General features: G+C 41.7%; 3 protein-coding genes across 7 annotated transcripts; all 3 read right to left on the reverse strand.

Moving 5' to 3' along the window:
• Nucleotides 1–4,277: 4,277 nt before the first annotated feature.
• Nucleotides 4,278–42,199, reverse strand: hyou1 (hypoxia up-regulated 1). The gene is made up of 25 exons (XM_043677721.2): nt 42,135–42,199; nt 39,254–39,339; nt 37,067–37,160; nt 36,902–36,980; nt 36,358–36,512; nt 35,928–36,004; nt 34,607–34,788; nt 32,611–32,726; nt 29,776–29,962; nt 29,244–29,378; nt 24,291–24,373; nt 22,408–22,540; nt 20,459–20,643; nt 19,826–19,964; nt 18,379–18,439; nt 16,799–16,881; nt 15,825–16,016; nt 14,659–14,840; nt 13,984–14,071; nt 12,163–12,285; nt 11,684–11,817; nt 11,123–11,207; nt 8,851–9,118; nt 8,412–8,528; nt 4,278–7,714 (listed from the first exon to the last, which is right to left on the reverse strand). The coding sequence occupies exons 2-25, from the start codon at nt 39,324–39,326 to the stop codon at nt 7,656–7,658; spliced, it is 3,030 nt and encodes a 1,009-aa protein (XP_043533656.2). The 5' UTR covers nt 39,327–39,339; nt 42,135–42,199; the 3' UTR covers nt 4,278–7,655.
• Nucleotides 42,200–50,298: 8,099 nt separating this feature from the next.
• On the reverse strand, nt 50,299–77,214 carry treh (trehalase (brush-border membrane glycoprotein)). Of its 4 annotated transcripts, none has more exons than XM_043677714.2 (15): nt 73,236–77,214; nt 71,707–71,807; nt 68,903–69,044; nt 67,226–67,313; nt 66,394–66,494; nt 65,299–65,391; nt 62,501–62,617; nt 61,855–61,977; nt 61,400–61,449; nt 60,920–61,108; nt 59,816–60,042; nt 56,147–56,258; nt 54,680–54,792; nt 53,749–53,802; nt 50,299–51,783 (listed from the first exon to the last, which is right to left on the reverse strand). In XM_043677714.2, exons 1-15 carry the CDS (start codon nt 73,385–73,387, stop codon nt 51,643–51,645), a joined length of 1,803 nt encoding a protein of 600 aa, XP_043533649.1. In that variant the 5' UTR covers nt 73,388–77,214; the 3' UTR covers nt 50,299–51,642. The 4 variants fall into 4 exon arrangements, with proteins under 4 accessions (XP_043533649.1, XP_043533648.1, XP_043533654.1 ...); XM_043677713.2 differs by having other exon boundaries at nt 60,920–61,111; XM_043677720.2 differs by lacking the exon at nt 54,680–54,792 and having other exon boundaries at nt 51,703–51,783; nt 60,920–61,111.
• A 136-nt stretch (nt 77,215–77,350) lies between these two features.
• Nucleotides 77,351–119,061, reverse strand: ddx6 (DEAD (Asp-Glu-Ala-Asp) box helicase 6). 2 transcript variants are annotated; one of them, XM_043677712.2, is made up of 14 exons: nt 118,919–119,061; nt 109,431–109,888; nt 103,040–103,103; nt 100,886–100,990; nt 97,560–97,689; nt 96,231–96,377; nt 94,597–94,691; nt 93,158–93,280; nt 86,822–86,950; nt 86,140–86,256; nt 85,342–85,405; nt 84,651–84,752; nt 83,148–83,339; nt 77,351–82,492 (listed from the first exon to the last, which is right to left on the reverse strand). In XM_043677712.2, the coding sequence occupies exons 2-13, from the start codon at nt 109,637–109,639 to the stop codon at nt 83,164–83,166; spliced, it is 1,461 nt and encodes a 486-aa protein (XP_043533647.1). In that variant the 5' UTR covers nt 109,640–109,888; nt 118,919–119,061; the 3' UTR covers nt 77,351–82,492; nt 83,148–83,163. The 2 variants fall into 2 exon arrangements, with proteins under 2 accessions (XP_043533647.1, XP_043533646.1); XM_043677711.2 differs by lacking the exon at nt 118,919–119,061 and adding an exon at nt 118,598–118,748.
• Nucleotides 119,062–144,179: the final 25,118 nt, after the last annotated feature.

A 144,179-nucleotide genomic window follows, 5' to 3' on the forward strand; every position in this document is an offset into this window, starting at 1 on the left:
ATCTTGGAGGTTAAAGGCCAGGGTGGTGTCACGAACATAGGTGGGGAGTTCCTGGACTAAGGTGGACAGGACAGTATCGAGATAGGAGAGAGGAGTTCAGTGGGACACGCGCAGGCTGAGACAATGGGTCAACTGGGGCAGTCAGGTTTGTGAATCTTAGGAAGGAGGTAGAATTGGGCAGTGCGGGGTTCACCGACAACGAGGTTGGAGGCTGTAATGGGAGATCCCCAGACGTGATGAGGTTGCGAATCGTCTGGGAGGTGATGGTTTGGTGATGGAAGGTGAGGTCGTGATCAAGGGGGCAGTAGGAGGTGGTGTCTGCAGTTGGCGCCTGGCTTCAGCAGTGTAGAGGTCAGTGTGCCACACTACTACTGCACACCCCTTGTCTGTGTGTTTGATGGTGAGGTTAAGGTTGGAGTGGAGGGCTGCATGTTGTGAGGGAGAGGGGTTGGAATTGGTGAGGCAATGTCACGGTTGCAGTTTGAAATGAAGAGGTCACGGGTGGGTAGCAGGCTAGCATGGGGTGTCCAGATGGATGGGGTGTGTTGGAGGCAGAAGAAGGGGTCCTTGCTGGGTGGGTGGGTGTCTTGGTTAAAAAAGGTAGGCACAGAGGTGGAAGAAGAAACATTCAAGGTCGCAGCGTGTCTCGAACTCATTATCTGGAACAGTAGAGGGATAAAGGTGAGGCCTTTACTGAGGACTAAACATTCGTCCTTGGTGAGGGGGAAGGTCTGGGGGAATGGTGAACACATGGCAGGGTTGGGAGTTAGGACCTGGAGTGGGGCTGGAGTTTACTGAGGACTAAACATTCATCCTCATTTCTGATGAAGGGCTTATGCCCGAAACATCAATTCTCCTGCTCCTCGGATACTGCCTGACCAGCTGTGCTTTTCCAGCTTCACACTCTAGAATTGTTTTCACTGCAGCATCACAGGCTGAAAAGCAATCTGATAGAAGCTTATAAAATTACGGGTATGAATAGGGTTGAAAGTCTTTCCCCGGTGGAAATTCTAAAATACAATGTGGTATAGGTTTAAGGTGAGAGGGAAAAAGTTTAAGGTGGTTTGTGAGGAAAGGTTTTTTTTTTAAAAAGAGGACAATAGGTGTCTGGAACACACACAAAGTGTTGAGGCATTTAGACAGACATGAACAAGTAAGGGATAGATAGATATGGATCCCATGCTGGCAAATGTGATCAGTTTAGAATAGCATTACAGTCAGCACATTCACATAAGGCCAAAAAGCCTGTTCCTGTGCTGTTCTGTTCTATGTTCCATCACAAGTTTGGTGTATTGTTGGAGAAGGCCTGGGGAGTCATTGAAGCGCATCTTGTGGGTGGTACACACTGTGCATTGGTGATAAGGCAAGTGAATGTGGAACCTGATAATTTGCATGCTCATGAACTGGGCTGTTTTGTCTGGATGGTGTTGAGCTCCTCGAGTGATGTTAAAGCTACACTAGAATCCAACCAGGTGAGGAGTATTCTCTCACAATCCTGACTTATGGCTTGTCGAGGGCAGACAGGCTTTGGCAACATAGGAAGTGGAATACTTACTGGAAAACCCCTAGCCCCGACCCGCTCTTGAATACAGAATCTTTTTAAAAAGTTGATAGTGTCCAACCTGGACCATTGGGCTGCTCTCTCATTAGAGAGAGACGACTGGAAGTGGTTTAACCTGAGGGTCACCACACTCAGGAGAGGACAGGTTGAGGAGAGTTCTTCATGGTAACTTCAGCCGGTAGAGGAATTGAACCCACAATGTTGGCATCATTACTTATGTCGCTAGTCAAGTTCAGGTTTTAGTTGGGCTGGAAAAGCACAGGGAGGTCAGGCAGCATCTGAGGAGCAAGGAAAAAAAATGACAAAAAACGACTGGAATTCCTGAAGGGCTTTTGCCCATAATGTTGATTTTCCTGCTCCTCAGATTCTGCCCGACCTGCTGTGCTTTTCTAGCATCACTCTAATCCCCAACATCTGCAGTACCCACTTCCGCCAAGTTCATGTTTTAGTGAATGATAATCTTCAGGATGTGGACAGTGGGAAATTTAGCAATAGCAACTCCATAGACCAAAGGGGGAAAAGATTGAATTCTCTCTTCTTGGTGATGTCACCTGTCACTTATCTGCATTCCTGATGAAGGGCTTATGCCCAAAACGTCAACTCTCCTGCTCCTTGGACGCTGCCTTACCTGCTGTGCTTTTCAAGCACACTTTTCAACTTTGATCAGCCGGAGCCAAGATGTTGCCTAGCTTTTGTTGCATACGATTGAGATTGCTCCAATTTATGGGTCATTGTATTAGTGCAGAACATTGACCGAAACATGGGAAAGAGGAGTAGGCTATTCAGCCCTTTGAGCCTGCTCTGCCATTCGTATGATCATGGCTGACCATCCAACTCAGTACCCTGTACTCAATTTTACCCTTTATCCTTTGATCCCTTTTGTTCCCTAATGCACTTTCCAACTCCTTGAAATCATAAAATGGTTTGGCCATGACTGTGGAAGTGAATTCCATACTCACCACTCTGAGTGACAACATTCTTTCTCAACTCAACTCAATTCTAAAGGGTTTACCCTATATCCTTATACTGTTCTAGACTCCCTCGCCATTGGCAACATCCCTCCCGCATCTACCCTGTCCACTCCTCTTAGAATGTTTGGATTTCTATGACATTCCCTTCATTCTTCTGAACTGCAGAAAATATAATCCTAACCAATTCAACCTCTCCTCATATCAATTCTTCTATCCCAGGAATCAGTCCGGTAAATCTTTGCTGCACTCCCTCTATACCCAAGAATATTCTCCCTCAGACAAGGAGGCCACAAATGCACACAATACTCGTTTGGTCTCACCAAGGCCCTGTATAACTGTAGCAAGGCATCCCTGCTTCTATACTCCTAATCTTCTCACGATGTGTAATTGGTGTACAAGGACACTCCATTCTCATTGCACATTCCCCTCTCTCAATTTATAGCCATTCAGATAATCTGCCTTCCTGTTTTTGCTACCAAAGTGGATAACCTCATTTTTATCCACATTACTCTGCATTTGAAATACATTTGCCTACTCATTCAGCCTGTTAAAATCACTGAATTGTGGCAAATCAGCAAAATAATACCCAAAGTCAACATATCGTAAGCCATATTTTAAAATTTGAGAGAGTTCTGCCTAACTTGAAAGCTTGCAAACAGGAAGAGTGGTTGTGATGAGTTGATACACCAGTAGCATCTTGAGTTGATTCACAGATAAACATTAAATGGTAGCTTGCTGTAACTACAAGCACCTGATGCTGCACAGGTTTCCTCTTAACTAAGCTTTAACAGCAATAATCAGATTGCAGCTTCAGGCTATTGAAAGTTCTGGCTCAAACCAGACTGAAGTTGTAAAATTCAATTGCTCAGAGCTGTTACTGTCTAGCTAACTGCCCCAGACAAGATCATGGACTCTTGTGCACCCCCAATTATCTGATCATTATGTGCAGCTGCACATTCAAACATCTGTACCATAAACACTAGAAACGTCTTCCTAAATCTCTTCCTGTAATCCCCTCCTCCTTCATGACATCTTATAATCTATCTTTCCTGAAAGTTAGTAAATTCTCATCTCACAGTAAGAACTCTGAACTTTAGATCACTACTTTGGATGTTTTATTAAATGAAAAGATGTTCTATAATCGCAGGATGTGGATGGTATACACTATAGACCAAAGTGTCTCCACTGTGAAACTCACTAGTTGATATGAAAGGCCTAGGCAGATTCAAGACGACAGTACGTAATTTTACATCAGAGAATGGTTACACAGCACAGGAGGCCATTCAGCTTGCAGCTCTCTACATGAGCAATTCATATATTTCTACTTTCCTTCCTTTCACCATTAGCTCTGCAAACTCTGAGTGAATTCAGGAATGCTGATTGAGTTCACAATCACTCCCCAGGCTGTGGTTACATTTAAAGACAGGTAGACTCAGTACTTGCACTAATTAGTTTGGAAAAGCTTTGTATTAAAATTGCACTGCATGTCATTTTACTGGACAACATCTTCTGTCGTTCAATTGTTGAAATTTGGAATATACAAAGGACGGAAATCATTATAATGAGCCTAGAGTTCAACACATCCAAACATTTACTCATCTCTTCAATAATACCCAGTCATTAAAGCTGTTGCTTAGCGATTTTTTTTTTAAAAGTGCAATCTGTTAATTTACCCAACCCAAATATCTAAGCAGACTGGTCAAGCAAGAATTATGTATAGGCAACGTATGAAACATACCAGGAAATTAAGTTTTAAAAAAATTAAGTTGAATTTTATTAATAGGACAATTGCTCCATTAGACTGGAGCCCTTTAGATGGCACATTACCGTAAGCTTAGTACGAGTTTACATAAGTGATCAGAATAATCCCTCCTTCCCCAGACAGATTTCCTGGTATGAGGAGTCCCCTAAGTCACAACTTTGAGAGAAGAGTAGCTGACCATGATGCTGCCCATTGGCTCACCATACCTGGCAGAACAAGTCTGAAAAGCAACAAGTGTCTCATTCTCTTCCTGACTCAACAGAAACTTATTTTACATTCAGAAAATACTTTACATAAAGCAGCAATATAGTCTTCACGCTGTACTCGTGATCCAAAGTTGGGATGAACACCTGAACAAGGATTTAAAACAGAGACCGCAATATAGGTGTGTGTGCTTAATGGTTTAACAGTGAGATCAAACGTTAACATTTTGGACGGATGAAGTAAACGGGCTATCCCTACATGTGCCTTGTTCTCAATCTCCTGGTCAAATTTATTTCCCCTGACAGTTGAGATGTGTTCACTTACACAGTAACAGAATGAAGAGCATTGAAGGAAGAACCAGTCATTAGGTGGAGCTGTGTGAAAGTTAATGCTGGGCTATAAGGATCACTCATTGCCAGCTGTTAGTGGAGGAATTCATGGTCAGTAATGAGAAACAATACAGTTCATCCTTACCCATTTTAGTACAAATTTTTAAAAATCACAATCCAAGACAAGAGGTAAATCAAACGCAAAGTGGGAAATTCAACGAGGTTCTCGTTGTAATACTGAAGCCAATTTAAAGGCAGCTTATGTTTGAGAAAGAACTAATAACTTCTACTCAGAAAATTCCCAACCGATTGATGACTCTGCACACAAGAAAATTCCTGAAGCAAAAGTAACACAGCAGGTTGACCAGCAGACACTAAACCTGCCTCTCCCAACATGGTATCTCCACGTGGGTTTAGGAAGAGGAGTTACACATCCAATCCCCTAAAGGTCTGACAGCTCTTTTTGAGGAGGGCAGGGTGAAGATTGTTAGAAAGTAAAGGTGTAAGATTGAGAGCAGTCTCACTTACATAGCACTTGAGCTAAGCTTAGATAGAAACAGAAGGCCCAGGACACACAGTCAGCTGATGACAAATTCAGAAAAATATATCAACATTTTATTGGACAGAGGGAACAACAGAGCAGATAAACACAACTGGTAGGGACACAGTAGAGCCTTAGTGAGTCTGGCTGCTTTATTTTGAGGGATTGTAAGTGCAGAAAAAGACCCTGATCCACACCACATGGTGCACATTCTCAACATCAGACAAAGACCAGTAACCAAACGCACAGATAGAAACCTGGTCCCTTTTCACATCAAGTCCCAACATTCATTTGTACCTCTCAACACCTCCATTGGCTGCTGGACCGAACTCATTATTAGATTAGAAATTTATTTTGTTGAAATCTACTTTTTAAATTAGATATTCAAAAGAAAAAAAAACTCACTCCAACAGAGGGAATCCTACTCAATAACGGAACGACAATACAACCATTAATTTGCTGAAGCTTCAGTACAGGCCAGTCCAAAACCCTGTAACAATCTTTGTGCGACTCACTGAATGAGTCTTGGGTAACATGCAGAGACCCACATTTCCCTAAAATTAAACTGGAAATCAGGCTCTACTCTCACTTTGCTCAGCAAACTATATACAGTTTTAAGAAAACCCCTCACTCCTTAAGATCAGTTGCCAGTCCAGTAGCTAACCTCGGAGTGTGTACTCAAACCAAGTAGACAGTCACTAAACAAAGAAAAACACAGCAGAAGCAGACTGATGAGAATGGCTAGTGACTTGCAGGAGGCAGGCTTAAAATTGGGAGCAAAACACAGAGCAAACTTCTCTGGCATGATGTTTAATATCAAATGGATGGGGAGTGGTTCATTTTACAGAGAGATAGCCAGCTTCGACATTACACTCTGGCAGTCCCTCTGGAGCAGCAACTTCTCAATGTCATTGAGCTAGTGAGCATTTGCAGAGTGCCACTATCTGCATTCAGTTCCAGAAACAAAACTGAAATGTCCGATATCTAGGAAAATAACTCAAAGGCCAGTGTATTACCTATGGTGCAGCAATTAGATTGGAGAACATCACATAGGGTTTGACAATAAACCATGAAGTTTAAGCAATGTTACCATCTCTGTGCCATGTAACATGTTTGAATACAGTCTTGCCTGTGATTCCCTGCTGACAACTTGGGGCCTGATATCCATTTTCTAACTGCCCTGGACACAATACAGCTACAGTCTGCATGAGTGGTTCATTCCACATTTTTAAGCAATTTTTAAGAATAAAATTATTAATGATAGAAGCTCCGATGACTGAAGCACTGGATTGATTTTGAGCCTGACTACAACGCACAAGAGGAACTGGAGTTAAAAACCGGGGTTTTGTGGGAAATATTTAGAACAGGATGCAAAGTCATAACAAACTCCTTTCCCATCAAGTAAATTCATGCAGGTGCCCAAACCACTCAAGATTAATTCAGTCATTTCAGTCTGTCCATGTTGCAAGAGTTTTCACAGAAACTAGTGTCGCATTACACATGGCCGATTCTGAACTGGGGACACCAGTGACAACACTCCTGGCCCCTACATTTCATGAAACAACTGCTATCAGCAACTGCTGGTTGGTGATGGGGCACACCTGTAGCAGCCGGGGACATTCGAGACTACAAAAAGCAGAGCAGTTTTACAGGAGGCAGAGAAAAAGAACTTTGCCCAGGTACTTGTACACATTCTGCACATGACAGTGGCTGTATGAAGACAGGGATGTAGTACACTCTAATGAGTTGACATGCCCCTGCACTAACATTTCACAGACCAATCTTATCATGGTTCTGTCGACTTATTTTTAAAGCCGAGTATCGAGCACTAGGGCTGTTAAAAGTTTGATTTAATAGATTCAACTTACCCTAAGCAGACACTAAAGCAAAATGAACATACTTCAATTCAGTGCAATAAGTTCATTCATAACCATTCATTAACTAAATAAAAACCATAACAATCGAAGGGAGAAGACACACAAGGAACAAAAATACTTGGCTTCCAATAACTTGAAGCTTTTAAATCCCTTTGAACGTCAACCTCTTGCTGCAAACACTGCCTCCTGCTGGTCACAATGCAGTTTAAACTTGAACTGTACTTGGTTTTACAAGTAGAATTATCCAACAAAGTCTGTCACAGGAAAATCCAGTTTTGTTTTTAAAAAAAAGTGAAATGTACACCTCTACTCTCAATCACACATCGTCGTTCTGTTAAATTATGGCAGACTGGTCCATTACATAAAAAGTAATGTAATATAAATAGAACCGGTGCAGCAGCCAGGAGCAGTTACAATTCATCTGGAGGGTGTTTGTCTGAGTTGCTTTCTAGTGTTCCCTCAGCTGTACCTGAAAGAAAATTTAAAAAATTCAAACATACTTATGTGGGAAGGAAAATAACAAAAATGCAGAGATTTGCAACAATGATATCAGGGATAAGGGATGTGAAGACACTGAAGAACAGGAAGCCTTCCACTTAGTACACAGAAGGTTAAGGAGGGATTTCAGAGGAATTTTAAAATGATGACTAGCTTTGATGAAATAAGGGGGAAAAGGTTTATCCAAATGCAAAAGGGTAGGTTTGCAGAAGACACAGATTTAACTAGTGAAAGAGGAATCGGACAGTGAATTTGATTTTGAAACAGTCAGTGAACTGCTCTGATTTGGACTGTACTGTCTGGAAAGGCAGATGCAATAAACACCAGACGGGGAGAACGTATAGGATTATGGGGAAAAAGCAGAGGAATAGAAGGAATTGGTTAGCTCTTTCGTGAGCCAGCACAGATACAATGGTCTAAATGGCTTCCTGGAGTACTTTACCTTTGTGTGATTAAGTTACTTCAAAAGGAAACAGATAACGGAAACTTTCTTTCCACTCCATGAGAAAAGGTCATAACAAAGAAAAGGTCGAGACTAAGTATAGCTTTGATTTCCAAATCCAGTGTTTCAAACACAACCCAACTATCCGTACTGTTCTTCCTAATCTCTCCCAGTTATTTAGTTTAGGAAGCCCAGATCAGTAAACTCACACGACCCTAATCCTCACCTTTACTGGACTCTAATACATCTGCCTCTGGTATCTCTGCCTCATCATCCTCAACGGTGGTTTGATCTTTGTTTACTGTAGGTGGAGCCTCGCCAGGTTTCACCACCTCTACATGCTCTAGCAGAAAGAAATATTCACGTCAGTGACTTACCACTTCCACAACAGGATGAGAACCATATGAAACAAAAAGATTTTAAATCAAATGGTTACATTATATTTCCTTCCCCCCCAGCAGACAGTCCCTGAAGGCTCTGTCTCTCTGGGAGACAGGGATCCCATGCTTTTTGAAATAATGGCAACATGTCCTCTCTGAGGGTATACACTCAATTCACAAATAAAACTATTAAAGTTTAACCAGTAAGCCTTACTAGACACATTATAATTCCTCAGCTATATCCCTGGTAACTGTTTTAGCTAGAACACTTTGCAAAAAGCTTACCTGTGTCTTCCCCTGTCTCTCTTGTGGGTGGTATAATGTTCTCACTATCAGCAGTTGTGTTCTGGTCTTCGGTTGTTGTATTTTTCATCTCTTGTGTTGTGTTCTTCTCTTTCCGGAGCTTGGGTTTGGCGAATTTTGCTTTGTTTAGTAAGTATTTTACTTCTCGGTCTAGTAGACCAAGCTTTGCCTCAATGTCCTTGGCAAGGAGGATGGGTTTCTGGGTGGACGGCAGCTTATTCTGCTCTTCCACAGTCTCATTTTTCCATTTCTGAAACACAGGTTAAATAGAAATTAACTACAGAATATTCCCAGGGCTTGGACATTATTAGGTATTGCTGTTTACTGTCACAGCTTTCCACTGCTCCTGCTGATATTTCACACCAGGATATAGTTTCAAATACACTGCATTGTGTTACCATTTGCTGAGATACAGTTAAAGATGGTGGACTGGTTGTTTTTGCATAAGAGGTCAACACATGATAACAAGCAACACAGTTGTGAGACATCAAAGATAAGACAGCACCAGGTGGCTCAGTGGTTAGCACTGCTGCCTCACAGAGCCAGGGACCCAGGTTCAATTCCAGCCATGGGCAACTGCATGGAGTTTGCACATTCTCCCCCATGTTTGCTTGGGTTTCCTCCAGGTGCTCCGGTTTCCTACCACAATCCAAAGATGTGAGAGTTAGGTAAATTGGCCATGCTAAATTGCCCATGGTGTTCAGGGATGTCTCGGTTAGATACATTAGTCAGGAGTGAACGTAGAGTAATAGGGAATGGGTTTGGGTGGGTTACTCTTCAGAGGGTCAGTGTGGATTGTTGGGCCAAAGGGCCCATTTCCACATTGTAGGGATTCTATAACTGAATGTAAGGAATCAAAACCTAGGGTAATAATTATTGTTCAGGCCCAGGATCACTGTTGTTTACTCAGCCACTCAGGAATCAAGAATTAGTTCAGTCACACTATAAAAGTAAACTTACTTACTGTGCCTACAGCACAGATCTCCAAAACATGTCATTATGATATGTAGCTTCACTCTCCATTCAACATTTTCAGATGATTTCACACAAATTAACCTCTCTATATAAAGAGCAGGAGCAGGTCTCACAGCTCCTACAGTCTGTTCTACCATAAGACCACGGTTGAGATAAGGAGAAATTTATTCAATCGAAAGACCTGAAACTTTCAAATTCTATACTCCAGGAGCCACAATCATTAACTGAGGAAAGGTACCAATAACTCAATCTTAAAACACTGATTTTTTACTCAGATTCTGACCTCTCAGTTTAGACTCTCCAACCTGAAAATATGCTCCCAGAGAGTCAAATCAGTCAAAGAGCATACACATAAATGAATGATTAGGACTGAACCACTTTACCCCTGTAACCTACTCCATCACTTGATAAGATCATTGTCAAATATTTCAATACCACAATCAAATCAATGACCTTGCCTCCACTGCTCTCTGGGGAAAATAATTTCACTAACTATTAGAAACATTCTCCATAGGACTGGGGGGCCTTTTAATTTCTGTGCTCATCTCAGATGAGAGACATCCTATTTGTAAAAGGGTCTCCTACTTCAGTTTCTCTCACGAGGGAATAAGTAGAACATAGAACAATACAGCACAGAACAGGCCCTTCAGCCCACGATGTTGTGCCAAACATTTGTCCTAACTTAAACACCCATCCATGTACCTATCCAATTGCCTCTTAAAGGTCACCAATGATTCTGACTCTGCCACTCCCACAGGCAGCACATTCCATGCCCCCACCACTCTCTGGGTAAAGATTGTTTCAGCAACCATCCTGACAAGTCCCTTTTGAATTATATATGTCTTAACAGACCATCTCTCATTCTTCCAAATCCCAAAGGGTAAAGGCCCAACCTGACCACAGCAACTTGGAAATGAATACACCTCAACTTCCACCATCTATCAGTCATATGAACACATTCTGAGCTGTTTCGAATGCAATTATGTCCTTTCTCAAATGAGACTGCCAAAACCTTATCAGAATTTTGCAGGAAGCCCTCTCAAAGATCAGATTCAGACTTCTAGGTTGCAAGCCAAAAATCCTGAGACTCTGGAGGTGACATCACTGGAAATAAAACATTAGTAATTGAGTTAAAACCCCAAGTTTAAAATCATGGCTTCCAAGCTCTCCTAAGGGGTACTAAATGATTAATCAACTACAAAACTTTACAAAACTCAAGTCAGATTCCAAACAGTTTACAGCTTTGTTCTCAGCGATGACTGAATTCTGTCAGACTTACAGTTGTCTCAGTGATGACCTTTTCCAGTGTGTTTAACTCCACTTCTGTGAAAATCTGATCAGCTTCCGGAATGAGTCGAGCACCCCTGAAGTCACAAAGGTAACAGACAGTAAGAATCTGGGAGAGAAACTTCACTCCTGCCCTGCTCCTGACTGTGTACACAGGCAAGCACACTAACTTCAAAGCCAACCATTTCAGATCCTAGAGATTATTCAGGGAATAGCTGAATAGAAGTGTTCTGATTCAACTTGCAGTCTGTGCCAAGTGAGTCCACCTCAGTTACCACCACTGGGGTGATAATAAGTAAACCATCAATCCCATCCACCTCCTGATGGTCCCCGAATACGTGGACTTAAGACTTAACCGCCACCAATCCCATCCACTTACTTAGTGGAGTAAGTCACTAATAATTGGGAGACAGGTTTGACGGTGTCTAGAGCCCATGGAACTGATCCCTTGCCAGTCACTGCTGCTGCCCTTTGAACCACCACTTATAAAGAGCAGTGAAAAGACCGATCAAACTTCTCAGCAGGAGTTGCTTGCCTTCACCATGGTACATACTTGAGGAAGATAGTGGAGTGATTGAGCATGCTATCCAGTGCAGCAAGGCGATCCGGCCACTTCCTCCTCTCTTCTACTTTGAAGAAGAGTTCTTTGCACATCTTCCGTAACTCAGAGAGCTTCGTTTTTAGTTCCTAAACACATCCAATACACATAATCACTTACAACACAAACCAAATGATTCAAGTGTTTGGATTTTATAGCCAGGCTCTATAAATAGTGGCAATACTAAATTACAAACTCATCAAGGTCCCCAGAGCCCAGTCTCAGAATATTATCACTGTCAGACTAAACAACACACTAAGTAACTCACTGCTTGATATGAATTTTATATAAAGCTTGGGCTGACATTGCAAACTCACATTTACCTGACTTTTTATTGCCTGCACTCGTGTAAATGTTTTCAATATTGCCTGTTCCTAGACTTGCTGTCCCCAGGATCAGAATAACAATTGCAGCCAAATAAAACAAGCTCAAACCTGCGTGCTGGCAGCATAACCATCCTCATCCAGCCAGTTTGAGACCTCGCTGAGTTTAGTCGAGATTTGGTCACGCTCATCTTGTGTTGAAACTGCCTGATACTCATCCTGGTACAGCTTGTCCTGAGGAACAGTAGTGTGAACATCAGGTTTAGAAAGCAAAGCCAGACATGGAATAATCTAAACTGCAAAGAAAAGCAGGGTCCTGCAGATTTTTACACTTCTCAGAGTGCCCAGTCTCTGCTCACAAGGTGAGAGCCAATTTGGAACTCTCCAGCCCAGTGACACAGAAAGGGAGCATAGCAGGCCATTAACTTGCTGGGTCAGTCACAGTTTTCCCCAGATCCCAAAAGATTATGCCCAAGCAATTAGACTTCTCTTCAACCAGAAGATTAAAATAGAAACACCTGTATTTCCGTAGCATCTTGCATAACTAAAGGATGTCCCAAAGCACTTGACAGCCAATTGAGTATTTTCTGAAGTGACACGATGTAGAAAATTCAACACAAACTTATTTAAATAGCAATGGGAAGAGGAGCAAATAGTTTGAGAGGGATAAATACTAACCACAGCACTGAAAGGTTCTCTGCTCTTCTTGGAAATGGTGCTATAGGATCTTTACATCCCTCCCTCCGATGAACTAAGACTCTGTCTCTCGAATGAGACATCAGGCCACGCAATCTCTCCATTAGTGCAGTGCCTCATTAGCTTCACTCTGGAGGGACTAACCTAGACTTTTGTACTCGACTCTCTGAATGGAAATTGAGCACACAATGTTCTCTGACTGAGGTGAACGTGAGTGGCAGAGTCACAAGGTAACATGACCTCAGTGATAGGGGTGTTGAGTTCTGTGGTTAGACATCGAAACTTAAATGACAATACAGAGAGGCCCCACCGGAAATAAAATTCAAACAATACTACAATTGCCACACTGACAACTGGGATGTGGTGTTTACTGCAGCTGGATCAGGTCTGTTCTATCAGTCTTGTGGTTATGCACACAACCGAGTATTTGGATTACAGAATTGTAACTACCACTCTCACAATGACTCAGATTCCAGTCAACACAACTGTTTGATAACAGTCCCAATTTTATCTTCCAGTAAGGCTTTTAATTATATAGCCTCTTCCCATATTACTACCGAACATTAGAACTATATACACAGAATACGGCACCAATATATCTCTCTCCATTCCGGCCTAAATTCTTAACTAGATCGTCCGTGAAGATTGCTGACAACTACACTCTGCAGTCATGTCTCAAACATTCAATAAAATTCCTTTAGAAAGTAAAAAGTATAGTTCAGCAATGGATAAACCTACAGTCTACCCCCCCCTACAATTTCAAACAGAACCCCCAACTACCTACAGACTGACGAAAACACGCTTTAAAAAAGGGTGGAAAAATAAGTTCTCTTTTTAAGGGTAAGATGCAGTACTGATGTTTACTGGATCGCTACAAAGCTTTCAGAAAAGTACATGCCTTTGCAGTGTATCACTGCACAACACCAAGACTGGCTGCATTGCAAAACTGTGACTACAACTGCACCAACTCTTGTGTGAAGGCAACAGATCTACACAGAGGGCAGCACATCCTTCAACCAGTACCAGTGTCCCTCGAAGTACATTCCAGCCTGTCCTTTTTACATACATTGCCAGCTTGAAGTGCACAGCATTCTCCTAACAAACCTCCTCAAGCTACAAGAGTTTGGAACTGAAGATCTGGTGGTGTTGGCCAGTAATCATCAGTTACCTCCAAAGATCTGATGTGCATATTGGACATTATAATTGGTCAGAATTACAAGTGATAGTATAGCTTACCTGTGTTTCAAAGATGAAAGCTTCTAATGAATTGGCCATCTTTTCATGCTCTTGTTTTTGGAGGTCTCTGTCTGTAAGATCCTGAAGCCTGGATGAAAACGTGGGAATGAATGAATGGCTGTTGAAGTACACACAGACAGCAAATGTCAAAACAGCTGAAGCCAGCATTGGGTCGGGTTTACTGGTAACTGTGGCCAGAGCTGGATAACTCTACTAATGGCAGGTTGCAACAAGACCCATCAAAGCACAAGTTCCCATACAGCACCCCTGATAACATTAAATCTAGCAAGTTGAGAAGATTTGTAGATCAGGTTGAGGTTCTGAATGTTGGTTTCCTTGCTGAGCTGGAAGGTTCATTTTCAGACGTTTCATCACCATGCTAGGTAACATCTTCAGTGAGCCTCCAGATGGAGCTTTGTCCTGAGGCTCACTGAAGATGTTATCTAGTATGGTGGCGAAATGTCTGAAAATGAATCTTCCAGCTCAGCAAGCAAACCTACATCTAGATCATTAAATCTAATTATCTTCTGAATAATCCCAATGCCTATCGCTGTCTTTAACTGAGAAAATGACTGAGAATATTTATGTGTGTGTAAAATCTAAAAATTGTCTCCCTCGCCTCCAAACGTTTCTCTGCCTCGCTAGAAGCAAGTTTAATCAATAAGCAGTTCTTACTTTTTTTGAGACTTGCTCATTTCCTCTTGTGACAGATCTGGCAGGTCCTGGATTTCCAATGCCACAGTCACATTCTCACTAATCTTCAGCCTTTTGGGTCCTTTTGGCTTTTTAACCTCCTCAGTTTTATTCGATTCTGGATCTTTCATGTCCGCTTTCCCAACATCCTCGACTTTTTTATCCTGCACACAAGTGGAATGAAACTATTAGGCTCTCACCAATACATTCATAGAATACAAAAGGATTTTAGAACAAATACAAAAGAACAGTACAGCACAGGAACAGGCCCTTCAGCTCCCCAAGAATACAGTGACACACAATACCTTTCTAAAGTAAAAAACCCTTTGCCTCAAATGGCCCGTATCCCTCTATTCCTCCAGTCAAGATGGCAGTGGATAGGACGCTCCACATGAAGCTCCTCTGCTCCCTCCGTTTATTTCTCATTTTCCCCGAGGTAGAGCGGGCTGGAGGCATGGCCAGAGTGGGGACGACTGTTAGACTGGGGACTGCTCGGGGAGATCAGCCACTTGCAAGCCTGGCCACACCATGTGTGGAAGCCCTCTGCACTGATCTACTGCAGGGCCTTTATGGAAAGGCTGTACTGCTTATCTTTTTAACTTTATTTCTCATAGTATAAGTTAGAAACAATGAATACCTGTAAGTAATGTACCCTTTCTCTTTTTTATTCCCTTTATTTCGCTAGTTTGTATTTAAGGTCTGTACCTCGGTAATTTGTAGTTAAGATGGTGCCATGTGGGGTGACATTGTAAACTTTTCACTGTATTCCTGTACTTCTGCACTCAAAATACACATGACAAGAAAGAATATTCTATTCCCTGCTTATTCATATACCTGTCAAGATGCCTCTTAAATGCTATTGTATTCACCTCCACTGATTCCTCTGGCAGCACATTCCAGACACTTGCCACCCTGTGTAAAACAAAACCTGGCTCTTACATGTCCTTTAAACTTGCTTTGACTGACCATTCTTATTAACCATGCCTTGCATAATTTTGTAAACTTCTATCATGGTGCCCCTCATCCTCTGACATTCAAATGAAAAACAAAGTTTGTCCAATCTCTCCTTCTAGCTAATACCCTCCAAACCAGGCAAGACTCAAGAAATGGAACAGTATTCACAGATTACCACATTTACACTTCCATACCAGAGTTTCGGGTGTCCCTGTTTTGGCCGTGTCCTCTCCTGGTTCAGGTTGATCTCCTTTCTCTTCATTAGGTTCTGCTTTGCTTTGCTCCTCAGACTTGCTGCTCTCCTCAGTGGGAATTCCCTTCTCTTTTGCAGTTTCTGGTTCTTCCTGATCGTCCTTCTCAGTTTTACTTGTAGCCTCCTCTTCATCCTGGAAAAAGGAAAAGAATTTTAGCATCAAGATATTTTCGAGCTCACATCCACACCTGGGGTCACCAGGAGTATTCATTCATTGCAACTGTCATCGACAGGGATACATGGGACTCAATCATCCCAATGCAGACAGGTTACTGAAACAGTAGCACACTGGTATTGGCCTGTTTCACACCCAAGCTGCAGACCAGCAAATAAATGCCTTGCTGCCTCATCCCTTCTTAAGTGTAATATACTTGCTTTCCTTGTGAGCAAATCTTATCATCATTGTCTTACAGCAGCAAATGCCCTATAGTGAGTGCCCTTTAACACAGCACACAACAAAATACAGGAAAAGCCAAAACATGCTGTACTGGATAAGCAACATCGCCCAACTACCCAAAACGGTGCCTGATTTCAGTGGTGACTTAACTCACTTCTTTTGCCTTCTTTTCCACCCCCCCCCCCAAACACACAGGTCCGAGCACATCCGCAATGTTCTAGAAGACCAATTGCAGAACCTGGAGTGAGAATTAGCAGTCCAACACAGCCAGCATTGATCCAGCATTTACTCCAACCTTTCACTTTCCAGCTGATGTTATGGGTATTAAGTAGATTTTACTGATGTCATATTCTTTCTTAGCCTCAAGGAGCGGGAAACACAGATCTGAAATGAGACCAGAGGTCGCCTGGTCTGTTTCACTGTTCATTCCCAATGGACAGGACAGAGCGGGACTGAGTGAGACAGATAATGGTGGAGGCCAGAGTGAGTGACAAAAGGCAAAATAAGTGAAAACTTACCTGCACAGCTTCAGTCAAGTTCTCCTTCCCATCTGTTTCAGAGCTTCCACCTCCAAACAAACTAGAAATGGTGTTCCCGAGCTCTGCAGACAAAAGCAGAATATAAGAATCGATAAAAAACTGCACCCAGAAAGACGACTTTACCCAATAACAATGTGAAGTTATAATTAAAATTAAAAAAACAATTACAATATTTAACAAGCATCTGAATGTGTTTTTATGAATAGGAAGGGTTTAGAGGGATATTGGTAAAAACAATGACTGCAGATGCTGGAAACCAGATTCTGGATTAGTGGTGCTGGAAGAGCACTCCTGATGAAGGGCTTTTGCCAGAAACGTCGATTTCGCTGCTCCTTGAATGTTGCCTGAACTGCTGTGCTCTTCCAGCACCACTAATCCAGAATTAGAGGGATATTGGCCAAATGCTGGCAAATTGGACTAGATTTATTTAGGATATCTGGTCGTCGTGGTTCAGTTAGTCCAAAGGGTCTGATTCGGTGTTGTATATCTTTGACTGTATGACTAATTCTTCAAAAAGAGACGACAAGTCATGCATCCACCCAACCAGCCCACAACCTCACCGTGATTCCTCCCACAGTTTCAAAGGCAGCTACTTCCCTCCATGGGTGGCATGTATTGCCAGCCCTAGAACAGTAAAAGTCATCAAATGTCTTCACCTGCCCCACAGGTCTCTATCCTGCCCTTCCAACCTGTTACTGCACAGCAGTTGGAGGTACTGGAAGAGGTCACCAGATGGAAAATTATATTTCACTAGTTTAGGAATGCCACCTCAACTGAGACTAGTTAAATCAATACACTGAGCAACCAACCTACAACTCCCTAGTATTCATTGTTCAATGACTCACGGAATAGCGAGCTATTGGAAAGAAACAACACAGCAAGTTAGCAGAAACATACTGTCCTGTGCCACAAGATAGAGAGATTGTTTTCTCAGTGTGACATGGCCACATAGTGGCCCATTGCGTTTAGCAGGTGTAAGTTCTCTTTGGGTTTTGTGACAGGAGATTATTCACATAGTTGGTCAGCTTGCAGAACCACCTCTCAGTATGTTCAGAATCAACCATGTATTGTGGGATTGACATATTGTGTAAATCAGACTGGGGAAGGAGAACAGGGTTCCCTCCCTGAAGGACATCAATTAATTGGTTTCATTGGCAGCAGCAGAAAGTTGACAGATGTATTTAATATATTGCATGGTGAAATGTAAAAAAAAGTTGCTATTTATGCACTACATTTATGAACAGATCTATGGAACAAACACAAGAATATATTGGGATTTTAAAAAGGAAACCACTGGGACTATTAGAATGACATGCTGGATCATCAGCTCAGCACAGTGACAGTGAGGTAAGACAGTGACAACTTTCCCAAGGGTATGAGGTGGCAGGAAATAGTGGGACTGCTGAAATCCAGACTCCTGCAGGTAGCTAGATGAAACCTCTAACCATTAGTGTCCACAGGGAAAAAAAAAATTTGCAAAACTGAAAGCATTAAACTCTAATCACAGCTGCCATTCAGCAATGCAGACGATAACCCACTAACAGGTAGAGTCTACTCACTAGTCAGGGTGGATTCTTCCTCAGGTTCCCCATCCTGCACCCTCTCGAACACAGCTTCCACCTATAGCAAAAGGAATTCAAACACAGTTCAACTGAATAGTCTGAAGTGATTCATTTTAAATCATACAAATGAGCACTGTCCAGACTTTTAGACACATCTAGTCAATTGGGGGGTGCAGATATGGCTAGCTGCAGGTGATCAGTAAAAAAAAAAAGATTAATTATGCTTGTGGAGTTTACACCGCATGGAGCATTGGGAGGCTGTGGCCTAATAGTATTATTGCTGGACTGTTAATGCAGAGAACCAGCTTAGGTTCTGGGGACCCAGGTTCAAATAACACTATGGCAGATGGCGGAATTTCAATTCAATACAAATTTGGATATAAGAATCTAGTGATGACCACAAATCCATAGCCAGTTGTCAGAAAAATCCATCTGGTTCACAAACTTCCATTAGGCAAAGAATCTGCCATCCTCACCTAGTCCATCCTACATATGATTTAATCAATGGGTTTACTCTTAAATGCCCTTTGGGCAATTGGGGATAGACAATAAAATGCTGGTCTAGCTAGCGACATTCTCATCCCACGAATGAATTTTTAAAAATGTAAATTGTAAGCTATTTATTAGATTTGTTGGTAAAAATGGTGAGCTGAATAGCAGAGCGTTGTTTTGCTTGTTGTGCTTAGATACAAACAGTGATGAAGCATCAGGAAATATATTTCAAAAAGTTCATTTACCTGTATTGCACGTCTAATAGGTCTTTAATGAAATTGGTACAAATGGTTACAACAATGATTGTAGCTGATCAGTGATTGTAGCTGATAGGGAAAACATGTTCCAAGTACAGTGTCATTACTGGAGTAATATGGTGTCTGCAGCAATCTTTCAAGCCCAGTGGAGAGCAGGAAGAGGGAAAAAAAAAGGACATCCTGGATTCCTGTTTTTTGACTACAATATGTCAAGTCAGGCTGGGAAATGTACGTTTTGTTATTAAGAAAAGGATCGTACCCAGCAGATGCCTGATATCAGGTGAGTGCAGGGGCAGTGATGAGCCATTAGCACCAGAGCAAGGAACATCCCTTTGGAGGCAGAAGAGAAGTCAAGCTTTTTGTCACTTGATTACAATCTCAGGAGGAAGCCAGAGAATATATTACTAACTGCAGTTGCACTCGATAACTTGGAAGATTTTGAACTAAACTCGAGTTAACGAGAAAACTGCTAGATATTGTCTGCCAGACTCGCATAAACAAAAGGACAAACAATGCAACTATTTCACCAAAATTACGACTATCTCTCTGGTTTCATATCCTCATTCTGTCCAGATCAGTATATTGAATAATTCAGAAGAAATTATGGATTAATCCATAGCAAACGCAACCTTCCCAGTTCAGGTGGGAGAACAGGAGATACGTGTAGACCAGTCAGCAGCTTCGTGTATACTCACTCTGTCCAGTGACAGTATTCCACTTTCGTCCATGTTAAAATGGGCCTTAATCCCTTTAGATTCGCTATCTGAATGCTTCTGAAAACTTGAACCGATGCCACTCAATTGAACCGTGCTCAAGTTTAATGATCCAAAGATACTGGAAAGAAAGGACAGTTAGATATTGAGACAAGCATGACTATCCAAAGCTCAAGTTGTGCATTGCAAGCTAACTGCATTATAGTTGCTTTACAACATCATATTGTAGTCAACCAGCAGTTAGTGTTTACAAGAAAGCTCAGTGCTGCTCACTCATGAGAATAAAACTCACAACTGGACTCAAAGTTCCCTATGGAAAACTCAACATTCTAACATTTCCTAGCAGCAGAGAGACAGAAAGGGAACAAGACACTTCACAATTTAGTAGAAGACTACAGACTGAGTTGCAGCTGTAAGCCACTGAACAGCATCAACTGTAATGATGAAGAGTCGCCACATAAAATGTAAACTCTTTCTTCCCATAGATACTGCCAGACTTGAGTTTCTCCAGCAATTGTGTTTTCATTTGAGATCACCAGCATCCACAGATCTTGGTTTTATTTTGTTCAACTAACAATTCGCCCCCAGCACCCCCAAAACCCCCAGTCTCATTACCTGAGATCACTGTCACTGAGGAAGTTCAAATCCCCATAATTCACAAAGAACTCAAAGTCATCGGAGTAGCGGTTGAAGGTGATCACTTTGCGTTGAGGATATGGAGACATTCTCTGGAATAGCACACGTTTGTTGTGTTTAATGCTTTTCACACCATCCTCTTCAATTGCTCGTGTAAATTCAACCTACCAAGACAAAAAGAAAAGCAGACAAAGACTCCTGTTAGCAAGATGATCCTTTGGATCATTAAAGAGTCTGAGCAACAAAACCCTAGTGGCGCTCGCTGATGGATGCGGTTACAAAGCACATTCCAGCATGCATGTTTTCTGAGAAACAGGGCAAGTACGTTTCTCCAATGGGAAAGGTCTGGGAAGCAAATGAGATCACCCATTACTTTTCCCATACCTGTGTAGCAAATTTAATCGCTCCTTTTTCAATCAGCTATTCTTTTTCCCCTTTGCTTGGATATACATCCACTGGCTCCAGGACGCCCTATAATTCCTCTCAAGGGGCTGTTCCTCATATAGAGTCAGCTATTGTTGAAGAGTTAGCACTGGTACAATGGGCCAAAAGGCCATCTTCTGTGCTGTGATTTTCTATTTACATTCCTGAAGAAGGGCCTGTGCCCGAAACGTCGAATCTCCTGTTCCCTGGATGCTGCCTGACCTGCTGTGCTGTTCCAGCAATAAAGTTTCAACTTTGATCTCCAGCATCTGCAGACCTCACTTTCTCCTATTTGCAAATCAAGACAATATCATAATGACAACATCTCAATGTCAGAGGCCATCACTGTTTGCACTTTGAAATGGTGACAGATCAAGGGCAGGAAACCGGCCAAGTTTCTTGTAATTGATCAAACAGAGATCAGCTAACAGCACAGATTGAGCATAAAGTTTCCAGTCTGTACAGCTCAGTTTCACTGAATAAACTTATTCTGAACTTTAAAATAAAACCCCTAGGTCCTTTGGCCTACGACTGCAGCATGATAGCATTGAGATACTGATGGGATCTGAGACGGTTAATCTACTTGTTTAGAAGACCAGCTGGTCTTTCACTGGGTCAATGCCAAGTCACCTGGTTTGAGACCAGGTTACAGAGTTTATTTTGTTTAGAACCTTCAATGCTGGTACGTGATCCAACAAGGTACTTGCTGCACAGAAACAGGCCATGCAGCCCAATAAGACAATACCAGTGGTTGGGATCCACACAACACTCTTCTACTCCATTTAAACTCAGTTTCCTAACTTAACGCACATAGTCTCATTTTATTAAAATACATTTTCCATTTTCACACATTCTACGTATTTATTACTGCCTTTGGTTACAATCTTCAATGGTATTAGTCTTTAATTTGGTGGCTTCCACCAATCATATTTTTTCCACCAATCTTGAAACAATATTGATGCTTAACGAGAGGTTGTCCGATTATATTTTTATATACACACCACCTGGTCCTGCCCTTGCTATCCAATTCTTAACATTTTCTCCAAATTCATTCAAACTAATTGATATCTTCATCCATCTTATGTCTATGTATCAGAGTATATGTTGTCTTCCTTTACACCTCTTAAACCATCTCCAATAACCACAGGGTACCATATTTATCTTCATCATCTTAGTTTTACACTCAGATGACCCAGAAAATCTGCTTTTCCACTTGGTTTCTCAGCCTGCTGTACAAGATCTGAGCAGACTTCAGGCGTTTAATCACCAAATGAGACTAGTCTGAAAGTAAAGTGTAACGATGACAGCAATTTTACACAAACAGCAACTTCAGTAAAGGGATTTGATAGGTTGGCTGTGGAGAATAAACTTACTTCAAATACTCATACTTGGACTCATTCTCTAACTCTCAGAAGAGTTCACAATTTACAAACACTTGAAACAATAACATTGAGTGAGCGACAGAGTGAGACTTATAGATGTGCACACGGTCATAGTATGTTTACCTGAATGGGATAAATGGCTGCATCACGAATAAAGAAGGGCTTGACTTTGAAGGCTTTACTGAGAGCTGCAGCCTGATACACTGCTCCCATTGCTGCCGCCTCATCTGCATTTATATTCTTTCCCAACTCCTTCCTGCAAAAGGGAATTAAATCCACTTACTGAGAGACGCAGTGACAAACCAAAAATAAAAATCCAGTTGAACATTCTGCTCTGTAGTTAAAAGTTTATAGCAATAACGTTGCCATGAGCCTCATTTTGTAAAGGAGGAAAAATGCAGGTTCTGTTCTCATAACTGGTGTCATAGAGAGACAAGGTGTTACAACAAGGCCCTTTGACGCATGTCTGGGTTGGTCATTAAGCATCTATTTACTCTAAACCCATTTTCCAGCACCTAGTTCAAAGACTTTTCAAGTGCTCATATAATTATTTAAATTCTTTTGGTGTGTGAATACATTGCACCCGTGAGCTAGATAGAATTCAAAACTAAACTCAGGGTAAAAAAAGGTTAAGCAGTAACCTGAGAGAGGTACTGAACATTATAAAAGGATTTCAGTGGCCAACATATAAAAACATAAGAACCAAGGTCCATAACTGTTAGACAGTGTCTAAAATGGGGAAACATGCTACCACTGGGAGAAGTTCAGGCAAATGGTATTGATGCTTTTGAGGAGAGGCTAATGTTAAGAGGGTGAACAGAATCAAAGTTTATGTTGCCTAGATTAGATAAAGAGTAGCAGCAGGAGCATAAAGATCAGCACAGACAAAATAGGTGAAATAACTTTCTAAATACTTTGTATATTTGGTATCTACTTCAGAATGCCAGTTTTCCATTTGGAGGTAATTTCCCATTGAAGGTTTACCTTTTCCTTAACATCTTTGGTTACACCAAGGCATGTATCATGCCTGTCTAAACCACAATGGAACAATTCTCACATTGACACTACCAACGTCAGGAACTTTTCTTATGGAATACAATAAGCACAAAGCCATTATCCCTTTCATAATAAGGGATGAAGGAGTTGCCAAAGAGTTATTTAGGATCATTAAAGAGGTGACAGGTTTTCTCCATATCCTACTTCGTCTAGTGGAGGATCCTGAAAAAAGGTGCAGAGTTAAAACCAGACCATATAGAACTGAATTCAGGAAGTACTTTTAATACAGAAAGTGTCACAGAAATCTGCAACCCTGGAGGTCCGTTTTTAAAACCAAGATAGACAGACTGGGCAGGGAACCAAGGAAGGCAGCTGGAATTAAGGTGGAAATCAGCCAAGATCAAAAGAATGGCAGAACAGGACTAAGGGGCTGAATGGCTTCCTCCTATTCCCAGAGATCGTCTCCTTAAAGCAACCGACATTCTTCATTCAGTTGAACACAAAAGCAAACACATAGATGCTCCAAGGTGAGCTGCACTAATTATTTCATAATTCTACAAGGGAAAACAATGTCCACATTTATCAACTAATGACTTCTGAGCTCAGTGATACCTCAGAGTCATAGTCATAAAGATGTACAGCATGGAAACAGACCCTTTGATCAAACTCATTTTATGCTGACCAGATATCCCAACCTCTCATCATATCGACTACAATCACATTTTCTCTGCCAATGATATACCTGGCAGAAAGCAATCAAATGCAAAGTTTACCCACTGGCAGGTCGGTTTCAGCATTAATGTCTATGCTTTGCAATGGATTTAAACTCAAATTGGAAGTAAATAGTAAACACCAATTTATCAATTAGAGAACGGTATATAACAAGATACTTTAATCCCAGATGGTGTGTATGAGTATATTACACAGTAAAAGCATAACTGGCAGTAGTGTGGCTGAGGCTGGAATATCTGATGACAATGGATTATATTATACAAAACTAGAACTCTTACTTTCCAATAGCTTTCAGCAAGAACTCCTGCACTTTGGGAACACGTGTTGCTCCGCCCACCAGGATCACATAATCAATGTCTTCCTGCAGGAAAAAAGTCACTTCACTGAATGAAATTTTTAAACCAACATTTTAAAAATTCAGTTGACGTATTAATTCATTAAGCACATGAGCACTTATTGCCCAGCACAGGAACAGGTCCTTCAGTCCACTATGTCTGTGCAGCAGACCACGATTCCATTCTAGACTAATCCCATCTGCCTGCACATGGTCCATATCCCTCTATTCCCTGCCTGTTCATGCATCTGTCTAAATGTCTTTTAAATGTTGCTAATGCATCTGCTTCTATTACCCAGTGTGTAAAAACCTTGTCTCTCACATCTCCTTTAAACTTTCGCTCTCTCACCTTAAACTTATTTCCCCCTAGTGTTTGCTATTTCCACTATCCACGCCTCTCAATTTAATACACTTTCATCAGGTCACCAAGCAGCCTTCGACACTCTGGCAAAAACAATCCAAATTTGTTCAACCTCTCCTTATAAATAACACATTCCAATCAAGGCAACATCCAGGTAAACCTCTTTTGCACCATCTCCAAAGCCTCAACATCCTTCCTAGCGTTGGGAACAGAACTGCATATAATGCTCCAAATGTGGTCTAAAGTTTTATGCAGCTGCACCATGACTTGCCAATTTTGAAACACAACATCCTGACTGATGAAGGGAAGCAAGCCGTATGCCTTCTTTACCCACCTTATCCACTTCGGTTGCCACTTTCAGGGAGTTATGGACTTGCACCCAAAGATCCCTCGAGATATCAATGCTCCAAAAGGGACCTGCCAGTTATTGTGTACTTTCCCCTTGCATTTGACCTCCCAAAGTGCATCACACACTTGTCCAGATCTAATTCTGTCTGCAATCTCTGACCAATTTTCCATCTACACCCTGCTGTATCTTTTGACAACTTTCTTCACTATCTACAACTCCTCCAATATTCATGTCTGCCAACTTACTATACAGATCACCTACATTTCCATCCAAATCATGACAGAGGTCCCAACACGGATCCTCACAAAAAGCCAGTCAAAGAAACACCATTCCACAACTTCCTGTCGATGGCCCCCAATTTACATCCAACCTAACAACTCATTGCGGATTCCACTTGATGTAATCTTCTGGACCAGCCTACCATCAGCCACGTTGCCAAATGCCATATTTAGCCAATTTAGACACTTTCACTGTCTTGCCCTCAATCACATGGTCAAAAAACACAAGACTTCTCCCACACAAAACTACACTGACCATCCTTAATAAGTCCATTCTTTTACAAATGCAAGTAAACCCTCTCCCTAAGAATCTTCTCCAATAACTTCCCCATTACTGATCCAAGTCTGACCTGCCTATGAATGTTTGGATTATCCCTGCAGCTCTTAAACAAAAAGATTAAAATTGGCTATTCTTCAGTCTTCTGGGATCTCATCTGTGACTAAAGAGGATACAAACATCTGTGTCAAGGATACAGCAATCTCTTCCCTTATCTCCCTCCGTGCCCTGGGATAGATTCCATCAAACCAGAGGGATTTATCCACCTTAAAGCTTTTTCAAGACACACAGTACCTTCTCTTCCTTAATATTGACAAGTTCTGGAATATCAACATTTCCTTCCCTCATCGTAACACCCACATCCCTTTTCTTGGTGACTACGGATATGAAATACTTATTAAGAACCCCAACCACTTCCTCCGTCACAGTGCATAAATTCCTTCCTTTGCCCTCAAATGGACCTACCCTTTCCCAAGGTACCCTCTTGCTTCTAATATACCTATAAAATACCTTGGGATGATTCTTAATTTTACTTGCCAAAGACATTGGAGACCCTTTTCATCTTCTGAATTACTTGTTAAATTCTTTCTTGCTTCATTTGTATTCCTCAAGGCCTTTGTGTGATTTCAGTTTCCTAAACCTTAAACAGGATTCCTTCCTTTTTGGCTAAATTTTCAAAATCTATTATCCATGGTTCTGAATCTTGCTATTTTTAACCTCCATCTACACAGGCACATGCTGGTCCTGAACCCTGATCAACCTTTACAAGACTCCTACATGACAGATGGGAATTTACCCTCAAATAGCTGCCCCAATCTAATTTTGTCAGCTCCTGCCTAATATGGTTATAGTTAGCCTTCGCCCAATTTAGCGCCTTCGCCCAATTTAGCACCTTCACCCGAGGATCAGTCTTATTCTTATCCCTACCCATGTTAAAACTTGTGGAACTATGATCACTGCTCTATGAAAATGCTCCCCACAATGAAACTTCGATCACCTGGCCAGGTTCATTCCCCAATAACAAGTCTAGCATGGCCTCTTCACTAGTTAGACTACCTACATATTGTTTCACGAAACCCGCCTGGATGCGTCTAGAAAATTCTAGCCCATCCAAGCCCTTAGCACTAAAGACATCAATTCCTGATGAAGGGCTTTTGCCCAAAACCTCAATTTTCCTGCTCCTTGGATGCTGCCTGCCCTGCTGTGCTTTTCCAGCACCACTCTAATCTAAACTCTGGTTTCCAGCATCTGCAGTCCACACATTTGCGTATATCAATATCTCAGTCAATAATGCAGAAGCTAAAATCACCAACTACAACACCACCGTTTTCACATTTTTCCATGATCTGCTTACATATCTGTTCTTATATCGCCCATTAGCTATTGGGATTGCACTTTTATTCCTGAGCTCTACCCATATAGATTTGCTGGATGAACCCTCCAAGATGTCTTTTCTTAGTATAGCTATGATATTCTCCTTAATCAGTAATGCAATACTCTTTTACATATCTTTCTATCATGCCTTGTAATTGGGGACAGGGGTGCTAAGGGTTCTGGAGGGTGGAAGAATCCTAGAACGTTGATGCAGTTAACAGTGAAGAAATTGCAACATATTTGCAAAGCAGAATGGTGAGTGACTTGGAGGGAAACTTCAAGGCATTTTCAGGCATCTGTCCTTAGAGATGCTAACAGTGAAAGTTTTTTTGATATCACCTCCCAAACTTTCCAGATAAACAGCTGGTACTTGTACCGAATAAACTTACATCACATTGCTTCGAGCCAATGTATTCAACATAATCCCAGTACGGACAAACTAATCATGTCCTTGCTATGGTAATTATACAGCCAGGAGGCAAGAGGACAGCTTAAATACATAGGAGAAAGTGAGGACTGCCGATGCTGGAGATCAGAGCTTAAAAATGTGTTTGCTGGAAAAGCGCAGCAGGTCAGGCAGCATCAAAGGAGCAGGAGAATCGATGTTTCGGGCATAAGCCCTTCTTCAGGAATGAGGAGGGTGTGCCAAGCAGGCTAAGATAAAAGATAGGGAGGAGGGACTTGGGGGAGAGGCGTTGGGAATACGATAGGTGGAAGAAGGTTAAGGTGAGGGTGATAGGCCGGATGGGGGTGGGGGCGGAGAGGTTGGGAAGAAGATTGCAGGTCAAGAAGGCGGTGCTGAGTCTGAGGGTTGGGACTGAGATAAGGTGGGGGGAGGGGAAAATGAGAAAGCTGGAGAAATCTGCATTCATCCCTTGTGGGTGGAGGGTTCCTAGGCGGAAGAGGAGGTGCTCTTCCTCCAGGCGTCGTGTTGCCATGGTCTGGCGATGGAGGGGTCCAAGGACCTGCATGTCCTTGGTGGAGTGGGAGGGGGAGTTAAAGTGTTCAGCTACGGAGCGGTTGGGTTGGTTGGTACGGGTGTCCCAGAGGTGTTCTCTGAAATGTTCCGCAAGTAGGCGGCCTGTCTCCCCAATATAGAGGAGGCCACATCGGGTGCAGCAGATGCAGTAAATGATGTGTGTGGAGGTGCAGGTGAATTTGTGGTGGATATGGAAGGATCCCTTGGGGCCTTGGAGGGAAGTGAGGGGGAAGGTGTGGGCGCAAGTTTTGCATTTCTTGCGGTTGCAGGGGAAGGTGCCGGGAGTGGAAGTTGGGTTGGTGGGGGGTGTGGATCTGACGAGGGAGTTGCGGAGGGAGTGGTCTTTCCGGAACACTGATAGAATATATTTCCCTCCTCACCCCTATCAGCGTTCCGGAAAGACCACTCCCTCCGCAACTCCCTCGTCAGATCCACACCCCCCACCAACCCAACCTCCACTCCTGGCATCTTCCCCTGCAACCTCAAGAAATGCAAAACTTGCGCCCACACCTCCCCCCTCACTTCCCTCCAAGGCCCCAAGCGATCCTTCCTTATCCGTCACAAATTCACCTGCACCTCCACACACATCATTTACTGCATCCGCTGCGGCCTCCTATACGTTGGGGAGACAGGCCGCCTACTTGCGGAACGTTTCAGAGAACACCTCTGGGACACCCGCACCAACCAACCCAACCGCCCCGTGGCCGAACACTTTAACTCTGCCATGGACATGCAGGTCCTTGGCCTCCTCCATCGCCAGACCATAGCAACACGACGCCTGGAGGAAGAGCACCTCATCTTCCGCCTAGGAACCCTCCAACCAGAAGGGATGAATGCAGATTTCTCCAGCTTTCTCATTTCCCCTTCCCCCCACCTTTTCTCAGTCCCAACCCTCAGACTCAGCACCGCCTTCTTGACCTGCAATCTTCTTCCCGACCTCTCCGCCCCCACCCCCTCTCCGGCCTATCACCCTCACCTTAACCTCCTTCCACCTATCGAATTCCCAACGCCCCTCCCACAAGTCCCTCCTCCCTACCTTTTATCTTAACCTGCTTGGCACACCCTCCTCATTCCTAAAGAAGGGCTTATACCTGAAACGTCGATTCGCCAGCTCCTTTGATGCTGCCTGACTTGCTGCGCTTTTCCTGCAACACATTTTTAAGCTTAAATACATACAAAGATCAAATGCATTCTTAATGAAAATACATTACACTACCAACTGAACAATGCACATATTCACAAAGTCATTTGATCACACAAGCTTGTCTAAAACACTCACCATTTTCAACTCAGCCGCTTTTAAAGCTTGATGTACAGGTTCTGCAACTCTCTCAAAAAGATCACTGCACAGCTCCTCAAACTTCTGCCTTGTTACTTTGGCCTTGAAGTCAATGTCATCAAGCAGTCCCTCAATCTGCACAGAAAACAAGGAATCAGTAACAAGGGATATAAACTTAAGATAATTGGCAAAAAGCACAAAGGTGATACATGGAGAACATTGAAGATGATTATCTGAGCTGGGTGGTTGAAGTGTATTCAAATGTACATGTCAAAAGGGAATTAAATAAATACTTGAAGAGTATGGAAATAACAAAAAAAAGGAGAGAGCATGGGCCTGACTGGATATCTCTTGCAAAGAGCTATTAGCCAGTGATTCCCTTCTAATTTGAAAGATTCAATGATTTTACACAGTCCCAATAGGTTAACTTTTTCTAAAACTTAGGATAAATACATCTTTGAATTATATCTTTTAAATACACATTTAAGGTGTAAAAATTACATCCTCAGTTTCTGCTGAATCTGAAAGTTACCTGTGCCATATGATCTACATTCGCACTCAATATTGTTTTCACACGATTTGCTTCCTTCCACAACTTCGCCATCGCTCGTGGGTGCTGGCGGACATCTTTGGGAGTCTTCTTCTGAGCGTTAAAGAGATCTGCTAGGTAATCCTGCAGACGAAGTTCCATCTCAAAACCACCTAGATTCCGATCAAACCTGAAGATAACATAGAAAGATGGAAGATTCAATTCCCAGTCGACTGATCTCAGTACATCCTTAATGCAGTATACATATGTGTACTGCAATGTCAAAGGCATTGTCTTTTGGATGATATTGAAGGAGGGACATGCCGTTCCTCTTGTTATCAGAGTATAGTGGAGGTAGGTGTTCTGCGAAGAACACCCCCAGATGAAGATGAAATCAATTATAATTGGTCACCGAGGCACTGACTCTAACAGTGCTTAATGTAAAAGTAAAGGAAAATACACTTGCAATTATAAAGAGTCATAAAGTCAGAGTCACATGGATTCTGGCTCGTCTGCACTGACCAGATATCCTAAGCTGATCTAGTCCCATTTGCCAGTATTTGGCCCACATCCCTCGCAACTATTCCTAACCATCGACCCAACCAGATGCCTTTTCAAATGTTATAGTTGTACCAGCCACCATCACTTCTTTTGGCAGCTTGTTCCATACTCTCACTACCCTCTGCGTGAAAAAGTTATTGCTCAGGTCCTTTTTAAATCTTTCCCCTGTCACCTTAAACCTATGTCCTCCAGATTTGGAATCCGTATACCCCCCATGGAAAAAGATCTATGCTATTCACCCTATCCATGTCCCTCATGGCTTTATAAACCTCTCTAAAGGTCATCCCTCAGCCTCAAACATTCTAGCAAAAACAGCCCAGCCTATTCAACCTCTCTATATCTCAAAGCCTGATAACATCCCTGTAAGTCTTTCAGGTTTCACAAAATCCTTTTGATAGGAGGGAGGTCAGAATTGCTTACAATATTCTAAACTTGGCCTTCAACTAAATTGTTGAAGACTAATTAAGTTATCCCCCTATGTTTCAACATCAGTGATTCCATGATCACTCTAAGACAGCAAATTATTTTTAATTTAAAAATAACAATTGATGAGATTTAATACTTGATAACAATTGTGTTCAGTTCTGGTCACCTCATTATAGGAAAGATGTAGAAGCTTTAGAGAGGGTGCAGAGGAGATTTACCAGGATACTGTATGGACTGGAGGGCATATCTTATGAAGAAAGGTTGAGGGAGCTAGGCTTTTCTCATTGGAGCGAAGAAGGATGAGAGGTGACTTGATGGAGGTGTACAAGATGGTGAGACGCATAGATAGAGTGGATAGCTAGAGACTTTTTCCCAGGGCAGAAATGTCTATCCGGGGGGGGGGGGGGGGGGGGCATAATTTTAAGGTGATTAGAGGAAGGTTCAGGGGAGATGACACAGGTAGGTTCTTTACTCAGAGTGGTGGGTGCGTGGAATGCACTGCCAGCAGTGGTAGTAGAGACAGATACATTAGGCATATTTAAGCAACTCTTGGATAGGCACACAGAAGTTAGTACAATGTAGGTTAGCGTGCAGTATGTAGGTTAGTCTGATCTTAATAGAAGACCAGCACATAGGGGGCCGAAGGGTCTGTACTGTTCCATGTTCTAATAGCACTGAAACACGAATGCAAATTCTAGTTCCTACTAAATGTTAAAAGAGTAGTCATTGCCCTGACCTTTCCATATGAAATGAAAGGCCAGAGCAGTTAGATATAGCAAATAGGGAGGGGGGGGGCGGGATATAAACTCTATGTCCACCTTAAGTTTTATCTTTCTTTTCACTCTCCACCCTCCCAAAAGATTTGGAGGAAACAGTTAATAATTTTCAGCCTATTCTTCTCAAAGAAACAAGTCAAGCTGGAGTACAATTCTGCAAATGTCAGGTGCTCATTGCCATTCTCTTTTGTATAACACGTGGTAATACCAGGGAATGACTGGTAATCAGGACTACACTTTCCCACTTGTGCTGGTTTGCCTTCCAAAAGCTGCGATCTTTATTTAGAAAAACAAATTAACAACTATCCCCTTTCCCTTCTCAATAAAGACTTATGAAATAGATTCCTGGGATGGCAGGACTGATGTATCGGAAGAGATTGAGTCAGTTCGGACTGTACTCACTGGAGTTTAGAAGAATGAGGGGAATAATAAGGTTAGATGCAAAAAAGATGTTCCTGATGGTGTGGGAATCCAGAACCAGGGATCATAGCTTAAGGGAAGAGATAAACTTTTCAGGACTAAGATGAGGAGAAATATCTTCACCCAGAGAGTTGAGTCTATGTAATTCACTACCACAGAAAGAGGATGAGGCAAAAATATTGCATTTCTTCAAACTATATGTAGATATAGCTGTTGTGGCTAAAAGGATCAAAGGGATACAGAGGAGGGCAGGATTAGAGTATGAGCTTAATGCCTAAACCATAAGGTCAAGGAGCAGAATTAGGCCATTCAGCCCATTGAGTGTGCTCCACCATTCAACTACGGCTGACAGTCTCAATCTTAATAGCCAGTCTTCTCCCCGTAACCCTTGATCCTCTTGCTAATGAAGAACTTATCCATCTCGGTCTTAAAAACCACTCAAGGACTTAGCCTCCGCAAACCTCTGCAGCATTCAGATTCACAGATCCCCGTAGCAGGCTGAAGGGGTTGAATGACCTACTCTTCCTTCTAACTTCTATGTTTCTATGTTAAAGGCAGTATTTAGTCTTGGCAGTGTTTGTAATGCCATCGGAGATGGAGTAGCAAAAAAATGAAAGAGTATTAAATGCAGAGTATTTAAGGATTAGAAATTTACCCGGTCCCTCGAATCTGGAGCTGGGGCTGCGTTCCCGAATCCTTTGTTTTAGTTGTTACATAAGTTACAACAGTGGCAGTGGTGCTGGTTGAACCCATGTCAAAAAACATCACGTTCTGAAAGAAAGATAGAGGAAAAGTGAGTAGCTGATCACAGTGTAAATAACACTACAAAACAAAAACAGAAATCACTGCAAAAACCCAGCAGTTCTGGCAGCAATTGCGGCAGTTGTGGAGAGAAAGCAGAGTTAACATCTTGGGTCCACTGTTTTGAGATTACGCTGTTTTCTTGACTTCCTTTTTCATATTTCATGTTCCCAACCCATGGGCCTAACTTTCTGCTCTTTATCCTGTACACTCATACAGCTTTTACACTTTCCAGTAGCGTTCCCTCAACAACTTATCAGTCATATTTCTCCATTGACTAGAACTTTCTGGTAAATATTTGATTTTAGTACACTTTTAGCAGTTATCTTTTGGTACCAAAGGCAAAACGTATCACATTAATAGTCAGAGCTGCACTGTTCATTATCAGGCAAACTGGCAATTGTGGCCATTTGATCCTCAGCTGTGCAACATCTGGGGATGAGGGGTACCTGGCCACCTCACTATTTTCTACTACTTCTTCAGAATCTCCAAACCAGAGATCCATACCAAGGAGTCCTTGAAGTGTGTACCTGAAAAGTCTGATTTCCCATGCTAAAAAATTATCATTTTTCCACCTTTACCAATAACCTTGCCAGGTCCATTCCATTCATTAAGACGCTCTCCCTTATAATAAACCACATCTCCCGATTAAAACTGGTTTCAGGTGGTTTTTCCTTGGCTGTTAAGGCTTGTCAAATTCTGAGACTTTGGTAATGAAAGCCTTCGGTAATGAAAGCCTTCTACCTACACGAGATTCATTCAAACGCTCCGATGAATTAGAACTAAGTCTAGCTCCTTTCCAATCTGGAAACTGACTACTTATTACTAAATGAACTTCAGGAGTCCTGGCAAAAACTAAACAGACTTGGATTGCATCCTCCCAGAACCTGCAACAAATTTTTAGCGTTACAGCCCACACTGGTTTGACTGATCTGCCAAAATGTTATTAACCATTGTGTTAATCTGCATGATTCTCTTCACATGCCCCACTGCTAAAAGGCCTTTCTGAACTGTTTCATAACTATTATATTTATATTCCTACAGATATCTCCAAATGCATCACAAGCAAACACCTACCCCCCCCAAAAGGTATCAAACCTCCCATTTGAAAAACAGGCACTAGACTCAACATTTCCCAAATCTTCGGCTCTCAGAATTGCTCAAGAAAGCCTAAAATATAGTCATAGAGACGTGCAGCATGGAAACAGACCCTTCAGCCCAACCCGTCCATAACGACCAGATATCCCAACCCAATCTAGTCCTACCTGCCAGCATTTGGCCCATATTCCTCCGAACCCTTCCTAATCATATATCCATTCAAATGCCTTTTAAATATTGCAATTGTACCAGCCTCCACCACTTCCTCTGGTAGCTCATTCCATACACACACCACCCTCTGCATGAAACATTTGCCCCTTAGGTCCCTTTTATATCTTACCCCTCACCCTAAACCTATGCCCTCTAGTTCTGGACTCCTCCACACCAGGGAAAAGACCTTATGTATTTATCATATCCGTGCCCCTCAATTTTGTAAACCACTATAAGGTCACCCTCAGCCTCAGATGATCCAGGGAAGACAGCCCCAGCCTATTCAGCCTCTCCCTAGAGCTCAAATCCTCCAAGCCTGGCAACATCCTTGTAAATCTTTTCTGAACCCTTTCAAGTTTCACAATATCCTTCCGATAGGAAAGAGACCAGAATTGCACACAATATTCCAACAGTGGCCTAACCAATATCCTGTACAGCTGCAACATAACATCTCAACTCCTGTACTCAATACTCTGACCAATATATAATTTGTATTTCAACTTGCGATCCTTGAAACCAGTGCGTTTTGACTAACATCTTACCTGGGCTGTGGCGTTAATGTCCTTCCTCCGAAACACACCATAGTTCAAGGCCACAGCTGTGTTATCATTGATGAGTTGAAGGACCTTCAGACCCACCATCTGAGCAGCATGTATGACCGCCCGCCTCTCTGCCTGATTGAAGTATGCTGGCACAGTGATTACGAGGTCCTTAATAGGCTGCTCTGCAGGACAAGGGTAGAACGGGTCAACAACTGTGAAAAACAATCTCTAGGGAGTCATATCAAAACATACTACTACCCAAAGATGTCAAGTTACAAGCATTTTGTGTGCCAGTGTTTTAGAAATGATTTTAAATTATTTTACACATCATTCAAGAATACACAATTAACTTCATTTATTGAATTCAAATATTGTTTAAAGATAAATCGATGAAGCTTTGTCGGTGGTTGCCAAGTCATTAAGTTTACTCCTCAGAAGTGGATCAGATTTCAGCAGAAAATAATGTTTGGAACTTATAGAAACAGGCTACATAAAAACAATTACAAAACTTTAAAACAAGACTTTATTTAGGCCTTTAAAGTATTAGCGGTCAGAAACAACTGGCAATTTGCAGTGTTAGGAAGGAACTTGGGCATTGGAATGCTGTACATGTTAAACTATAGAAGCAGGAAACTTGCTCTTGTGCATGATCTCCAGTGAGAAGCAAGAACCATTTAGAGTCATAATGATACACAACATGGAACAGACCGTCCAGTCCAACTCATCCATGCTGACCAGATATCCCAACCCAATCTAGTCTCATTTGCCAGCATTTGTCATATATCCCTCTACATCCTTCCTATTCATATGCCCATCCAGATGCCATTTAAATGTTATAACTGTACTAGCCTCCACCACTTCCTCTAGCAGCTCATTCCATACACGTACCAACCTCAACATGAAAAGATTGCCCCTTAGGTCCCTTTTAAATCTTTCCCCTCTCAACCTAAACTTATGCTCTCTCGTTCTGGTCTCCCCCATTCCAGGGAAAAGACCATGTCTATTTATCCTATCCATGCCCCTCATGATTGTATAAACCTCTATGGCGTTACCCCTCAGACTTCGACTCTCCAGGGAAAACAGTCCCAGTCTATTCAGCCCCTCTCTAAAATTCAAATCCTCCAACCTTGGCAGCGTCCTTGTAAATCTTTTTTGCATCCTTTCAAGTTTCACAACATCCTCATATAGGAGAGAGACCAGAATTGCACACAATATTTCAAAACAGAACAGGAGAGTCACTGGAATTGGTGGGATTATGACACGACATCAGGTCAAACCTTCAGAAGGGAAATGTATAAATTTTAATGGAAATTGGACCGACCTGCAAAGTCCTGAGCCAAGGTTCTTGAGTAATTCAGTACCATCCCTAGGATCTCCTCAGGGGAATAATACAATTCACTGGAAAGACAGAGACAGACAACTGTTTATTAAATATTCAGTAAGGACTTGATAGTGCACAGTTCAAAGTATAGACAGAAAGAGTGAAGGGTTTTGTCAACAGCTTTTGAACAAGTGCAACTTGACCAGCATCAATAGAAACAGCAGTGACAGCTGTCAACCTGAGAACACAAAGGAAAGATTGCTGGCTGCGGACTTGAATCCTAAAAAAGGTCAAAAAGAATCTGCTGAAGATTGAGACACAAACAAGGCACTCGGTAGGTTAACTTATCATGTGAAGTGTCTCTTTCAGCAAAGTCATTACACCGACAGCAAAATCATTTGTCTGGCTTGTTAACTGTTGAGGTACTCACTCTGAAAATTTGAATATCACTGTCCCCCGTTGATCAGCTGCCACCAGCTGATGTTCAGGGAAACGCTTCCTGTACAGCTCCACCTGTGGGTTTTCCATTCGCTTCCCAAGTAGATCCTGCAAGTAGCGAGCCACGACTTTGGGGTTCTTTGCCGCCTGTGAAATGCATCAAAAGGAAGCTTACAGAATTCAACGCACTCATACCAAAAAATCTGCTCTAATCAGGCTGCTGCGTTTGAATACATCTTTCAATGTTGACTGTCTGCATCACAGTAACCATGAAATGCTTTGGGACATCCACAGGACATGAAAGACATTAAATAAAACAGCTGCAACATTAAGACATAAATACACGATCTGAACTCATTAATAAGGGGAGGTGCTAGACAGTTACCAACAGAAATGGAACTGCACCCCTGCCACATCCTGCAATGTAACAGCAGAAAGAAAAAACAAAATCTGCTCCTTACTCCCTAAATGGAAATATAGGTGGATCTCTCACTCAGTTAACTGACTCCGACCTATCAGAGAAACTGAAGTCTCACCATGGCTATTGCACTGTCCCCAAAGAGTCGCTCATTTTCTTTTAAAGCAACAGCAACTGGAGTTTTCCTCCTCGATTCTCTGCAACAACCAAAACACACCCAGCTCAGCATAAACACAATCAGAATTGGAAGGTCACATTGGTAAACTAGTTAAGGAGCACGTACTTGTTTAAGACAATCTCCATGGGCACTCCTGGCTTCACAATGGCAATCTTCATCCATTCACTGCCCAAATCCACGGACATCACTGCTACCGAATCTGTATAAGAGCAGCACATGTAAAGAGAAGCTACTAGACTGAATGGAGGAGAGCAGGGTAGAGGAAGAGGGGTGTGTGTGTTGTTGAGAGCCAGCTTGGTCTTTTGAACTTTCTAGTGATGCAAAATAAGTCATGCCCCATCAACTGGCCAGCACCCTGAAAATCAGATGACTGAGTAAGATTAAAGATTCCAAGTACACTGTAGTGGATTCTGTATTTCAAATTGCTGAGTCAGCAACAAAAAACAGTGTGGTGGAAATGTTACTGGACTAGCAATCCAGAATCACTGGCTAATGCTCTGGGAGCCTGTTCATTCTCCACTGTGGTAGTTGGTGGAAAAAAATTTCAAATAATGTATAATTCTAAAAATGTGAAATTGAAAGCAAATCCCAGTAAAAGTGACGATTGTTGTAAAAACCCATCTGTTCTTTGGGGAAGGAAATGCACTGTCCCTACCTGGTGTGCCCCACATGTGACCCACAGCAATGTGACTAACTTAATTCTTCTGAAATGCCCTAGCAAGCCAGTCGGTCATGGGGACATAGGGATGGGCAACAAATGCTGGCCATTCTAGGGCCTACATCTCTGGAAGAATACATTTGAAAAAAATAACAGGCAGGTGAAGGTTTGAGCAAAGTTTGGGGGCAGAGAGAACTTAGCATTAAAAAAATATATCTTCCTGCTCATCACCCAGGAACTCCGCAGGTAAGGATGGTCTACCAACACTCATTAAACAGACATTCTATTAGATTTCTGGACCAGCATTTGTAGAATCATTTTCCTTAAGGGTCACTGTCCAGGATAAGCCTTAGGGGAAAGCAATACTTCAACTCATCAGAGCTTTGGTCCAATTGACAGCCAGAAGCTTTGAGTGTGAAATCCCTCTCCATTGCAGTGTAAACTCTAAACACTGGTTCACACATCACTCCATCAGAATCTACACAGCAACAAGATTAAACTCTCAGGCTCAGCTCGTTCTAATATCTTCCAATGGAAACCGCTCACTGCTCAAAGCGCTATTTCTCTTCCAACTACACTCAATGCATGTAGGTGAATCACTGTCTCTACCACTGAGTAAACAGTATTTATTTTTATTGATAACCTGCTGTGCATCAAGACATATTACAAATAACAATTATTTTGTACATAAAAAAATGCAATACCAGCCTGACACTAGTGGAATGTTAAATTTGTTTGAGGCGTTTGCAGCTAAAACTACCAGAACTTAAATTGAACTTTGATCAGACCACATTTGGTATTTGTACAATTCTGGTTGCTAGATTATAAAAAAGGATATGAGCAGAGGGCAGACTGCAAACAACACTGGCTACACTAATCAGGAACAAAAAAAAAAGACTGGGTCTCTTTTCACATGTAAGACGAGAAGGCAGAGAGATGACCTAATTAAAGTGTCAGCACTTTAATATATCAAAGGCATCGATAGTGTCTTGGTTTGTGGCAAAGAAACCATAAATTAGTTATTAGTACACCCATATGGAAATCAGAAGAAACATCTTTACCAAGTGGTGAGAAAGCAGCACTCACTATTACAGGGAATAGCTGAGACTAACAGTGAAGAGCAAATAAGTATATGAGGGACAAGGAAATAGTGTTCGAGTAGCATTACTATCTGCATGGACTGGTTGGGTTAAATAGACAATATTGATGCCAACTATTCTAAATAGATGAGACTTTCTGCATCCTCCCCTTACCCACCCATCTCCTAATTAACAAATGAGATTCAAGCATGTCAGCATACCACAGTAAAACTATCAATTACAACAGCCAATCAGGAGCTTACACCACCAACAAAGCCATGTTCCAAATGCACCTTACCAAACTGGAATGTTTAAAATACAACCAGTTCTGCCATGTATTCCAGCATAGATTTACATGAAGATGATCACATTACAATATACAAATCAGAAAGAAGATACAACCAACAGTACTTCACAGTAAAGCACATGTCTGCAATCAGGCTCCTAAACTCATAGCCCTCAGGTGACTGCTTTGATCAAGAGTTCAAATTATTCACAGAAAATTACAGATCAAATCTTGTAGCAACATCTTTGTTAAATCCAAGTCAAACATACCAGTGTGTAAGACCACGTGTGCGAGGGTGAAACATAACATCATCCAAACTGACAGTTCCATCTTGCTACCCATTGTAAAGGTTCACCTAGTGAGGAGAAAAAAAAGGTAAGAGTCAGGTTGTCACACAATCTCCAAGTTTCTCTCAGTACAGCAGCTCCTGTAGCCATATCACATTACATTTGAGAAAAACAAATAATACAAAGGAGTTGGGCAGTTATGATCCCAAACAATAAACTGAGATCCAATGGGATGATACAATATACAGAAAGTCCCCAAGTTACAAATGCCTGACTTACAAATGTCCAGTACCTCCGAACCAACCTCCAGCTTCTCATTGTTAAAAAATTATTCTTAAAAATCCGGAGTTATATACAATGTTTCATCCCAGCAAACGGGAGGATTAATTAGCCCAAATCTGTTCCAATGTACACACAAATTTGGCTTGCCAACAGTGGAAAAAATGGAACTCGCTCATAACCTGGAAACCTTTTGTATTTACTCAATGTGCTTTGGGTATAAGTACCAACATTGCCATGGGAGTCACAGGACAAGGCAAATCTAACTTGACATACATTTACATACACTGCACAATTACCTCTGATGTGTGCTGGCAAATCAAACACTTAAAATCAGCCAGAACTGACGACCATGTCCCCAGTCATGAACACATAAACACCAAATCTATTTTCTTCTGTTCCATCTTCAATGACACTTAACTTGCAATTGCCAGCTGCCAAGTTATCCATTTGCAATCTCTTATGCACACAGTCACATCCTTCCTAGGAAACTGTCTGTTTACTTTTTCCTTCACCTCTCCTAGAATACAAGCAATTATACTGAGGCATTTAGGGACTTACTTTAGCAACAAGTGAACATACATCTGAAGCAAAATGGTCCAAGACACTTAGGTGTCACAGTGGAAAAACTAAGTCCAGCGCAGCTGACTGCCATCATGTGAAACCGAGATGATCTGTTCTCTAATAAAATAGCGATTTAACCAACTAGTTACTGACTCAGTCAAACATTATCCATCACTCACTTTATACGGCAACATATCAACTCAACTTAAAAGTTCATCCACCCTGAAAAAAATAACCTGCATATGAACTTTGCAGATTTTCCCCACAGTGCGTTTTGGTGATAACCTCTCCTCCCAAAATTAGGAATGTAATTAACTTACAATGGTATAACTAAATCTATTAAGGTTGATTCACAGAATACAAAGACTTCTGATGTGTGCCATCAAACTAAACACTGTAAAATCACTCAGCAGCAGAACTGAGAATCAGTTTCTGGAGTTCAAGAAACTACTTCATTCCAAACATCATCTCAAAGCATTGGACTCTTATGTCACTAATTACCTCCCATTGCTGGTTATAATAGTGTAAAGACCACAGACCAACAGGTTGATTTATAATAAAGCAATGAACGTGCTTCCAATTTCCAGTAATAGCACCACTGCTACTTTTCTTGAACAAGAATAACTTGCAAAGTAGATTAGATTTTAGATTAGATTCCCTACAGTGTGGAAACAGGCCCTTCAACCCATCAAGTCCACAGTGACCCTCCAAAGAGTAACCCACCCAGACCCATTTCCCTCTGACTAATGCGCCTAGTACTATGGGCAATTTAGCATGGCCAATTCACCTGACCTGCAGATCTTTGGACTGTGGGAGAAACCGGTGCAGGTAAATGATGAAATAGTCAGAAACAACTTGCCACTATTTATGACATTATAAAGGTAAATTAAACAAGCCACCAGATAAGGAGAGGACACAACAGATGTCATCAGCTGTGATTCAGTGGTTGGTTGTTTGCAGTTGGAGAGTCTAGAGTTCAAATTCACTTTAGAAACTCATGTATGTATTTAGGTCAGTACTAAAGGAGCGCTGCACTGTTGGAGGGTCAGCATCAAGGGACCGCTGCACTGTCAGAGGCTCAGTGTCGAGTGAGTGGTTCACTGTCAGAAGGTCTGTCTTTCGTGTCAATGCAAAAGATTGTCCAGTATCGTATTGAAGAGCAGGGAAGCTTGCCTAGAAATATGGACTAGCTTGTACCTCAGCTTTTTACTATCTACATCAATGACTTAGATAAGTGAACTGAATGGAGTACATTCAAGTTCACTGATATGAAAGCTGCAAGGAGGATTCAAAGAAACTGCAAAGTTAAATAGATAAATTTAGGGCAGGCACTTTATCCATTTCATAAACAGTACAAAGTCTTGCTGCAACTGAACATAGTTTTGACCATATTCTGCAGTTTCGGGCATATTATCTAAAAGATGATTATTTGACTTTAGGAGTGCAGTGAAAATTCACGGGAATACGGAGATATCTTACATTTATAAAAAGGACGAGAAGATTGAGCTCATGCTCCCAAGAGTTTATAAGATTAAGAGATGATCTGATTGAAACAGAAATTGTGCGAGGACTGGATAGTGTGGAGTTGGGGTGACGGGCTCAATCTTTGGCGGAGAATTACCAATCTTTGGAATCTCCACCCTGAACCCCTGGGTGCTCAGCCATTATTGTTTTGTCAGGAGTCAGGGGGTTGTTTGGGATCTCGGGGAACCTGGTGAGCTGGGGGTGGAGATCAGCCCCGATCATAATGAACGGGGAGACAGGCTCAGGGGGCTCGACCCACCCCCCCACCGGGGAGGCACAGAGCCTGGCCTCGGGCAGGGACACCCATTACAGAGCAGGCCCCGAATAACCTCCGGGAGGCCTGGCCCCTTCCCGGGGCTCTGCCTACACTCGCCGGCCGGCCCGCCGGCTCCGGACTGTCCGCCTCTCCCCCCACCGTGTCCACCCGGCCCCCGTCTGACCCCGGCCCGCGGTGCCAGGCCCCCCTTCTCTCTCCCCGGTCCCCGGTCCCCCTTACCCGGTCTCTCTGTCTCTGTCCGTCTCTCCCTCGCGCTCCCTCACCGGCTCCGGGATCAAGCCCCTCAAGAACGCGGCGACCACCGATTGGTCCACGTCACCACCGATCCACCGGCGCCTCTCTCGCCGATTGGCCCACCCCGAGGGGGGGGCGGGCGGATGGTGGGATCTGGCTCGTCTATTGGTCCACGTCGGGAACGCCAATGATACCGGTGAGGCTGCAAGAGGAACCTCAGGTCGTCAGCCCCGGTGTGAGGAGGACTGCCCCCTAGTGTCAGGAGGACTGCCCACTGGTGTCAATCCCACAATGAGCTGCAGAGCATCAGCGATTCCCAGGCACAAAGGCCATTCGGCCCATCAAACCTACCCTGCCTATTTCACTCTTTAGTGCCACCCCTCCAAAGACCTATACATTCCTTTCTGAAAACTACTATTGAATCTCTCTTCACCACTCTTTCATACAGAATATTCTAGATCACAACTACTTATCCACATTTGTCTGTGGGATGTGAGAGAGACCAGCTGGTCCAGCATTTATTCCCCATTCCTAGTTCCCCTTGAATTGTTGGCGGTGAAGAGCTATCTTCTTGAATGGCTTCAGTCCTCAGGATGAAGGGACACCTTAATGCTGTAAGGGATAATATATTTCTTAATCGGATGGCGTGGGTTTTACAGAATTTGCAGTGATCCCACGAACCTATTGCCCTGTTCTTTTAGGTGGGACCAGGTTTAGAAGGGACTAAATTTGTGCCAGCGATGAAAGTAGTGAAAAGGGGCAATCATGCAGGCAGGAGATGGAAAGCTTCTTGAGTGTCATAGGAGCTGTACTTATGCAAGTGAGAAATATTTAATCACACTCCTGCTGTCTGCCTTATGGGTGGTAGATGGCTATTTCAGAAATAGGAAGAGAATTGCTGCCATCTAATATTGATTCTCATCAATGGTAGCTCTAAAGGTGTTGATAATGAGGAAAAGTGCAACTGTTGAATGTCAACAGGTGACTATTTTATTCCTTTGGATTGGAGGTGGTCAGCATTTGGCAAAGGTGTGGATTCTGGATCAGTGGTGCTGGAAGAGCACAGCAATTCAGGCAGTATCCGAGGACAGGCAAAAATCGATGTTTCGGGCAAAAGCCCTTCGTCAGGAATATTTATTTTTTATTCCTGATGAAGGGCGTTTGCCCGAAACGTCGATTTTGCCTGTCCTCGGATGCTGCCTGAATTGCTGTGCTCTTCCAGCACCACTGATCCAGAATCTGGTTTCCAGCATCTGCAGTCATTGTTTTTACCACCTATTTGGCAAAGGTGTGTCAGTGTTTTTACAACATACAAAATGGGCAGCACAGTGGGTTTGATTCCGGCCTCGGGTGACTGTGTGCGTGGAGTTTGCATGTTCTCCCTGCAGCAGGAAACCCAGGTTTCTATCCAGGTGCTCCCATTCCTCCCACAGTCCAAAGATGTGCAGGTCAGGTGAATTGGCTATGCTAAATTGCCCATAGCGTTAGGTGTATTACTCAGGAGTAAACATAGGGTAGGGGAATGGATCTGGGTGAGTTACTCTTCGGACGGTCAGCATGGACTTTTTAGGCCGTATGTCTTGTTTCCAAACTGTAGGAAATCTAGTCTCATCTACTCTAAAAATGCCCTTCAGCCCATCATGTCAGCACCAATCAATAAGCATCTTTCTACGCTAATTTTTTTTTTTAAGAACATAGCCTCACAGATTCATAGAGATATACAGCACAGAAACAGACCCTTCAATCCAACCCATTCATGCCAACCAGATATCCTAACCCAATCTAGTCCCACCTGCCAGCACCCAGCCAATATCCCTCTAAACCCTTCCTACTCATATACCCATCCAGATGCTTTTTAAATGTTGCAGTTGTACCAGCCTCCACCACTTCCTCTGACACCTCATTCCATACACATACCACCCTCTATGTGAAAAGGTTGGCCCTTAGGTCTCTTTTATATCTTTCCCGTCTCACCCCAAACCTATGCCCTCTTTTCCCTGGGGTGGGGGAGTCCAGAACTAGACTTTATTTATTCTATGCATGCCCCTCATGATTTTATAAACCTCTAATCAGGTCACCCCTCGGCCTCCGACACTCCAGGGAAAACAGCCCCAGCCTGTTCAGCCTCTCCCTATAGCTCAAATCCTCCAACCCTGGCAACATCCTTGTAACTCTTTTCCGAACCCTTTCAAGTTTCATAACATCTTTTCAATAGGAAGGAGACCAGAATTGCACACAATATTCCAACAGTTTCTTCTTCCAAAGTGCATCACCTTACACTTATCAGGGTTAATTACCATCTGCCACTGGTCTTCCCATCTGACCAACCCATCTATATTTTCCTGTAACTTAAAACCAATTTCACTATTAACCACCCTACCAATCTCAGTGATATCTGCAAATTTGATTAGCATTCCCCTGACATTTCCATCAATATAATTTATGTATATAACAAACAATAAGGGTCCCAGTACTGGTCATAGATGTACAGCATGGAAACAGTCCCTTCGGTCCAACCTGTCTATGCTGACCAGATATCCCAACCCAATCCCACCTGCCAGCACCCAGCCCATATCCCTCCAAACCCTTCCTATTCATATACCCATCCAAATGCCTCTTCAATGTTGTAATTGTACCAGCCTCCACTACTTCCTCTGACAGCTCATTCCATACACGTACCACCCTCTGTGAGAAAAGGTTGGCCCTTAGGTCTCTTTTATATCTTTCCCCTCTCACCCTAAACCTATGTCCTCTAGTTCTGGACTCCCCGACCCCAAGGAAAAGACTTTGTCTATTTATGCTATCCATGCCCCTCAATTTTGTAAACCTCTATAAAGGTCACCCCTCGGCCTCTGACACTCCAGGGAAGACAGCCCCAGCCTGTTCAGTCTCTCCCTGTAACTCAGATCCTCCAACCCTGGCAACACCCTTGTAAATCTTTTCTGAACCCTTTCAAGTTTCACAACATCTTTCCGATAAGGAGACCAAAATTGCACACAATATTCCAACAGGAGCCTAACCAATGTCCTGTACAGCCGCAACATGACCTCCCAATTCTTGTACTCAATACTCTGACCAATAAAGGAAAGCATACCTTGTGGAACACCACTGGAAACTGGCCACTATTACAAAGCCAGTTTCTGATCCATCTCATGAAGTTTCTCTGAAAGCCATGTGCTTTAACCTTCTCAATCAGTCTCCCATGTACAACATTATCAAAAGCTTTGCTAAAATCCATAAAAACTACAATCAACTGAACTTCCCTCATCCATACACTAGATCACATTTTCAAAATATTCTCTCAAATGGGGTTCGAGATATAAAAATAAACTCAAAAGAAGGGATGTCTTTCACTGAAGTGTAGGACGTTGAGGAATGATCTTATTGAAGTTTATAAAATTATGAGGAGTATAGATAAAGTAAATAGTAAAGGTCTTTACCCTAATTGGGGGGCTGGGGTCAAAACTAGCAGCCATAACTTTAAGGTGAGGAGAAAGATGCAAAAAGGACATGACCTACACTTTTAAAAAAAAAAAATTGTCCCTCATGTGTGGAATGAACTGCCAGAGAAAGTGGTGGATGCAGGTACAGTTACAATGTTTGAAAGACATTTGGATATATTAATAAGGAGGAGAGGTTTGGAGGGATATGGGTAAGCGCAGGCAAGGGGGACTGGTTTAGTTTGGTCCAACCAGTCCACACTGACCATGTTCCCAAAGGGTCTGTTTCCATGCAGAGACTCTAAACATGTTCGACATGACCTTCCTTTGACAAAGCTATGCTGACTGTCCCTAATTAACCAATCTCTTTCTAAGTGGTTAATTCACTCCTTCACAATTTTCTCCAATAGTTTCCCTACCACTGACAATGAGACTTAACAGTCCATAATCTCCTGGTTCATCTCCACCATCTTTCAAAATGGTGAACTACATTAGCCATCTTCTGGCACTTCCCTTGTGGCCAGAGAGTAATTAAAAATGTCTGTCACAAATTCCTGCCTTGCCTCCCAAAGCAGCCTCGGATGCAATTCATCCAGGCCAGGGGATTTGTCTGCTTTTAAGCCCAAGAGAGCCCCCAATTCCTCCCGATTTCCTATCTCAAAACTGTGTAAGTTCCTCACAGTCCCTTTCCTGAATTCTGTACCTACATTCCCCTTTTCCAGCGTGAAGACTGAGAAATAATCATTCAAACCCTTCCATTATCCTGCGGCTTTACATACAAGTTCCCTCTTGGTTGCTAATGGGCATTATTCTTTCCCTCTTTAATTTATGAAGATATCTTCAGACTCTCCCTAATCCTGTTTGCAAGTCCTTTCTCTTGCCCCCTTTTTGCTCTGAATGCTTTATGTTCACTGCTGCAGTTCCTCAAGGACCAGAGCTGAATTGCCTGCTTTGAAATTGCTAAAAGCCCTGCTCTTCTTTATCCAGTCTTGAATTGTCCTGGACATCCAGGGTTCTCAGAATTTATTGCTGCTACATTTCCCTTCAAAGGGCACTTTCTCTGGCTTCTTTTTGAATGCCAATTGCTCAGGTGTAGACTTAGTCACAAGGAGCTGCTCCCAGCCTGTGTCCAGATCTTACTTTGTTTTAATAAAATCTGCCTTCCCCAATCCAAGGTGGTCTTTTGCATGCCCTCTTTTCCCTTGTCTAGAAGGAACCAAACTGTGCTCTGGTCACTATTGTACCCCACTGCCACATCAAACACTTGCCCGGCTTCTTGCCCCAGACCAGATCCAGCATTACACCATCCCTGTTAGGAATGCTACGTATTGACACAAAAGCTTCCCATGGATATATTTCAAGAAATTCACCCACATGAAAACCCCGAACACTGAATATTCTAATTTATGTTGGGAAAGTTGATATCTCCTGGTTTAAATTACCTGATTATCACTTGAGGGCCTATTACACGGCACGGTGGCACAGTGGTTAGCACTGCTGCCTCACAGCGCCAGAGACCCAGGTTCAATTCCTGCCTCAGGCGACTGACTGTGTGGAGTTTGCACATTCTCCGTGTCTGCGTGGGTTTCCTCCGGGTGCTCCAGTTTCCTCCCACAGTCCAAAGATGTGCACGTCAGGTGAATTGGCCATGCTAAATTGTCCATAGTGTTAGGTAAGGGGTAAACGTAGGGGTATGGGTGGTTTGCGCTTTGGCGGGGCGGTGTGGACTTGTTGGGCCGAAGGGCCTGTTTCCACACTGTAAAGTAATCTAATCTACACACTCTCAGTAAAGTAACTGCCCGTTTACATTCTTAAGTTCTATCCACAAAATCTCATTTGAGAACCCCTTCCAATATATCCCTCCTTAACAAAAAAGGAGTAATGAAGCAAGGTTTTGACTCTCATTCCCCCATCAATGCAGTGCACTGGATCATAAAGAATCAGGAATCGTCTGCCATTCAATAAGATCACAGCTGATTCAACACTGCTGTCCAATTTCCTGCCCACTCCCTCAGTGAAAAGGAGCAGCATTGTTCTTAAAAGAATGGCAAACTTATCTTCAAAAGGAGGTGGACTACGAAAGGACACAGCATTACTACAGAATAGCTCCAGGATCATTAAAGCATTCCTATCTGTTACAGGTCATTATTTTTCCTTTCTTTCCAGTTAACACGTCATATCTAAAACCACTGCTTCTCAAACTCAAAATTGTAATAAATCATTGCCTGCCTATAAAGTAATTGGCCACAAACTCAATGATCAGAGCTCTTGAATCTCACTAAAGAAACAAACTTAAGGGACTGAATGGGTTCTAGATTAGAGTGGTGCTGGAAAAGCACAGCAGTTTAGGCAACATCTAAGGAGCAGGAAAATCAATGTTTTGGGCAAAAGCCCAAAATAGATTCCTGATGAAGGGCTTTTGCCCGAAACTTCGATTTTCCTGCTCCTCTGATGCTGCCCGAACTGCTGTGCTTTTCCAGCATCACTCTAATCTAGAATCTGGTTTCCAGCATCTGCAGTCCTTGTTTTTACCTTGAGGGACAGAATGGCCTACCACTGTATCCGTTGCTCCCGATGCGGTCTCCTCTACACTGGGGAGACTGGGCGCCTCCTAGCAGAGCGCTTTAGGGAACATCTCCGAGACACCCGCACCAATCAACCAAACCGCCCTGTGGCCCAACATTTCAACTCCCCCTCCCACTCTGCCGAGGACATGGAAGTCCTGGGCCTCCTTCACCACTGCTCCCTCACCACCAGACGCCTGGAAGAAGATCTTCCGCCTCGGAACACTTCAACCCCAGGGCATCAATGTGGACTTCAACAGCTTCCTCATTTCCCCTTCCCCCACCTCATCCTCGTTTCAAACTTCCAGCTCAGCACTGTCCCCATGACTTGTCCGGACTTGTCCGACCTGCCTAGCTCCTTTTCCACCTATCCACTCCACCCTCTCCTCCCTGACCTATCACCTTCATCTCCTCCCCCACTCACCCATTGTACTCTATGCTACTCTCTCCCCACCCCCACCCTCCCCTAGCTTATCTCTCCACACTTCAGGCTCTCTGCCTTTATTCCTGATGAAGGGCTTTTGCCCGAAACGTAGATTTCGCTGCTCGTTGGATGCTGCCTGAATTGCTATGCTCTTCCAGCCTCACTGATCCAGAATCTGGTTTCCAGCATCTGCAGTTATTGTTTTTACCCCACTGTTCCTGTGTTCAATCACATGCTGTCTTGCTATCAACAGCAGTCACTCACACCTCTGGAATTTAGCTCTTTTGACTAAGAGCTCAGGCAAAACAAACTCTGGGTGAGTAAACAGATTATTCCTTTGCAGGTACCACTTGGTAGCTCTGTTGATGACAGAAACCGAACTGATAAAGCAGTAACTGCTTTCCCATACACAGGACATAACTGGGCAATTTCCCACAGTGCATTAGATTAGATGCACTATAGTATGGAAACAGGCCTTCAGCCCAACAAGTCCACACCAATCCTCCAAAGAGTAACCCACCCAGACCCATTCCCGTACCCTATATTTACCGCTGACTAATTCACCTGACCTGTACGTCTTTGGATTGTGGGAGAAAGCTGAAGTACCTGGAGGAAACCCACGCAAACAGGGAGAATGTGCAAACTCCACACAGTCACCCGAAGCGTGAATCGAACCTGGGTCCCTGGCGCTGTGAGGCAGTGCCAGGAATGCAGCTGTATTGCAACAGCTTGGTTGGGGGCACAAGTATGGAACAAGTCTTTGAACTACTGCTGGAACTTCTTCAGTACCCAGTACCTTTAGAGTTTTGATAGCTTGTGGAATGAATCAAACTGATTGAAGACTGATGTAATGCTGAGGACATCAGGAAAGCCAAGATGGATTGTCCATTTGGTATGTCCTGCATGCAGATGGTTGCAAGTACTTTAGCCTTGCCTTTTGAACTGACATGCAGGATTTCTCCATTGCATTTGCAGAGCCTCCACTATTTGGCTAATAGTTAATTGTCCATCACCATCCATGACTTAATGTAGCAGCTTTTCAGAGCTTAAATCTGATCTATTGATTATAGAAATAGCACGGATGCTTCTTTTACATGCTGCAAATACTGTGCGGCACACTAGTGCCATCTTGCAGCTTCCTATAAACTAGACTTGGCTTCAATGCTTCACCTGTACCACAAGGACGAATGAATTCTAATTAGAATATTAATGGGAGAAAGGAATTTTCTTTAAAAACAATGTCAGGGTAAAGGGACTAACTTGTTCAAAAAATAAACCTCTGGCTCACTTGTGTAGAAGCTGTGCTTTTGACCAATTTATATAAAATATAGAGGAGGAGGATTGTGCTGCAGTGATAGTATCCCTACTCTGAACTCTGAGGACCAGGTTGAAGTCCCACCTGCTCCAAAAGGTAAGTAGTAACATCTCTAACAGGTTGATTAGAAAATAAAAAACAAATAAAGTTGCAAGAAGGTGATTTTAAAAAACCTTTCACAAATCAAGTAATTGGGGTCTGGAATGCATTGCCTATGGTGGAAGGAGGTTCAATGGAGGAAGTCAGGAGGACACTGACAGTTATTTGGATAAGAATAACATGGCGAGCTAGGACAGCAGGAGCTGGTAATATACTTATTGGAAGAGCTACTGCAGCCTTGGTTGGCTGAATGATCTCTTTGCACAGAGACTTTTGTGAACATTGAACATTAGTTTTGAAAAAGACGTTTGAGAGACATAACTGCTTTATTCTGGTTCTTTTGTTATTACAAATTTAGAATTAAAAGGAGATACAGTATTTCAATGCTATTTTCTTTTATCAAACTACCTTGGAAATAAAATACATTTTCATTCTCTGAAAGCCTGTACAATCAATCCAACGAATACCTAGTGATGTGCAAAGAGCTATTAACAGAAAATGATGAGAAGAATTCCCAGCATCCATTTCTTTGGTTTTCTTCAAAAATAAAACTTTTTTCCCCCTCTCTGCCCTGAAGGTACATGAACATCACCTAGCAGCTAGATCACAGGACTTAACAAAACAAAGTATTTCACATCCTCCCCCAGCATACATACACTACCTTACAGAGTTCGAGCTTTCATTGCATGGAAAAAATTCTTCAGCCCATCATGTCCACACTGATTAAGCACTTATTTATTCTAATCCTATTTTCAAGCACTTGGTATGCTATGCTGTTTGAAGCGGTCCTCTAAATGCTTCCTAAATATTGGAAGGTTCACTATCCTTTTAGGCACCGCGTCTCAAATGCCACAACTTTCTTTTCTCCTCAGATCCTCTCTAAGGCTCCTGTTTTTCACATTAAGACTACATCCAGTAATTACTGGGCCCTCAATTATGGACAAATTTCTCCCTATGCTCCTGTAAGTGTGTTCCCCCCAGTCCTCAACTCAAGTTTTGTCACCCTAAGGAAATTAACCCCAGCCTATTTAAAAACTCTCTTCACTGTACTGTTCCAGTCCAGGAAACATCTTGGTGAATCTCCTCTGCACGCCCTCAAGTGCGGTTACAATTAGGAATAGTACCATTCAGAAAGAGACAGACCTAAATATTGCTGCAGCCCATTTCACTATCCCCAGCAATCCCAAATGTGAGCCTCAGGTATCCAAGGGTTCCTGCAGTTTGAAGTCTTCGGGTATTTGGTGAGCAGTTTGGAGTACTTTTAACCAGAGTCATGAATTAAACAACAACATTTGACTAACAATCTCAGGAATAGTTCGTTAATTTTTGTTGCTGTTTATAATTAATGTATAATGGATCATAAGTCCCATAAGGTCAAGAACAGCTTCAGAAGAAATAGAGGAAGTGGTTTCAAGAGAAACAGCAGCAGCTTTACCAGTACACACATTCTTTCAAGATCTGGTTGCCCCTCATCCCCCCCATAAACTTCTTTATATATTCCTTTTGTCGCTTTCGCTTCACTCACTAAGCATTTTCTTTCCTACATTCAGTTTCTGCCTTTGCCTAGAATGACAAGTGACTGACAGCAAATGCTGCTGATTGGTGACAGAATCGGAAGGCTCCAAATTAGTGACAACGTTGTCACAATTTTTCAGAACTGAGAGAGTAAGAAACTGGCTGGAAGCACAGCAAACAAAGTGAGGCATGTCTGGCCAGTGACCCCTGAGGTGAGTTGGTCTCCATACTCATCCAAGAGCTGCAGTGCCACGCCATTCGTCCATCCGAATCCCACCTGCAGGGACACAACACAGCATTAGTTGTCAGACAGAAGAGAAGTAAATCATTCAGTCCTCCAAGGCTACAATGGAGAAACACGTATCATAAGTGAGGGTTACAAGTTTAAAAAGGATCAATTGCCTTTGCCAATTAATTTAAAATCTGTGCTCTAGTCTTCTATCCTTCCAAATTTCTACCCATCTAAATTTATTCAGATGCTTCACGATTTGTCGCTGCTGTTGAATCTCTTGAGATTCAGTATCCACAGTAAGCCTGTGACTGGGGAAACATTCCCCAGTGTGTCAATACTTAATCTTATTTCATAAAATCATCCCAAAATGCTTCATCTTTCCTCCGAGTAATTCCCTCACCTGGGAATCAGCCTTGTGGAACTGAGAGAATACTAAGCGTTATATCCCTCCGTGAGGAAGGCCACCAAAACTGTGCAATACTCTAGGTAAAACTCTTACCCAAGTTTTATACTCCATGCATTTCCCATTTAAAAAGAGACACGCAAGGCTTGGAGTTCAGGTTCCACCCCCACCCTTTCCGGAACTCACTCAAGACCCCAGATGACGGTTCCCATCAACTCCCTTAATGTTAGCACGGACTTTGCTAACAACTTGCGGCTCCTCCAGTCACAGGCTTGCTGTGGATACTGAATCTCGAGATTCAACAGCAGTGACAAATCATGAAGCATCTGAATAAATTTAATGGGTAGAAATTTGGAAGGATAGAAGACTAGAGCACAGATTTTAAATTAATTGGCAAAGGCAACAAACAAAAACTTGTTTGTGCAGGAGCGGTTAGGATCTGGCTGAGAATGTGAGTGAAGCAGATCTAAAAAAAAAAGGCAGCAGCAAGAGAATGTCATTAAATGACTCAGAGATCTGATGCAGACTTGGGTTGAATGGCTTCCTCCTGTGCCATAACAATTGTGACTGCAATATCAAAAAGGGAAAACACCTTCAAACAATGTCATCAACTGAAGTAACAAAGCACTCTCTGGACCTCAAAAAAAATCCCACGTGCATACCTTTTGATTCAAGGCCTGGGAGGACTTGATCATTTGTTCCACAAGTGAAATATAATGATCGACTCATTGTGAATTACCATCCAAGTCTGACACCCAAATACTGAACTCCTATCCAGAGGACAACCTCTTGAGACTTCACAACCATTCACATTAACATCAGCTGATGTCAATGAATGAGCTGTTAACTTCAACAGTGAACTACATCTTCCCTAGGCATACAAAACGTACACAGCATCCTGCAGAGCAACAGAAAGTCACATGGACCAAGATCCAATTAAAGTTAGTTTTGCTTAGAGAATGCAAAAAGAGAGCCTCTGGAGAGGCTAGAGATACTGGGATAATTCTGTACAGAGGACAGAAGAGATAGGATAACATGATGTTGAACGTATCCAAGTTTTTAATTTGGTGAGCAATAAATGATCAGGAACAGAGTCTATAAAAAGGTCAATACTTACGCTAATTGGACAAAATTCTGGGTTGGTGGAGGGAAGGGCAGGACGATGGGGGCCGACGGGGGGTGGGGGGGCAGACAGGGGGGGCGGCAGGGGGCATTAACACGTCATCTGGAATGTGTTGCTCAAACAGGCAAAGAATGCAGATTCAGTTGTAAGGGAATTATGAAAAAAAAGAGAAGATGTTTGAATGGCTATTGAATGAAAAGAGCAGGGAGGGTGGGTCAGAGAGCCAGCTGAATGATGTCTTGCTATGCGGGAGCCCCTGGAGTTGGGTTACATTGTAAAGCATGGAAATAGGCCAGAGAGAGATTGGCTGGCTGTGGGGGACACCAAGGATCTGACCACATTCAGTGTTGATTGACACTGCTTAAGGTTCCAGTGGTTTGATCCACATTTTGCTCTGGCTAATATGCTCATCCCAACCTCTGCAGAACCACTGACAATTCAGATGCATTTAAATAGCTATGACAGTTGTTAGAGGCGCTCTGACCTGGACATCATATTCTCCACCACCACCTGGATTGCCATCCCCATTGACATCATACTGCAAGAACAAAAAAATGCAAGTTAGTTGTACAGTCTTTGCTCTATAGCAAGAGGGGCAAATGTTTGAAAACCTTATTACTAACAGTTAAAATTAACCCAACATTAGCAGATTGCTTTTCAATTTACATCATAACCCTCAACCCACAGTGGTTAGCACTGCTGCCTCACAGGACCAGAGACCCAGGTTCAATTCCACCTTCAGATGACTGTGTGTGGAGCTTCCAAGTTCAGCTTGTGTGTGTTTCCTCCCCGATCCAAAGATGTGCAGGTTAGCGGATTGACCACGCTAAATTGCCCCGTAGTGTGCAGGGATGTGTGGGCCACAGGAAATGCAGGGTTATGGGAGGGGGTGAGGGGGGGGGGGGGGGGGGGTAGGTAGGTTTTGGGTCAGACATTCTTTGAAGGATTAGTCAAGACTCTTTGGGCTGAATGGCCTCTATTTGCACTCTAGGGATTCTGTGTTTGCAGGAGCTTTAAATGATTAGTTTGAGAACCCTGTCACACCTCCCTGTCTAGAGTGGGTTAGACTCTTCATTAACAGTTCCTAGACTATGTCGACAGGTGCTGTGCAAATTCCTTGCTCAGTCATTTGCATACACAACAATCATCCATTTCTATCACATTTAATCAGCCTCAGATTGTATCCATTTTATCATAATACAAAGAAAAAGAAGAATTAAACCTCTAGAGATAGCCATGATTTTCATATTTCTGAACCCAACCAGCTAAATTCATGTCAGGAGAAGAACCAAGCTTACACCACAACCAAGCAGGAGGGAGCTACGTTAGACCAAATTGAGAAGAACCGAATGTGTGGACATTCTGATTGCAGAACAACTGATGGTAACCGCCCCTCAAAAAAAAAACACACTCACCTTCTCAAACATAGCCTGATGCTTCTCATACAGTTGCCAGTTTGAGTGGATCCACTTCTGTGCTTGTTGGAATGCAATCCTCTGGCCTGCCTCAGAGTTGGACTTTGCCAGGCCTGGGTCATTTACAAAGTAAAACCAACAAATTGAACAGAAGTTCAGATGATTTAATAGAGATTTGTGCCCTACATACAGGAGATATTCACTAGATCAGGGACCCACAGACTAAATAAATATAGAATGTACACTCTGGTTCCTTCCTTAGTCCCTCAATAGCACAAAATCCCTCACCATTCTTAAACCACTGCCAATGCTCACTCTTCTCACCTTCCACACAGCCCATTAAAACAAAACAAGTTTGGAGTTGTGCAGTTTTTCTAACCTGCCACACAATATACACTGCGGCTGGGATTTGTGACCTCCTGTCCAGAGTTCTGAATGCTACAGGGATGTTCTCTAATGAAGAATGAGCCTAACACTTCCTCGCACAGACCTCAGTACAAACTGCATCACTTCCCTGACTGGTCTCCTATTGAACCAGTCGTTTCAGCAACTTGTTTGTTTCCATCTATTTTGGCCTCCACAAGGTATTTGAACTTTACCAAACCATTCATCCATCCCTTTCTAATGCTCTCCTAGCTAACCTTACTTTAACCTTCAATCATGGGCTTGTCCAAGACTCTACAACCCCCACACTGTTTGGCTTCATTACTATGCTCGCTGACCTATAAATGTTGCCAAATGTTAGCATGGAGAATGTTGCCAAATTCTCCATACTCAAATTTCATGGTCTCATCCATCGCTATAACTATTAGGTAATTCAGAGGGTGCAGCAGGTAGCCTTGGTAATGGAGAGGTAATGTTACAAGCTCAACTCAAGGGCGGATGGGAGATCAAAGTTGTGAACAAACCAAAACAGTGGCTGGTAAATGGCAGAGGATAGTGAAATAAAACAATTCGTTTGGGAAGAGAATTGTGGTATGGAGTGAAGCTCAACCATAGCCTTCATCAAAAAGAAAACAAAACATCATGGTAGACATTGGTGAGGTGGTATCAGGGTCACCAAGTACTTGGAAACAGATAACCAACCTTCAATCTGGTCAAAGATAGGAGGCAGCATTGGGCAAAGATGTAGGTATTACGAATACGGCCATACACAGCCATTTAGGACACTGACTGTACAAAACCAAAATCAGCCAATTGCAGCTATATTCATGCTTCGGTTAGCAATGACCCACTGCTCAGGATCAGTCACCAATGGCTGAAAAGGAGGACGACCATCTCCCCTTCGCCAGAATAGGAACACTCTGGGGTACCTAGAAACTAATCAGCAACAAGAATATAAACCATGAAGTCAATGCCTTTTCCCACCAACAGCCACATTTACTGATTTTCTTTTAAGTTCTTCCTGTCTACCCCAGAAACACTCACCCTAGCCCTGCCAATAAAAGGAAAGCAGGATTGTTTTACCTTCAATGATCATTTGCTGCAGGGGTGGCCAGGCATTGGGATAGTCCCACTGCTCACCACTTGGCAGCAGGGATGTTGGGATTCCATTCTTGTACGACAATAGTTGTTGGTTCTGTGATAAAAGCACAGATCATATATGGTGAGGGATCTATAGAAAATCCTGCAGCTCACTTACAGAACCTACCATTTACTGGCAACACCTGATATCGGTCACTAAGTTTCCATTCCAAAACATGCTGCATTGACCAATCTTTTGGTCACCTGTCTTAAATCTCTAAGTGGCTCAATGTCAATTTTGTTTTATAACATGTCTCTGAAGGGTCTTGATGTTTTAACACTTATTGCTCATTTCAAGCAGAATACTGGAGAAATGCAGCAGGTGGAGCAGCATCTGGAGAGACAAACAGCTACCATGTGTATTTGACAAAACTCTTCAGCAGTCAGAGTCACAGATGTACAGCACAGAACAGACCCTTTGGTCTAACTCGTCCATGCTGACCTTATATCTTAAATTAATCCAGTCTCATTTGCAAACATTTAGCCCATATGCTTCAAAACACCTTTAATGGTAAGGTGTTCAAGTCCTGCCCCGATTTGCCCTTCAAAATGCAGCTTCTCACATTTACCTAAATTAAACTCCATCTGTCACACCTCAGCCCATTGGCCCATCTGATCAAGATCCGGAGATAGCCTTCTTCACTATCCACTACACCTCCAATTTTGGTGTGATCTGCAAACTTACTAATTATTCCTATGTTCACATCCAAATCATTTATATAAATGTCGGAAAGCAGTGGACCCAGCACCAATCCTTCCAGCACACTGCTTTTCCTATTCGTATACCCATCCAGATGCCTTTTAAATGTTATAATTGTACCAGCCTCCACCACTTCCTCTGGCATTCACTACCCTTTATGAAAACGTTGCCCCTTAGGTCCCTTTTAAATCTTTCCCTTCTCACTGGAAACTTATGCTCCTCTAGTTTTACACTCTTCTAACCTGGGGGAAAAAAACACACACCTCGGCTATTTATCCTATCCATGTCAGTCATGATTTTATACACTTCTATAAAGGTCACACCTCAGCCTCCAATGCTCCAGAGAAAATAGGCCCAGTCTATTCAGTCTCTCCAACCCTGGCAACTTGCTTGTAAATCTTTTCTGAACCCTTTCAAGTTTCACAACTTGTTTCCTATAGCTGGAAGACCAGAATCGATTGCTGTATTCCAAAACTGGTCCTGTACAGCCACAACATGACCTCCCAACCCCTACACTCAATGCATTGACCAATAAAGGCAAGTGGACTAAACACCTCCTTCACTATCCTATCTGCAACTCCCCTTCAAGAAACTATGAATGTGCACCCAAAGGTCCTACTTTCAAGCCAACTTTGCATCCAAATGGCTATATCTCCCTGGATTTCAGGCGATCTAACCTTGCTAATCCATCCAATATGGGAAACCTGAAGTCCACACAGATAGCATTCACTGCTCTTGCCTTCAATCTTCTTAGTCTCTTCTTCAAAAAAAAAACTTTAAAAAGTGAAACAATTTTCCATGAACAAACCCATGTTTACCCCTAATCATTCCTTGTGTTTCCAAATGTGTAATCCTGTCTGTCAGGATTCCCTCCAACATACCCACCACTGACATCAGGCTCACGAGTCTATAGTTCCCTGGCTTTTCTTTACTACCTTTCTTAAATAATGGCACCACACTAGCCAACCTCCAGTGTTCTGGCACCTCACCTGTGGCTATCAACGACACAAATATCTCAGCAAGGGGCCCAGCAATTACTACCCTAGCTTCCCATAAAGTTCAGAGTTACATCGGATCAGGTCCCAGGGATTTAATACACCTTTGTGTTACAAGACATCCAGCACCATCACCACCTCAGTAACATGGACACCAAGATTTCAATCTCTCCAAGTTCTTTGGCTTTCATATCCTTCTCTACAGTAACAGCCAACAAAATACTCATTTAGTATCTCAGCCATTTCCTTGCGTGGAGTAGAACGGTCCAGCTGGAGCTAGTATGCTCTGCCCGTTCCCACCCTCCTCCGCCTCCGACACACAACAGCCCAGTGGCGACCGACCGAGGAGGCTCCCTGAGCAAGTCTGCTGCACACAGGCCTTGGAAACAGATTGTGAGGTTTGCCTTTTTAACTTTGTTTGTTGTTTATCTGACGAAGGGTATACTACGTGCAGCTATAGGTAACTTTTTCTTCTTCATTTTTCTATTCTGAAACTAAGGAATGTACCTAGGTACTCTGTATCCAAAACCTGCCATGTGTTCATGACATTATTACAATCTTGTAACTGAAGCTGGACCTAGGTATCTTTGGACCCAAGATGGTGCTGTAAGTAGTGATTTATAAACTTTCATTGTATTCATTTGAGTACAGTGACAATAAAGTTAATTCAATTCCTGGGGGTTCCACACATAGACTGAGTTTTTGATCTTTAAGGGACCCTACTCTCTCCTGAGTTACTCTTTTGTCCTTAATGTATTTGTCAAATCTCTTTGGATTCTCCTTAACCCTATTTGCCAAAACCATCTCATGTCCCCTTTTCACTCCCTCCTGATTTCCCGAGAGTACATTCCTACTGCCCTTATACACCTGGAGGGATTGACTTGATCCCAGCTGTCCACACCTTACATTCCCCTCCTTTTTCTTGACAGGAGCCTGAATTTCTCTAGCCATCTAGCATTCTCCACACCTCCCAGTCTTGCCCTTCCCAGTAACAGGAATGTATTGTCTCTGAACTCATTATCCAATTTTCGAGCCATTCCTTTACCTGAAATAGCCTTGCCTTTGAAAGTTCTTGCCCAATACCATAAAACCTGGCTTTCCTCCACTTTAGAACTTCACACCAGACTTGAAACAATAACTAATTTCTCTCCACACATGCTGCCAGACCTGCCAAGTTTCTCCAGCATCCTCCTGGATTTCCAGCATCCACAGTATTTTGTTCCTATGTAAACATTTGGATTGTGCTGCTGCTGGTGCGTGAAGCCCAGATGATTATTTGGTATCAACAGCCACTGAACTGTCAATAGCACTGAGATAATAAACTGTCCCAATTCAATGCACGTCAGTAATTTATAACAAAAATGACCCTCTCCTGAAAATGTCAAGTTTTTCCTGGAATACAGGTTTGATCAACAGTCATTAATGGATTTTTCATTTGAGAGTCTTAACCAGCTATCAGAATGCAGAAGACACTAAGAATCTAACCAAATCCCATTGTCAACAAACAGGTTTCCTTTCTAGTAAGGAAAGTAGTAGTTGTATGGATAGTCATCTGTGGTAAGAACCCTCTTTTCCTTAACAGCTGCTTGTCAAAACGAAGCAACTGAGGCGACATAAGGTGCCAAACTGTAGTCCACCTGGTCAACCCAACGGTATCGCAAGGGTCAGCTTTTCCAAAACTGCCAGAGGTTGTGTTGCCCATGGATCCAGAGTTAGTAGAAAACATGATACGTGAAGTAACCTCTTGTCTCAAAGATCCTGGCAAGTGTCTTACTACTTTTTTTTTTAAGGTGGGGATTGGAGAGGAGAAAGAAAGGGAGTGGAGATTGGGGGTATTCACTCTTTGAAGGCCAAGAGAAACTTCATCCCCAAACCCCAATCCCAGAGTGAAGTATATTTGGGGCAACTAGCCATTACCTCCAGGTAACGGATCACCCTCTCTGCTATTTTTCCTGGTTCCTGCTCAACAAAACACTCAGCCCAGAGAGGAACCAAATTGGAAGCATAGAAGGCAGTGTTGCTGTGGTTAGTTATTAAGTTGTAGTCAAACCAGACGCCTTGTGTTTCATCCCAGAAAACATCGTGTACAGCATCAATGCGATGCTTTAAGGCATCCTCATAGTACTGTGCCTTAGAAAAATTACCTGAAAAATAAAGACAGGTGAATTAAGGATCATTCAGCCCGAAAGACTCTTGTATTGGGGCAAGACAGGAATGGTAGAAAAGTTTGAGATATCAATCATTGCCATTCGGTCCAACCTGCAGACCAGATATCCCAATCCAATCTAGTCCCACCTGCCAGCACCCAGCCCATATCCCTCCAAACCCTTCTTATACATATACTCACCCAGATACCCCTTAAATGTTGCAATTGGACCAGCCTCCACCACTTCCTCTACCAGCTCATTCCATACATGTACCACCCTCTGAAAAAGTTGCCCCTTAGGTCTCTTTTATACCTTTCCCCTCTCACCCTAAATCTATGCCCTCTAGCTCTGGACTCCCAACCCCAGGGAAAAGACTTTGTCGTCTATTGACCCTCTCCATACCTCAATTTTGTAAACATCTTGGTGCAGTGTAACTGAAGCACTTCTCAGGGGACTGGGACTTCTGCAGTGGGCTGAACGAGAGTACAACAGCACGCAAGAATCTGAATCTTACCATTTCTCCCTAATGCATTCTGCCGCCAAATGCAGGAGGCAATCAATACCAGTGTGGGAATATGCAAATAAAGTTACAAATGGCATAGTTGTTCACTGGCAGCTTTAACAATGTATAACGAATGTCACTTCATACAGCATAGCAGGTCAGTCAGCCTGGACAACATGGTCAAGTGCTGGAATGCAGCTTAAAAATGACATTGCAGCTCAGGTGACCACAGTATGGAGTCCTTTATTTAGACTGCCTTTTTACATGACTAATGCATTGCAAGTCTTAAACAGAACAGCAGACTGGGATGTAATAAAACACAAGAAAATGAATATTAGATTTTTATGCACTAGCCCATAGAAGCATACCAACCCAGCAGCTTGTGGAACATTGCTAGAATTCGCTCATTCTTGCAGAGGACAGAGTTCAGGTCAACAGGGAGGATCTGTGTGGTTTTTGTGTCTTTCAAAGTTCCATTATTCTTCCCATTGGGGTCAATGAACCAGCGGGATGAAAAATCCCAACCAGACTCTGCTCCAGTTTTTAGCTCTATCCACAGGTCTTCTTGGGCAGAAGAGGACAAAAACAAAGAGTGTCATTCAACCATTATAAAGATAAGCTTTATTTTACCTACAGCACTCTGACTCAACTTTTAGTTTTAATGTGCCTCACCTGGGCATCAACACAAATTGCAGATTCACTGCAGAGTTTGGACTAGAGACTCTAACCACGACCTAACTGGAAATGCTCTCTACAGTGCCCTCAAAACACCAAGCTCATGCAGCACGGAGTTGGATACAGCACAAAGCTCTCTCTTTTGGTATTAAAATGATTTTTTAGAATAAACATTACCTTCTGGGACTGCCTGAGCCAATTCAACATCCTTACTGTAGGATTCTGGCCTGTTTTTGAAAAAGGAATAAATTTAACTAAAACAATTGTGGATAAGCACAGCAGGTCAAACAGAATGATCAGATGAATAACTCCAGAGATTCCCAAGAACAGGCTCCTTCCAGAGTTGCTAGGCTTTGTCCTTGCCCAGCTTTTACTGCTATTTTTTTGAAAGAGGTGAGTCCTGAAGGGTTACACCCAAAACGTTGACTTCTATACCTCCTGATGCTGCCTGGCTTGCTATATTCTTCCAGCCTTCTAGCTATTTTCTTTTTAAAGTTAGCATGCATTCCCACGAAATGCTAGCATGAATTTAAGGTTGAGAAGGTCATACAAAATGCTCATCTGTTCCTCCCCTAATAAATCTGAGGAACATGTCGATTAAGTTAGAAAGAGCAGTTCACATCTGTACAAACCTGGGACCAGCTGCTTCAACAATATACCGATTCAGACGATGAGTTTTGCTTCCTACACTGACAGGCATGACTCGATTCTTCATCCAGAATTCATACTCCTTATCCAAGAGATCAATACTTTGCCTGATTTTTAAAAAAAGTTACATTTCACATTATTCAAGCTTGGAGATGTGAACAGCACAAGCACCTGTCACTCCTCTGCTCAGGAGTTAGAGAGATTCAGCTTGCCCAAATTCTTTCACTGGGGTGTCCTCTGATAAGGCTGATATTTACTACTCAATCATTGCAAAATCACCAGAGAGTAAGCCTTTGACCGGCTATGATGTAGTAATACACCTGTTTGGCTTGCAGAACATTTCACAAAGATTGGTCCAGGATTTGAGTCACATAGGCCCAGAGTAGGTACACACTGATAACTTTCCCTGCAGGATATCAGTGAGCCAGTTGAGGTTTTAAAACACAGTCAGACAATTTACTAACATACTCATTTCATATCTTAAATAAAAACACTCGCCAGCGATGTCAATACTGTAGCACAACAGATGCTTGCTCAGTCTACGGTGTCCAGTGTAGCCTTGGAGTGGAAGAAAATACTCAAAAACCAAACAGACATCACAGCACAGCTAACAGTTATCAAATAGCTCACTTTAAGAAGTCTAGATCATTTGTGACATTGATGTAACTCTCCATCATCAACACCAGGAAGGGTGGCTGACTCCTGCGTTCATAGTAAATTCGCCCTCCATTTGGGATGAATTCAAATCTGGGAAAGAAAATCAACATGTTAAACATTAGTTATGTCATTCTTCTCCTCATCCCTCAAATTTGTGAAATGGAAGCTCACAATGTTTAACAGTAGGATTGATGGTAGAAGCTGCAAGGAGACCGGAAGCAAGAATCAAAACAAGTGACTGGAGACTGTAGTGTCAGACTCACCACACAGATACAGACCCCTTGGTCCAAACTTGAACAAGCTTCCAACTAGGCCCCATTTTGCCTGTGTTTCGCCCATATCCCTCTAAACCTCATGAAAAACTGAAAGAACTGCAGATGCTGTAAATCAAAGAAATTGCTGGAAAAGCTCAGGACTGTGGACAGAAATCAGAGAGTTAACACTTCAGGTCAAGAGACCCTTGCTCAGAATTCCCTCCTAAGCCTTCCTTATTCACATCTCTGTCCAAAAGTCTTAAAGTTTACAACTGTAAATGTATCTACCACTTCCTCTGACAGCTCATACCACAAGAATTCCACCCTCTGGAAAGTTTGCTTCTCAAGTCCCTGTAAAATCTCTCTCCTCGCACCTTAAGCATATGCTCTAGTTCTGAGCTCTCCTATTCTAGGGGAAAACACACAGCTAAGCTCCACAGAGCTAAGAGGAGAAAAATAAAATCAAAACAAAAAAGAAAATCCAAGTGGTCAGATTTTAAACTTATGGATCAATTCCTAGCCAGGTTAAAAGGAACATCAACAACTTGGAATGATTTACTCACTGCCCCTCTCCAGAAAGTCAAAAATATTTGAGTAGGATATAGAATAGAAACTTATTGTCACATGTACGTTTACAGGAAACCCAGTGAAAAGTTTTAAGTCGCTCCATCACAGCACCTACAATGACAAAAGTCACACATCACCACATTTAAAAGGAAAATTAAGATAAAGTTCATCACAGTTCAGTTAATGGCTCCTAGGCTCAGGGTAAGTCGATTAAGGAACAATGGACTACCCTGAAGATGCAGTCAGGATGAGACTGCCATGCCGGGCCACTGGAATACCTGGATACCAAAGATTGCCACACAGGGACAAAGCTGTCATATTTCTCCTTCATGTATTCAGGCCTCACTGTGGACCTGGAACCTCTGCCTAGCCTGTGATTGCAGGCCAGGGACCCCACTCCAGGGTGTCTCAGCTCAGCCTGGCATTACTGCCGCTGCTGCTGGAGACCATTTGCCAGGCTTAGAAGAGAGCAAACAAAAAGAGCAAAGTAAAAAGAGAAAAAAAAAGAGAAAAAGAAAACAGGCAGATGGGAGCAGATGATCCTCAGGCTCAGCACCCCTCTACTTCACCACCATCTTGGAAAAAAAGGTGGGAAAGAAAGATGGAAAAGGAAATGGGGTGAATGAAGAGAAATTAGGTACAAAGAAATTCAGTGAAATGAAAAACAGGATTAAAGGAGAAAAGAATAATTATACTCCAGCAAGGCTGATCCCTCACCAACATTACTGAAAACATCACAACTACAGCAGACCATTTGCTGCAATGCGAAGAGTTAATTTCACTGTTCTGAGGGGGATATTGGACTTGAAATATTAACTGTGCTCTCTCCACAAATGCTGCTAGTCCTGCCAAGTTTCTCCAGCAATTTATTTTTACTTCAGATTTTCAGCATCTGCAATTACTATGTTTCATTTCACCCTAAACTATTTCACCCTAGTTTCCTTTGACTTCTCAAACATGGTGCCTCTATTTAAAAAGAAAAGAAATAGCTTTGATGTAGAAATTGCATTACTGCTCACTCTTAATTTGCTTTGAAGAGACAGCAGTGAGCAGCCTTCTTGAATATCTACAGTCAATTGGGCAGCACAGTGGCTAGCACTGCTGCCTCACAGCATCAGAGACCCAGGTTTGATTCCAGCCTCGAGTGACTGTCTGCGCAGAGTTTGCACATTCTCCCAGTATTTGCGTGGGTTTCCTCCGGGTGCTCCGGTTTCCTCCCACAGTCCAAAGATGTGCAGGTTAGGTGAATTGGCCATGCTAAATTGCCTATAGTGTCAGGTGCAGGGATAAACATAGGGGGATGGGTCTGGGTGGGTTGCTCTTCGGAGGGTCGGTATGGACTTGTTGGGCCAAAGGGCCTTTTCCACACTGTAGGGAATCTAATAAAAAAATACTGTGTTCGTAATGGCACTGGATGTACTAAATAAATTCCAGATTTGACAGCAGCAAAGGAACAGCAATATAGTTCTAAATGCAAATAGGGAGACTCAGAGGGTAACTTGCAAGTAATGCTGCGACCATGCTTTGTTACTTTTGTCCTTCTAGGTGGGAGGCCACAAGTTTGGAAAGCATGGTCAAAAATTGGTGCAGCATATCTTGCACATGCATAGTTGCAGCAGCAGGTGCCAGCAGTGGCTGGAGAGCTAATCAGGTGAGCTTGGTTCTGGTGTCAAGCTCAGAACATTGTTGGAGTTGAACTCATCGAGGCCAAGTGGGATGGATTCCATACATTTGACTTGTATCATCTCATCGATGATGGACAGACGTTGGGATGTCAGATAATCAGTTACTTGTTCCAGAATCCCCAGTCTTTGGCCAGCCCTTTGACCTACAACATTTACTTGACAATCAGACACTGAACTGGACCATAGTAACCCCCATAGCTAAGACTCCCTCTAATTAAAGTGCTCACTCTTAGGGTTATAGGTCTCATTGCCTGTTCTATTTTACCTTTGCATGAGATACAGAAAATTTTCAATCATTCCTTTAGAAGTTTCCCTCATGTCAGACAGCAGAAGCCCTTTTATTATCCAATAGGAGTCCCTAAGAATGAGAAGAAAACAATTCAGTCTGCAATCCTGGTAGAGTGCACATTTCGAGCCTTCACTACACAGTGTGGGACCATTCTGCCATGATGCTTACAAATCAGCAATGTTAACCTGTTAGAAGAGAAACTAACATGGTCACTCTAACAGGTGAAAGACTTAACAAACAATCAAGGTATTTTTCAATGTATAATTTCAGTTACATCACACTAAACTTTTTTGCTATAAATTCTGTGACTTACAATTGCCTACTCCACAACCACCTGAAGGAGCAGCACTCTGAAAGTTAGTGCTTCCAAATAAACATGTTGGACTATAACCTAGTGTTGTGTGATTTTTAACTTAGTGCTGAGCCGGTGATTGCTGATGGAGATTAAGAGGTCCAGGAAGGGGAGGGAGGTGTCTGAGATGGTCCAAGTGAATTTAAGGTTGGGGTGGAATGTGTTGAAGTTGATGAACTGTTCAACCTCTTCATGGGAGGTGGTGCCAATGTAGTCATCAATGTATTGGAGGAAAAGGTGGGGAGTGGTGCTAGTGTAACTGCTGAAGATAGACTGTTCCACGTAGCCAACAAAGAGACAGGCATAGCTGAAGCCTATGCAGATGCCCATGGCTACCCCTTTCATCTGGAAGAAGTGGGAGGACTCTAAGGAGAGATTGTTGAGGGTGAGGACCAGTTCAGCCAAATGAATTAGAGTATCAATGGAAGGGTACTGGTGGGGATGTCAGGAGAGGAAGAAACGGAGGGCTTGGAGGCCTTCGTCATGGCAAATGGAGGTGTATAGAGACTAGATGCCCATGGTGAAGATGAGGCATTGGGGGCCAGGAAAATAGAAGTCTTGGAGTTGGTGTGGAAGCCCCATGGGTGGTGTCCTGAATGTATATGGGGAATTCCTGGACCTTTTGGGGGGAGCGGATGGTGGGGGGGGGGGGGGTAGGGGGTATAGGATAGTATGACAACAATCACTGCTAACGCAACAAGTCCACAATGCACACTTACCAGTAATAATACTCCCTGAAACGACCACCAGGTACTATCAATGGTTTGGGCACATAAACCTGGGAATACAGTTCTGGGTGTGCCTGCACATCCAGTTTAATCTGAAAGGATCAAGAGGTGCAGATTCAAGTAGAGGGACATGTCCCTAAATCCAACAATGAAACATGCATCTCACCATGCTCCACAAATTAAGATGAAGCTGGTCTATAACATCCATTTTGGGATCAATATAGCACCAAGTTTACAAGCAGATAGGCTTAACCTCAGACAGAGATGAAAGCAGTATTTAGGGATTGGTTCATGGATGGTGACACACAAGAATAAATTCTGTCTTCCTAATATTTAATTGGAGGAAAATGCTGTTGATACAGTGCTAGACATTGATAAATGCATGGCTTGTTTGGATGTTTGTGTCTGACATCCTGTATAAAAATATTTCACAAGAACAGGAGTGGCTAGTGAGGAGTTAGAGTTTGACAAGGACTAGAGCGTGTCTCAATAGGAATGCTGCCACACTCCATTTGGAGTTTTACAAAAGGAGGCCTGCCCACTTAAGAACATAGAACCCCAGTTTTGAATTTAATTGCTTATTTGTGGGAAAGGATGAGCTTGCAGGTTCAGTCCACACTAGGTGAAAACTGAAGCACACATCTACCATAAGCTTATAGCATCACTACCCTGCCAACCCACTTTCGAAATGGAATTGCAGTGTCCAAATGTTTGCTGTTGCAGTGACTGTATTGGATCAACTGGTCAATTTCCCCCATCTGCACAACAAATCAGAAGTAAATCTATGCCAGTGAACATGCTGCAAGTACGATTCCACATATACCTTCCTCCCCAAGGACTTCCAGAGAGCATGTAGTTCTGTAGCCCAAAGGCGCAGTTTCTGGTCAGAAATTTTCTGAAGGATTTGGGGGCTGTAAGAGATGGTGACATTTTCATTAAGAGACACACACATAGAAGCCATAGCGGATGTGATCATAATGGATCTGCCCACTTGCCAGCTCCACATTCCTCATTTCCATTAGAGAAAAATTCTTGTTGAGCCTTAAATACATTCATTCAACAGTGAAGTGTTCACTACCCTTGATGTGTGCAACTCCAAAGTCTTCAATTTCAAATAAAAAACTACTGGTTGGAAATATTCAGGTCTATTTAGTACTGAGCAGGCAGAGAAACAGCTAGCATTTCAGGTCCTGACCTTTCAATGAGAACCAGAAACAACTACTTTATTTTTCCATCCAGAAATGCTGCCAGGCTGCCAAGTACTATCAGAATTTTCTTTTAGCATTCCAAAGATCCACAATCCTCCAGTGAAGAAATTTCTCATCTCAGACTTATTGATTCACTAGAGTCTCTGGCCTAGTATATGGATGGCCGAGCTAGGGGAAACAACTTCTCAGTGTCTATCCTGTCAGGTTCCTTCATGTTTCAAGTGAGTTCACTCCTCATTCTCCTGAACGCCAGGCAAACGTAGGCCCATTTATTCAGCCTCTCATTACAGGAAGCAATCTTGCACACCTTCAGTGCTATGACACCAATACAACTGCATCCTTCCTCGGTTAGAATTAAAAAAACTGCAGTGTTCCTGGCATGATCTCACCAAAATCCTAAGCAAATGTAGTAACACTTCCTTATTCATGGACTCCAGTCGCCTTACAATAAAAAGGCCAACATATTATTTGCCTACCTGACTGCAGTTGGATACAGCAAGCAGTGAGTAACTTCCAAAGTATGGTTACTGTTGCAGGACAGTCACTGCCAACTCTGCCATAGCCCAGGTAATGATCTGTTTAATACTAAAAGTGCTACTAATTATAAAGTTGATTTATCAAATCCAACTTTATTTGCATATGAAAAGAAGCCTACGTCAATTCAAAATGCTTTATGAAAGTGTCTATAATTCAGACATGCTATGAATTATGCCAGCATATGCACCAGCCATTTTACACATACTCAAATCTTATAGATAATAGTACACCTTTTGGGAAAAAGTGCTAACCAGAACGTAACTTGTGAAAAGGCAAGTCAGAAATTAAAACCTATTCTATTAGATTCAAAAGACATCGAACATTGTACTGAGGGAGTACAACACTGAAAAGCCAAGTAGATTATGTAATGGGGTTGGATTACAACCTACACCCTCTGACTCAGCTATCAAACTGATGCACAAGGTCAATCCGCCCTAACACACATTTCATTAACCAGAGTTTGCTCAGACGCAATTTACAAATTGGGGGTACTGTTTCTAAAGCGCAAACTTTAAAAACTTACGTTGACTGTAATGTGATTATATAACCATCATGTTAAGCTCAGTTTCACAATTGTCCTAGAAGACAGGTCAAGTAGTCTTTACTTCCTGATGAAAGGCTTATGCCCAAAATGTTGATTCTCCTGCTCCTTGGATGCTGCCTGCTGCATCACACATTTAAATAATTCAGCCAGCCTTGGACCTTAACCTCAGAAACAAAAGCTAAGACAGAGAGATTGTTATTTTTACACTTACTGATCACACCAGTCAGCCGGTGTCCATTTCTCAAACTCCTGCCCAGGAGCATCGAAGTATGTTTTGACAAAGAGTTTCAGTTGCTCCTTAGTTATCTCTGCAATAGGGGAAGTGAGGTTTCGAAAAGCTGCCAAAACGACACCTTCAGATTTTCAGTGGGGATAAGAGAAAGTTAAAAATGATCGAAATACAAATCTTTTTAAAAGCTGAAAGAAATCACAAGTCAGTAACTTTCTCTCAAATGACCTGATCCATTGTAAAAACAAACAGTTCATATAGCAGGTACAGCAGAGAAACAGACCATTTGGTTCAAATGGCTTATTTCAGTACTGCCAGATCCAAGGAAAAGGTTACAACCTGAAATGCTAGTTTTGTTTCTCTTCACAGATGCTACCATTCCAGAGCACTTAAGAGTTTTCTTGGTTAAGACTTGCAACATCTGTAGTATTTTGCTATGGGTTTAATATTGGTGTTTACATTGTGCATAAGCCTTTTCTCATCTTACTTTAATAATACTTTATTCTGTTCTCCTTCATATGCTCCAAATTTCTCAAACACATCTGTGGTTCTCCCCAACCATTCATTATGATAAAAGAATGGTGAAGGTGTGGAACACTGAGTCAAGAGGTTTCTCCTGACCCCTCAAATTTTTTTGTTGACTTGTTATATCTACCATGCTCTGGTTAACCACTCATTACTAGATCATCTTTGCTAGATCTACCCTATCAAATCCTTCCAAAATTTAAAATAACTCCATGAGGTCACCTCTTTTTTTTAAAAAAAAAAAAATGGAGTAATAATACACAGCCTACTTGACTTCCCTGATAGGTAGAGCCCCTCAATTCTGTCAAACTAGTCAATCTTCTCTGCTCTTTCCCTTAACATATTCTTCCCATATAGTTCTCTAGCATGTTACTGAGTCAGACAAATTCCATCTCTAGGCTTGTGCTCAAGGAACCTAGAAAGCAGATGCAAGGGCTTCAACTAGTCTTAACTCCTTGGGTAAAAAAAAAGGATGACTACCCAACTGGCAAAACCACCAAGTAAGAACAGAACCAAGTTCAACTGTGACACACCTCAAATTCAATTATCCGACTACCCACTGTCTTAGGCTCTCACATGTGACGAATGGTTAAAGTTTAAAACACCCCAGTATGACTTTTCAGAAGATGGGGAACTAAGAAGAGATAGAAAAAAAAAAATAGGGATGGAGGAGATTCCATGTTGAACATTTGTGCCCTTTAGCACACCATGTAAAAAATTAAGCAACCAGATATTTAAAGATGAAATGGATTCATCTCTGAAGTGTTTTCTATGCATTTTTAGTCTCATTAGTCAGGTTGCCAATGGCATATAGAGATAACATTCACTGGACTGGCAACTCAAAGGCCCTGGGGTCACAGGCACAACTCCCACCAGGTTGGCTGCTGGAATCTGGAACTGAAAGCTAGTTTAATAGTACCCTTTGAGACTATTGTAAAACCCACCTGTGCATTAGAATAGAGTTGTGACAGTGTGGAAACAGACCCTTTTGCCCAACAAGTCCACACCAAAGAGTAACCCACCCAGACCCATTCCCTACCCTATTATCCTATATTTTACCCATGTCTAATGTACCTAACCTACATATCCATGAACACAATGGGCAATTTAGCATTGCTAATTCACCCAACATGCACATCTTTGGATTGTGGGAAGAAACCGGAGACCCAGAGGGCACCCACATACAGGGAGAATGAGACACAGACACAGACACAAATATCCAATAGGGAAGGAAATTTGCAATCTTCAACTGGTTTGGTCTACACATTACTTCAGATCCACAGCAACATGATTAAAACTATCCTCAGAAATGGCCTCACAAATCAGTTTAAGGCAATTCAGAATTGGAAACAAATATTGACCTTGCCAGCATTGCCCACACCCCACAAAAAAGGGGGAAAAACCTTATAGAGAGTCAGTCATACAGCTTGGAAACCGCCTTTAGCCCAAGTCACCCATGCCAAAGAGATTTCCTAAAGTGAACTTGTCCCATATCCCTCAAAACTTTCCTATCCATGTACCTGCCCAAATATATCTTTTAAACTGTTGTAATTGTACCCATCTCTACCACCACCTCTAGCAGTTCGTTCCATATAGACAATTCCCTGAATATGTTGCATCTCCGGTCCCTTTTAAAATCTTTCCCGCTCACCCAAAACATACGAACTCTAGTTTTGGACTCCTCCAACCTAGGGGAAAAAAAGACCTTGACTCATCACCCTATCCATGCCGCTCAAGCTTTTATAAACTTCTATAAAAAGGTCACCCCTCAACTTCCGACAGTCCAGGGAGAAAAGTCCCAGCCGCTCCTTATAACTCAAATCGTCTGGTCTTAGTGACATCTTTGTAAATCTTTTTTGCAGCTTTTCCAGATTAATAACATCTTTCTTATAGCAGGGTGACCCAAATTAAATACTGTACTCCAAAACATGGCCATACTAAAGAACTTGCACAACATGATGCCCAACTCACGTTGGACTATAACCTCTCCGAATCTGTGCCAAGTTTGTAGCCATTACTGTGAAAGGTTGCAGGAGTGGATAAAACAGATGACGATTTTGGATTGTTCTGACTCTGGCAATTGACAGAACAACACATTCCAAAGCCACTATCATCTCCTCAAACTCCGTGATTGACTAGACTGGCTGATTACTTTGAATTTTACTTACAAGTAATATTTTGAAAAAATCCTATCAAAGTATTCTTTGGAAACTAAATGAAATGGAACCAAGTAGTCGACCAAGAAAAAAAAAGTCTTATACCTGGATTCATCTTCAATTTCATATCCACAAAATGTTTGTCATCATCAAAGAGCTTCGCCATCTGCACTTTGTGTAGAAGCTTTCCAGTACAGTAGATGTGGCTTGGGAAGTGAGAGAAGCAAGAAATTAAGTGGACATTCTATACAAATTTGCTCACTGTAACACCACAGATTGTATCACACTTAGTAAACATTTAGAATACTCATGCCATTTAAAGGTCCTTCAACAGGGAAATCCCTACATTCCAGTGGTATCCAAGTCTTTGCCCCCATACTCCAAATAGGTATTTATCATAATTGGAGGCCACGTATAAATCCATCACCTTATTAAATTGATTAAAATCCTGGTTACTAACAAATTAGATCAGTACCAAGAACAGCTCTTTTCTATACTCCAAATCCATGCATTTAAAAACAAGACAAGCCAGTGATGAAAAGATTTTCATGGCTACAGTTTGGATAGTTTGCTTCATGGTTAAAAGTTTACAATATCAGCTGCCTACTTCTGCAGTTTACGTACAATACATAATTCATAGTGCTCCTTCGAGAGTCAAGTGTAACGTACTGAATCATACACTTAACTGTGAGAATGTCTAAAACAATCTAGATTTCAGGGCATTTGCCAATCTACAATCCAGGGACGGACGGACAAACGAACGTATTTAAACTAGGTTTCATTAGACTCGTCTGATGCAATTGGTGATCCAGAGATTGTCAGACCCAACATCACTATATGAATTCTTCCATTTGTAATGGTGTGTGAACTCCATCCTGCATAACTGACTCCCAACTATCATTGCCTTAGCCAAAAAAATCCACATCCAAGAGAATATAATTAGCTGGATAACATAGTATTACATTAATACATATTGTCTTTAGGATAGGTTACACATCCTTTTATTCAATGAGTTAAACCATTGCCATACATTCAAACACCGAGCCATCCCAATATATATGCAGTCTTTGGGTAGATTTACCTGTAGGGCACAAAGGGCAAATTAGTTAGGACATTTACTCCAAATCTCTACCCAGGGGACTACTTAAAAGTGCAATGGAAGATTTCAGACAGGAATCTAATTCAGGTAAAATAAAAAGGAGAAAGATGGGCGATGAGAAGACTGGCAGATAAAAGAATGAGCAAAATACTAGGAAGGTTTCTACAACAGCAACGTACCTCAAAAAAAGTAGCCTATATTACAATATGCAAAACAGTGCTTTTCAAAAATATCCACTGAAGAGGTTTGAGGATTACTGGAAATAATATTTTAAAAATCAAACCATGTTCACCAACTACTTTAAACAAAAATTGAGAGCCACCTAATATCTGTGTATAACAGAGGGAATCCTGTTCAGGACTTCAAACCTAAAAAGGCAGGTAGAGCTTGGCGTGAAGGCACCACCAGTAATGCTCAGCATTACATTGGAATGCAATCTCTGGAGAGTTGCCAACCCACAATTCTTTAAACAGAAAATAAAACTACCAATTTAGCATTGAATTCATTTTATACTCCACAGAAAATAAACACTTACCTGTCACAGGGGGAAGGAAATCTTGTTGCAGATCCATGATCACACAAACAAAGTGCTACCACCAGCCAATTCCAAGACTTCAGAGCCATAATTAAATGAAGCTTGGAGGCAGCAGTCTCAATTAGTATAACAAGAGCAAGACTATTCAGCATTAAATGAATGTTAATCTCAGTGCAAAGGTCTAAATAACAGGAATCTGATAAGTCAGCAAAAAAAAAAAAGGGAGGAGAAAAACCTAATATCAAAGTTCAAGGCAGAGAAGTAACAGCATTAATGACTAAAGATGACCAAATGTGGCATTCAATAAAGGCTTAGAGTTGACATTCACCAAATTCTGTGACGTTTATATTTCATTAAAAGTCTCTCTAAAGCACCATTTGTCAATGCCCAGTTTATCCTGAATAAAATCTATATCCACTTAAATATACTTTAGATGTAATTAGGAATTGTAATTCATAATTTTAGTGAAATTTGGGGAATTGCTGTTATTCCTCAGCACCATCCAGTGAACCCTGCTGAAAGTATATTGTACGCAAGGTCGGACAGTGATCATGGCAATATGTTCAGGATTGGGGTTCAGAAAAGTATAAAAATCTGTTTTGAGACATTTCAGATAAGACATCAACACAGCCTTTCAGTTCAGATGCATCATGGTTAGTGGTTGGCCGCAAGTCCATGAGCCAAATGAAGTTCATAACAACAGCTAATTTTGCACAAATTTAATTGATCTGAACATATGGAAAGATTTGCTGCTTCATGTAAATGCACATACACACACAGATAACCCATGAAAAGATTAAATTTTACTTTCATTTCCCCACCAACCTGCAGTCAAGGTACAAATATTCATAAACAGAAATTGGCATACTCCTAACCCTAATTAAGGGAGCCTTTGAAAGGAAAGGTGTATTTGCAACCTTCAAAAGATATCCATGACATCAAAAGCCTGGTAAGAGCACAGGAGGAGGACCCTTCAAGGGAAAAGGGGTATTGTCATAGGCACAGGAGCTGTACAGCATGGAAACCCACCCTTTGGTCCAACTTAGCTATACCAACCAGACAGACATTCTAAATAAAATCTAGCCCCATGTCTCAAAATCGTTCCTATTCATATACCCATGCAGATGCGTTTTAAATGTTGTAAATTGTACCAGCCTCCTCCACTTCCTCTGGCAGCTCATTTCATACAAGCATCATCCACTGCATTAAAAAGTTGCCCCTTGGGTCCCTTTTAAAATTTTTCAGTTCTCACCTTAACCCTCACGTTTTGGACTCCCCCCACCCTTGTGAAATGACCTTGACGCTTTATCATGACCATGCCCCTCATAATTTTAAGCCTCTATAAAGGTCACTCCACAGCCTCCAATGCTCCAAGGAAAATAGCCCAGCCTCTTCCTGTAGCTCAAACCCTTCAAGCCTGGCAACATTGTCAATCTTTTCTGAACCCTGCACAACATCCTTTCTATAGCTGGGAGACCAGAATTGCGTACATTATTCCAAAAGTGGCCTAATCAATATCCTGTACAGCCACATGATCTCCCAGCTCATATACTCAATGCTCTGACCAATAAAGGCAAGCATCCCAAAAGCCTTGTTCACAATCCTGCCCATCTGCAACTCCACTTTCAAATGAATCTGTATTCCTAGGTCTTTGTTTAGCAACACTCTTCAGCACCTTACCATTAAGTGTATAAGTCCTGCCCTGATTTGCCTTTCCAAAATGCTGCACTTCACATTTATTTAAATTAAACCCCATCGGCCCATCTGATCAAGACACTGTTGTACTGAGACAACCTTCTTTGCTGTCCATAAAACTTCCAATTTTGGCATCATCTGCAAACATACTAACCATGCCTATGTTCACATTCAAAATCATGTATATAAAAGTTATAAAAAGCCGTGGACTCAGCAGCAGTCCTTGCGGCACACACCTCCAGTCTAAAAAGCAACCCTCCGCCACCAGTTTTCAACCTTCAAGCCAGTTCTGCATCCAATGGCTAGCTCTTCCTGTATTCCAAGTGATCAACTAGGAGAAAGTGAGGACTGCAGATGCTGGAGTACCAGAGTTGGAAAGTGTGCTGCTGGAAAAACACAGCAGGCCACGCAGCATCCGAGGAGGAGAATCGACGTTTCGGGCATAAGCCTGAAGAAGGGCTTATGCCCGAAATGTCGATTCTCCTGCTCCTCGGATGATGCGTGGCTTGCTGTGTTTTTCCAGCACATTTTTCAATTTCAAATGATCAAACCTTGCTAACATGAGGAACCTTGTCAATTGTACCAGCCTCCTCCACTTCCTCTGGCAGCTCATTCCATACATGCACCATCCTCTGCGTTAAAAAGTTGCCCCTTAGGTCCCTTTTAAAATTTCAGTTCTCACCTTAAAACCCTCACGTTTTGGACTCCTCTCCCCACCCCCACCCTTGTGAAATGACCTTGACGCTTTATCCTATCCAAATCTTGACACTTTCCCATGCACAAAGCCACACTGACTATCCTTAGTGCTTGCTTTTCCAAACACATGCAAGTCTTGTCCCTCAGGATCCCCTTCAGAGGGGTCAGGCTCACCAGACTGATCTAGTTCCCTGGGTCTTCCTTGCCACCACATTAGCAATCCTCCAATCTTCCAGCGCTTCACTTGTGGCTGTCCATAATACAAATATCTCAGCAACAGGCCCAGCAATCACTTCCCAGAGTTCTCGGGTACACGGATCAGGTCCTGGGGATTTATTCACTTATGCATTTCAAGACATACAGCATTACCTCCTCGTAAAACAAACATGTTTCAAGATGTTGCTATCTATTTCCCCACATTCTGTCTTTCAGTTCTTTCTCCACATTAAACACCGATGAGCATTTAGTTTCTCAACCTCCTGCAGTTCCACACGGACAGCCTTGTGGTCTTTAAAAGGGCTATATTCTCTCCCTAATTACCCTCAAGTCCTTAATGTATTTGTAGAAATCTTTTGGATTCTCCTTAACCCCTATTTGTCAGTGATCTCATGCCATTACACACTCCTGATTTCCCACTTTAAGTATACTCCTACTGCCTTTATACACTAAGGATTCACTTGATCCCTGCATCTATACCGGACATATGCTTTTTCTTTTAAAAACTTCAATTTTAGTCATCCAGCACTCCCTACCTACCAACCTTCCCTCACCCTAAACAGAAACATACCTCTCTGGACTCGGGTTTGAAAGCTTCTCATTTTCCACCTGTCCATTTACCTAACAACATTCACCTCAAATCAACTTTTGAAAACAATTGCCTAATACCATAAAAATTGGCCTTCCTCCAATTTAGAACTTCAACTTTTAGATCTAGTCTATCTTTTGCGGTCACAATTTTAAAACTAAAAATTATGGCCAGTGCTCTCCCACTGACACTAACACCTCAGTCACTTGCCCTACTTTATTTTTCAAGAGTAGGTCAAGTTTTGCATCTTTTCTAGGTGGCACATCCACATACTGAATCAGAACATTTTGTACACTTCAATTCTGCCCCATCCAAGCCCTTAACACTATGGCACTCCTAGTCTACATTTGCTAAATTAAAATCCCCTACCATAACCACCCCATTATTCTTACAGATAACAGATCTCCATACAAATTTTTGTTTCTCAATGCCCTACTGAGGGTCTATAGTACAATCCCAATATGTGATCACTCCTTTCTTATTTCTCAGTTCCACCCAAATAACTTTACTGGACATACTCTCAGGAATATCCTAAGTACAACCAGTATTACCCCTAATCAAAAACATCACTCCTGTTTTATACAGCAGTTAACAGACAATAAAAACCCCAAGGCACTCCAGTGAGGATAATTACAAGATTACGGAAGATGAACAAACAAATTAGAAACTACTTGCTGGGGAAAGGGACAGTGATATGAAGCAGGGCAAGTTACTTTCTCTGGGCAGGAGATGCTACATTCACAACTCAAAACAGAGAGGGTTTCAGTATCTCTCGCCAACACTGCAAAAGGCAATAGTCAAGGCCCACAGCAGTCAACTTTGCAGACCAAATACTAAAACGGTGGCTTTCCTGCTACAGTTCAATATTTCATAGAAATGAAAACCATCTGTTACAAACAAAAACACACACACACACAAAGAGATTCCAGTGAGTTTTATTTAAATGAACGAAATGCAACTGGAGCTTTCTTTTAACAATCTCTCAACTCATTCTGAATAAGCATTCAAATCATTTCACAACCAGTCCACATAGCATCAGCCTTAAAGAAAAGTTCTGGTATGAAAGTAAAGTTTTCTTTTAGTTCACTGGAATATTGGAGAGCCAATTACACCCATTATAGGGAACCAAATGTGTGTTCAATTTAAAATAGACTTTTCTTCATATAGGAAACACTATTCACTTTACTTAAGTGTTACCATTTAACAGTCCCAACATTTCAGTGTCCTTAATGCAAAGGGTTTGAGATTATGCTTTATTTTTAAGCCGCCAATTTAAGAATCTTTGTTCAAACTGGGGATACTTAATTTTTCTTGAACACTGAAATGGGACAGGTTTGCCCTTAGTTTGTTTTTAAATCCCAATCCCGTTGCTTCCCCCCCTCCCAACTTTGGTAAAGATCCATATGGCATTATTTGAACTGTGTTCAACAACCCACAACCCCTCCCCCTCCCAAAAAGGACTACATCTGCACAATATAAGGAGTTCTATATTCCCCAAATATCTCTTCGTCGCCCCCCCCCCCCAAGATAACAAAAAAAAAGGAAAAAATAAGCAACATGTCCAATTATCCAAGTCAAAATAACTGATCCTAGGATGGTGTTGATGGCCATTAACAAAATGGCTTGCTCAGATGGCCATGAGGCAGACAGTTGTATTTCCAAGTGGTATAGTGGAATTTTCAAATCATTTCTCACCATTAAATTTGTTAGATTTTGAACTACCTGGCTTTCATGCAGATGAAATCCTCTGAACAGCAGAATCATCGACCATGCTTCCCCCACTCCCCCCATCCCACCCCCCCCGCCCCCCCCCCCCAAAACAAAACAGAATGAGATGACTTGGTCACTTTGTGCATGAAGGGCTCAACCGATGATACTTTGAGCCAACGTTTAGCTACTTCACACATCAGAAATATGCTACGGAGAACAAGGGAAAGATGCTCTCATCTCATTCCATATTTAAAAAGTTTTGGCCCTTCCCAAAATAACCCTCATTTTATCCCCAGGAGCCAGTTACTGATTTAAAAAAAGTGAATGGCTACAGCACAACCCTTTTGTAGGATTACCCCATTGTTAAAAAGATGCTTCTCAATGAAGATAACTGTTGTTCTTCATTTTAGTAGTATCTTTTTGAGCTGTATCATGACCAAGTTCTTAAAGCAGTTTGGTGTAGGCATCTGCTGCTATCTGCCTACAACACTGGCTTTTATAGTTTGAAAATCATTGTTAAGGCAGAGACGTGATTACACACTTGACTCAACAATGGGAAGTCACAAAGCATCTTTCCCTATCCAAAACAAAATTTGCATACTCCGGCATAGTCTTGCATTCCCCAGATAACCACTGGTGTCAGTGGTTATCAAGGGGATAATCTAGTAAATTGCCAACTCTCACAGGAGAGGCCAAAAGTTAATACTACTACATATTTTCAACTTTATCTGTGCTTCGGTAGGGATCGTTGAACCATGGCACCAGGCTTGTTTGTTAATGATGGCAGTGTGTACGCTCAAAGTCCAACACATTTTGTGTCTGATGTGCACACTGCCGTCGGCTCTTTATTTACAAGACGAGAAGTGAATGTGTGTGGAACGATCCCTTCACCTTTTATCCATGGATGACGAAAGCTGCAGCACAAGAGCAACATGCTATTTTTGGTCAATTCCTTTTCTTTCATCTACACCCATCCCATCATTCCCCACCCAACCTAACTCCCACCTGCTGCAATCATAACTGCTTTTACATGAAGTACCTGCAGAACAGGTGGTGTTTTCATAGCTGGTACCCGTGCTCAGGTCTTAACACAGCTTTCTGCTACTGACACTTATCTTACAGCATTTTAAATCTTGTAAACCCTATAATCTTTTGCACATTAACAAAACGGAAGTCTGTCAGAGAGGCACCTGCACATACCCAGAATTCCACTCCTCAAAAAGTGCAAGTTCGTTAAATTCAAAAATGCTGATTAACAAATAGTTGGCAATATAATGCACAGAAATGTTCACTGTACTCCATTTGTGCAAAGTGCCTATTCATGTATGCTTTACACTTTAACATGAGACTCTAGCCCTGAAAAATATCTGCATTTTCCCAAAGTGATCCCCAAATGTGTAAGAAGTGGTTGTTCATTTCACAAACTGGAAAAGGAATCAAATGCTGGAAGAATCCAGTGTTCTATCACAGAGTCCCCATACAATAAAACCAATGCAAAGTTTGCAAATGAACTAACCAATCCAACACTCCAACAAGACAGCTCCAGGATTAATGGACTTTTGGGTGTTTGCCAGTGGTAAATTATAACTACACTTACAAACTTAATACTAATAGCTTGGATGTGATCATTTCTTCCAGGGGTTCAAATTACAAGGTCTTGTTCCCTTGCCCTCAAATACATAAGCTAGTGGAAAATTCCAGAGGGATCAGACTACTGGTCCTTGACTAGCAGTTTATTTCAGAACTAAAAAGAATTCTTCCACCTACCATATTGCATTTGGATCACAGATTATCTTAAAGTTTGAGTGTATGGGAGTTGATCAGAAGTACAGATGCCTCTGAGACAGCAGTTACTCAGGCTGGAGGTTACTAGCAATCTTTTCTGACCCATTGCTTCACATTGCCTGTACATCAGGCCAATCTGCCAGCACACTGTGAGGGGTACAGCTACAGGCAACAACATTAAAAACAGATTACAACCATTAGCTTACAACAACAAAAAAACCTAATATAGTTCCCAAGCTGTTTACCATTAAGTCTCAAAATTTAAATGGTGAAATTAATATTCTGTAGACAAAGTGAAGTTAAACTTGAATATTCCTTACTCTTCAAAAGAACCTTGCTATAAAAGACACAACATCATTACCAATACTTAAAAGGGTTCAAAAAGTAGAGGTAATGGCATCCTATCATTTTCAGAATTACAAATTTCAGAACTGTCAATAACTCTACTCTTAAATGGTTTAATGCAAAGGCAAATTGAAGAGCAGAATGCGATTGGTGACTACAGATGCTGACTGACAGATTGGTGGGTGGGGGCTTCATGTCTAAATTATTAGTTCTAGGAGGACATTGTTGCAGAAATCTGATTCTCTCATTAGTAGTTCTAAATATTTATTAATGTTTAAAGTCTGTACTGGTTTCTGCAGGAACTGATTTTGCATTTCATAATTAAAAAAAATCACAACTGTGACTTCACTTATCAATGGTTCATGGTAAAACTTCACAGTTCACCTCCATTTGGCCAAACCATGCCAAACGGAAACAAATACAGAAAGAAGAGACTACATGGGAAATTTTTGTTTTCTGTTTTATCTAACAGGACTCCTAATCCCAAAAAATTACACTAGAACAGGAATCTATACAAATCAAGAGGGGTAGAAATAAGATTTTAATGAAGAGGTACAGATAGCCAATTAAAAAAGGCACTCAGGCTGCTTTAATACTCTTAAAGCAAGAGCAAAGATGGAGGACAGGATTGTGGCAGCTACAGAACATGTAGGTGCTCTTCAATCCTTGCAGTCGAGGCTATAGCTTGCACTTGGAAAACAAAGGCAACAGCTGGCTGGGTAACTTAAAAGGCTTTTTTCTTATTTCACTAAAAGTACGTACCTTTAAACCAGCGTACGTCAACAGAGTGGATGGCGTTTTAACATTTTAAGACAGTTCACCACAAAGTATTTGGGGTCAAAAAAGGTTTCATTATATTCACTTTATCCAAACAGTTAAATGCAGGAAAGAGGAGGTGTGCCTCCTTCTGTACCCGTGTTACCAACTCCCAGCTATAGGATGCTGGATGTCTTTTACTCTGCGTGATCAGAAATCAGCTACAATGCTGGTGTTGTATGCAACAGTGCCCCTCACAGCTGGAGCTTCACAACAACATCCTACACATTCCCTACCAGCCCCAGTAACCAATTTTTTTTATATCAAAGGTAACAAGATGATAGAAAAAACCTATTTACATGTTTACAGGTGTATACACATCAATCTTCTGTGGGACACACTTCATCTTGCTGTCAGAAGGAAAATAGATGCCTGTGTTAAGAAGTCCCCGAGTCAGAGTGTAGTTGCTGCAGAACAGTCTACATTCAAGTCTAAGGGAGAGGAGGGAGCAAAGGAGAGCAGAAGGGAAGGAGGGGGATGGAGAAGTGGTAGGCTGAGGGTTGGAGGGTGGTGGGGGGGTTCTTTAGTGTTCTGCTAGGGTTATGCTTGGAGTTTTGCGGCCAACCTCCAAAAAGAAAACAAAAAAAATTTTAAAAATGCACAAAGCAAGCTTTCCTTCTGAGCGCAAAGTCAACAAAATTAGCCCCAACATATTTAACATATATACATCAAGATGACATCTCATCTGGAGTTCCAGCTCAACTTCTCCAAGGAAAATAGTCCCCTTCAAAAATTAAAACACTAAAATCTTGCAGATTTTTCTTCTCTTCTTTGCCCCCACTCAACCACCCCCCCCCCCCCCCCCCCCCCAACCAAATACATTCCATTTAACTCTCACCAATGGAAAACAGATGAAGTTAATGTCACATAATCCCCCCTCCCAACCCTGACAAAAATAAGCGACAGATGGCTATAATCTAGGGATGGTATTCATATGGTCCTGCATCACCGTAAGGCACTTTATACAAATACCATAAAAACTTGGTAGCCTAAGACTGATGTGTGTGTGCTGGGAGAAGTTGAGAAGCCATCAGATGAATATCCTGGTCAGTGGCTTCAGCAAAAATAAAGATAAAATGGAGGGGGTAAAGAAGAAAAAGGAGGAGTCAACAAAGTGTGCTGTTCGCTGTTCAGTTCAGCTCTTCAGTGCCGCTTAGTCTAGAACCCCCGTGCCAGTTAGTGCAATAGTTGTCCACTCCCTGCACACAGTGCAAACCATTGAGCTCAGGAAGAAATGGTCCTTCACAAAAAAAAAAAATCAGGGAACTACACTTTGTGTCATCAAATGAAGGAAAATAATGATGTTGTCTGAGACAAATGAAAGAGAAGGGTATCCCAAGAAATGATGTGTTCCAGACCAGGCCAAAAAAAAAAACTCTTCGTTTCTGTATTCCGTGATCAGTGCCTGCAAACACAAGAAAAATATCAGAATGCAGAATTAGAATGGTGGTTAAAAACAACTAATTGTTTTAGAATAGCATCACCTCTCCTGCCCCCGTGCCACCCTCCCTCCTCAAAAGTAGTCACTTTCTCCATTTCCATCCTTGCTTTCCTCTAGCTGAAAGAGTGCATAAGTTTGATGGCCCTTAGTATTACAAGGATGTGTCACATGGTTTTCTATCCTAAACCCCATTTCTCCACCCCCCCCCCCCCCAAAAAAAGTCCCACTTCAGTCATCACTAAAAGAAACTCAATTAAATATAATCTGAAAAATCCCAAACTATAATAGAAGGGTTTTTTGTGCTGAAAATTAGTTGCTAGGATTGCAACACACTTTGGCAGATCCTCCTTCAAATTTGTGGTTATTGTTCCACAGCAACAATCAAAAATTAGGTGGACACCACCCACTTATCTCCATTAGGCAGCATATGTGTGGTCAACTATAAAGCAAGCTTGCTAGTGTTACATCAGTTAAGAATAGCAGAAGGCCAACTGGTATGTTAGGATTGGAGAGCTAATAAGGATGAGAAATAATCTGATGATTTTTCCTTTCAAGTGCAAATACTACTATGGAAAGTCTGACTGAAAGCAGTACCCACAAAGTTTCATTTAGTACATACCGGTTTGTTTGCACGGTTACTGTTTGTCCTCCCCATCTGGCTCACTGTGGTACTCTGCAACGTACAAACTCTTGTCAATACTCCCAGGGATGGGCTTGATCTCTGTTCCGAGTTGCTCCTCAATGGCCTTTAGATTAAAGCGATCATCGTACGTGATGAGGTTGATTGCCAGCCCCAGGTGGCCAAACCGTCCTGCAGAAACATTCCTCAAAATAAAAACTAGGTACATGCGGCAGCAGTAATGTCTCTATTTTGGGGCAAACGCCTGGGTTCTAGACACACCTGCATGTCATAATCTAACTGAACAGGTTGATTAACGATATCTAAACTGGAATTAAGAGAGCTAGCAGTTTAAAGCATTGCCTCTATTCCAGGATACAGCAGTGGTTATGTTGCAGAACTGTAACAGGAGGCCGGAAATAATAGCTTGAATCAGTTTCAAGTTCAGTTTGAATCCTACAGCAGTAGAGATAAGAAATAGCGAGACACATGCTCACAGATTAAAAGGAGCTGAGAGAGAAGCACAAGAGCTAAATGCTAGGTAAGGTGTTAATGGGAATTGTGTACAGCTGAAAGAGGGGTTGGCTGTACAGGCAGCAACCCATACAAAGCAAGATCTTGGTGATGGTGGGATGAGGGATGTAAGGTACCCAGGTAGAAAATGAGTTGCAGTAAGCAAGCAGGATCATCTGTACTCAAGAGGTTAGCAATTTTGCTGTGTGCACGTGGTGGGGGGGGGGGGGGGGGGGGGGGGTGAAAAGAGGAGAGAATCTGAAATAAAAAAATCTATGACAATTCAAGGTTAGTCGCACAAAATTCAGGGAGGATGTTTCCTCTGGTTAAGAGTCTACATCCAGGACCATGCAATCTTAGGACATAGGGTAGCTACGTAGAACTGAAGACAAAAAAATTTTTTTTCATTTAAAGACAGCAAATCTGTGGAAGTTTCTAACAGATTGCAGTTGGGGGGAGGGGGGGGGGGGGGCGCAAGTCATCAAATGCATTCAAAGAGAGACATTTTAAGAAAAGGCATGAAGTGATATGGGTAGGAAGCAAGAATATGACATTAAAAATCTGCCATGATTCTAGAGTCAGTTGTACAGCACAAAAATAGATCCTTTGGTCCAACTCATCCATGCTGACCAGTATTCATCTTGGACAGAGGAGCAGGTTTGACACACCAGGTGACTGACTCTTGGTTACTATATTCCTATTAGTGTCAGCGAATGGACGTATAGGAGTCTGATTTCAATTTTAAGTGAGTGCACTTTGAACTGGTTAAAATTATGCCCTTGGAAAAAAAGGTTCACAAAAGAAGGCAACTCCAAATTCCCCAATCTCAACTAAAAAGGCACTACCAGAAAACAAACACAGACAAACTCTTTCCCAAAGGAGAGAAAAAAGTGAAGTTAGCAGATACCTCAGTGTACAGTAACCTCCTGGGAAGTAGAGAGCATCCTCGAGTTCATGTTATCTAGGGAAATAAATAGGCTTTACCCTCACCTGATCTGCCAATTCGATGTAGATAGGTCTCTGCAATCTTTGGGAAATCAAAGTTTATTACAACATTCACAGCTTGGATATCAATACCACGAGTGAACAGATCTGAAAAGTTAAAAAGAGACATTTGGCTGAAAAACCTGCCTTGAATTTTCTTCAAGTTTACACATAACACAGTTCAGTCAGAGGCACTGGTAACCAACATGAAAAATGATTCATGACCACTCTCCTCTTCCCTGCAAAGGTATATCCAGTTGCATCTGGCCCAACTGCACTATTTGCATTCATTAATTAAGCAGCTTTCCAAACTAAGAAATAAACTGTAAATGAGATCAGTTTCCTTGATTTAAATATCATCCAGGTATTAAAATTATAGTTAGTACTTTTTTTCCCACGTATTTTAACTGGTTCAGCAGCATCTTAATTCACCAATAGTAAAAAGAAAAATTCAGCTAGGCCAGCATGCACATTTTCCTCTTGAAACTGAGCACATTAGGACACTCAGCTTCTCGTTCCACTGGGAGATGCAGTCTGGAAGGATTAACTTTCCCTACTGATTTTCCTTCCTTTGACTGAAGGCACATCCAAATGTTTCTGTAATAAGTGTGCAGAACTACATAACCCAAGAAAAACCAAACAAAATTCTCACTTTGCATGGCTGATTATAAAACACATTGGGAAGTTTAATACATACCAGTGCAAACCAAGTTGCGGCACATTCCATTTCTAAAATCATGGAACACACGGTTACGATGCTCCTGCCAAAATAAAACAAACTCATCTTACTAAAAAAAGTTAAATCTTTGCAAGAGTTCAAGGTTACATGCAAAATGACCTAATTTTTTTTAAAAAGTTAGTTTTGTAATAGTTTCTAGTCCAAGGGATCTAACTACTACAAAAAGGTGAAAGCCATGAAAAGGTATTCAGAGGCTTTTACCGCCCTCTTCCCACTATTATGCTACAAAAACATCAGACAAGTTCTCACTCCAACTAACTATTCAGCAATACCTTCTACAAGTACCGTTTTTCAGGACAGTTGGGACTCAGTTTTAAAAGATGCTGCAGTCAACTATCCTAACAAGTTAGTTAAATGGTAGCGAGTAAATACTAGAGAATGCCAGGTGCCTGTTGGACGATGGCTTTAAAAAGCTTAGCACAATCTATAAGTTTACAAAAGAAGAATGGCAAAAGGAGGAACAGCAAGTTACTTGGAGCATGAAAATTAAATTTAACTTAAGAGTTTAGTTTTAGATGCAAGTCAGAAGAAAAAAAAAAGAAAAGCGATAAGCAAACTCAGTTTTCCCCTCTAAATACAAGTCTCATTAGTGGGACTGTAGCTGTAGAATAAACTTACATGACCACGATGAGTTAAGGGATAGACAATTATTTTCTAATAAATCTTGGTAAAACTCAACGTGCAGCAGCTAAATTTACAATATTGTTTCAACATGGAGAAGTCCTTTTAAACTCCAAATCCTTTTTATGAACTCACCTGCCTCATTTTAGCATGAATGTAAAAACAGGAGTAACCCAACTGGGAAATTTTCTTAGCCAGCAGCTCCACTCGTTGGGAGGAGTTGCAGAATATAATTGACTGGTTAATCTGAAGCTAAAACAAAACAAAAAAAAAGTTTGTTAATACAATAGTTGAAACCAGTATATGTATATTGATCTACTGAGCTATGACCTTCCCTATTTAATACTGGCAGTTACGCAGCCAGCCTGATGGACCAAAAAAAATAGTGGAGAACAGTGACTGGCCTTAAGTGCTCAACTTCTCCCTCGCATCACAACAGGACTTTAAAGTGCTCTTACAATTCCAAGGAGGATATAGATTTACATTGGTAACACTCAATTCCCTGAAAGCAGCAGCTGAAAGAAGAGTCAAAAAGCCCAATTCCCAAATCAGATTGATTGCTGCCTTTGGGATATTAAAATATAGACATCTGGTAAAGACAGGCAAACTCCCTGCTCTTTAAATTGAGCTGTGGAACAAACAGGACCTAATCATTCAAAGAAAAAAAAAGAAAAAAAATAGTCACGACATCTCTAACAAGGATCATGATAAACAGAAACATCAGATTGCACCATGAACAAGTTTCAATTACAGCCATTAAAGTGGCTGAAGATCAGGTTAATAGTCAACTACACAATTATGAAAATACGTTGCTTACCCTAGAGAAGAGAGTGTTGAGACAGTGCACTTTCTGCCGTTCTGTAACATAGGCATAGTACTGGGTTACTCCTTTCAGTGTCAGCTCTTCCATCAGGTTAATTTCATATGGTTTCTGCAAATGTGAATTCTGCAGAGAGAAAATTAGAGCACCACTATTCCATATCATTTAACATCATTCCTCATGATATACTGATTAGCAAGGTTAGATCTCACTGAATACAGGGAGAACTAGCCATTTAGATACAGAACTGGCTCAAAGGTAGAAGACAGAGGGTGGTGGAGGGTTGTTTTTCAGACTGGAGGTCTGTGACCAGTGGAGTGCCACAAGGATCAGTGCTGGGTCCACTACTTTTCATCATTTATATAAATGATCTGGATAGGAATGTAGAAGGTATAGTTAGTTAGTTTGCAGAGGTGTGGTGGACAACAGGATCTTGATCAGATAGGCTAATGGGCTGAGGTGGCAGATGGAGTTTAATTTAGATAAATGTGAGGGGTTGCATTTTGGAAAAGCAAATCTTAGCAGGACTGATACACTTAATGGTAAGGTCAGAGGGAGTGTTACTGAACAAAGAGACCTTGGAGTGCAGGCTCATAGCTCCTTGAAAGTAGAGTTACAGGTAGATAAGTTAAAGCGGCATTTGGTATGCTTTCCTTTATTGGTCAGAGCATAGAGTATAGGAGTTGGAGGTCATGTTGCAACTGTACAGGACATTGGTTAGACTACTTTTGGAATAGTGTGCGCAATTCTGGTGTCCTTCATATCGGAAAGGAGTCCAGAGCTAGGCGACATAGGTTTCGGATGAGGGGAAAGATATAAAAAGAGACCCAAGAGGCAATTTTCTCACAAGGGGTGGAGAGTGTATGGAATGGGGAAGTGGTGGAAACTGGTACAATTGCATTATTTAAAAAGGCATCTGGATGAGTATGTGATTAGGAAGGTTTAGAGGGATATGGGCCAAGAGCTGGCAAATGGGACTAGATTGGGATATCTGGTTGGCATGGACAAGTTGGAACAAAGGGTCACTTTCTGTGCAGCACATCTCTATGATTCTATCCAAATTTAATGGACACTTTCTCAAAGCTTTATTCAATTTAAAAAAAAAAACCAAAGCAAAGGGAGAACATTTCCACTGTATAAGCAGGGGAGTTCTGATCAGTTGGCATTTGAAATCTTAGTAGAAAGATGACTGTGGACAATGCACTAGTTAGAGCAGCTCACCAGTAACAGTCCAGCTTTAAACTTTGTAGCAGACAGGTTTACTCGGTCGTTGGTGAGAAATGAACTGGAGAATGGTTGCTTTTTTGCAATGAAACACAGGCTGTGTGCACATTCTGCCTGTGGAAAATAGGTGACCACCAGTGGTACATTTGTGATTGCAATGCCTTGACCAAAGCCACTCACTCAGGTCTCATTTAAAGTGCAATCATGGTGTGTGTGCGCCTGAGTGTGGGGAAGGAGGAAGAGAAGACAGAAACCCCTGTAGTTGAAACAGTCCAAATAAAAACTTGTGAAACTAATTGGAGGGAGTGGGGAAGAGAGAAAGAACACAAGGGTATATATTTGTACAAGAGTGGACAGCAAGTCAGTATACACTAATATAAAACAGCAGTAACTGTGGGTCAAGGAGGAAACAAAATTTTTTGAAAAGCAAATTAATGGCTCCTTGGCTGCATAGTATTCACAACAAAAATGCATTAACAGCACAAACAAATTAATGGTTAATCTTTTGTGCTGTTAAACCTCACCCCCACCTCCCCCAATCAGTATCTACATGGTGAGAAGAATAAAAATCAGACCAGAGAGGGGGCATGGAAAGAAGGAACAGAGAAAGGCAGTATATTAAACATAGGTGAATTTAAACTTCATGTAAATTGGAACAGTCAAGATTTTCAGAAGCAGCCAAGAAGAATTAGTAGTGTCTGAAAAGAATATGCAGTTGATCCAACTAGGAAGGTGGTTTTTTGGAACAGATGTCGGTAATGAGGCAGGTTTAATAAAGTGTCGAAAAAATAGATTCTCTTGAAAACAGTGACCATGATACATTAGAATTGAACAGTGAGGGAGGAACTTGGGTCACAAATAATTGTGCTAAAGTCAAATAAAGGGTAATTGCAAACAAATAAGTTAGCTATCTGGAATGGACTGGGAAAGGAATTTAGGTGCAAAGGCTGATGAGAAACAATGGCAGATATTTTTTAAAAAAATTCATGGCTCAGAGCAAATATATATCCCAGGTGATCAAAGAGGATCCAAGGAAGAGGATAAGCCATCCAAGGTTAATCAGAGAAGTTGAGGCAAGCACCAAATTGAAAGCAAAAACAAAAATGTGGCAAACATTAGTGGGAAGGAGGAATGGGAAGTTATTAAAATCACCAAAAACTAAAAAAAAGGGACAAATAAATTTTTACGGGTAGATTTGCAAGTAATATCAATATGGACAGCAAGTTTTTTTTTAAAAAAATGAAAGAAAGGAATTAAAGTGAACAATTATATGTTTACTGTTACCTATCCACCATCATCCCTTTAAAGTTGCACAAATGTAATCTTAGCGAGCTTGTGACTCAAACCATCACAGCTTCCTTTTAGATTCAAGTCCCTAGTCACAATGAACTACATCGCTCATCTTGATGAGGAACCTTGTACCTCTTTCCCAAGGAGCCTCGCACACCAAGACTATTATTTCTTTTGCATTACACAATACCCAATGTAGGATGCCTGTTCTGTATTTGATTCAACATATTGACCTTGAAAACCAGCCAGTGTAAATCCCAGAAATTGCTCCTCTACAGTACGGTTATTGATTTCATTTAACCAATCTATATGCAGATTAAATTTACCATATTTACAGATGTAAATTTTATGCATGCATCACAACTGCCTGTTTAAATTTCTTTCCCAATATTACCACTACAGTTTAAGTGTCTAAATACAATCCACTGTCTTGTTCTGTCCTTAGCTGTTTGAGCTCTATACATTCCACTTCACAGCTAATATGCTTCCTTACGGTGCATTAATTTTCTATAATTGGTAATACAACTTCACCTTTCTCTTTTGCTTGCCATTCCTAAAAAACCTCCAGATATTCAATTCCCATCCTTCATCACCTTGTAGCCATGACACACTAATCCCAACTATATCATACCATTTAGATAGAACATAGAACAATACAGCGCAGAACAGGCCCTTCGGTCCTCTATGTTGTGCCGACCTGTGAACTATTCTCAGCTCATTCCCCTACACTATCCCAATCTAAGGATGGTATAATTTTTTTTTAAGATGAGATTACAGTGTGGAAACAGGCCCTTCGGTCCAACAAGTCCACACCGACCAGCCGAAGCGCAACCCACCCATACCCTACATTTACCCCTTACCTAACACTACGGGCAATTTAGCATGGCCAATTCACCTGGCCTGCACATCTTTGTGACTGTGGGAGGAAACTGGAGCACCCGGAGGAAACCCACGCAGACACGGGGAGAACGTGCAAACTCCACACAGTCACCTGAGGCGGGAATTGAACCCGGGTCTCTGGCACTGAGGCAGCAGTGCTAACCACTGTGCCACCCACGTTTTGCTGCAACTATTCAAGTCGGGCCACAACTGGAATACGGTGTACAATTTTGGGCCCCTCTTTAAGTCTCCCTAATGTGGCTGAGTTGACTACATTAGATTTATTTGCACAATCAATTCATTCACTGTAGGCCAGTTATCTTAGAGTCTTACTGGGAAAATTAGGTTATAACAATGTAATAGCAGAGCATTTAGATGTACATAATCTAAATCAAGCAGATTCAGCACTGCTTCAAAAAAAAATCACATCTGGTAAGTTTCTAGAAGAATTCCTCTAACAGTAACAATAGGGATAGATAATGGGGAAGCAGTAATTGGAAAATATTTGGATTTTTGATAAGAAATACAAGGCAACATAATCAAAGATAACAGCCAGCGTTGAGTTAGTATAGAAGATCAGCTAACTAATAGAACACATTTGAGTTAAGGGGGTCATTTTCATGATGGCAATCTGTAACTAATGGATTGCCACAGGGATGGGGCTAGGGTAATTATTTAAATATTTATGATTTGGATGAGGGAGTGAACATACAATAGTCAAGTAGACAAAACTTGGCAGATTGAATGTAATGTGGGAAAATGTGAAGTTGTACAATTTAGCAGGAAGAGGAGGAGTTAAATATTACTGGGATTTGGAAGCCTGTGTGCTCAAATCAAAAAAAGTGGGTAATCTGGAAGGTAAACAGACTGTTGCCTGTTGTTTCAAAAGGAAAATGGAGTAAAGCAGAGATGTTTTGCTGCAACTATTCAAGTCGGGCCACATCTGGAATACGGTGTACAATTTTGGGCCCCTCTTTAAAGAAAAAATATACATTTGAGACAGTCGAGAGAATTCACATGGGTAAACCTAGGAATAGAGGAACATTTTATAGACAGAATTGGAGTAGGTTAGGCCTGTACTCATTGGAATACAGATGAATGAGGAGACTTTATTGAAGGAAGGATCACTAGGATAGGTGTGGAAAGGCTGTTTGTGGGAGAGTTTGGGACCAGAGGAAATAATCTCAGAACAAGGATCACCCCTTTCAGATTGAGATGAAGAATTTCTTGAGGGTGGTGAATCTTTGGAATTCTTTACTGCTGAGGACTGCCAAAGGCTGAGCCATTAAGTATATTCAAGAATTCATAGAATTGCTACAGCGTGGAAGGTCATTTGGCCCAATGAGTCACACTGACACTCCAAAGGGTATCCCAGCCAAACCCACCCTCCTGCCCTATCACCATTATCTTGCATTTACAATGGCCAATCCACCCAACCTGTACATGTTTGGACTGTGGAAAGAGACATGGGGAGAACATGCAAACTCCACACAGACACTCATCCAAGGCCAGAATCAAACTTAAGTCTCTGGCACTGAGGCAGCAGTACTAACCACTGAACCACTATGTCACCTCAAGACTGAAACACATTCTTAAAATCAGCAAGGAAACCAAGACTGATGGGGAAAGAAAAAAACAGAACTGTGGAGCCAAACATCAGATCAGCTTTGATATCATTGAATGGATAGAAAAGATTCAGTGGCCTGAATGGCCTATTTCTGCTCGAACATCTTATGGAAAAGCACATACCTAGCCATTTGACAAGACTTAGCCTAACTAAGTGTTGTATCCTATGCATACCATTACAAAAAAAAAGTTTGATTTTAAGGGGCCTCAACCACTAGAATGTGGTCACAGCTTACTAGCAGAACTTGCAACCCCAACGCTTTAGTTGCCAAGCCCACTAGGGATCATGACTCAAAGTTCAGGAAGCCCTGTCTTAAGGGTTTCAGACTAGTGAAGCCTAACATCTGGGTGCTGGTCTATTTTTGTGAAGGGGTTTGAAAAAACAAAAACTAGGTTCTTTTCAGAACCAGTATACAGTTGAAACAGCAGGTGACAAGGCCTCCTAGAGCATTAATAGGAATTTGTTTTTATTGTGAAGGTTTATAGCAGATGAGAGAAAACATTAAAAGGTATCAGGTGTAGCAGTGAGCAAGTTTTAAAAATAAAGTTCTAAAGCTTTTCGGATTCAGTTTGAACACCCGGCTGGTGTTAGATAAACATTTTTTTCCCCCTCCAGGAAAAACCATTACTCAGCAGTTAATGAAACGCTCTCAGGGAAAGAATATAGTTTGAGAAGCTTCCAGACCAGGGAGTTTCATTAGAAAGTTCCACTGGTTATACAAAGCTGAGAAAGCACAAGATCTCTGATCCATGGGCATTCAAGGAAAACATTTAATGACTCAAGGAACTGAAAGTAGGTCATTCAGTAGAACCTTCATGTGATAGTAAAATTTCTCTGGTATGATTAACTGTAAAAATAGCAGAGAATAATGTGTCTGTATGTTTTCAAAGCTCTCAACCATTATAGATAGCTAGATAGCTTAGTTTGTGTTTATGGTTTTATTTGCGAATAAGTTTCTGTTCTATCATTAAAATAGAATCTGTAGCCACCTGCTTATTTCTCAGTAAAAGGAAACCAAAATATGATCGTGCAAGCCAGACTTCATTCTAGAATGAAATTGTGTGGTAGAACATCAGCTGATGTTCTAACACAATGATATCAGTGTCTAGTGAAATTGGGCAAATGCAGATGGACAGCAAGACGACAAGATTGTATAATCATGCTCACTGGTTTCATTATCTGTAGTGGGTTCTGGTCACTTACGACAACTACGCTGAGTAACTGAATTAGAGAACCACTGGCCAGTTGGGACCAAGGGGAGAAATGACAAGTTTCTGGTACACAGGCATATTGGATTATGTGGTGGCACTTACCATAAACTTCTGTACACTGAGTGGGAACGTGGCAGAGTAAAGCAAGATTTGTCTGGATCTTGGTAATGTAGAGATTATGTCCTCCATCATCTGCACAAAGTCCTGTGACAGCAATTTGTCTGCCTATGGGAGAGGAAGAGGAGAGAAACAAGTTAACCAGTTAGCTTGCAAAAAACTGATTCAACTAAAAAAGTCTAGCTGAGCCAATAAAGTACCAATGAAGGTCACAGTTTAGTCACTACATGATATTTATAAAAAGAACTACTATCAAGAACTACGAATAGTTCAATAAGATAGTGGTTAGCCTATAGAGCAGTCTCATGAGGGAGAAAATGAGAACAATTACTGAGAGCAAATAATGAGACATTACCTGTATAAGCATATGGTTGGGAGGAAAATTTTGGTTTCCAAAACTTCAGTATTAGGGTTTTCACCACCTTGCCTTTAAAATATGTCGTTGATTAAAGATTATTTTGTTGTACAGGTTCTTCTATAACAGTGATTGCAACCCATTATAGAAAAACAGCACTTCAAGTGTAGGTGATGTAATTGCATTTGCAGGCAACACATTAAAAATTTTCACTTTAGAAAATGTGTCCTAACTGTTGCCGTTCTGTTCGCCGAGCTGGGAATTTGTGTTGCAGGCGTTTCGTCCTGTCTAGTGCTTGGGAGGACTCCTGCAACACAAATTCCCAGCTCGGCGAACAGAACCACAACAACGAGCACCCGAGCTACAAATCTTCTCACAAACTTTGAGTGTCCTAACTCAATTACGTTAGTGAATTTGAGTTAACAAAACGCATGTTATAGCAGAATGTCCTGTATCTCACAATCGTTGAATCATAGAAGACAAAGTTGACAGGAAGTGATCAAATAATAAACAAACAAAATTTCTAAATCTGAGGAGCAAGGCTAATTAAACTAATGGATTCTCTAGGTAATACTGGAGAGCAGCAGCTAAATTTTGAATTAACAATCTTACAGCAAATTACATCATTCTGATACAGGCACTTCCCAGAAGTTACTTTAAACATCCAACAGCAGCTATTTTCTTCTGGCCATTTAAAAACCACAGTGGAAAACATGGTCTCAGACTTTTGAATGTGGGTAACAACACAGAGACCTGAGAAAATCTTATCCTTAAAACAATAGCCACAGTACAATTGTTACTTTTTTTGTTTTTCAAGAAAGTTTCCATTTTGCTTCATAGAATACGTCTTGTCAATCTCGGATTTTATATAATAGCGTTTTTAAGTGTGTATGGCTTCATGGTGAATAAAAGCACCAAATAACTTACAAACTCGCTTCAGTCAAGTGCAAGGAACCTAAATTCAAAAACTGTTACAAAAACAAAAAAGGAAAAGCTAATGGAATTTAGTTTTAAATGTAAAATTCTAATCGCTGCAGTTTTATTGTTACACTATTTAATGGTACATTACCTCATCTAATACAATCATCTGTATGTTGTCCACTTTAGCCAAGCCTTTTTTAATCAAATCAAGGATTCTTCCAGGGGTTGCAATCACCACGTGGACTGTATTTAATGAAACAATAATTAGCACTTTAAAAATTAGTTATAATTTTAGGCATGCAGAGAACAATACAGAACAAGTCACACCCCACAAATTGAAGCACACCCAACTGCAAAGCTGTAAAAGGGAGCCACGAAATTAAATGCCCATGAATAAGCAGTCAATCTACACAACTGAAATCTTAGTGTTTTAAGAGGAATCCTGGGTGCCAGTTGAGCAATAAGGTTTGGTACAAAAACAGGACTCTGAAGAACTCAAATGGAGCTTAAATGTCACCTTTGCTTTCTTTCCACAGATGCTGCCAAACCTGGAGAGTTTTTGCTAGCAATTTGATTTTGCTCAACTTCTAGCACCCACAGTTCTTTCAATTTAAAAATAAAAATTTGTAGTTAAGACATACATGCAATTAAAGCTGAAGTGAAAGTTGGAAAGATGGGGGCAAAAAGTTTAAAAAAAGGATATTCTGCACTAAATCAGAACAGCGATTTTACTGTTAATTTATACAGTGATTAAACACAACGTTAATCTACATGTAACTTCACTCTGGCTCATCCACACTGACTGTACAGGACACTTCTCTTTTTAATCTTTCAAAGTCAAATGTGCTGAGACAGACATTACAATTGCTGTTTCAGTTGTAACTTGACAGTTCTTAAACTCTAGTGATATCTATTGATACATTTTCAAATGAGATGAAAGATCCTTGTGCAAAACAAGAGACTGAAGAAACTGGGGAAAATGATGCTTAAGAGTTTAACCATGCTTAAGTCAGAATGGATATTTTCAGGGAAATTTACAATCAATTTTCTAAACTATTTCTTTAAAACAGAAATTGCTCCTATGGGTGATGCAGTTGCTAGTGATCTATTCAGGATCAGAAGGTTGCAGGTTCAAACACTACTCCAGAACCTGTTGCAAAAATCTTTGGCCACCTCTCAATACTGTAAAAGGGAAGTGTTGTTCTGCTGGAACGGCACATTTTCAGCTGAAAGATTAAATCCAGGTCTAGATCCAGAAAAAGCTTAAAACAACAGATTCAAGACCAACTTCCCGTTATTAGATTTCTGAACAGGCCTCTCAAATTTCAAATGTAATGTTGTTCCAGTGCACATTCTCTGCAGCCATAACAATGTATTCCTTGCTCTGCTTTAATACCCTCATGTACTTGGTATAGTATGATCTGCACATATTACATAAAAACTTTTCACTGTACCTACATCCATGACAATATTAAATCAAATCTCATTCCATCTGCTGCCTTAGAGGAACAGAAAGATTCAATATACCATTTCAAAGAAAAGCAGGGGAGCCTAATCCTAGCTAATATTCATCCCCTATTAGCCCCTCCAACAAATATTAGCTGTAGGTCTGCCACCACTGACTCAGACCTCTGATTGCAAGAGGAGATTCTATTCTTCAGTACTGAAACCTAGATAATCTGAAATTTCATGGTATAATTGCAATTATTGCTAGAAATTAGAATTTCAGATTTTGAAACGTGGGTCAGATCAGAAAGTGACGACATCAGGCTACATACTCACCTGTCTCATCGAGCCTCAGGATGTCATCCCGGAGATTGGTTCCTCCTGTGGTAGCCATCACTTTCACACCACCCATATGCTTGCTGACTTGGATACAGATTTGACTGACTTGCAGTGCCAACTCTCGGGTAGGCACGATTACCATAGCTTGATATACCAATAGCAAAAAAAAATCAACCTGGAGTTAGTTATCAATGCAGGCAACATTAAATAGCAACATGCAACAAAACCATGGGAACATTCAAACTTCAAATAGATCACTTAGAATCATTTCATTCCAACAGGGATTCTAAATCCAATTTAAAATGGATTACCTCTGCCATTTCACATTAGAGTCTCAGTACAAAGGTAACCACCATCTATTGTGGTCAGGTTCTACAACAGCTTTTGTTTTACAGACCCAATACTTCCCTTGATCAGTGCCTCTTCCATAATGCTTTAGAAAAGTTAGCAAGCACAAATGGCTTCACTAGCCAGTGCATGCAGCCTGAAACCAAGGCAGTTTCTTATGGTATCCAGAGAAACAACCCTTTAGATCCAAGAATTTTTGGGTCAACATGCTAATGAGAGCAGCAATACTAATAGTCAACCTAGGCTGACCAGCACAACACACTACAGAGATAGAAGGCTACCATTTAAGTCTATTCTGGAGAAATAGTACATTAGACTCGTGACACTAACAGGGAAATGATTTTAATGTCATCATCAATGGTGACTGGATGTTCAAGGCTGGGATGTAAATATTCCACAATATTGTGCACCCTCAAATATTTACATCCAGCCTTGAACATCCAGTCACCATCATTGATGGGATGACCTCAAAACCCTTTCTATCTTAGAGTCACTAGTTTATTTTCTTGCAGTCAAGAACACCTTCAATATATTTTTTTAAAATCACTTTCTTCTGTCATTTACTTCATTAATATCCAATTTCAGTCCGCTCCTGTCCTTTTCTATTGTCATGAGCTACATTAATAAGGAGAGAGGGGAAAGAAAAAGAAAAGGACCTAATTGGCAACATTTGAGGGTGGAGTGTGTATGGAATGAGCTGCCAGAGGAAGAGGAGGAGGCTGATACAATTACAAAATGCATCTGCGAATAGGAAGGGTTTAGATGGATATGGGCCAAGATTAATTTAGGATATTGGGTCAGTTGAACCGAAGGGTCTGTTTCCATGCTGTAGGAGTCTACAAAGAATTCAGTGCAGCACTGCCTCACTGAGGAAGACTGAACTTGTACTACTTACCAATTTAGTACAAGTGGCAATTTGTGCCAAGGAAAACCAAAACATAACCACAAATAAAAGTAATGATTGATGAAGAAACAAACCTTGAATACAATCTCTTTTCAGGTCCAGCCGTTCAAGTAATGGAATGAGGTAGGCTCCACTTTTACCTGTTCCGTTTTTGGCTCGGGCCAATATATCTCTGCCAGACAACGCAATAGGAATACTCTCCTCCTAAAACAGAAACAGAGGTCAGATTCTCAGTTAAATCATATTTTCCCATTCTTTAATGGGATATTACTATTGCAGGCAAGGCCTGCTATTGCTCCCTCATCCCCAACTGCTAAAAATGGGTAGTTCATTAGATCATTTTAGACGCAAGGTGAGTATCAACCTGGAAACTGGAGTCATGTGCAAGTCAGCTGAGTTAACTGAATTCCTTTTAAAAAAAAAGGGACATTTTATTTTACAACAATGGTAGTTTTATGATCACCATTAGGAGAAAGTGAGGTCTGCAGATGCTGGAGATCAGAGATGGAAATGTGTTGCTGGAAAAACACAGCAGGTCAGGCAGCATCTAGGGAACAGGAGAATCGACGTTTTCGGGCATTCCTGAAGAAGGGCTAATGCCCGAAACGTCGATTCTCCTGTTCCCTAGATGCTGCCTGACCTGCTGCGTTTTTCCAGCAACACATTTCCATCTATGATCACCATTACACAGGTTAATCATTAATTTGAAAATGATTTATTAATTGAATCCAAATTAGTCCAATGCCCAGGTGGGATTGAAGCCCATTTAGCTCTAGATAATCACTCCAGTGACGTTACTGGTCTTCATTTATGACACCTTCACAACAAAGGGCTGTACCAAATGATCTCAAGTTTACAAACAGACATAATGGGTACAATAGGAGAGAGTGTAACAGGGTAGCTGTTATAGGGGACTTTAACTTCCACAGCATTAACTAGGAACACTATAGTTCAAGTAGTTTAGATGGGTCAGTTTTGTCAGTGTGTGCAGGAGGGGTTTTCTGACATATTAGGTAGACAGGCCAACAAGGGGGTACTGGGGAATGAACCCAGCCAGGTGTTAGATTTGGAGATAGGTGAGCACTTTGGTGATAGTGACCACAATTTGGTTATGTTTACATTAGCGATGGAAGGGATAAGTATATACAGCAGGGAAAGTATAACTGGGGGAAAAGGCAATTATGATGTGATTAGGCAAGATTTAGGATGCATAGGATAGGGAGGAAACTGCAGGGGATGGACAATTGAAGTGTGGAGCTTATTCAAGAAACAGCTACTTGCAGGGAGGTAGTTGTTGAGAGACGGAGCCATAGTTTACTAAAGTAGTTGAAGCTCTTCTCAAGAGGAAGGAGGCTTTGTGAGGATGAGGCACAAAGGCTTAGTTAGAGGACTTGAGTGTTAAGTTAGCCAGAAACATTCTAGAGAGGGCGAAGAAGAGCCAGGCATGGACATTAGTAGTTGTTGGCAGATAGGATTATGAAAACTCCAAGGCCTTCTATAGGTATAATCAGGAATAAAAGGAATCACTAGACCAAGATTAAGGCCAAAGATAGTAGTGGGAAGTTGTATGTGGAATCTGAGGACATGGGGACGTGCTACTGAATACTTTTCATCACTATTCACTTTGGAAAAAGGCAATGTTAGGGAGAATACGGAGATACAGGCTACTAGATTAGATAGGATTGCTGTTGACAAAAGAGGTTTTAGCAAATTTGAAAGATCTGAAAATAGATAAGACCCCTGGGCCGGACGGGATTTATCCTTGGATTCTCTGGGAAACCAGGGAAGAGATTGCAGAGCCTTTGGCTTTGATTTTTATGTAGTCATTGTCTACAGAAATAGTGCCAGAAGACTGGAAGATAGCAAATGCTGTTCCCTTGTTTGAGGAGGAGAGTTGGGACAGCCCTGGTAAATATAGGCCCATGAGCCTTACTTCTGTTGTGGGTAAAGTTTGGAAAGGGTTATAAGAGATAGGATTTATAATCATCTGGAAAGGAATGATTTGTGGATGTAGGTTTGCTCGTTGAGCAGGAAGGTTTGTTTTCAGACGTTTCATCACCATACTAGGTAACATCAGTGATAATTTGATTAGGGATAGTCAACATTTTTATTAAAAAGGTAGGTCATGCCTCACTCACCTCAACTTCTTTGAGAAGGTGACAAAAACAGGTGGATGAAGATAAAGCAGTTGATGTGGTGTATATGGACTACAGTAAGACAGTTAATAAGGTTTCACATGCAGGCTATTGCACAAAATATTGAGTTTCGGGATTGAAGATGATTTAGCAGTTTAGATCAGAAATTGGCTAGCTGAAAGACAACAGAGGATGGTAGTTAATGGGAAATGTTCATCCTGGAGCTCAGTGCCTCAAGGATCTGTTTTGGGGCCACTGCTGTTTGTCATTTTTATAAATGACCTGGATGTGAGTGTAGAAGGATGGATTAGTAAATTTGCAAATGACGCCAAAGCATGTAGTGGGTTAGAGGGGTACATATACAAGATGGAGACATATACAAGATGGAGAGCTGGGCTGAGAAGTGGCACATGGAGATTAGTGCAAAAAAGCACGGGATCGTTCACTTCAGAATAAATAACAGGAATGTAGAGTACTGGGCTAATGGTAAAATTCTTGGGAGTGTAGATGAACAGAGATCTGTGTCCAGGTGCATAAATCCCTGAAAACTGCCAATCACGTTGATAGGGTTGTTAAGACAGCATATGGTGGGTTGGCGTTTATTGGTAGGGGGACTGAATTGAGTTTCGGAGCCATGAGGTCATGGTTCGGCTGTACAAGATACTGGTTAGGCTGCATCTGGAGTACTGCATACAGTTCTGGTCACCACATTCTAGGAAGGACGTGGAAGCTTTGGAAAGGGTTCAGAGGAGATTTACTAGCAAGTTGCCTGGTATGGAAGGAAGGTCTTATAAGGAAAGGCTGAGGGAACAGAGGCTGTTTTTGTTGGAGAGAAGGAGGTTGAGAGGTGAATTAATTGAGATGTACAAGATAATTAAGGGTTAGATAGGGTAGACAGTGAGAGCCTTTTTCCCTCGGATGGTGAAGGTTAACATAAGGGGACGGATTTAGGACAGACATCAGGGGTAGCTACTTTACTCAGTAGTAGGGAAGTGTAATGGCTTGTCTGCTACAACAGTAAACTCGCCAACACTAAGCCTTTAAATGAGCATTGAACATATACATGGATAATAATAGAACAGTGTAGGTTAGGTGGGGAACAGATTAATTTCACAGGTCGACGCAACAGAGGGCCAAAGGGCCTGCACTTCACTGTGACACACTATGTTCTATGATACAGTAAACACAGCTCTAACCCAGTTTCAATTTCCTTAGCAAAGCTCTCTAGTATCCTGTCAAATAGATTAAAGAAAGTGCTTACACACCTGGATTGGTGACGGTTTCTCCCAGCCCATTTCGAAAATGCCCATTAGCAACTCACGCTTCAAGCAGTAATCTTCAAATTCATTTCCTTTCGTGGCTGTTACATCCTAAACAAAGGCAAGAAACAAGATTGAAAAGTACCCACAGGCACTAAGTGGAGTTATCAAATGCAAGCCAAACAACCCAATTCTGATCTGTATATATGCAAAAATCAGTATATAAAGCATATTTTGTCATTTCATAGAATTAGAATCCCTACACAGTGTTGAAATAGGCCCTTTGGCCCAACAAGTCTACGCTCTGAAGAGTAACCCACCCAGACCCATTGCCATACCCAACTAATACCCCTAACCTGCACGACGGTCAACTTAGCATGGCCAATTCATCTGACCCGCACATCTCTGGATTGTGGGAGGAAACCAAGTGGGCGGCACGGTGGGACAGTGGTTAGCACTGCTGCCTCACAGCGCCAGAGACCTGGGTTCAATTCCCGACTCAGGTGACTGACTGTGTGGAGTTTGCACATTCTCCCCGTGTCTGTGTGGGTTTCCTCTGGGTGCTCCGGTTTCCTCTCAGTCCAAAGATGTGCACGTCGGGTGAATTGGCCATGCTAAATTGCCCGTAGTGTAAGGTAAAGGGGTAAATGTACGGGAATGGGTGGGTTACGCTTCGGCGGGTCGGTGTCGACTTGTTGGGCCGAAGGGCCTGTTTCCATACTAAGTAATCTAATCTAATCTTTACACTGGGAGAATGTGCAAACTCCACTCAGACAGTCGCCCGAGGCTAGAATCGAACCCAGGTCCCGAGCACTGAGGCAGCTGTGCCAACCACACTGTCCTCTTACCGTTGACTGCTTTGCCTATGGTTCAATTGTAGATACTATAACCTACTTACACGGATTAAAACAAACTCTTAAAGTGAGCTAAATCCAGGACTGGAATTAAGGAGTGGTATCTGAAACTGACATTCTGAAGACAAAGATAATATAACTGCCTTACTGCTCAGTCAACAAAATCTACGAGTTTTTCAGAAGTAGAATTTCACATGCTTCAAACTATACGATGCACTTAAATCTAGGAAGTAAATATCTCAATTACTTATAACCTTACCATTAGAAAGTTAAAAATCACAATACCAAGTTCTTGTCTAACAGGTTCATTTAAAAAAGTACAAGCTTTCAGAGCAATTTTATGATTTTTAAACTTTGTCCACCCCAGTCCAACACTGGCACCGCCATATCATGCTTACCAATAGAGACCGCAATATCAAATTCAGCACCTTGCTAATGCTAACACAACGGCCAAGTTCTCCTAGCAGTCACTGCAGTCAGAAGTGCACAAACTGAACAGAAACTAACCACCCTTTTTGTAAGATGTATAAAGAACAAATAATTGAAGTTTAGGCTTGCTATCTTCAAAATCATCCAAATCCTTTGATTTATACATACTCCATCAATGCTGTTCTAGTACCACATTATCAATTCTCCCAATTTTACTTGCAGTTTCAAGTGAATGTTCTGTATACAATTAAGTTGAAGAGAAACATCAGCATCACACTCCTTTCCCCCACCACCTATTTGCACAAGATAAAGCACTGACATAGCAACTAAGCAATCCTCATTGAAGTGAATGACAAATTTGCCTATTCAAAAGCATTGAAACTATGCCACATTGCATAAGATGATAATAGAGTATGACAAATCAACAAACTAATTTTTCTCCATTTATGAAAAATGTAGAAGGATTAGAAGTGAGCACATCATGACATGGGAACTAGAGTCCAAACTTCCTTTTGAGCACAGTGATAACAGCAGTGACTGAATTTCTAACATTAGGAGTGGCATTATTACTAGCATGCCAAAACACATTTCCACATTCACAGACAAATTCTCCAGTGCAAATGAAATAGTTTAGTATAAAAAAAAGGGAGAGGAATTATAATCAGAATCTGAAATCAAGAGGTTTGTGTCTCTATAATATTTGGTTGGCAGAGGGGTTAAGGAAGAAAACAAAAAGGGGTTTATCTTGAAAATAAACCTCAATCACTATAATCATAGTTAACATTGCAATGATTAACAATTTCTTTAAAAAGGTACAAACAGACCAGAGTTTAAACAATTCCAAGTAGAGATCAGATGGAATTTTATTTTCTCTTACCGAAGTTTTCATCCTCCTGTCTTTTGGAGGTAATTTTAAACTTTTCTTCCAGTCATCACCTGGTCTGAGTGAAAAAAATTACATAAATATTTACATATTTAAAAAGGGGCACACAATCAAACTATACCAGAATAAGACAGTAGGTATTCAGGAAATTTGATGCAAAGTGGGAATTTGTGCAGAGGGAGGCAAGAGGGGATGTTAAAATTTATTGCAAGAACTTACAATATGCTCAGATGAATAGAGGTTGAAGGTGCTCTTGTAAGGACTCTTTCAAAGTCAGGAATTTTTGAGCAAGTTATTTTTAAAAATGGACATTTTCTGGTGCTAGGTTACTACAAATGGTTTAGAGTGACAGGGTAATTTGAGCAAGTAAAATACAGGTATTCAACAAGCGTTGCCACCTAGTCAAGGACATGAGCACAAATATTACTAGCTGCGCAAGTTTGAGCTTTAAGTTTAGGACTTCCAGTTGCATCAGAGGTGAAAGCTACAAGGATAGCATAGTCAGAGAAGTGGTGACACCACAGATTAAGGGCACATAGGCAGATAGCCACATAATACTGGAACTATAACAGATATGGCTCGAGAAAAGACAGAACTGGATGTTGAATGGTCCTTAAAACAAATGTGTTCAATAAGTGAAAAAAAAAGGTGGATGGCAGTACTGATCGAGTAGAGCACTGCAGTGCTGCAGAAAGAGTTCTTCAACAGCTTCAGAGAACGAAAATACTAAGGATGCATTAGAAGAACGACTCCAAAATCACATCTGAAGACAGACACAAAAATAGGTACTCTAGAAGAGACAGCAAAGTGTTTATGACAAGTGTCAAGTAGAAAATAGATTTGAGAACAAAGATGAATACGGGCTCAGAGGAGGTGAATAAGCAAATAAGTGTCAAAAGAACGACCAGCAGCTAACAAAAAAGGAAGCCAAAAAAGTCTAAAGACGTATATACAGTTAAAAAAAGGTTAGAGAAAAGTTGGACTGACTGAAAAGGGATTTAATCATGGCTGAGGTGCATTTTTAAAAAAAAAAGGACCTTATTGTTATCTTTCCTAAGGAAACAGTTGGGGCCCAGGCACGGTGACAAGGGAAGATATGCACACACTAGAAGAGCTGTTAATTGGTGAGGAGGAGGCAGTGATAGACTGCCAATATTTAAAATTGACAAGGTATCAGGGCTGGATGAGATGCATCCAATATTAGAGGAAAGTTAATGAAATTCGCAAAAGACCCCAGAAATCTTTCAAACTTGTTTAGACTCAGGAGATGGTGCCACAAGACTGGGAGAATTCCAAATACTGTCAATAAAGAGTGTGAAACTGGAAAAAGCACAGCAGAGAAGGAGAGTTGACATTTCAGTTGGCACCTTTCGTCCGCACTGGGGGCAAGGAGGAGAGAGAGAGAGAGAGAGAGAGAGAGAGAGAGAGAGAGAGAGAGAGAGAGAGAGAGAGAGAGAGAGAGAGAGAGAGAGAGAGAAAAAAGAGAAAGGAGGCTGAGAATTACATGGGGGTGAGGTTGGGATGACAATAGGTGGATACAGGTAGTTGGGGCTGTGATTGGTCAGTGAAAAGAGTGTGGAGCGGATAGGTGGGAAGGACAGACAGGTTGGGTCAGGTTAAAAAGGGGTGGAGTGGAGAGGGAGGGATGAGGTGGGGAGTAAGGAGATTTGGAAGCTGTTGAATTCTATGTTAAGGCCCTATGGCTCGAAGCTACAGAAGACGATAAGGTGCTTTTCTTTCAGTTTGCATGTGACTTTATTTTAAACAGTGGTGGCAGCCCAGGATGGACATGTCATCAGGGAGCTGAAATGGCTGGCTGCCAGACAGACAATGGGGTTGACTGGAACCTATGCGCCCTAAACACTCTGAACTGGTTACTGAGTTTGCGCTCAGTCTCTGATGTAGAGGAGACCATACCCGGAGCAAATCAAGTTAAAGAAAAAGCATTTGAATCTGCCAAAATTGAAGATTCTTTATGACCTTGGACAGCCATGGGAGGTGTGGGCAGTCAGGGTTTGCACCTATTGCTTCCAATGTGGTCTCCTCTACAAATCAGAGGGATTGAGTGCAAACCAGTAAAGGGAACATTTATGGTCCATATACTCCAATCAACCTCACTTTGTGGTTGCCAGCCATTTCAACCTCTCCCGACACCATGCCCATCTTGGGCCTCATCCACCGTCACAACAAGGCCAAACGCAAACTGAAGGAGGAACACCTCATCTTCTGCCTCAGGAGCTTACAAACTTACAGCCTTAACATAGGATTCACCTGCATCCAAAATCTCCACACCTCACGCCCAGCACCCCCCCCACCCTGCCTCAATCTGTCCATCCTCCTTCCTATCTGTTCCACCCTTCCCACTGACCAATCAGACATCTACTTACATCCACATATCACCACTCCACCCACCTTCCTCCCAGCCACACCATCTCCTCCATTTCTTAGCCCCCTTCCCCAGTCCTGATGAAAGGTTCTGACGTGAAACATCGACTCCCCTTCACTGATGCTGCTTGACCTGCTGTGCTTTTCCCAGTCCAGGCCTGTTCTGTGCTGTACTGTTCTATGTTCTCTATGTTCTATCCGCAGTCCTCTATGTCAGAATTCTAAATATAACACCTTTGTTCAAAAGATTGCAATGCTAGGGTTAACAGTGAGTTCACTGACTAGAGTTCCATTAACTCTTTCTCCAGTTGCTGCCAGACCTGAGCTTCTTCAGCCCTTTTCATTTGTTTCAGATCTTAGAATCAACAGAACCTTGACTACCTTTTCAAATAAAAGCAGTGTTTAATTTCAATAGTGAAGCAACGCCTTGAAAACAATTATTCAGGATAACCCACATTTTACCACATGGCTATTTAGAGTCAAGAAAAACATACTGGGTCTTCCGAATTGTGTCCAACTTGGATTGTTTTTTGAAGAGGTAACAGAGATAGTTAGAATAATGCTAATAATGTGGTGCACATGAACTTCTAAAGGCATTCAATACAGTGGAACAGACTTAAGTAAAGATATAGCTCAGGAAACAAAAGGAGATAGGAGCAACATTGCCACAAAACTGGATGAGGTATATGAAGCAGAGTATTGATTAATGGATATCTTTCAGACCAGAGGAGGTTACAATGAAACTCTCCATGGGGCCGATTTCAGACTGTTACCTTTTCCTGATAATAATTAGATCTTCATGCCCGAAGGGGGTAATTTCCAAGTTTGCAGATGAACACAAAAGAGAGCTGGACAGTGTAAAAGCTATAAGAAAGATACTTACAAATCAGTAGGCAGACAAGTGGCAGTTGAAGCTCAAATGTGGAGAGCGGGAGGTGGTAAATCTTATTTAGGAAGATCAGGAACAGTATGAAGTAAAGGGTGCCACTTTGAAGGGTCTGCAGGAGCAGAGACACCTGAATGTGTATGCGTATGTCACTAAAAAGTAGCACACTGACTAGAGTGAGCAGTTAAAGCAAACTGCAGGCTAGGTTTTAATAGGGGTCTAAAGTACAGGAGGAGATTATGCTGAACTTAAGACACTAGTTAAGACTCCAGCTGAAAAATGGTGTACAGATCTGAGCATCACAGTACAGGAAGGATAAGAATGCAGTAGCTTGTGCGCACAGGAGATTTCCGAGAATGGTTCCGGGGATGACAGGTCAGCAATGAAGACAGACAAGATGTTAGGACAGTTTCCTTTGGGAGAAAATGAAGCTTTAATAATTTTCAAAGTCTCAAGGAGGGGGGCTGGGCAGGGGAGATAGAGAAACTGTTCCCTCTCAAAAAAGGGATGGAGATGGACAGCACACAATAGAAGATAAATTTAAGCAAATAAAGAAAAATTCATATTACAATCTAAGTAATTAGGGTCTGGAATACACTGCTTGGAATTATGGTGGAGGAAAATTCAAAATCAACACATTTAAGAGGGCATGGTTTCTATTTAAATATCCTTCCAATATGCAAGCGGTATGAGAAAATGGCATCAAGTCAGAGAAACAGTACCGGAACAATGGGCTGAACAGACTTCAGCACCATAACAATTCTGTGATTACAGTACTATCCAAAAGGTAAGAGACAAGTGTAATCATTAAGTGAAATCACAGAGCTTTAGTAGGTATAACTGCAAACAATCAAAAGCAACCGAATTTCAAATCTGATGCAAATATTCATTTCCTTTTAACAGAAAATTTCCTCAATTATAAAGATACAGCATTCAATATTATACTTGTGTAAATCTTGATTCAAAACTGAAGATTTTAAAATCAATATATATTAAATGTGTATTAGGTTCGATTACATTATAACTGATCAACGGTCTGTAAAACTTGTGCCACAGTATAAAACAGTAAAGTTATGAATGATATTTTACATAGTACAAGCAGTGCAAGTACTATCAAGATCTACAATGTAATAATTTTTAAAATATAAATAGTAGAGTAACTTCCATACCCAAGGGAATTTGTACAGAGGGCAGTGCCTAAGCAAGCAAATTAGTGTGGCATTGTGCTGTAAGTGTCTGACTTCTCTGTACTACATTAGTTGACTTCAACAAGGCTGAGAATAGAAGATTGGACCTATAATTTTATTACTTTTGATAATTATAGACAAAAGAATACAGTGACTGCTGAAAAGAGCACAAGCAGACAGATCAGATAACTTTTATCCCTTCAAAGTGCTTGGCAACTTTGTTAGCTAGGCTCTCCTTTCCCAAGCCATGTTAAGAGATACAAAGTTCAGCTACAAGCACCAATGGAATTTTACTGCAAGTGCACAAAATGTCAAGAGGTTGGATTGGATGTGGACAGAACAAATGCTAATAGCAATGAGTTCTACAATTCTAAATATACACAGATGATATATGAACGAGGAAAGAATGGTCTCTACAATCAGATTCACCAGATCAATTAGCAATATTGAAATACAGCTGATTGGAACAATGCATAAGTTGTGACTACACACAAGTGGGCAGAAGGCAACACAAAGTGTTTCATTTCTAAAAAAGGTAACTTTCAAGTTACTATCAAGGTGGTGTTAAACAGTTTATGCAATCTTTGACACTAACCAAAATTCCTGACTTCCTTTAGAAACTGAAGTTTCACTTCAGAACAGGATAACTTGTTTAGGATATGGGTTTGGAAATTAATCAGTATTGACAGTATTCAACTAAATCAAAATGCTTCCCCAATGTACGAGGGGTGGAGAAGGGGAATCAAAATTGACTAAAGCAAATCAACAGAAAAAAGGGATTTGTCATCTTGTTTGAGACTCAGCAGTGATTACAGGACTAAATATTTCAGTACAGAGAAAGGCCCATTGGCCCAATATGCATATATTTCTATAATAAGCAGTTAATTTAAATTCAATTTCCTAGCTCATTCCCCATACTAACAATTGTTTACCTGCAGAGTCAGAAAGCGTGGCACTGGAAAAGCAGGGCAGATCAGGCAACATCAACAGGACAGCAGAGTCAATGTTTCAGACATAAGCCGTTCATCAGAACATTCCTGATGAAGGGCTTAAGCCCAAAATGTTGACTCTACTCTCATCAGATACTACTTGATCTGCTGTGTTTTTTCCAGCACCACACTTTGACTGACTCTCCAGCACCTGCAGTCTACATTTTCTCCTAATTGTTTACCTGCATCATGGGTTTCTACAAAGCCTTCTATAAATTGCCACAAGGACAGCAGTTGAGAAAAGGTGACTAGATAGTTTTGTTTCAACTCTTTTCTGTATGGGTTTTGAAAATAACCACATTCTAATGGAATACAGTGGAAATGCTGCTCTCAGATGAGATGTTAAACCAAAGTACTATCTACCACCTGACAGCACTGAAGATTGCAGACACTATTTCAAATGAAGAGCAAGCGAGCTCTCCCGGACGCCCTGCCCAATATTTTTGGGTCAGCTAATACCACCAAACTGGATTATATGAATACATTAACAGTTGTCACACTTAGCAAGTTTGGAGAAGATTCGTAGCTCAGGTTGAGGTTCTGGATGTAGGTTTGCTCACTGAGCTGGAAGGTTCATTTTCAAACGCTTCTAGGTAACATCTCCATCCGGAGGCTCACTGACTATGTTACCTGGTATGGTGACGAAATGTCTGAAAATATACCTTCCAGCTCAGCGAGCAAACCTACATCCATTTGCCACATTTCCCTGTTATTAAAATGTTAATTACAGGTGTGAATTATTTCACATGGTCATTCCAACTTAAATTTTTTTGGTCTAACACATTTGATCCCAGGGACAACATCCCAAACAGCAATAAATAAGAAACCCACTTCTAGATGAAAATTAGATATAATTAGATATAAAATTAGATACAAAAAGGCAAAATTGACAAGCTTTTCTCAAAATCAGAATAGTGAATAGTTCAAAAGCGACTTACTTAATAGTACTGCTGGTTGTATGTGCTTGCTGCTGAGTGCCATTAAGTGTGCTGGCATTTTTCAGCTGCTGTAGCTGTTGGTTGGTCTGAGAGACTTGTGGCGACGGCATCCCTCCTGGGCCTGCACTGGGTTTCAGTGGGCCTCTCAACTGCCCGTTCTGAGTAGACAAACCCATGATAACGGGATTTTCCGTCCTGGCTGTGGTCATTGTATTTATATGTTTATATGCAGTTTCAGTTTACAGCCCAAGGTTCATACAGAAACTGTAATAGTTTAAACCTCTTCAAATGAAGAGATAATAAAGTCTGCTCAATATATACGAGTCCTTTGTTGCAATCAAGGCAAGCACTCGTATGAGTCTTAAAAAGTCAAGCAGTCACTTGCACTGATGCTTATTAGACAATACTTTTCACATAAATCCTTTTCCATAAAAGATTGTGCGCATATTCACTTCCACCTGCAATACAAAAAAAAAGTTAACGGACCTAAATCGGAGTGCTGGAGCATAATTCACCGGAACAGTAGCTTTTCCATTCTTTGGCAAAGTTCAGTCTAATGACTGCCTGAATAAAGTTTACTTTTAAACTAGAGGTCATTATTATTAGTTACAAGGTTCAACATTCTCAATACACTGTTTATAGAAGTCATACTTTGAACACCGAAATGCATTGTCCTCCTTGTTCTTTCCTAGGTTTTGAAGCCATGCCACTAGTGGGAGAACAGCAAATGCATGTTTTGACCAACTCCATTTCTTTACTTGCAGGTGAAAACAAAAGCATTGCCAACCACTCCACACAAACAGAAGACAATTACAAAGTTTGGATTGCATACACAGGGCAGCCCCACATTTAATTAACTGAACTACAGTCGGTTCTACTATACCGTGTGTTTCTTCAATAGGCTAATAGACTTTAATGCGATCGAAGAACTTAGCCAGTTATTTATAGAAGGCTAACTTTCCTTCCCTGTATTGACTATAACAAGATTGCAACCCTATCAAGTTAAAATGGTGTGGCTAATATGCGTGATTTTCTTATAACACAAGAACGGAACTATCAGACCAGACCATCATTTTTCCTCTGATTTATTAATCATGGCCCAAGCTTGGGCAAAATCATCCCTACTTTTGATGCCCTAATCCCAGTACAACCATTACACACATCCTAGCCCCTAGCACTGCCACTCCCTTATGTGCAAGAACACATGCTTGAGTGAATATCCCGGACAACTGGTTTGGTTATTCACTACCTATGTTTTTTCGAATTGCGTCTTCTTCTGGGTGGACTTCAGAGATCCATACAGCAACTTCTGAAATTTGAAGTCATTGCTGGGACCTGCAGCAGTTGGCATACACAGACCCTCAAAAGTAAACTGCGTGGCCACACAGCTTAGAGAAAAAATACTTACTCATCTGGCTTGACCAGAGCCACTTCTGCATCTGTCAAAACTGTTTTATCCCAAGGCTATCCCAAGGCATATAAGTGGAGAGGAGTCCATGAAAAGATCAGCCATTATCTTACTGAATGGCAGAGCAGGCTCAATGGGCCAGATGGCCTACTCTTCCTCTCATTATTCTGATGCAAAAATCAACACAAATTCTATTGTAAACCTAGTTTTTAAAATCATTCACCTGTTTCCTCACCTATTGACTTGTCACCACCATGAAGCCTTTCAGGTCAGCTGCCTCTGCCATTTCTCTTCCTTCCCCAGATTGCCAGGCCAAGCTTCCAAGGGTCTTTCACAAATTTCCCTATCCTGTTAGTCATCCAAAATCAGTGCCAATTTCCATATGTAAATATTCCAGTCTGGACTTTCACATTTTACTTTAATCAGGAAATCAAAGCTTATTCCCGCATCCTAATTTACACAGTCCCACTTGTGCATCACCTAACCTTGCTGATACATCTTGGTTTCCAGTTAAGCAAACTTATTTTTTAAAAAAGTGCTCATTATATTTTAAATACCTCATGGAATCAGCATCTCTAACCCATCCAGTCCTACAATACTCTCAATAGATTGGTTTCTCAAATCTGACTTCAAGCAAACAATTTTAATCTACAAGCTCACAGTTAAATTGGGGGGAGGAAATGGAGCCTAAAAATTGGTGTCTTGCTAGAACAATACAAGGCATCAGTCAGACCACACCTACATTACTATGTACAGTTTTGGGGTCCTTATCTAAAGGGAAGATAGTCTGCGACTGGAAGCAGTCCAGAGATGTAACACTTTATTGATCCCGAGAATGCAGGGATTCCTTGAGAGGTTGGGTTGGGTTAAGAATGACAGCTAGAAGTACTGAACCAAGAGGGCAGATTTTACACTGATCAGGCAGTCATATTGCAAGCACTGATTGCAGTTGTGCAAGAGGTCCCTACAGAATCCCACTGTAGCACATTCTGAAGAAACTGCCCAGAAAATTGCATTTCCCACTGGGCAATTACACCACACGTAAAAATAGTAGGCACTGGATGGTTCAGGTGAAGTTCAGTAAAAGTCACTCCAGAAAGGTTAAGACCAGTAATCCGCCAGATTTTTCACACCCCAAACAACCCCCACTTCCAAAACCAGGTCCCTACACACCCTGCCCTTGATCTGAACCCAAATCCACATACTTCTACCATAACCTGACCGATCCCCAAATCCATTCTGCCAGCAGACCCAGCCAATACCCCGGTACTGAAGTGACCATCCATTCCCCTGCCTGCCTGGCCGTAATGTGACCCCTCTCCCCCAACCAGGCCCAACGCCTTTGCTGTGTCAACCTGAACCACCCAAACTCAACACCTACCGTCCTCTCACCCAAGATTATTTCTCCAGAACATCCTGACCTACTCTAAACACTTGCCTGCCCTAATGTATCAGCTCTGATCTCCAGCATCTGCAGCCCTCACTTTCTCTCTATTGTATCCTGCACCATTCCCAACTGGCACCCTCTACCCATCTATCATCCTACCCCTCCCTCCTAGTCATCTGGAAACCAATCTTCCCAGCACCCAAACAGTTTACTTCCCTTGTACATGGTCTTGATGAAATTACATCTGGAGTAGGTGTCCAGTCTTGGTTTCCATATTTAACTAATCACCTCCTCCCCCCACCCAACCCCGTAACAATCACCAACCAGTTCAGACATATTATGACAGACATAATTGGAATTATATAGCATGGAAACAGACCCTTCGGTCCAACTCGTCCACATTGACCAGACATCCTAAATTAATTAGCCCCATTTGCTAGCACTTGGCCCATCTCTCTCTAAATCTTTCCTACTCATATACCCATCCAGATGCCTTTTAATTGTAATTGTACCAGCCTCCACCACTTCCTCTGGCAGCTCATTCCATACATGCACCACCCTCTGCGTGAAAAAGCTGCCCCTTAGGTCCTTTTTAAATCTTTCCCCGCTCACCCTAAACCTATACCCTCTAGTTCTGGACTCCCCCAAAGACCCTATCCATTGCCCTCATGGACTTTATAAGCCTCTGTAAGGTCACCCCCTCACCCTCCATTGCTTCAGGGAAAATAGAACATAGACTTACCTTATTCTATGTTCTATTCAGCATCTCCCTATAGCTCAAACCCTCCAACCCTGTCAACATCCTTGTAAAAAGCTTTTCTGAATCCTTTCAAGATTCATAACATTAAGAGAAGGGTTTGATGCTGATGATACTCATCAGGATTCCCAGAAGGCATATAATCCAGTTCCACTCAAAACATTTGAATACTAAGTCAGACACTTGAAATTAAAAAAGGGACAATACCAACAATGAGAGAACAGCAAGTGATAGGAAGGAGATAGCAACAGTCCGTGGATATTTTCTGGGCGGGGGGGTGGGGGGCTTCTTCAAGGATCTGTGCTGGGACCTTTTCTTTTCCAATATAAAAATGATGAAGTGCCTTAGGATATAGAGAATACTTTCAAAATCTGTAGTGTTACAAAACTGGAAGCATTATAAACTGAGGACAACACAGAACCTTCAAATGACGAGCCAAGTTGCTGTGGACAGATAGGTGGTAGACAACATTTTATACTCAAGAGGGCTGATGCATTTTGGAAAGAACATATAAAAGTTTATAACTTTGAAGTGGACGCAGAAGCAGTGTGACCTGGCAGCATTTGCACACATCACTGGAAGGCACAGGGCACACTTAATAAAGCACAGTATTATAGACTTTATTAATAGAGAGATAAAGCACAGGAGCAAGGAGTTTATGTTGAACCTAAATTGCATTTCAGCTTTAGATAAAATATTTGTGTACAGTTCTGGTTAGTACACTTTAGAAAGCACGTGAAAGCACTGGTGATATTGGTGAAGAGGTTTACAAAAATGATTGCAGGGATGAAGAATTTTAGTCCTGAAGATAATTCAAATTGGAACTATTCTCCTTAGAAAATAGAAAGCAGAGAGGCGATCTCGTTGAAGTATTCCGTGTCTGAGGGGTCTGGACGGAGCAAGCAAAGTGAAAAAAGTGTCTCATTCACTATGACTTATACAAATTTAAAAAAGAACAATGTATAAGCAAAAGCAATGGAAGGAAGCGCTTTTACATGGGTCAGGGTCTGAATTGTACCGTCTAAGCTTGGGGTAGAAGTGGGAGTGTAGAGGCATTTGGAAAGGAATTAGATGATTACTTTAAAAGAAGAACAAGAGGTACAAGAGAAGAACACTAGGTGACACGCTCTTTCAGGGACTGACTTACACAAAGTGGGCTGAATGGTTTTCTGCACTGTACAATTCAGTGATCATCAATACATGCTTTCCACAATGGAAAAATATCAAATTATAGGAAGATAATAAAGATAGCTAGTCATTCCGCTATTTTCGTGCTAGCTCTGAAAAAGTTTATTCCACTAACCTTCTCCACTGCCCTTTCCCAAAAAAATTCTAAGTATTCACATTTTGAAAAGTTAATATATTTCCATCTAATTTTTAAACAGTTTGCTCCAGATCACAACAACACTTGAAAACATTTCCTTCGGTCACTTTTTCTGCTAACTGACCGCTAGAAATAGTTTATTCACTAAATCCACAGTTCTGAACACCGCTATTAAAGAAAAGATTAATATGTTCAAGAACAACTCCAGCCTCCCTGCATAACTGAAGTCCTAAATCCCTGTTACCATTCTGATAACTTCTGCACCCTCTCCAAGGTCTAACTGTGTATTGTTCCATTATAAAAAATGTCAGACACTTGCCATCCATATCTCACTAAAAAAAAAACAACATTGCCACCTATCATCCTGTGTCTTTTAGGTCACAAGGTCTATTGTAGCAACACTTGATTTGTCACAATTTAATTTCACAGCATCCATTGTGACTAAACTGATCAATCACGATTTGAAGTGAGCCACTGACTTAATAACACTGCTGAACTAATTTTAAAGAAAACACAAATAGGGGGCAGATCTGCACTAGTCAATGGCCTTGTGGTATTATCACTAGACTATTAATCCAGAGACCCAGATAATGACCTGGGACTTGGGTTTGAATCCCACCACAGCAGGTAGTGAATTAGAAAGGAATCACTAAATCGAATAGCGATTCTTGGAAAAGCCCATCTAGTTCATTGATGCCCTTTAGGGAAGGAAACCGCTGTCTTTACTTGGTCTGGCCCACACCCAATGTGGTTCACTCTTAACTGCCCTCTAGACAAGTAGAGATGGGCAATAAATACTGACCTAACAGTGACACCCTCATCCCATAAATCAATGTTTAAAATAAAAAAACTGCTTTTGCTCCCAATATGTAAACTTCTAAAACTTTCAGGCATGCCAGCTGGATTTGCAACAGCACATAAAACTTCCAAGAGTGTCAGAATATCCCTGAATGGTTCTTCAAATTCCACACATCAAACCTAGCAATGAGAATCAACTTCCCTAAGAAAGCTCACCACATCACATCCAAGTCATGACATGCTCCAACATGTTATATGGTTACTTTTGCATCACTATTTTTACTACACAATACAACAAAAAAAGTATAATTGTACAGTTCGCCTTAAACAATTATGGAGTCATTAGGAGGAAAGGCTCTAGATCAATAACAAACCAGCTGGAAGAGAATTTAAGAGAAGAATCCTCTCCAATGTTAGGATTGGAATCTGTCTTTTGTAGGTGGCTAGGGAAGGAAGCCTATTTGAGGACCATAATTTCTCATCCAAGACTAAAAGGTTACAATTTACCAGGTAGCAATGATCCTCAAGTTACTACATGCTTTATAGTTTTGCATTACATACAACAGGGACCCCAAAGTGTTTGTTGTTCCACTATAGGTGCCTTTACAGGATCCTCCAAATCTAGCGGCAAGAAAGCCAAACCAAGATGCCCATCGTAACACTAATCGTTCGAAACCAATCTGAGCAGGACCTGATTTCCGCATGCCCGAGGTCAAGCAAAACTACTAACTCAAAAGGAAACCCTGGCATGTGACCAACGTTCTTTTAGGAAGTCAGCAAACTCAAGTCAGGAACAGAGGCAAAAAGAATTCAGGAAATGTATCAAACTTCTGAAACAATTATCTTCCTACTCATCAAGCATCAATTGCCTTGCATGTGACAGAAAAGTCAGACTTCAGCTATCTCAAAATCTGTCAAACTAGAGAGAAATCAAGTCATCCTTGATCCAGAGGCATAAGGGCAGGACAGGACACACAGATGCAGGAATTGGGAGCCTTGGTACCTTGATTATGTAGGAGAATATATGTGCAAAAATAATACACAAATATCAGAAAATGACAAGACACAATTAAGAGGTGAACTAAAAGTCTACCTAAATTTATCATATTAAAGTAGTGGAGAGACAGAATGATTCTGGCTGCTGGTGAAAAGCATAACCAGAGGCCATCAATACAAGTTGGTTTTCCTAAGAAATCTAATAGGGAATTCAGAAAAATTTCTAAAGAACAAGGCCAGAACCTGGAAAGCACAACCACAAGGAGTGGTTGAAGGAAGTGATTAGATGTATCTATGGATAGCGCTAGACAGGCATGAGAGAGTTTATAATAATAGATTTAGTGTAGGTAGAGATGGGAAGGGTCTTGTGGAGTATTAAGACTGGCATAGACAGGTCAGGCCAAAAGGCCTGCAGCATATTTTATGTACAGTAATGAGAATTTCAAATTACTTTGTCACCTTTTTCACACCCAAATAGCTTGCCCATTTTTGCCAGCCAAATAATTTATCCAATTTACATCAAGTACAATACTGCATTGGACACAGGTTATTAAACATTAAAACCTCCCATTAGCTCTTTTTACAATGGAATAGACAAATAGCTTTGCCCTTTACACATTGGTAGTTAAGTAGGTAGCTATTTTGGTTATTACAAATTGTTGTAAAGTTAAACACATCTGTACCAAACACTGGATTAACTGCTGACTTTACAATGATTTAAACAGCATTACTCTAAAAAAATTAGATTAGATTCCCTCCAGTGTGGAAACAGGCCCTTCAGCCCAACCAGTCCACACCAACTCTGAAGAGTAGCCCACCCAGATTCATTTCCCTCTGACTAATGCACCTAACACTATGAGCAATTTAGCATGGCCAATTCACCTGACCTGCACATCTTTGGATTGTGGGAGAAAACCAGAGCACCCGGAGGAAACCCATACAGACACAGGGAGAATGTGCAAACTCCATACAGACAGTGGCCCGTGGCTGGAATCGAACTTGGGACACTGGTGCTGACAGGCAGCAGTGCTAACCACTGAGCCACCTAAGTTAAAGAGATAGTTAACATTGAATAGAAAATATAACTCAATCATTTCTGCCTCCAGAACTTGAGTCTTATAGTTGAAATAAACACCTTGACCAAATCAGAAGGCATTTCTTATTCAAATGGAATTTAAGTTAGACAACTTCAAAAAGTAATAGCCTGTACAATCTATTCCAACCAATAATCAGCCTTCCAAAAACAAACATGGTTATGTAAAAAGAGATTGAACACTCAATTTTGAATTAAATTGCCCTGCCTGTTAAACAGGGAGTGGAAGAATCAAAAGAAGCTGATCAACAAATTGAGACTAAATTCTGGATTTCACTCCCAAAATCTCCAACTTTTACCTTATTTGCTTCCTTTGAGACACTCCTTAAAACCCACCTCCTTGTCCAAACTTTACCAATGGTGATTTCTCATTGTGCCTTGATATCATTGTCAAAACAACATTCTGGTGCCTGGGGAATGTTTTACTACATTAAAAAAAAGGTAACTTTTTTTAAAAACTTTATTCTGTCTACATTAAACAGCACAATTGCATTCACAACATAAAAATCAAGATTCCACTGTTAAAGTTTGCTATGTAAACAAATTTATGTAATAATTGCCCTTAAACAAGGGGGCATAGAAACTTTAATTACAAAATTTAACCTTAGCCAGTAAGAGGTAGACTTGCAAGTACAACTTAGACATTTTTAATTTTAGAAACAAGTCTATAATTTGAATTAAAGAAAGCATTAATATTCACAAACGATTTTTCCGTTAGTTTCTTATCTTTTTTGGAATATTTTAGAGATTGTTTAAAACGCTAAAGGCCCAATACCATCTGTTACATTGCAATGACACAAACCTAACTCAAACTGGATTAGAAAATCTATCTTCAAAAGGGTAAACAAAAATCCATGCGTTTTATTTAATAGTTTGTTAAAAGATAAATATTTATGTACTTTTACCAGCCAGCAGACGGAAAGAAAAAGAGTGTGAAGTGAGGTAGAAAAGGGTCAATATTTACACCAGCTCACAAATAAAATTCCGGCTGCCTTCCATCACCCCGAAAAAGAAACACCACAAACCCAAACACTTCCTAAAATTATTCATAAAAGACAAAAATAAGCCACGACTGCACAATCAGAAATTAAGTAAATTACACAGTGTATTAAGTAAATAAAGATACGTTTAGTATATTTAGCGAAAAAGCATAGTATTACAAAACTTGATTCAAAACACGAAATTTTAAGAGACACGGATAAACATATTAAAATAAAAACAGAAAAACACAGCATTTCGGGCCTTCCAACAAAGCAACGGCCAACGGAAGAGAGGAAAAATGATCAACTTCCTACGCAGCTTTATAAATGAAAGCGGCGAAGCGACCGTTTCCAAAAATAAGAACACATCCCAACCCCTGACACTGGAACAAAAGTGCTAAGAAGAGAACATCGATGAACAAACCCTGGATGGCGACGATTTCTTTCCGATTCGCCTAATGTTTATTCGCTTTTTTTGTCTGCCCGATTCCAATATGGCGTCTTCCCCCTCGGCCCAACGTCATCGGCCGAGCCCGAATCAATCAGTCGACTTTTAAAGCTATCCCACCCCAAAAAAACATCTGGGTTACCTCATCAAACTCGATAAATCAACTCCGAACTGTCAGAATATGCCGTTAGTATAACAATGAAATTTAAGTTTATAGGTGGCGTGTTGGGCAAAAATAGTCTTGTCACGTGATCTTCCCCATTCCTTCGCTTCCCCCTCCCCCATGGCAATGTGTACCTTGACTTTGTCCTTTAATAATGTGGGAATTTTTTTGTTACTGTTGCTCTTGATCGCCTGTTGTTTTCTCTCTCTCCCTTCCTGGATTTGTCACGATTTATTTTGTTTTGTTTTCTGTATGTCTATCGCTGTTTGTTGAGTCTCTTGTTATTCCAGCAAGTTCGCGCCCTCTCCTGGCAGCTCCATTTTCCCTCAGGATGTGGCAAGGGTTTGGAAATACAATCCCAGCAAACGCAGAGTTAGTCTCAGTTACATGTTCACTCAAATTCCCCAATCCGTTCCAGAATACCTGACAAATGCTCAAAATTTTTTCAAAAGTTGGAACATCGACTTTTTTTTTGCCACGGGAGTGTTTAATGCGATTTTTCGAGGTGATTATTTTAAATAATCATTAGATTTGAGGAGCATGCAGGGCTGTAGTGGGACTAATATAAGAATGGTTGGCTTTGTTTTGTGCTCTGAGCTCCCGTTTGATGACCTCCCTTCTGCTCCCTCAACTACAGTGGCCCCAGTTTAACAACACCACAATTTTTTTATTGTTCACTCGTAGGTTGTCAGCACCACTGGAAGTTGTTGCTCCCGATGTGGTCTCTTCTACATTGGGGAGACAGGACAGAATTTTCCTGACCTCCACACACGTCATCTACTGTGTCCGTTGCTCTTGATATGGTCTGTACACTGGGGAGACAGGACACCAAACTTGCAGAACATTTCAGAGAACATCTCTGGGACTCACACTAAACATGGCTGAACATTTTAACACCCCCTCCCACTCCACCAAGGACATGCAAGTCTTGGGCCTTCTCCACTACCAGATTCTAGCCACCCAATTCCTGGATGAAGAATGCCTTATTTTCCACCTTAGGACCCTCCAACCACACAGGATCAATGTTGATTTCACCAGTTTCCTCATCTCCCCTCCCTCACCTTCTCCCAGATCCAGTCCTCCAACTCAGCACCACCCTCTTGACATGTCATAACTATCCGTCTTCCTTCCCACCTGTCCACTCCACCCTCCACTCAACTTGTCACCATCACTCACCTTTATCTACCTATCGCATTCCCAGCTACCTCCCCCCAGACACAGATATAGTCTGAGGTAACCTTCTTTGCTGTCCACTACACCTCCAATTTTGGTGTCATCTATAAACTTATTAACTATATCTCTTATGCTAACATCCAAATCAATTATATAAATGATGAAAAGTAATGGACCCAGCACAGATCCTAGTGGCACTCCACTGGTCACAGGCTTCCAGTCTAATAACAACCCTCCACCACCACTCTCTGTCTTCTACCTTTGAGCCAGTTTTGTATCCAACAGAGTAGTTTTCCCTGTATTCCATGAGATCTAACTTTGCTAACCAGTCTCCCATGGGGAACCTTGTCGAACGCCTTACTGAAGTCCAAATAGATCATATCTATCACTCTCCCCTCATGAATCCTCTTTGTTATTTCTTCAAAAAACTCAATCAAGTTTTTGAGACATGATTTCCCATGCACAAAACCATGTTGACTATGCCTAATTGATTCTCCTGCTCCTCGGGTTCTCCTGCTCCTCAAATGCTGCCTGGCCTGCTGTGTTTTTCCAGCACCACATTTTTCTAAACTTTATCCGTAATCAGTCCTCGCCTTTCCATCATACTGTTCCTCAGGATTCCTTCTCACAACTTGCCCACCACTGACGTCAGGCTCACTGGTCTATAATCCCCTGGCTTATACTTAATACCTTTCTTGAATAGTGGCATGTTAGTCAACCTCCAGTCTTCCAGCACCTCACTTGTGACTATCGATGACACAAATATCTCAGTAAGAGGCCCAGCAATCACTTTCCTAGCTTCCGACAGAGTTGTAGGACACACCTGATCAGGTCCTGGGGATTTATCCATTTTTATGCGTTTCAAGACATCTAGCACTTCCTCCTCTGTAATATGGACATTTTTCAAGGTGTCATCATCTATTTCCCTACATTTTATATCTTCCATGTCCTTCTCCACAGTTAATGCTGAATCAAAATACTCGTTTAGTATCTGCCCCATCTCCTGTGGCTCCACACAGACCTCCCTCCGGATCCTCCGCTCAAAAAAAGAAAGAAAAAACCTCTGGGACACCCGGACCAACCAACCCAACCACCCTGTAGCTCAACATTTCAATTCCCCCTCCCACTCCACCAAGGATATGCAGGTCTTTGGACTCCTCCATCGTCAGACCACAGCAAAACGACGGTTGGAGGAAGAACGCCTCATCTTCTGGCTAAGAACCCTCCAACCACAAGGTATGAACTCGGATTTCACCAGTTTTCTCATTTCCCCTCCCCCCAGCCTGTCCCAGTCAAATCCATCAAATTCAGCTCCGCCTTCCTAACCTGCAATCTTCTTCCCGACCTCTCCGCCCCCACCCCAATCTGACCTATCACCCTCACCTTGACCTCTTTCCACCTATCACATTTCCGACGCCCCTCCCCCAAGTCCCTCCTCCCTATCTTTTATCTTAGCCTGCTGGACAAACTGTCCTCATTCCTGAAGAAGGGCTAATGCCCGAAATGTCGATTCTCCTGTTCCCTAGATGCTGCCTGACCTGCTGCGCTTTTCCAGCAACACATTTCCATCTCCACACAAAGGCTGCCTTGCTGATCTTTGAGAGGCCCTATTCTCTCCCTAGTTACCGTTTTGTCCTTAAAGTGTTTGTAAAAACCCTTTGGATTCTCCTTAACTCTATTTTCCAAAGCTATCTCATCCCCTTTTTGCCCTCCTGATTTCCCTCTTAAGTATACTCCTTCTGCCTTTAAACTCTTCTAAGGGTTTACTTGATCCACCCTGTCTATTGTGGTTGGTTAAATTAAAGTGAGAGAAATGGCTCTTAAAATTGTGAAAGAGGTTCTGGAGTTTGAAGATGATTCCTAAATTTGCCAAGAATGTTTAGAAAGAAAAGAAAGGACCATACACTTAGAATTGGCAAAGAGGTTAGAATTGGGTTTAACCAAAGACAAAAGTAAAGCTGAAATTGTAAGGGAATTACTGAAACACTTAGGTGTGTCAGACAAGTGCAGTAGAGTTAGAAAAATTACAATTGAGGAAAATGGAGTTAGAAGTTAAACAAGGGAGATAGAGAGGGAGAGAGAGGGGAAAAAGAGAGAGGAAGAAGGTTCTTAGTTGAGCAAAGAGAGAGAAGAAAGTGAGAGAGAAAGAGATAGAGAAGAAAGGGAGAGAGAAAGAGAGGGAAGATTCTTAGCTGAGCAAAAAGAGAGAGAATTTGAAATTGAGAAGTTGCAACTTAGTCAGCAAAGAATGGAGATTAAAAGAGAAGGTAGTGACATATACAAATATGTCAAAACTCTGCCACATTTTGAAGAGAAAGATGTCAAAGCCTTCTTTATTTCGTTACGCAGATGGGGTGGTCCGAGGATTTATGGGTGATGCTCGTTCAGACTAAACTGGCAGGCAGAGCTAGTGAGGTATTTGCCACGCTGTCAGAAGAGGGGTCAAGAGATTATGAAGAGATGAAACAGGCTATGTTAAGTGCTTGTGAAATGGTACCAGAAGAATATAGACAGCTGTTCAGAAACACAAAGAAGGAACCAGGTGAGACTTAAGTTGAGTTGGAAAGAATTAAACATGGTCATTTTGATAGATGGCTGCATGCTTTAAAGATGGAGAAGACCAATGAGGCTCTAAGGGAAATTATTCTGCTGGAGGAGTTTAAAAGCTCACTTCCAATGATGATAAGAATTCATGTGGAGGAACAGAAAGTTCAGAAAGTGAGAAGGGCAGCAAAATTAGCAGATTAATACACGTTGGTGCATAAGATAAGCTTCCAGCCAGAATTTCATCCTGTGAGGGATAGAAATTGGGAGAAGGGGAGATCCTACACTATGAAAGAAAGAGTAGAGAACACTGGTAAGTGTTTACTACATATTAAAGAAGCCGAAGAGGGTGGAAAGGAGGTGAAAGGCCTCAGGTGTTTCCACTGTGGTAAAGTGGGACAGGTAAAGTCACAGTGCTGGTCGTTAAAGAAAGGCATGGTGGGAAAAAAATGTGGTAAAAGAAGCTAAACCAGTGGCATTAGTGAAAGTAGTAAAGGAAACCCCAAGAAAAGCCGCGGAGCTGCAGGAGAGTTCACAGCCTCGGCAGGGGCAGGGTATGGTGTTAGTACCTGATCTCTATAAAGAGTTTGCCTCTGTGGATAAATTTTACTCAGAAAGAACAGGAGGAGAAGGACAAGAAGTTATAATTTTGAGAGATACAGGATCGAACCAATCTCTAGTAGTAAGAGATGAGCAAATTTGCACTCTTTCTGATCTGTTACCTGGGAATGTGGTAATTTGTGGGATAGATGGACAGAAATTTAGCATTCCCCTATGTAAGATCAGGTTGGAGTGCCAACTCAAGACTGGAGAAGTTACAGTGGGAGTGACTGACAGAATGTCAGTTCCCGGAATCCAGTTTGTTCTTGGGAATGATTTGGCAGGGTCCAAGGTGGGAGTGACACCCCCTTGTTGTGGAGAAGCCCAAGGAAGACCAAGAAACTGAGGAGTTAAAAGAAAAATACTCTGGTATTTTCCCATACTGTGCAGTAACAAGCACAAAGCAAAAACTAAAGAGAAAGATGAAGAAGTTGAAGTTCAGTTCGCAGACACTCTATTTGACATAATGGTGCAGGAAAAACCTGAACAGGCAGTGGGTCAGACAGAAGTGTTTAGTCCTAAAAGGCTAAGGGACTTGTAACAGAAATACAACAAGATAAAAGACATATAAAAGTCAAAAGATAAAAGACAAGATAAAAGGCAGGGAGGAAAGGGTCATGTGAGGGAGCCATGGTTTAATAAGGAATTGGAATCCCTTGTTAAATGGAAGAGGGCGGCCTATGCAAAGATGAGGCGTGAAGGTTCAATTGGGGCGATTGAGAGTTATAAGGTAGCCAGGAAGGATCTGAAGAGAGAGCTAAGAGCAGCAAGGAGGGGACATGAAAAGTCCTTAGTTAGTAGGATTAGGGAAAACCCAAAGGCTTTCTATAGGTATATCAGGAATAAAAGAATGACTAGGGTAGGAATAGGTCCTTCCTGAAGAAGGGCTTATGCCCGAAACGTCGATTCTCCTGTTCCTTGGATGCTGCCTAACCTGCTGCGCTTTTCCAGCAACACATTTTCAGCTCTGATCTCCAGCATCTGCAGTCCTCACTTTCTCCCCTAGGAATAGGTCCAGTCAAGGATAGTAGTGGGAAGTTGCGTGTGGAGGCTGAAGAGATTGGGGAGACACTGAATGAATACTTTTCGTCAGTATTCACTCAGGAACAGGACATTGTTGCCGATGTGAATACTGAAAGCCATCCATTTGAGGTATGTAGGGAAGAGGTGTTGGAAATTCTGGAAAGGGTGAAAATAGATAAGTCCCCTGGGCCTGATGGCATTTATCCTAGGATTCTCTGAGAAGCAAGGGAGAAGATTGCAGAGCCATTAGCCTTGATTTTTATGTCCTCGTTGTCTACAGGAGTAGTGCCAGAAGACTGGAGGATCGCAAATGTGGTTCCCTTGTTCAAGAAGGGGAGTAGGGGTAACCCTAGTAACTATAGGCCGGTGAGTCTCACTTCTGTTGTGGGCAAAGTCTTAGAGAGAATTGTAAGGGATAGGATTTATGAACATCTGGATAGGAATAATGTGATCAAGGATAGTCAGCATGGTTTAGTGAAGGGCAGGTCGTGCCTCACAAACCTTATTGAATTCTTTGAGAAGGTGACTAAGAAGGTGGACGAGGGTAAAGCGGTAGATGTGGTGTATATGGATTTTAGTAAGGCGTTTGACAAGGTTCCCCATGGTCGGCTACTGCAAAAAATACGGAGGTATGGCATTGAGGGTGAGTTGGAGGTTTGGATTAGGAATTGGCTGGCAGGAAGAAGACAGAAGGTAGTAGTTGATGGTAAAGGTTCATCTTGGAGTGCAGTTACAAGCGGTGTTCCGCAAGGATCGGTTTTGGGACCATTGCTGTTTGTCATTTTTATAAATGATCTGGAGGAGGGGCTAGAAGGTTGGGTGAGCAAGTTTGTGGATGATACGAAAGTCGGTGGAGTTGTTGACAGTGAGGAAGGATGTGTCAGGTTACAGCGGGATATAGATAAGCTGCAGAGCTGGGCAGAAAGGTGGCAAATGGAGTTCAATGTGGGTAAGTGTGAGGTGATTCACTTTGGTATGTGTAACAAAAAGATGGGGTACTGGGCTAATGGTCAGATACTTGGTAGTGTGGATGAGCAGAGGGATCTTGGTGTCCATGTACACAGATCTCTGAAAGTTGAACCCAGGTAAATAGTGCGGTGAAGAAGGCATATGTCGTACTGGCTTTTATTGGTAGAGGAATTGAGTTCCGGAGTCCTGAGGTCATGTTGCAGTGTATAAGGCTCTGGTGCGGCCGCATCTAGAGTATTGTGTGCAGTTTTGGTCGCCATACTATAGGAAGGATGTGGAGGCACTGGAACGGGTGCAGAGGAGGTTTACCAAGATGTTGCCTGGTATGGTAGGAAGATCGTATGAGGAAAGGCTGAGGCACTTGGGGCTGTTTTCATTGGAGAAAAGAAGGTTTAGGGGTGACTTGATAGAGGTGTACAAGATGATTAGGGGTTTAGATAGGGTTGACCATGAGAACCTTTTTCCACGTATGGAGTCAGCTATTACGAGGGGGCATAGCTTTAAATTAAGGGGTGGTAGGTATAGGACAGATGTTAGGGGTAGATTCTTTACTCAGCAAGTCATGAGTTCATGGAATGCCCTGCCAGTAGCAGTGATGGACTCTCCCTCTTTATGGGCATTTTAACGGGCATTGGATAGGCATATGGAGGATAGTGGGCTAGTGTAGGTTAGGTGGGCTTGGATCGGTGCAACATCGAGGGCCAAAGGGCCTGTACTGTGCTGTATTCTTCGATGTTCTATGTTCTATATATGTGGATGTATACTCCAAAAAGAAGGCAGAGAAAATTCCTGAGGGTTATTATCTGAAAAATAGAATCCTAAGATGGAAATGGAGACAACGGCAGGTTAGTACAGAGGAGAAATGGGCCGAAGTGCACCAGATTGTGTTGCCTATAGCATACAGACGGGAAGTGTTACGGGTAGCACATGAACTACCTGTAGGAGGTCACCTAGGGTTACGAAAAGCTAAGAAACAAAAATAGTTTTATTGGCCTGGAATGCACAAGGATGTAGTTAATTTTTGCTGTACGTGTCATCATGCCAAATGGTAGGTAAGCCACAGGCGATAATAAAACTAGCCCCTTTGTTGCCAATTCCCGCATTTGAAGATCCTTTCACGCAGGTTATAATTGATTGTGTAGGTCCCCTCCCAACATTGAAAAGTGTGAACCAGTACTTGTCGGCCATCATGGATGTACCTACCAGATTTCCAGAGGCAATTCCATTACGGAGTGTCAAGGCAAAAAGATGGTAGAGATGTTAATAGTTTTCTTCACGCGGTATTGGCTACCCAGAGAGATTCAGTCAGACCAAGGCTCTAATTCTACTGCTAGGCTGTTTAAGTAAGTTATGGATAGTTTAGGTATATAACACTTTAAATCAAGTGCATATCATCCTGAATTCTAGGGAGCGTTAGAAAGGTGGCATCAGACCTTAAGACCATGTCAGGATTACCCGAAAGATTGGGATAAAAATATCCTTTTCGTGTTGTTTGCCATTAGAGATGCCCCAAATGAATCTACTCAGTTTATTCCCTTTGAGTTAATTTTCGGGCATGAAGTGAGAGGCCCTTTGAAATTAATTAAACAGAAATTGCCAGAACCAAAGTTGGAGATTTCACACTTTTATTGGAGGTGAGGGAGAGATTAAATTGGGTAGGTGAGTTAGCTGAACAGCACCTAAAGAGGGCACAGCATAGAATGAAGCAGGTGGCAGATAAAAGCTCTGAGACTAGGACATTTTCTTGAGGGGATGACATGTTTGCACTGTTACCAATGATAGGACAAAGCCAGGTTTAGCCGTCCCTAATAAATTGAGAAAAAGTTGAGCCAGGTTAACTACTTGGTAAAGATGCCAGATAGAAAAAAATGGTATCAGATATGTCATCTGAACATGTTGAAACTGTTTTATACCTGTACTAGAGAGAAATAACTGGAGAAACAGGTGTTAGTTACTGCCCCTCAGAGTGAGAAATCAAATCCAGATGTTGTGGATTTTGATGTGCCTCAAAATATGTTAAAAATGAAGAAGTCCTTGAGGAGTGGGATAGGTTAATAAACTGTCTCGGGAGCAAAAACACAGTTGAAAGGTTTGTTACTGCAGTATGAGGACATACGTAGGAATCAGATGAGGAGGACTAATGCTATTGTACATGAAGTAGACATAGGGAATACTGCTCCAATAAGACAACACCCCTATCGGCTTAATCCTCTCAAAGCCAGACAGGTCCAGAATGAGGTGGAGGCCATGCTCAACGAGGATATCATCAAATCGAGTCAGAGCGAGTGGAGTTTGCCGATCACCCCAGTCCCCAAACTGGACGGTACTCAACGATTTTGCGTGGATTATTGGAAGTTCAACGCCATTACAAAATTGGACTCATATCCAATTCTGAGATTGAAGGACTGTATCAAGAAGGTTGGACAAGCCAGTTATGTCACCAAGTTGGACTTACTGTGTGGTTACAGGCAGGTACCTTTGTCAGAGACGGTGAAGGAAATTTTTGCATTTGTAACCCCAAATGTGCTACAGCAATTCAAAGTGATGCCCTTTGGAATGAAGAACGCACCCGCCACATTCCGAAGACTCATGAACAGAGTTGTGGCTGGGCTAACAAACTGTGCAATCTATTTGGACAACGTAGTGATCTTCAGTAAGCCCTGGAAAGATCATCGTACAGTTGGCAGAACTCTTTGAACGACTACAGGAAGCAAACTGGTAATAAACTGAAACAAAAGAGGAGATTTACCAGGATGTTGCCTGGTCTTCTGAGGAAAGGCTGAGAGACTTGGGTCTGTTCTCATTGGAAAGAAGAAGGCTGAGAGGGGATTTGATAGAGACATACAAGATGATCAGAGGATTAGATAGGATAGACAGTGAAAATCCTTTTCCTAGGATGATGATGTCAGCTTGTTATGAGGGGGCATAACTACAAATTGAGGGGTGATAGACTTAAGACAGATGTCAGAGGCAGGTTCTTTACTCAGAGAGTGATAAGGGCGTGGAATGCCCTACCTGTAATGTAGTCAACTCAGCCACATTAGGGAGATTTAAACAATCCTTAGATAAGCACATGGATGATGATGGGATAGTGTAGGGGAATGAGCTGAGAATAGTTCACAGGTCAGCGCAACATCGAAGGGCCTGTTATGTGCTGTATTGTTCTATATTCTATGTTCTATGTTAAAACTGAATTCACGAAAGCAGAGGTGACATTCTTGGAACATAACATCAGTCATGGAAGGTTGACCCCACAGAATGCAAAGAAGAAGGCTATCAAGGAATTTCCATAACCAACCTTGAAGAAAGAGATGCTTCGATTCTTGGGACTAAGCGGATTCTATTGGAAATTTGTTCCAAACTTCAGCAATGTAATAGCGCCATTAACTGATTTGCTGAAGAACATAAAGTTTTGGTGGATGGAACAATGCCAGGAGGCATTCATCATAACCACTGCACCAGTTTTAGCTACACCAAACCTTTTGAAACGTTTCAAAGTTGCCATCGATGCTTGTGACATGGGAGTTGGAGCTGTCCTGCTACAGGAAGATGAGGATGGGATTGAACAGCCAGTTGGTTACTTTTCAAAGAAACTCAACATCCACCAGATGAAATACTCCATGATAGGAAAAGAACTATTGAGTTTGGCCTTACAACATTTTAATGTGTACATCGCGAACAATGTGTCAGGGACAGTTGTGTACACGGATCACAATCCGTGGAACATTTTAAAGACAAGAACATGAAACTATTCCGTTGGAGTCTTATGTTACAGACTTTAAATTTACAAATCGTCCATGTTGCAGGTCATAAGAATGTATTCGCAGATGCGTTATCATGGATTTAACTGATAAAGTATAGATGAGATTGGTATCTATTCAATGTTTTATATATGTGGGAAGAAGTTAAAGTGAAGTCATATGTATGTCATGATAATGTGGTTAAGGATTAGAGGAAAAAAAATGAAGCCATCTTTTCATTATGATGGCTCCTTTTTCTTAAGGGGGGAAGTGTTATGAAGGTGTAGGTGTGTACTATACCTTTAAGAGAGAGAGGAAGCTGGCACAGACTTAGAGAAGCACAGTGTCCTGAACAATGTAAAGATGTAACATTCGGTCAAAACAAATAGCTGGAGTTAGAACAACAAAGAACAAAGAAAATTACAGCACAGGAACAGGCCCTTTGGCCCTCCAAGCCTATGCTGATCCAGATCCTCTATCTAAACCTGTCGTCTATTTTCTAAGGATCCGTATCCTTCTGCTCTCTGCCCATTCATGCATCTGTCTAGATACATCTTAAATGACGCTATCGTGCCCGCCTCTACCACCTCCGCTGGCCACACGTTCCAGGCACCCACCAGCCTCTACATAAAGAATTTTTCACACATATCTCCCTTCAACTTTTCCCCTCCCACTTGACAGGAACTGACATGCTTCTGTCGTTTCTTGCCCTTTCTTCACATTTTGAAAGGATTTGTTCGATGCTAAATTCTCCTTGGTCTTGATAAATGCAGACAGACACAGTCACAGTTGCCATGGAACAAAAATAAATTCAGATTTGGCCAATCAGTTTAAATTATGCCCTAGATACCAAAATCCAATCGAATTTGAATTTTACTGTTTGGAATCACATCAAACCAATGAAATGATCCAATGTTTTGGGGTATAAAACCAGACGTTTTGAACAGTTAGAGGGAGAACCGCCAAATCATCAACAAATAGGTTACTTTCTGAAAGGTATCTGTCTCTCAGAAATTTGTGCAGCAGAACACCAATGTCAACCTAGGGGAAAACTATAGAGAAAGTTCAACATCTGAACACTATACCTGGGTTTGAAATTGATTTTGCCGTAAATTTAAGAGGGAATAATTGGACCGGTATTGTAGAATGGGAGGTAAAAGATAGGTTTAAGAGAAAGGAGTTTTTGTTTTAATATTCTCTGTTGGACTTAAAAAATAAAATTGTTAATTTTTACTTTAAATAGTGACCTTTGGGATTGTTCTTTCCTTCTTGAGATTTAACAGATTACGGTGTGAGGTGAGCTTCTCTGTGCGTCAGGTTTAAAGTTAGCAGAGGGGTTTACTCTGTGTTGTAACAGGATTCCTGATGAAGAGCTCCTGCCTGAAACATCGATTTTCCTGCTCAGGCAGCATTCTATATGCTGGGAGAAAGTAAGGACTGCAGATGCTGGAGATCAGAGTCAAGAGTATAGTGCTGGAAAAGCACAGCAGGTCAGACAACATCCAAGCAGCAGGAGAATCAATGTTTCGGGTGTAAGCCCTGATGAAGTTATGCCCAAAACATCGATTCTCCTGCTCCTCAGATGCTGCCTGACCTGATATGCTTTTCCAGCACCACACTCTCGACAGCATTCTATCTGCATTCTTTGATCTCCAATGCTCTAACCGAAGCGACTATTCTAGTGTGAGTCGTGTACACTTGTTAAGTCTCATCTTGTTTTCACCAGATAGCCACACACCAAAGCAGTTTCTGCCAGAGGTCACTAGATGTCATTCAGGGAGGGGCAAGAAACCTGACTGTTGTTTCCTCTCTGCAATTGTGTGCCCAAATGAGATTCAGCTAGTCCAAAGAAACCAATGATAGACTATACAATTACAATTACTTTTAGAAGTTTATTTGATCAAAACACAGCAATTTAGGAAGAATTGCTGGGATAGAAATGTTGCATTATACAAAGTTTCCATCACCTCAAGATGTCCCAAAGTACTTAGAGTCATACATTCATAGGGATGTACAGGACGGAAACAGACCCTTCAGTCCAACTCGTCCATGCGGACTATATATTCTAAATTAGAGATGCAATGATTAAATTATCTTGGAATGTTGTTATTTTTGTAATGTAATGGCATCCAGTTTGTGCACAGCAAGATCTCACAAATGTTCATGGGCTAATAAATAGATATCCTTGTTTTATAATGTTAGTTGAGGGATGAAAGTTATCCAAGACCCTAGGGAGGACCCCTTCCCCATTAGAATCACAAAATCCCTATAGTGCGCAAGGAGGCTATTTGACCCATTAAGTCCAAGCTGATCGTTTGAAAAGTATGCCACCCAGACCCACCACCACCCCATCCCCATAACTCTGCATTTCCCATGGCTAATCCACCTAACCTACACACCCCTGGATACAATAGGGCAATTTAGCATTGCCAATTCACCTTTGGACTGTGGGAGGAAACCAGAGCACCCGGAGGAAACCATGCAGACACAGGGGAGAATGTTACCCAAGGTTGAAATTGAACCCAGGTCCCTAGTGATGTGAAGCAGCAGTGCTAACCACTGTACCCCTTGCCTGCTTAACAATTGTGCCAAATAATTACTTACGTTTACCTAGGAGGGAAGATGGATCATCAATGTTTTGAACATTTCATCCAAATAAAGGTAACTCTGACTTTGCATCCCTCCTTCAGTAATCAGGTCTCTGCTCTGAATCTTTAACCCAACCTATTTATTGAGCCACATCCAAAACATTTCATTTGGGTGGCAGTCTGGCAAAGTGGATTGCTTGTCTCTTGTACTTCAAGAGGCCCTGACTACATTACACCTTAATCTCTACAGCATTTCAGAGACGGTAGTTGCAGAAAATATTTTAGATTCTTGTTACTGTTCTTGCTGGCTTGTGCTCTGACTGTTGCAATGAACCACCTGTTCTCAATATTTCCTCTGTTATACTTTATATTAAGTGATTAGAAGAAGTGAGGAACACATCTGTGTGTGGCTGTAGGCTCTTGGGTTACAGTCTCGGGAGTGCATCTGTGTGTCATTATGCAAATCACTGGAGGGATATGTGTGTTAAGGTTTATTTCAAATACTCTAAAAAAATGTTACAATGGTAAAATCAGCAAGCTAGCAGTGCTTTGCAATCTCCTTTGCTTTTGTGTACACCCATCTTGCAGTTGCAATGTCCTAAATTAAATTTCTTGCATTATAATACCTGATTGCATTTCACATCAGTTTTGAGTTTCCAACAAGGAAGAGAAATTGCCACCTATGTGTTACTTCAGTCTAGTGTGACTCTTAATGCCTCCAGATGGTTAAGTTTGGGCAGTAAACATTGGATTGCTCCTGTCGCCCACATCCAAAGAGGTGGCGTACAAGAATTTTCAAAAAGCATTTAATAAGATGTGACATCAAAGATTGCTACATAAGGTAAGAACACATGATGTAGTGGGCAACTTCAGTATGCTAAAGACAAAAATTGCTGGAAAAGCTCAGCAGGTCTGGTATCATCTGTAGTGAGAAAGCAGAGTTCATGTTTTGAATCCAGTGACCCTTATTAAGAATTGGACTGAAAATGTTACCTCTGCTTTCTCTTCACAGATGCTGCCAGACCTTCGTTTATTTAGCAATTTCGGTTTTTGTTACAGATCATCAGTATCTGCAATGCTTTGTTTTAGTTTGGTGCAGCAAAGGGTTAGTTGGCTAAAAGGGAACGGAGAGTAAGTGTAAATTAGTCTTTTTTTCTGGGTTGGCAAGCTGTGATTAGTGGAGTGCTACAAGGATCAGTGCTGGGCCTTCCACTGATTGCAATGTATCTCAATTACTTGGAGGAAGAGACCACATGTATGGTCGCTAAATTTACCAACTGTATGTTGTCAAGAGGATATAAAAAGGAGGATTGGTGGTCACACTCCACCTAACTCACAAGCCAAGTGGTTGTACTGCAACACATGTCATGGTGATTGGTGTGGGGATCATAGAGTCATAGAGATGTACAGCATGGAAACAGACCCTTTGGTCCAACACATCCATGCCGACCAGATATCCCAACCCCATCTAGCCCCGGCACCCGGCTCATATCCCTCCAAACCCTTCCTCTTCATATATGCATCCAGATGCCTTTTAAATGTTGCAATTATACTAGTCTCCACCACTTCCTCTGGTAGCTCATTCCATACACACACCACCCTGTGCATGAAAATGTTGCCGCATCTGCTCTTACATTTTTTCTTCTTTTACTTTTTTTCTGTATTACTTACTTTCTGTGGAGAGCCTAGTAGCTTCAAGCTGTCTAGAGCATTTGAGGCAGGGTTTCTTCCAGCCAACATTGGGAGAGTGAACCCAACGTGGAGGAGATTAAGCCCACTGTGGTGGCAAGAGAAGTCAAATGGCACCTATGTTGGTGGCAAGAGCAGGCAGCCCATAGTCTTCCAGCATTTGCAGTGGAGTGCAAGCCCAGTGGTAATTGCGCCACTGGGTGTGGAGTGCAAACCCAGGGTGGGATTGAGCCAGTGGGGTGGAGTGTAAGCCCAGGGGAGATTGAGCCAGTGGAGTGGAGTGCAAGCCCAGGGGAGATTAAGCCAGTGGAGGTGGACTGCAAGCACAGGGGAGATTGAGCTTGTGGGGATTGGAGTCCAAGCCCAGCATGGTTTAGCACTTAGGAAGGACTGTAATGTTGAACGTGTAATTTTATTTCTTTATTTTTCTACTTTGTACCTAGGATTTTGTACCTAGGTACCTTTGTATGTACTTAAAATGGTGTCAGGAATGTCAACTTTATTCACTTTTCGCTATAGTCCTGTATCCCTGTACTTGAGTACATGACAATAAAATCTAATTCTATTTCTAATTACTTTAAACTGAGAAAAAAATAAAATTCTTAAATGAGCAAGATTTCACATAAAAGTTGAACATCCTGGGGCAATTGTGGAAAATGTCATTGCTGACCTCTACAAATTAGTGAAGAATGGTGACTATGGAGCTTTGAAATCAGAATTCATATAAGATGGAATTATTAATGAGTCTTTGTCAGCTTTATCAAAGTGCAAAAAGACATGGCTTTGGGGAAAGCTGTGAGAATTGTACTAGCAGCAGAAACCAGAATGACTCAGAGAAATCCTGAGATATACTCAGCCCTATCAAAGGAGACCAAGAGAATCTTTCCATGTGATAAGATATAATGACTTTAGACACAAATGGCAAGCCAACAGAAAAGAGTAGGCCAAACCGCTATTCAGAGTCAGTATCAGTGCTGTGGAACTAAAAGCCTCACAAGCTCAAGTGATGCCCCGCTATGACAAAAGAATGCTACCTTTGTAAATCTATCAGACAGTTCCAGAAGTTGCACTGAAGTAGAACACAGTTTCAGAGCTACAAAAATAATAATTATTAATACAAAGGGAATGATGCAGTAGAAACCCATCCTTTAGATACACATTTTAGACAGTATACCTCCATCAGAAAAAATACTTCAGGCATTCCTAAGGAAAAGAGGTATACATCAGTGGACATCTCATTCTTTTAAACTTGTCAAACGTGTGAGTATCATTGTCCTATCCAACACAGAGTTACAGTCTACAGAGATGAAACTCCGTGGCACAGGAGGAATAATTCTCGAGGGCAAAAGTTTGTACATGCCACAATTGATATGAGAGTCAAAAATGTTTACATGTTTTATAATCAACACTTTCTAGCCTTCGTGCTTGGCTTGACTTCAAATTTCCTTATATTAGCTGAAGGAGATCAACAAGTTCCAAGGGAACAACTGTTTCAAAAACAAAGCACTGTCAATTAATTAGTAAAGGTGCAACTGGTAAAAGATTCTGTTGGGCTTCCTAGGCTCATTGTGGAAACTAAAAAAGAAGAAAGAACCTTTTGAGATTACCTAATTTTTTTTATTCACTCTTGGGACATGGGCATCAATGTCTGAGCCAGCACCTTTTGCCCATCATTATTTGCCCTTGTGAAAGTGGTACTGAGCTGCCTTCTCACACTGGTGCAAACTATTTGGTGTAGGTACACCCTCAATGCCACTAGGGAGGGACTTCCATGATTTTGCCCCAACATCATTGAAGGAACCAAGTCAGAATGGTGAGTGGCTTGGAGGGGCACTTGCAGATGGCAGTGAACCCAGGTATATGCTGCCCTTGTCCTAGATGGCAGTGTTCATAGGTTTTGAAGGTGCTGTTTAAGCAGCCTTGGTGAACTTCTGCATTGCATCTTGTACTTTGTACACACTACTGTTACTATTGGCAGAAGATAATTATTTCATACTGTCAACCCGAAGGTGGTTGTAGACTTTACAGGAATGCTGGAAATGTTTTCATAGAGCCATAGAGTCCTACAGCACTTTGGTCCAAATTGGTCCATGCCAACCAAAATGTCCATCAATGCTAATCCCATTTCCCTGCACTTGGCTCATATCCTTCTAACCTTTCCGATCCATCTATTTGTCCAAAAGCCTGTTAAATATTGGTAATGTACCCGTCTCAACCACTTCTACTGGCAGCTCATTCCATATGCTTACCACCCTTTATTTTAAAAAATGGTTGCCCCTCACGTCCCCTTTTATTCTTTCTCCTCTAGCCTTAAACTAATGCCCTCTAGTCCTTGATTCCCCAACCCTGAGAAAAAGAATAAGTGCATTCACCCTTTCCAAGCCTCTCATGATCTTATATACTTCTATAAGATCCTCCTCAGTCTCCAATGCTCTAAAGAAAAAAGTCCTAGTTTGTTCAACCTCTCCCAGACCATTGAGTCCTGGCAACAGCCGTGTAAATTTCTTCTGCACTCTCTCCAGTTTAATAACATCCTTCCAAGGTGACCAAAACTGAACACAATACTCCAAATGCAGCCTCACCAAACATCCTGTACAACTGCAATATAACTTCCCAGCTGATATACACAATGTCCTGACTGCTGAAGGTTCAGTGTGCCAAAAGCCTTCTTTACTGCCCTGTCTGCCTGTGACTTCACTTTCAGAGAATGGTGCACCTCAACTCCAAGGTCCCTTTGTTCCACTACACACCTTAAGGCCCTACCATTCACCATGAAACTCCTACCTTGATTTAATTTTCCTAAAAGCAAGACCTCATACTTATCTATATTAATCTCCATTTGCCATTTCTTGGCCTACTTCCCCAGCTGATCAAGGTTCTGCAGCAATTTCTGATAACCTTCCTCACTGTCCAAATCACCTCCTACTTTAGTGTCATCTGCAAACTTAGTAATCATGCCTTGAATAGTCTCATCCAAATCATTGATGTGGATAACAAACAGCAATGGACCCCACCCTGACCCCGGAGGCATTCCACTAATCACAGGCCTCCAGTCCGACAAGTATCCTTCCACTATTATCCTCTGCGTCCTACCATCCAGCCCATTTTGTATTCAATTTACCAGCTCGCCCTGGATTCCATGCGATCTAACTTTCCAGAGTAGCCTCCCAAGTGGAACCTTATCAAAGGCCTTATTGAAATCCATACAGACTACGTCTACTGCCCTGCCCTTGTCAATCTTCCTGGTCACTTCAAAGAACTCTAACAAATTTGTGAGGCATGATCTCCCACTCACAAAGCCATGCTGACTATTTCTAATCAAGTGCTGTCTTTTCAAATGTATGTGTGTCTTATTTCTCAGAACCTTCTCAAGTAACTTTTCTACCACAGATGTTAGGCTCACTGTCTATAGTTCCCAGGGATTTCTTTGCAGCCTTTCTTGAATAAGGGCACAATATTCGCTACCCTCTAGCCTTATGGGACCTCACCATGGCTAACAATGATGCAAGAATATCAGCCAGGGTCCCTGCAATTTCTTCTCTAGCCTCTTGCAGTGTTCTTGTATATATCTGGTCAGGACCAGGAGATTTATTCACCTTCATACACTACAATACATCCAACACCACCTCTACTGTGATATGGACTGTCCACAAGGTATGACCACTAACTTCCCCAAGTTCCCAAATCTTCATGTCTTTCTCCATGGTAAACATAGAGGAGAAATATTCATTGAGGACCTCACCCATCTCCTGCAGTTCGACACATACATGTCTGCTTTGGTTCTTGAGGGGTCCTATTCTCTCTCTACTTATTCTTTTTCCTTTAATATACTTAAATGACCTATTTGGTTTCACCCTAATCTTTTCAGCCAAGGCTATCTCATCGTCCCCTTTCGCCCTCCTGATTTCCTTCTTCAGTAAACTCCCATATCCCCAAATATCTCCAGGGATTCTGTTGCTCCCAGCTGCCTGTACCTGAGCCATACCTCCGGTATTCTGGTCAAAGCCTCAATATCTCTTGTCATACAGGGTTCCCTATTTCTGTCAACCTTGTCTTTCACCCTCACAGGAACACATAGACCTTGAATTCTAGCTATCTCACTTTTAAATGCCTCTCATTTGCCGACTGTTCCTTTGGCTGCAAACAAACTACTCCAATAAACTCTGCAAGCTCTTTCTCGTTTTACCAAAATTCGCCTCACTGAGCAAATTGAAATAGCTGATTTGAATTTGTTGGAAGATTTCTTCAAACCCTTCCTATTCATATACCTATTCAGATGCCTTTTTAAATGTTGAAATTGTACTTACCTCCACCAATTCCTTTAGTAGTTTGTTCCATACATGCACCACCTTCTGTGTGAAAAAGTTACCCCTCAGGTCCTTTTTAAATCTATCCCCTTTCACCTTAAACCTACGCCCTACCCTCGGAAAAAGACCTTGACTATTTTCACCCTATCCGGCCAAATGGGACTAGGTCAGATTGAGATGTCTGGTCAGCATGCACAAGTTAGACCAAAGAGTCATACAGCGTAGAAACAGACCCCATGACTCTATGATGAACTAACATAAATTCAAAAGCAACATTTTGATCCTTTGCCTTTGAAAGAAGAATTGACAGTTCAGTGTCAGAGAAAATGTTATGTGAGCAGCAGTCTAACGGCAACACAACTGAGGAGATTATGACTGAGTTTAAAGGTCCGACACAGATGATGTTATGGGACAACTACCTGAGTTAGCAAAGGAAGACTTCTTCTGTAAAGAAAATTCAGAATGTTATAAGTCATCCTAATAAGATAATGAACCAACTATATTGTTTAGCGGGAATGACATCCGTCATGATGGACGCATGAGAGATAAAAGATCTTCAAATGGAAAAGTGGTTCACAGACTAATTAAGGTCAACAGACCTCAAGCAAAAGGCTGACTAATCTTCCATGTTGGAGGAAAATGGGTACTAGAAGAATTGTGAGACATCCTGACCACTAGATTTTGAGAAGATAGACATGGGTGAGATGGGGTAGTGGCAAATGTAAAAGTAGGTTGACTCAGGAAAATCAGCTTGAGGAAAGTCTTATGAAGAAAGGCTAAGGGACTTGAGGCTATTTTCATTGGAGAGATGAATGTTGAGAGCTGTGGGAGATTAGAAATATAATTTCTGCAGGTGGGGGGGTGGGGTGTTGCAGGGTGGGACATTATACAAACGGTCGCGGAATTCTTGTAGCATGTAGCATACTTAAGGCTAAGACTTTAATGAATATAGAGGGTCTTTTAAAGAAAATAGTTTTAAGCTAGGGAATAACTATGAAGGGTTGTAGCTGACCACAAAAGAAGCAGCAGGGGCATTTCACAATAAAGCTTATAGTATGATAAGAGAAACTGGATAAAAGAACAAGCTGTAACAAACAAGGAACAAAGAATGCAGACATACAAGGACAGCAGGATGGTTAGATAAGAAAATAACTAGAAAAAAACAAGTGAGGTAACCGGCTTATGATAGGATGAGAACAGGGAGGCGTGATTCAGCAACTTGCAAACTGAACAAAGAAAGTTGACATGTTTTGTTACGTGCACATTTTTGCTTGATTGCAGAGGCGTCCGGTACTTGCAAGGCCGTAATAAATTGTTCTTGTTTCCAAGGCTTTGTCTCAGGCTGATTTGTGAGTGAGTTCTGTTTCTCACAATTGGGGGCTAGTCCGGGATCCAAAACTCCGCCCGCTCGACACTCTTGGGATGATGGGGAAGGTGCACCTCGCCGATTTCGGCGATCTCCAACTCCCTTGTTTGCCGTTCGCGGTTTCGGCGAGTACAATCCGGACTGGGAGACCCTGGAAACAAAGCGGGCAGACGCGCCGGGTTCGGTCAGGCAACTCTTGTGCACAAGACCCGGGTAGGGAAAGGTCTTAAAGGATATATCCAGGCGACTGGGGGCAGCGGTTTTTGCTGCAGGAATTGCCGCAGGACGGGGCCCACCGAAACAACCAGGTAAGAAAAGAGACCTTTAAGTATTTCCTTGGTGGTCGGGACGTACGGAAAGTACGGGGAATTGGCAATATATAAAATAAAGTATATGTCAATGGAAAATGGCCCGTGTCAGAAGGGCTAGTAGCTGAAGGGCTACTGAGGGTGGACTTCGTAAGTAACTTATGGCCAGGCGTCCAGAAGAATATTCAAAAACTAGTGGAGTCGTTGCGGGAAGCTCAACGTGTCTGTGAGATATGGTGTCTGTGTGTGTGTGTGAGAGAGAGAGGGAGAGAGAAAAGAGCTGTACAGCTCGTAGAAAGTTTAACCCTTTGTGGATTCGGTTTGAATGCACATTTGTTTGTTGGTGATTGAATGTTTGTGCCTTGTTCCCTGGAGCTTGAGATCTGGGACTGTTTTGAATCTGATTTCTACTATGGAAATTTTAACATGATTTCTTTTAAGGTTAAGGATTTTACAGATTATGAAATAAAATGTTAACTCCTGTTCTTTTTACAGGTCATGACTGCCTTACTATCAGTTTCTAACTAGTCTCTTTTATCCTTACATAAAAGTGATTTATGGAGAACAGTTGAAGTCTCAAAAAGCTATAATTGGTCAGATTAATCAGACGAGTAAGGTGTCTAGTCAGGACCCTGAAGGGGGTGTGGAAGAAGGTGACACCGGACCTCGTTAAGATTAATTAAATTAGCAACAATGGGAGGCATGGGGAGTTGCCTGGGTAACGATCGATCTGTAAATAATGTTAAAGGGGGATATATCCCGGCCGACAGTTCTTTGGGGAGAATGTTGGGTAATTGGGAACACAACTCCCGGACGCGGGAGAAAGATAAGGCTACAATGATAAACTATTGTTGTTTCGTTTGAATTAGAGAAAGCATTAAGGAGTCTGGGTGTTTTTTGGCCCAAATATGGGTCCGATGAAGATTGGCTGTATCAACATCTTAATATATATTTCAATCGAAAAGAACCGTACAGTCAAAAAGAGTCCGATTATGTGGCTTGCTGGATAGGGGGTGCGGGGATAAAGTTATATCCCATGAAGGCGGAAGAATCAGGGAACGAGCAAGAAAAGAATGAACAAGGGAAACCACAATGGGATCCCTTAACCTGTTTACCGCCCCCATACCCTCCTCTAGAGACATGTTTATCCCGTCTCTACAGCCAGCCTACAGCCCCAGAACCGAAAGCAACTCCAGTAACTGAAAGAGAAACGGACTCTGAGCTAAATGATGCAGAACCTAAGGGGCCCAGAGTCACTCGAGCCACCACACGTAAAGGAGGGGCAGAGATAATGGAAAATATAAAATTATGTCCCTGAAGAGAGGTCCCGATTGGGGACGGAGAAATAGGATACGTAAACGCTCCCTTAACTAGCAGTGAAGTTAGGGTCTTTAAAAAGGAAATGAAAAGCTTAATAGAGGATCCAGTTGGACTAGACGAACAATTAGATCAATTCCTAGGGCCTAATTTATATACCTGGGGAGAACTGATGGCAATTTTAGGAACGTTATTTTCAGGGGAAGAACGAGGTCTGATTAGGAGAGCGGCTTTACAGGAATGGGAAAACAAGCACCTAGTTGGGAAAGAAGGGGTCCCAGCAGAACAGAAATTCCCAAATGTTAACCCTCATTGGGAAAATAATGACAGAGTAGATCGGGAGTCAATGCGGGATCTACGAGAAATGGTAATATTAGGAATTAAAGAGGCGGTACCTAGATCATAAAACTTTGTTAAGGCCTTTGAAGTACAACAAGAGAAGGATGAAACCCATTCTGCATTTCTTCAAAGGCTCAAGGAGGCCACAAGGAAGTATTCGGGAATGGATCCCGATAATTCGATAGCACAGGGACTCTTAAAGGTCCAGTTTGTAACTAACTCATGGCCGGACATACAAAAGAAATTACAGAAATTAGATGGATGGAGTGAAAGACAGATGGAAGAGCTGTTATGTGAGGCACAGAAAGTGTATGTGAAAAGGGAAGACGAGAAGCAGAAACAGAAAGCCAAAATGATGGTGGTGGGCAGTAGAAGAAATAACAAAAAGGAGAATGGGATCAGGGGATATCGGGAAGGGTAGGGGAGGATACGAAAGACAAGGGTCAGATATGTGAGAAACAAAGCTCACTCTCTTCAATAATTTCAGTCTGAGACAAAAATCTGAAACAGCAGTGTCATGTATTTTACACTTGCAAGTGGGTGTGATGTCACAAGGCAGGGACAAAACACACACCGAATTCGACAAACGCTCGATATTTATATAATTTGAGTCCCTACATATTTTTCCTTATTTCATTGTTTGCCCCCCCCCCCCCCCCCCCCGCTTATGTCACTCATTTCCCTAAGACTGATCCCACAACTTCTGTTTATCCGGCCTTGTCCGTGACAAATGCCTATCTTTGGCTCCCATAAGGTTGTTTGACGTCATCCCATCCTTTGCTTACCATTATCTGCTCCCTCCATCTGCGCTGCCCCTCACAGCATCTTATCACTAAGCCCTTTTAATTGGGGTTTGTTCCTGTGTCTCTGTACAAGTGGGAAACCTACTGTTTATACAGGCCTCTCTTCACAACATTTTATCTAGTGCCTGTATTTCTACCATTGTTTTGTAATCACGTCTCATGCTAACATACCATTTTTTTAACGGATTATATATTTCCTCATTCTTGCTAATTCAGCTCTCGGCCGAAACAATCCCAAACTAATGTGAATTCATTTACTCTGTATCAGAACTTATAATTGCAGAAATAACATTAATTCACCTATATCCCACAGATACCCGGGAAAGGAGGCAACAGGCAGGGTGTTACCATTGCGGGAAAGTGGGGCATTTTAAGTGGGAATGCCTGGAATTAGCACGAGAAAGGGAAGCCGTTTCCCTAATGACCTTCGATGAAGATTAGGGGAGTCAGGGGTTCCTTCCTCCTGAAACCCACCGGGAACCCTTGATAAATCTAAAGGTGGGACCTGAAGGGGAGGAGGCAGTATTTTTGGTGGACACGGGAGCGGCACAATCATCCCTAAGTTTTAGACCTACCGGCGTTAAATTGACTAACAAGAATCTCAGGGTTTCCGGAGTAAAAGGCAAGGAATTCTTGGTGCCTATTTTTGAGCCAACCCTAATTAGAGGAAGTGATGAGGAAGTGACAGGACAATTACCAACTGTAGAGTTCAATGATAAGTTGTTTAAAAAAAACTATATTGTGGCGCTCGGCTCTTCTTTGTCTGTCCTTAGGAAGAAGGGTCTGTTGACCCAGACACCTCCACTTAAGTTCGCCATACATCGAATACAACCGGGTGATTGGGTCCTGAACAAAATCTGGAAAGATACCAAACTGCACCCAATCTGGGAGGGACCGTTCCTAACCCTCCTGACTACTGAAACAGCCGTCCGAATTGCTGAAAAAGGGTGGAGTCATCGCACTCATGTTGAGGGGCCCGTGGACGCTCCTTCCCCTTCGGCAGGGTGGCAAGCTCATTCTACAGACAACCCTCTGAAAGTCAAGCTGAGCAAGAAGAATGGACTGAGATAAGAGACTATTAGGTATTGGTTAAAAAAACTGTATCCCAAAACAATTGTAAATGTTGCATGGACTCACTCCTCCCTGGCATACAAAGGGTTAGGGAATAGACAGATAGGGGTTGTGAGCTGAAATGAGTGGTCAGCTTTATATTGTCACGATAATATTGGCGCTAGCTGCCAAGGGGGGTGGGAAAAATCATTTTACCGCTTTATGTCAGAATTATGCTAAACTAAAGGGGCATACCGACAGTTGGGTATGTGCGGAGATCCTACACCATGGGGAATCCAGAATTCCTCTCATGGTAATACCACTTACCAAAAGAGAAGTCTACGATGTACAACAATTTGACTCGGGCTCAAACAATACAAAATGGAGATCTGACAGGGGTAATTATAACTTTGCGGGATGGTTCCCTCGACCAGCCCCGAAAACTCTGGGCGTTATCGATGGCCTTAGAGTTTTGCCACCGAAAGGAGCCATAAATACCACTTGTTTCTGTAATCAGAATAATACCGCACCCTTCCGATTAGGAAATTCATCTTGTGTCCACACCAGCCAAGCTACTCCCACAACCATTCCCCAAGTATTGAATGGGATATATTGGGTGGGTGGCTTAAAGGTCAACCCATTTATCCCCGGCGAGAAGTACGTTTGGAGTGGTGGATGTAACGGGAATGGGTGTTGGAACCGTCCAGTTCAGACACTACCTCAAAACCAGAAAGATTGGAGTGGCTGCTGCTACCTTGCTAACATAATTCCCCACTTGAGGCTGTTAAAGAGAGCCCCAAAAATATCTCGGAATAAATTGGGAGGAAGGCGAGTAACCTGGAAAGCAACCGAAGGAGATCGCCTCCTCTGGACTTTGATACCTATGTATGGGACCACTCGAGCAGGAGTAGAAATACAAAAGTTAGCGGATTCCTTGGAAGAGTTGGCCAACAATACTGCTAATGCGTTGGCCGAAACCCAATCCCACATAGCAGCCATAACGACCGAAATGATTGCCACTAGGCTAACGACCCTTCAGAACAGGATGGCTCTAGATTATATTTTGGCAGAGAAAGGTGGTACCTGTGCACTAATTGGGGAAGGTGGTTAGTCAAGCTGACTATCTATGGATTATTGATATTAGTGGGTCTGGAGGTAGGGTTCAATGTCCTAAAATGGGTAATGAGCCGACTGATGACATCCCTTGGGGAAGGAACCCAAATAAATCATCAGATGCTTTTACAATCAGCAGGTGATATGCAACAAAGAGAAAGTCAAAGAATGCTTCTAGAGTTTGAGGGACGAGCAACACAAACGTAAAATGTAAGATTGTGAACCTCATCGCCAGAAGGCGTAAGAGGGCAGAACGTAAGAAAATGAATTAAAGGAGATTTAAAAAGTGCAGAAACAACAGTTTTAGAGAAAAAGAAAAAGGGGGAATTGTGGGAGATTAGAAATGTAGTTTCTGGAGATGGGGGGGTGGGGTGTTGCGGGGTGGGACATTATACAAACGGTCGCGGAATTCTTGTAGCATGTAGCATACTTAAGGCTAAGACTTTAATGAATATAGAGGGTCTTT

Source organism: Chiloscyllium plagiosum, unplaced genomic scaffold (assembly GCF_037043375.1).
Source record: "Chiloscyllium plagiosum isolate Xiang-an unplaced genomic scaffold, Cpla_swu_hap1 HiC_scaffold_29, whole genome shotgun sequence".
Taxonomy (NCBI): Eukaryota; Metazoa; Chordata; class Chondrichthyes; order Orectolobiformes; family Hemiscylliidae; genus Chiloscyllium; species Chiloscyllium plagiosum.

Excerpts from the sequence above, each read along its gene's own strand:
- hyou1 (XM_043677721.2), bottom strand. The coding sequence starts at position 39,326 with ATGGGTAGCAAGATGGAACTGTCAGTTTGGATGATGTTATGTTTCACC. Across the intron at positions 32,727-34,606 it reads ACATTAACGCCACAGCCCAG|AACGTGATGTTTTTTGACAT; the intron begins GTAAGATGTTAG and ends TCTTTCTTTCAG. Across the intron at positions 20,644-22,407 it reads CAGCCATTTATCCCATTCAG|GTTGAATTTACACGAGCAAT; the intron begins GTAAACATACTA and ends TTGTCTTGGTAG.
- ddx6 (XM_043677712.2), bottom strand. The coding sequence starts at position 109,639 with ATGACCACAGCCAGGACGGAAAATCCCGTTATCATGGGTTTGTCTACT. Across the intron at positions 100,991-103,039 it reads ACAGGAGGATGAAAACTTCG|GATGTAACAGCCACGAAAGG; the intron begins GTAAGAGAAAAT and ends GCCTTTGTTTAG. Across the intron at positions 86,257-86,821 it reads TCAACACTCTCTTCTCTAGG|CTTCAGATTAACCAGTCAAT; the intron begins GTAAGCAACGTA and ends GTTTTGTTTTAG.
- treh (XM_043677713.2), bottom strand. The coding sequence starts at position 73,387 with ATGCTGAATAGTCTTGCTCTTGTTATACTAATTGAGACTGCTGCCTCC. Across the intron at positions 61,450-61,854 it reads GTTGAAGCAGCTGGTCCCAG|GCCAGAATCCTACAGTAAGG; the intron begins GTTTGTACAGAT and ends TTTCAAAAACAG. Across the intron at positions 53,803-54,679 it reads ATCAGGCTATGTTTGAGAAG|TATGATGTCAATGGGGATGG; the intron begins GTGAGTGTGTTT and ends TTGTTCTTGCAG.